The 144,179-nt window shown below is 38.7% G+C and overlaps 1 protein-coding gene across 1 annotated transcript; it reads right to left on the reverse strand.

Annotated features, from left to right (window-relative positions):
* Window positions 1-2,979: 2,979 nt before the first annotated feature.
* Window positions 2,980-105,964, reverse strand: MID1 (midline 1). The gene is made up of 9 exons (XM_054382074.1): window positions 105,305-105,964; window positions 49,068-49,163; window positions 32,821-32,928; window positions 29,581-29,729; window positions 25,848-25,975; window positions 16,281-16,424; window positions 7,567-7,728; window positions 5,352-5,559; window positions 2,980-3,328 (listed from the first exon to the last, which is right to left on the reverse strand). The coding sequence occupies exons 1-9, from the start codon at window positions 105,962-105,964 to the stop codon at window positions 2,980-2,982; spliced, it is 2,004 nt and encodes a 667-aa protein (XP_054238049.1).
* Window positions 105,965-144,179: the final 38,215 nt, after the last annotated feature.

Genomic DNA, 144,179 nt, shown 5'->3' on the forward strand with positions numbered 1-144,179 from the left:
CTACATTAAAGTACCAGGTTTTATTTTTACACGAGATTACCATTCCCCCTCATTTCAGTTGATTACTATGGACCATGCAAAATGTCACAGACCACAGAAGCTACATTTTCAGATGGATGTTTTTATTGATTAATCAGGCATTGAATCAAGTATTGTAAAATAAACAGATTTTGTTAATTAAAAAACGTCCAAAATGTGGCAAACTTGTTTCCTCATAGTCACACAAAACATGAAATTGTTCAAGAAACAAGCAAGAAAGGAATACCCCTGACTACTGTCAGTTTGTGTGTGTGTATGCACATACACAAATCACAGATTGCATTTGTGCATATACTGGTGTGTGTGTGTGCACCCATGCATATATGTACATATATACACAAACATATGCACAAGGAGCACTGACTGAACTAATAGTCCACTGGAAAAATGTGGTTTAGCTTAAATGATGTATTCTCTGTTAAAATAAAAATGATACAGCAAGGCCTGTAGACAACAGACCATTCTTTTTCCACTGACCAAAACCATGATCTATCTTTAGACAAAGGGTCTATTTTTGCAATGAAAATATGTGAGATCATTCATGGTATTACTATGATCCAGCTCGATCTTTGCCAACACTCTATGGCCAAACACTGAACAGTTTTTACTATTTTTCCACTACTGAAATCAGCTTCTAGGTTTAATATTTGGGGCAAAAGAGAACATAGACAGCTTCGCTATATGTACTTTGGTACTGTACCCTTTCTTTTTAGGCAAAAACTTCATAATATTTCTGGATAAAAATTATTTTCCATCTACATTTATTTTTATCACTGTTTTGCATCAGTCATCTCCCATCAACTCATAAGAATTTTCATGCCTCCTGAACATCCCAGGCTAGATCATCTGAGAAATGTATATCAGATTATAATTGTAACAATTATAAAATGTAAAGTTTAGGGATTTATTTGCTTTTTAATTTTTGAAGGTACACATTTCATAATTGTGAAAGACTACGATAAACACTGCAGCTCACTATATATACACTTTTTCCCTTATTTATGTCAACTCTGGAAAGATCAGTGTCTCCTACCTGCCATGGAATGCTGCCCCAGATAAAGTTGTGGTACCAGCAATGTACTGCCAGAATTTTCTCCATTTAATTCAGCAGTTAGCAGAGCATGGAAAGGGAAATCAAAGGAGTATGGAAAGATATTTATCTTCTACTAAAAAATAAAAACAAAAAAACCCTGCTAAATAGATATGTATGTATTCTTCATCCGGATCATATGTTTTCTACATCATCATAAGGCAAACTGTAGTACAGACTTGTACCTGGAGAATCAGAATTTTAAAAATATGAAGATGAGCTTGGGACCATTTTGTTTTGGACCTGTTAGTGAACAAAGTGCATTAAGGCATCCTTTTCAAAAGACACCTAAAAGACACTAATTATAAATTACTGATCAATTTTTTCTTAAAGTTGATACTCAGTTTATCCTTTTTCTACACAGGCAGTGTAGACATAAACACTGTGGGAAAACCATTCTTTTAGAGTTGTCATATACCTCAAGCATCTCCCCAGATGATCATTTGTATATAAGCATTGTAGTAATTACAAAGGGCTTCTATTCTGTAGAAGGAAAAGAGAAAAAATATGCACCTCATTCATCTCTGAGATAAATTTGGAACAACCTCTATTGCCTTCACTGAAGTCCATGCACCATCACCAGGATGACCACACAGCCTACTTGTGCAGTTTCTTACTGCTGCTCGAAACTTGCTATTTACTCCTTATTCACAATGATGCCTGTGCTTTCCCTAACAACCCAGGACAATGGTAGTTATGAGCAAACTCCAGTTGCATCATTTCTTCACAAAGCACATGTAAACCAGATTTCCTTGATTTGTTATAGAGACCAGGTCGTGTATGACCATGAAACATTTGTATTTGTTTTAAAATCAATGATAAAGTGGAGCGTGTCTTACTTCGAGTTGTTGGCTAGGCTTGCTGTTTTGAAGCTTGTAAAATCAGCAATAAACATTCTTATGTTTGCCACCAGAACCATGACATCTTCTATTACCATCAGTCCTTAAACGATGCCATGCTTTATCAAATTAGTGTACAGTCAGACCTTGGATTGGCTGCTCTCCTTCAGTGTTGCTGATTCTCAGAGATCTGATCAGTCTTTCGCATCCTCAATGATTCTACAATGTTTCCCAAAGATGCAAGCGAAGCACTGGAAGATGGGAATGTTTCCATCAACAAAATAAGTCACCAGATGATTTATCCACTCACATTATAGGAGATGTTCCACATATTTTTTATGAACAGAGGGAGCGCTGCCCTGCGAACAAAAGCAAATTAAAACTTTCTTCTTTTGCTGTGTTGGCTACCTCCACTTCCTTTCTTGTTTATTTTTGTTCTTTTTGGTCTGCACACTCTCACATGTGAAGTAGAAATTAGGAGATCTCACACTCAAAAAGATTGGTAATGACTGTGGTAATATTGGCAGGAGTAAAACCTGCAGCATACTGACTTGTCCACTGTGCAGTTTTCATCCTTCCAATTTCCTCCTTTTATCTACTGTAAAATAAAATGATGTAAAGGGCTGATGAAACTTTAATTAATAGGACCATCAATGTGCAAAACAAATAAGTCATTTACCAAGTGTCCAAATCAGGCTTTCCCTTACCTCTCTCTTTTTTTTTTTTTTTATAAATAATTTATAAATCTTCCCGTAAGAGACTAAGTACAAACCCAAACAAACAAAAAACAGCAAAATAACAACAAAAAAAAGTTCTAAGATATTATTAAAGCCACTTCTTGTCCTTCCAATAAAAAGTACACATTAAAGAGATATTCTTTCCTTTTCAGTTCTGGCTGGATTTGGCAGCAACAGTTGGGATGCCACACAGTCTGCCACACAGCTCCAGGCAAGCTCATGCCACCTGGCCACCCTTGGAATATGCATCGTCCTACCTTTTGGCTTTTAGCAGTCATGCGAGCTGCTCAGAGGAGTCTAGGTGGTCAGGGATAGGCAAGCCAGTTATAATGGTCAAACACTTATTCCACACAGTGAATGTGGGGCACACTGGCTGCCCAAATGTAATGTCAAAAGTGTAAAGGTGTAGGGAGTTCAAAGCATCATAAAAAGCAAGGGAACCATTGTCATAGTCCAGTAAAATCCCAACGCGCCGTAAGTGAGGCGCGGGCTCAATGGGGATTTCTTTGCTGTTGTGCCGAACCACCCATGTATTGTTGCAGCGGCAAAGCACCCAGGAGACAGAATTCTTCCCAATCCACTCGTGCTTTGGTGCTGACTTGTAGGAAATGCCAATAGCATACCTGCAAAACAAGAAACAGCTCAAGGAAACAAATGCTTCCTGCAATGTTTGTCCCTCTTTTACAACTGTAGGGCATTACCATCCTGGACAGGGGATTTTGGGCTGCTCTCTGACTTTCCAGGTCCTGAGTGTGGGGGGTGTGTTTTTTGCTAGTTTTTGGGATTCTGGATGGCATTTTCCCTTTCCCTTTCTGTTTCGTACACATACTGATGTAATCTGATAGTTTTGTAGGGAAGGAGTAAAATATTCTGTGTAAATCAACTAGAAAACTCTCCCTGCCTTTCCCCGCCCCCAGCTCCCTGTCTTATCTCTCAGTAAGAGGAGGTAGGAGAGGGAAAGAGGGGGCACTGAAATCATAACATTCGCTATGATAATTTTCTGGAGCATTGCCTCTGGTATTCAGAAGGAAGATTGTTGAATACTTGACAACTCTAGGCTTAAATTTCAATTTAATTTTCTCAAATTTCTACTTCCAAACAGAAGAATAGAGAGGAATTCATTGATTTTAAAATACACTGCTATCTGCCAGATAATCTGATTTCTCATTGCTCCTTTAATATATGTTCCAGAAGAAGGTATGCAAGTGTATCAAAGGTATCAAAGGATACATTAAAAAAACCCCACACTAAACCACACTTTTTTGCCATTCTAAAATATGTTTTGCCAGGTGTTACTGTGGTTTTCAGATTCAAATGAGCATTTTTGAGACTGTGTTTTGGGCCAAGTGAAGCAATTATAGGTGAGACATTTGCTCTGCAAACCGCAATTTATGGCAAGACGAACACGGTGAAAGGACTGTGAAAATGTTTTTATAAATGGACATTGAGGGCAGATACCTGATTTCTTGTATAGAATCTAAAGGTAAAAGTTCCTCCTGCTCTAGAGATACTGCAGTATTGCTTGGGCTTTCAATCAACAGAGATTAATGTGCCGTATTACTCTATTTCCATTCCTTACAGTTGGCACAGGCAAATACCATTTTCCTTGTTTGAGACAGCGGGCATACCTGAGGCTCTTACTGACTTTTCCATTCCATTAACCTCCTTCATAACTGTTGCCTTTGAATCTCAAAGCATGACATCTCTTACACTGACTAAAGAGTCTCTGAAATTCATTCCCGTAGGACAGAGGATCATTCAGGAATGGAGAAATGCATTCCTCCATTTTCTACCCTTTACTTCCATACTCTGGGGCACAGACTTACGGCTCTGCCTGTCCAGAATCACATCTGACCTCGAGTCATGTGAAACTGGATGATCAAATTGCCCTCACTTTTTTTTTCTTACTGAAGGACACTAAGATGTTTGATGTTTAGTAAAGAAATGGTTACTCTGTTGTATAAATGAGAGAAAATTTTCTGACTTCCCCAGTTCACTAAAATCTTAAAATATACTGCCTGTAGGTTCAAAAAACAACTATTCCTAGATATGCAGTAAAAGTCCTCTGAATATATATGCTAAATATAAAGATCACAGAATTAAAGAATTGCCTAGATTGGAAAAGACCTTTAAGATTATCAAGTCAAATCATTAGCCTTACACTTATAAGTCATTGACTAAACCACGTACATGACCCTTAAATACCTCCAGGGATGGGGTCTCCACCACTTCCCTGGGCAAGCCGTTCCAATGCATGATAATGCTTTCAGTGAAGAAATTCTTTCTAATATCCAACCTAAACTTCCCCTGGCACAACTCAAGGCCATCTCCTCTTGTCCTATCATTTATAACTTGGTTGAACAGATTGACCCCAGCCTCTCTGCAGCCTCCAGGCAGATGCTTTACCAAGTAGATTTAGTTCCAGAATCTAAAAGTGCTGGAGATTGGGTAAATAGTCTTGACAAAGCATGTGAAAGTATATGCTTGTCCTGCTCCTGTTCCGTTCCTCTTGACTCCCCATGCCTATTCATCCTGCTTTCGTACTGTTTGCTATGCCTCTGCTACTGGTCTCAACAAGAGAAACTGTGCCAGGACCTGCATGACGTGAACTAGTGATTGCTTTCACATAGATGTGTGCACACTTACCATGTACTTCCACTTATAACCACTTCCCAGTAATGCCGCCCGCTGTCAATGAACACATTGCCAGCTACTCCATAGCTCCCTTGGCTTGTGAATCTCTCTGGTGTGTGACTCTTTTTGGATGATGTTTCATCACGTTCCACTGTCAAATTATCATGAGACACTTTCAATTTTCTATGAGCAGATTTGGGGTCCAGTTTAAATGGCTGACCTAAAGACATAGACAAAGGTGGCAGAAGAATGTTTGGCTTTGATTTTGAAAAGGAGAGTGGATTAGCAAGTCCCTAAGAAGACCACAAGATTACATAACCGTATTAATCTTCCCCTCTGAAGCATTCTTGAGGCAGACTAACCTATTCTGCTCCCTGCAATAGCTAGTTTGCATCGTCAGTTTACAGTCCATCTCATTGTGCACTAACTTGCCTGTGTTGATAATCCCTGAAAAGAGCCCTGCATAATCATCATGCATATTATCTCTGACCTAGAGGTAACCTGAATACTCTAATTCCTGCATGTAATTGAAACCAATATACATGCTAATAAAGCTCTGAGGATTGTTAATTTTTTCCACAGTGTATTAGATTTAAAATAAATTGCATTCTATTAGTTCTCTAGGGATAAAGCTCTGTAATAACATCTTCATTGTTACTACAAAATTATGATTTCAAATTCCACAAAATGAGTTAGAAAATAGGAAGAAACACTAGCCTTGTCTGTTCATTCACTCACAGCTTTATTTATAACAATCACAGTCAACAATTCAGGATTGCTTTGGAAGCATGCCCATGTGGCACTGGATACTGTGCATTAAAAAGAAGGAAGTGATTTGTAACTTGGTCCAAATAATATGGTGTAAAAACATTACTAAGGCTGTTGCTCTTGGCAAGTATCTTGGGCTGTAGCACAAGGTTTGTAGACAATAACAGGAAGCTTTTTGGTAAACTGAAACCTGTAGATATATAAAGCCCACCACAATTCTGACAAGCTTGCTCCTTGTGTCAAAAAGCAGAATGATCATTTACCTTCACCAGGAAACAACTAGGCAAGTATGAGTCCACAAGTGGTCCAGCAAAGCCCTTTTCCCTTATTGAAAAGTCTGTACGTGACATGTACTTCAAGTATGATGTAAATTGTTCAGAGTTATCTACAATATGTATTTAGTTATGTTTTATGACCACATATGAAATAAACTCATTTAGGGACACATTTTACCTGCTTTTTCTTACTACTTGGTAGCAGCAAAATACCTCGAGCCTGCCTCTCTGACTCGTTAGTAGCCTCTGTGTTGCTACAGCAGTACCTGAAGGATGTCTTTCCCTGTTTGGAATTATAGCTGGTCACATCACTTCTCACAGTCAGATAAGGGATTGCTTTTGTGCCACACAGGCTACAAAGAGATGAATAAAAGATTCCCATTTCCAGATATGTTCTCTGTTTGTGCATTTGCTTGTAGGTTACCAGGTTCAACAATACACATATTCTTGGTAGCAGATAAGGGGTTTGTATGAGTATTTTTTGCTGACAGTAGAAAGGAGAAAATCAGAAAAGTGTACATGACACTCCCTGCCAGGCTCCCTGTTGCAACACTCAGTGGCTAGGGCACAAGAAGAAAAATGCTGAAAACGGTCCTAAAATTGCTATACTACATCTGCTAAAAATTTGTGTAACCATTGTTTTTTTGAAGTGGGATCTCTGACTACCCTACAACCTTTTTGAACACCATAAAAAACTGAGGGGAGTTGGAGCTGAGAAGTTTTCCAGTGCCCTAAGGAAGAGATAATTTTGGAGGATGAAATTAAACTAGTAATCATCTTATGAACACTACATAAAAATAAAATGTTCTATTGCAAACAAAAGAAAAATTTTTGCTTTGTAGAGGAAAAAGAATAGAGAGGACATTGAAAGAAAAACACAAAACACTTTTAATCACTTCACATATAACAGCTCTGCTCCTAGATGATATTTCCAGTGACCAAACTATAGACGGATCTCTTGAAAAAAACCCCAAACAAACAAACAAACAAAAAAAAAACAAAAAAAAGGCAATTTCTGCACTACTCTGGCAATCTTGAATTGAGTTAAATAAGTGGCTTCCATTGTGGGAAGCACTTTAAAGAAGTTAAACTGCTCTGTGCTTATGTATCCTCCAAAGATCAAACCTAAAAGGGAAGGCAAGAAAGGAGAGGAATGGGTGTGTGCTGTGTCTCGCATTACTCACTGTTTGTCTTGAGCTTGCCAGGCTCGCTGCTTCTGCTGCCTGCCTGATTAATGGCTTTAACAATGAAGATGTACTTAGTGCCACTCTGCAAACCATGCACTGTGTAGTGGTTTTGTTTGATATTGGGAACAATCATCCAGCTGTCGGCTGAGTTGCATAAACCTGCAATTTCAAACAGAGCACATCAGTCATAACATAAAAAACACTTCGCAACAGAGAAACATTTAGAGCAATCCCAAGCACCTATACAAACTTTGCTTCTGTACCCTTCAAAGTGTGGTTGCACTTACTGAGTCACTACTTAACTCCACTAACTCATTTCATGAGCCCTCAAAGTACCTTTTAAGTTCTTGCTAGGTGAAGTCAACCATGAAAAATGGGCATTTAAGAAATGACTTAGTGGAGGCATGGGCAATCTGAGATTTTTCATATCCCAGCAAAAGGAATTCTTTATTGCTTAAGAACTAGAGGATTACAGAGATCCCGTCAATCTACTGTTTGGATTAATGAACTCAGTTTAAGCCTTAGAAAACTAATGTTAGCAGAAACATTAGGAGGGGTGAGGAGGCACCTTTGCTAACAGTCCCCAGGTATGCATCCTTCAGAATCTGAAGCAAATCATAAGGCTAAACAAGGTGGAGTATGGGCTTCATCTGTTACACTCCAGACTTTGCCAAGGTGTAGTCTAAGCCAGTAAATTTAATGGATGCAACTTTTTGATTTATATCCTCACAGTTAGATGTCAGCTTGAGAAGAGTTGGATAATTTTCCAGTTACAAAATGTTTTGGTACATTTGATGCTTACCACAGAAGTATAATATGTAGGAAGTAAGTAAAATAAAGCAGGAGCAACATCATCTTCAAAACAGGAAAATACTCTATTAAGATGAACTTATTCATCTACGTATTTTTTTCCTACTGTGATATAATTGCAATGACTCCTATATTACTTACTACACATTATGAACAGCTCCTGATCTGATGGATCCCCAGTCTCATAGCTCTCTTATTATAAATATTTACATTAAAACCAATTTTAACATTCATGAAGTGTATGTGTATTCTCAACATTTTATATGGACATACAACTAGAAAAAGGTACCTGCAGATGGAAAGTATTCATGCTTGACTGGATTAGTAATGTAAAGGCTAAAGTCTCTGCCTGTACTGGGCATAGAACATGTTGTGAAACCTACCGTGCTATTAAAAATCCAGCTTTCAGCTTTTAACTCCTGTTTTACCAGCAAATCACTATGCTCTAGTGAAGAGAACCTTGTAGAAGTCAGCAGTACTTTCAGCTCTGTGTATTAGACAGCACCAAACCTTTACGTAAATTAAAAATCAAAAGGCTACTGGACATGAAAACTGAAACTTGAAAGTAAGCAGGTTTACAAGCTCATAAAAAATTAATAACCATACTGGTTATCCTTCCCAATTTGGGATATGCTTTTCATAACAAGATCAATAGAAACAGAACTCAGACCCCAAATTTCAATGCAACAATTATGTAGCTTTTATCTCAAAGTTCTCCTATCTTACATAGCATCCTTGAGAGGCAGGCAGGGTAACTGAGGTACAGTTTCAGGTGGGACTCATCACCTGGCCATCTAACGAAGAGCTGCAATGTCTGACCTGTTTGTCTGGACTCTGAGAAGAGGCAGAAATCAGTGAGCAGTTTCTTTTGCTTTGCCATCATTGGCCACAGAAGAAGCCTAGGTAACTAGCATAGACAAGATCTCTAACATCAGGTATCTAAAATGGGGTGAAATAAACACCCTGTCCCTGACACCCCAATTTGAATTCTGGAAGTCTAAGTCTGTGACTGAACTCATGCTGGCACTGGGGCCTTTGGATCATGATTTACCAGAATGAGAACATTTCTTTGTTGCAATTTCCTGGTGTAATGTGGGGAAAAAAGTATGTCCCTTATGATCCAACCAGTGAGCATCTTGACCACATATAGCCTCCTTAAATGTCAGATATTAGGGATTCAAACAGGTTGTGATATGTGGATAGTCAAAAGCAGGAAATGAAAGCAACCTTGCTGCAGCGTTAGTCTCAAGTCTATTAGAAAATTAGATCATATAGAGCAATCATCTGTCTACCTCCTCAAAAAAAAAAAAAAAAGAACCCAGAATTATAACCCATAAAAATCCCAGCTGTGCCTATCACTTGCAGTAAGCTGTGCCTATCACTTGCAGTAAACTGCTTATAGCAACATCAGTCCATGTCTTGTTTCACTGAACCGTACATATGAATCATATTCATTTTTTTCAGACTGGGTGTGAATAGGTTTCCTAAAAGGAAGAGGGAAACAAAAGTGCCAGTTCTTGGTGTAAAATAATTCCCTGACTGCTTACAGGAATCCTCTTTTCTCAATAAAAAATTGTCATAAGTATTAAAGGCAGACTTGTTCTATAGCTGAACTATCTCATTGATTTTGCATTATTGCAAAATAAATGTTATAAGAAACCAAAATGAAGCACTGGATTTAGGGGGAGTCCAGGATGACCAAGGAATCCCTAACTCAGATGCCTCTGATAGCGTACCAAGTAATATATGACAGTAATTGGGATGGATCCAGACAGTGGTCCTTCCACAACCCCACTTTGAAAGCAATGGTCTGTGGTATACACAGGCCATATAGAAACCTGACACAGTTACAGAAATACCCAGAGTTTTGCTAAATCACTTTGAAAACATAGTTGTATTTGTCACTACAGCTCTCTGACACATTTTCCAGGCTTGCATTACACTTTTTATGACATTCTACAGAGGTTGATTGCTCCTTAACCAAGTATAAACCTTATCTAAATAAGTATATGAAGGACTCTAGAGGTACAGTTGCATTATGTGTCTCCTCTCCAGTCTATTCTCTCCTGTGTATGTGGATTTATACATACCCAATACTCATGAGTCTGCAAATACTCACACAGAGCAAATTATTATAGTATTAAATGATTAATTTATATTTCTGTGTATAGAAGCCAGAGATACAATCATTTTAGGTATTGCTACATCTTGGCCTCTTCTGCTGGGGTTAATGTCAAAACACTCACAGGCAGGTGTATATTCATTCCATCTGACCTTGGACAAAGAGCGGAGGTCCTGAATTAAGACCTTGCCTGCCCTAAACTGTCTGCATAGTCAATAGAGAGAGATGGGAATCCTTCATTTGACCTGACTCATGTTCTAGGGGAAGGCTGTTTGATGACACAAGGTAAGGTGGATTTCTTCTCTTTGTTCTTCCAGTCTGAGGCCTACCAGACAACTGGTGGTCAGTAAACGTTGGATGTGCAGTGACTGACTTGGTTACTTTGTTTGACAGCCTTTTGCTGTCCCAAGAGGCTTAGCTCATGCCTATGCACTAGGAGACTTGGTGATGTGTCTATGTGCTTCCTGACTGTGAGCTATTTCACAACAAGCTTTAAACTGAACTTTGATTAAAAAATCTTGGGAATGAAGTTTTGATGGTGTCAAACTACAAGTCCAAAATCCTTCAACAGAGAGAGTAGTAACTAATGGCAACCAAGCTAAGATTTTATGTATGAAAGAATATTTTGTCGCTTCATCAAAGAATCTGTCTCCAGTTATGCCCTGTCAGGACAGCCTTTATTCTCAGAATACAAAAGAAGATTACGAAGAGTGTTGAGGGAAATGAGCAAGTAACCTGGTAATCCAGGCATCTGAGGGTAGTGTTTGCCCTCTCGGTTCCCTACCAGTGGCAGCAGGTTAAGTGGAAAAACACACATCTCCTCACTGGCACAGCAGCAGGAGCTAAGGGTCTCCTATTGTACCCACTCCTAATCCAGGCTACATTCAGGTTTCTTGTTTCAAAAACACAGGGCTTTTTACAGAGTTATGCAGGTGGTAAAACAATGTATTTTAAAACTGTAGCCTACAAAAATGTAGAGAATTTAAATTACATCCTGGAATGGTGCAGTGAGCACAGTGATGTCCATACAGGATGTGTGAGTTTTCAAAACAAGTTTCTCAGAGTCTGGAGGTAATAATTTTTAAAGCAATATTCCTGGTGTTGGCTGGTGATGCACTTTTAAAAACAGATGGGAAAAATCCCAGGGTGTAAATCCTCCTAAAATTTACACTGATAGATTTTAATAAAATATATCTTCTTGAAAACTGGAAAAGGAGCACTAAAGACGTGGGAAGGTTATTTAATCTCTTGGGTATTTTAATTATTTTTAAAAGCTTTATTTGAATAAATGATTACCAATTCAAATAGGGGAGAATAAATACAGTAGGTGAAAGTAACAGATATCTCTCCACCCCCACTCTGCATTCCCACGTGAAAGAAAATAATATATGCAGGATTTCTGCAAACCACATGGCATTTTTTAAAGAAATATGCTCTTTTTAAGAGGCACAAATTTTCTTGGTTTCATCTCAAGTTTGCATTTGAAATATTAGAATACACTCACTAAAATTTTCAGTTGCAACCTGAGGATGGTAAGGAAACTGGTTTTAATACACGAAAACTCCTGGAAACAGGCAAAAGCTAGAATGTTCAAAAATAAATTGAAGAATCGTAAATTCACTGCTTTTGAGGGAAGCTTGGGCTCCTAATTGTCTTAGATCCTTCCACAAAATTTTATCCTATATCATGGAAAGTGTAACCATGTAATGCTTAAGAGGCTCGAACAGTACAGTGTATCCTTAACACAGTGATCTTTAGTATTTAGCTGATGTAACTAAGTAACCTAAATTCCATTTACTAGGAAAGAGAGAATTGTTATTTCTTTTTGTCTTGAAGACAGAGATGCATTTTTCATAAAGACTTCTTTTATCACAGTTAATAAAAAAAAGAGATGTTTAAATCTTACCCTTCCTGAGGCACATTGAAGCACATCCATGAGGTTAAAAAAAATGCACGCTCAATAAATACTTGAAAAATTATTGAAATGAGATAATGAAATTATAATGCATGTTAGCAAGATAGTGACAGAGTCTTTTTAAACGCCTTTACAATATTCAGATTGCAGGTGATTAGGTGGCTCTCAGAAATGCAAATGTGTGAATGGTATAACTGAGAACACTTTGAGTACAACTGCTTTAGTAAAAGCCTGCTCAATTTAAAGTCTGTATTGCTCTTATGCATAGAACAGGGCTGCCAAGCATTTAATAGCCAAACACTTTGGCCACATTTGGAAATAATCTTTCCTGTATGAAACAGGATTCAAAATGAAATACTCTGTTTGGATCTTTTCCATCAAATGTCAACTCCCCAATTTTTCAGTTAATAAAAAAATAATATAGTTGATTATGTTGGATTGAAAATACACTAGAAAAACATAGCATTGCTTGTTTTTGTTACTGAATTCTTAGCAATGTCTGACTGATATATGCCTCTGGTGGGGGAAATGTACTGAGCAGTGGAAAGTGCAGTCAGTCTGGCTATGTGGTTTTAAGAAATGGATTCCAAAATAACAGCCTCCATTAGCACGGTAGGTGGGTATGTATGCAAAGTGATTCCTATTGTCTCAGGGGAAAAAAGCTTGTTAGTTTAATGCAGCACTCTTCCTTCTCCCTCCTGAGTAATTCATAGCTACAAAAACATGGATCTGAAGACGATCTGTGAACCTGTTTACATTATCTGCTACAGGCAACGCACAATGCCAATGGAAACTTCTTGGGATATGGCAGGGAAACAAATGGAAAAAATAATTACGTGCAACAGTGTGCAAATGCCATAAATAGAAAGAAATTTGTGCTAATTCAAAATCTGTTCCATTAAAGCAGAATCAAAATAGAAAAATCACCTAATTTCAGGTCATCAAAACATGAAGGCTGCAGCACAGAACCTGCTAATGTCCCTTACAGTAAAAATAGCTCACGGTGTGTCCAACCACACTATCAAGGTACACCCTGATATTTAAGGACATTCTCTGAAACCAATTTATAAAAGTTGAGATATTAAAACCTTCTGCAGGATGAAGAGTATAATATACCAGAGTGAAAAAAAAAAAAGTGCAAGCAGTGTTCTAAGTAAAATTAGGGCATTAGTTGGCAAACCTTCAGTACCAGTCGAAGTTAGAATGAACCGTGAGAATCTCATGTATATATGTATAGATAGACAGATAGATAGATATAGATATAGATAAAAAAAGCCTTACAATGTTAAGAAAACCCTTTTACATACACTTATATATACCTGTATTTAATTTAGGTTAACTTTGTAGCTTCTAATGAAATTGAAACTAACAGCTGGGATATTTGTACATTTAAAAAAGGTAAAAAAATTAAAAGGGACAGTTCTTTAATTTCATTATTGTCATTCAAGGTCTTCAGAGCATTTTGTAAGCAAAGTTCTTACAGTGTTAATTTACTTTCTCTTCAAACTTTTAATGACACCATTTTTGGAAAGTGATAAAAGGAAAAGTCAGCCTGCACACAGAGCAATTCATGATATACCCCAAATTATCATATTGCATCTCTGATGCAATTGATACAGGTTTTGCAGACCAAAGCTTTCACCTCCACATGGGAAACCTACAATATATCCTAAAATTGAAATAGCTTGTTGTATATTCACTAGTAAGCAAACAGTAAAACACCATGTCACAAGATGTGGAAATGACCTTTCTGCTGCCTTTAGTGCCAATAATGGACTTGCATGAAGTCCTCTAGCATAAAGCCTAACATGGCCTCTAGCTGCATCAGGGGAAGTTTAGGTTGGATATCAGGAAGAATTTCTTTACTGAACAAGTGGTGGGGCATTTTAACAGACTGGCCAGGGAGGTGGTGGAGGTATTAAAAAAATTAGTAGATGTGGCACTTCAGTGGTCACACAGGTGCTGGGTAGAAAGTTGAGCTGGATGATCTTAAAGGTCTTCTCCAACCTTAATGATTCTAAAAAATGGGCTAGAAAACAAGCAATGGACTTTGTTACCACTAAGTCCTGACTGCATAGTAGTGATTAATCAAGGAAGCTTTTCCTTCCTTATCTATCTTGCACTGATTTGTCTCAAATTACTGTAAGATCTTCTTGTTATCTACCTTGCTCAGCTGTAGAAGCACGTGCCTGGTCTTTCCAGCAGTCTTAAATTTTACAGTGTGTTAGCCAAAATCAGGCTGCTCAGTGAAATGCTAAATGGAGTTTTTGGCAAGACACTCATACTCCACCTTATTTTTTCAGTCAGTCCTGAATACCATAATATATTCGCAGTACACTATATAAAAATGGTGTTAAAATTATAGCACTTGAATCCTCAGATATTCTTTCAGATGGCTTGGAAAATTAACTCTATTTAAATGATGGAGAAAATGAGGTGCACACAGAAAGAGGAGCAATTTTGGCTCAGTACTGAAAATTTGCACAGGCAATACCATTTTTCCACTGACATAAAAGTGTAGACACATCGACAGCACTGGCCCTCATCAAATTATCTCAAAAGATTTTGTAACAAGAAAAACACTTCTGCACTGGATCAGAACTTATCCTATCTATCAGTGTATGTTTAGAATATCTGATAGTAGACAAAAGCAGGAGAGGTGGAAGGTGTTAACCACCACGGAAAGCACACAGCGATCATGATCATTTCTCACCACTCCCTCCCAGACCTCAGAGGCTTAGAGCTCTGGGACTTCCTGAGCCAGGAGGAAGTCTCTGCACTTCATTGTTCTCAGTAGATTTTTCTTGCATGATCTGTCCAGTCACGTCTTGAACTCAAAACACAACAAGCCTCTGTGGCAATGAATTCCCAGTTTAAATACATGTTGACTGAACAAACTCTGTCCTTTGGTTTATTTGATTTATATCAGAAACTCTGTTTCATGAAGCAAGTACATGTCAGCTAGTGATATTCCCACTAAATGTAAGAAGAACAGGAAGTTCTTCAGATTCATAGTCAAGGATCACTACCCACTGAATCCAGAAGTGTTGACTTCCTGGCCTGGTTTGGTTTGGTTTGGTTTGTTCTTGGATGAATAGTTATTTAGCAACAAAACAAGGAATGATCAGTACATCTGTTCATTAAGGAATGTCACAGATTCAAAACAGAAAGTGTATTTAATAAAAAAGGTACTACAATACAAAATATAAAGCAATTATTGTTAAGGCCATTATAAGTAGAACAAAGTTCCCATATTAATTGTTCCACAGGTGTTTGCTGACTTAGCCTTCAGTATACTGAGACCTTTGCTTTGTAGTCTTGAAGACAGTAAACCAAACCCAACCAAACCAAACCAAACCAAACCCAAAACCAAACAAAACAAGAAGGAAGAACTTCATCTGTGTTTCTGAATAAGGTCTGGTTGTCAAGCCTCACAATGAGGCTTCAGTTCTAACTCATGATTGGTCCCAACACAGGCTTCCAAGTGTTTGACTAGCTCAGGCAATGGAACTGAGGTCTTTGTCCTTGCTACATCTGCAACAAGGGACCTAGGATGCGAGAAACAAGTCCTATTAATATTAAGTGATATTTATACCTTTGGTAATATGCACTGGTTTTATTCTTTGAAAGCTCTCACTATACAGCACTCACAGAAAAGACAGGAAAATTTAGCTGAATTAATTCTGAATTTTAAAATATTTTGAAATCATTATTAGTTTGGATTTATAATTTTGGCTGTAAACTGCCCTAGAAAATATTCTCTCCTTTTGTTTTTAGTGCATGAGTACATGTATACTTAAAGGCACTTGATTTAGAGAGAAACCATAAGGCAACAGAACTAGAAAAGAGAAGGTTTATACTTACTAACAACATTAGCTTGGCCAGTGAAGATGGTGTACTGCAGCTCATAAGAGACCACACTGAACTCATCATCCGATGTCCAGTGGACAGTAATAGTATCATAAGAAGCTGTACAGAGCTCTTCTCGAATCGTAGGTGGGTTGGGAGCTGTGAGGTACAAGAGAGGAGACTTACTGACACAATCAGTTAAATATTTCCCTTCTCACCTAAGATTAGTGGATGCATCTGATAGGTAAATCTCTGTCATATCATTCAACAGACTTCAACATATATCATCAACAGACATTCAACATATATCATTCAACAGACTTCTCAACAACTTTTTACCAATTCCAATAGCAATTTTGATTATCAATCAATTGTTGCAAAGGAATTCTTACTATCAATATAAGCACCTAGGAGCACTGGATTTTGAAAATATTTTGTCTTAAAGTAGCTTTAGTTTCAGACACCCTAGCTCAATTGGTATGTTGGTGGTCACATTGTGATTAGATGGGTACAACTGACATGTTACTTTTTCTAGGATTGTTCTGACCATCACAGCAAAATCATCAAAGTTTCATATTCCTATGTTGCAGATATCAAGAGGGAGAGTCAACAACACTCTTCATTGTTAACTTTAAAGCAGTGTTTGCATAACCTGTCTTACCAGAGCATGGCATAAGTGGTACTTAAAAAGCATTATTTGCAGGAAGCCACCAGACACTCATGCTTTCCTGATCGATCTTTTCCTCTCTGTAACTTCATTTTTATTAATTTCCTAGCTCTCCTTTCTAATTTAGACACACATACTTTCTGTTGGCTATACACTCACTTTTTTTCTGCTTTACAGAAAGAGTTCTTATAATATCATGACTGTGTAATGATCATAACCTAATTTGCAATGTCACTGCTAATTAAATAGTTCTAGAAAACCATCCAAATGTTTTAATTAAAAGTTGTCCCTTTGTTTTGTTGGGTGTTTTTGTTTGTTTGTGTGTTTTTTGGTGTTTTTTTTATTCAAGAACAATATCAAGCTATAAATTCTTCTCCCATATTAACTCATAAGTTTATTTTAAAGATCTATTGAAAGAAGTAAAACTTGAATCAAGCTCCTTCAATCTCTGTTTTCATTGTTTGCATTCTTTACAAAGCCAAACACCTAAATAAAAAGAAAGGAATCACTGGTGGACCTTCCTCAATGCATGTCTCAGTGGGAGCTTCATTCTTAATCATCTTCCCTGCATGACACTATCACACAAAAAGAGAAATCCTTCTGCTTAATAGTGTCACTTGAGCTGTCATGAAATGAGGAAGGAGGGCACTCAGGCTGAAACAATCAAAATACTCCTGCAGTAAAGGAAAAGGAAGGCAACTTGAAAGGTATTTTTACTGTCATTTATTTAACTTCCTTTAGCCACAATTACTGGCCTTAAAAAACAGTCCCTCTGAAAGAATTCCACCTTTACTTTTGTAATACCTTATTTTTATAAAACACCTGTTTTACTTCCCATTGAGAATTTCTATAGTTCATGTGCCTGCTTTACTAACTTACATTCCCAAGAATTAAAAGTGCAGCTGCATTTCCAAGCAACCTTTTCAACCAAGGGGCATAGGGAAATGTTCAAGTGTGGTTCATGATATGAGCATGATTTTAATGGTCTAAATATTGTGGCACAGAACTTCAACAATGCCTTTTTTTTGTTGTTGTTTTTAATGCAGAAGAGGAAACCTTGGGACAGATGGATATTAGTAAAGAGAGAAAAAAATGAACTAAAATAGGAACAGTTGTCTGGGATGGGAATATACACAAAAAGAGGAGAATAAAACCTGCAGTCTTCTTGAGAGATTAGTGCTGCAGTTTCAAGGTTTTGTGTAACTGAGGCCAACTAACTTATTGGATCCATCCTATCAGCTTTGTTTCAAAATTTTATCCAATAGGATAATCATTAGAGTGTTTGTCGGGGTTTTTGTTGTTTGTGGGTTGTGTTTGTTGTTTTATTTTTTTTCCATCTGAGGGTTTATTTTCTTATTTCTGCCTCCCTCCAAAGGCAAAAAACAGACCAGTCGATCCATTTTTTTTCATGCTAGTATTCAACTAAAGTCTTCTTCAGTCACCTTTTTCACTTTACAGAGAAAAATCTTTTACCTGAGAAATGTACTTGTTGTTACTACAACACAGATAATAAGTATCAATTTATGGAAAGCAATTACTGAAGGTTTAATGACCTCTAAACTACATTTCAATACCACCTAAGTGTCTTCAACTCTTTTGAAAATGACAAGCCTAAGTTCTCTCTTCATGTGCACACCTGGGTGGCCCTATGGCTGGAGATTTACTGGCTTTCATGTAATGAGAATGACAGAAAAACAGACAGCAGGACATCTTTTCCCTTGCTCTTCTGATTAACCCACACTCACTTAAGACTGCATGAAACTCAGCTCTTCAAACACTCATTTCATAAAGCACTCAGAATAAAATATATTATACCTGCTTGTCTTGCAGACAGGCAAGGAAGACTACATGAAAATGCTTTGTTATGACTTTCAAAATAATGTAGAATTCTGACCATCAAATTAATCATTCCATATTCTACTTTCTGCTGCAGAGTGTAAGATCATAATGCATTTAAAAGAAATTGACTGCAATCACTTATCTTTGTTATTACGTTTGATAGTGTGTGATTTGCATATCAGAAGTACAAGTACTGCTTCAGAGCTCAGGTGCCACACAGAAAGCTCTACAGAGATTCCAGAGTGACCTCAGGACTGCACCAGCAATTTTCCCCACTTGACATTGACTTGGTTGTGCTTCACCCATACTCAGATGGATGATTCCCACACAGCAGTGCAAGACATAAAGCTTCATATTCACCCTTTAGTTCTGTTTCCCAGTGGAGAAGCAGTGATTGCCCATGAGCCCTTCTAGTTCATGTCAGTCCATCAAACAGGAGTGAAGGTTGACAAGTCATGTGAACAATGTGAGTTATTAGCAGGCTTCACAAACTGTTACCCAATGTCAAGAAGAGATGCAAAAAAAATGTGAAGCACCTCTTGAAAACCCAAAATTTGCAGCTTTAAGAAGGAATATGGAATCAGTGCCAGCGTACTTAGCAAGGCACAATGAAATCTGCAGTGTTTTAAGGAATTGCTTTCTAAGGTGTAGCTCTCCACAAATGGGACAATCTCCATAGAAGACCAGGGCAAAGATGTGGGAGTGGTAACTGCTGAAGTCGCTCTGACTTTCATCCACCTACATTTATGAATCCACACTCTCTGACAGGAGAGAAACTAATTGCTGAAGGCTACTTGAGTTAATTTGTTTGACTTCAACTCAAATGAGCAGAGATGTTTAAAAGGTCAGGAACTCCATCTGAAGTGCCAAAAGGACAGTAACTGTTAGAAAAGCAGTTTCTCAAATTTGCTCCCAGAAGTAAATGACATTGTGAGCATACCTACTCCCCTTCAACCAGGCTAGTCTAACTCACCTTCTTTCAACATTATCTTCATTGTGCTCTGAAGCAGGCTGAAAGCACTTGCATGGTCCATACACCTGAGATGCCGTTTAAGGAAACTTTGCCACCTCTTATTTATGAATTCCAACAAGAATGCAGTGGCTCCTGGGTGACTATTGAGACTGTATCTCAATCCTCTCAGCACAAAGTCACAGAGACTAAAATCAACTCAACTTCCTTCTGCTTGCTTGGTCTCTTCCTCCCTCCTGTCGTGACATGATTGACTTTGTAAGGGTTCCTTTCCTTACTGATTTGGATACTGAGTAAAAAAGGAAGATGTAAGGCATCTCCATGACTAAATGGTACCACATATTGCTGGTGTGAACATGAAGGAGGTGAGGAAATTGCTCTGAACCTCTCTCAGCTGTTTTTTACTGATTCTAGGGTCTATCATGACACTGAACTGTCCCACTATGCAGGACTTTGAAAGGCAGTTACACTGGATGTTCATGAAAATTTGATGTCCCAGTAACATGTTATACACGAGTTGGCCTCAAGAGCTCAGTCATACAACATTCTAGACAAAGTCTTTGGGTAGATCAGAACTGTTCAAAACCAACAGAATCAGAAGAAATTACACCCAAGGATGAGACTCTTCAAACCTTGTAAAGGGTTTGCAGAATGAAGCTGGTTTTCTCCTAAAAAAATGTTGGCATCTGCTGGACAAGACCTATTTTGTTGAGCAAGTCATAACTAAAGTGACGGAAGAAGAAATCTTATGACTGTTTCAGATGGGATTTCTGAAGCAGGGTAAGTTGCAAGGTCAAAGACTAGATGTTCCTGCAATTGATTTCAAAGTATCAAGACACAGAACAACTATTTTTGGTTCAGAGTGGATAAAAAAGGCCCTTACACTGGTAATGCTGTGCGGAGAGTTTTGCAAGTCATATGCATTGCCTTGATCTAGCTAGAGACTGTTTAGAAAAAGATAAGTTTCAGATGAAGAGCTTGAGCAACTGGCAAGATAAGAAAGCTATCAAAAGACATCAAGGCTATATGTACAGAGAATAGAACAGTCAGAGGAAGGATTAAGGATATGGTTTTAATACACTGAGCTTGACATCTCAATGTCTGGCTGGCAACTTTCAGAGAGATATAAAAGATTTTCGTTTGGATAAGCAGAAACTTTGGACAGACAGCTGCATAAATGATAAGCACAAAGCAGCTAAATTTATATTTGGGAAAGAAATAGCCTAGGAAGAAAGAAAGATGTAAAATCCAATACGCCACATAAAAATCTGGAGACGGGGAGATAGAGAACGAAGATCTGACAAGTAGTACACTGGGAAGAACCACAGGAGAAGAAAATCTCCAGCAGACAGTCAAGGTCAGGTGCTTTGAAGGCAACTGACAGCAGAGAGAATGAAGCTGGAAATCAGGCTTTGACATTTTGTTCATAAGCAGTACAGATGATAGATACGAGACAGGCTTCTTCACTTACTTCTCAACACAGGTGTACCACTAAGACTTACAAACAGTCTTCATTTAACTTAACTGTGAAACATGATAAAAGCAAAGCCCAATTCACTCAGTCACACAGTTTTCAGTTCAATACCTATGAAGATTCTATTCACCAGTCTGAAAGATGTAAAATAAAATATATCTTCCTCTAGAGTTTCTGAACAACAATAGATAATAATTAAGTGCATTTAGCTTTTGGGACTATACATCTACACATATACATTGCATACATACATATATTTACATAAATTTATTTTAACTATCTGCATAAGTTGTATTTTATACTCAGATAATTTGGACACATGTTTTGGATTTTTCCATTGCAGCCATATGCTATTTATTAATGTGAAGAAAAATAGTGCAAAGACAGAACCAGCTAAAAATGTCCCTCACTGGGCATCAAGGGCAAGAGTAAAAATGGTAGATTAGGGGAAAACAGCTTAAACTGCTTTATACATTTGAAAGTTCCCTCAGACTGCATTGTGAGTAATTTTTCAAGACTGCAGATGAGGTAGGATGAAGGCAGAGAAGGACCCATATAAATGACAAAGCCAGCACAATGGACCACAGAAAGGATTTTTGTAGTAAGATCATCCTTCATTTTGGTACAGATTCCACCTTCATTTTCTATAGTGCAGAGCAATTAGAGTACTATTATTAAGATATGATGTATAAAGGCGAAAAGACTTAGAGTGTGCAGAAACAGACTGCTGGATGGAAATGATCTTATATGAATTTAAAGATCCAAACCACAGGTATCTCTGTTTGAATGAGCCTTTCTATCCTTTCCTCCTTTTGGAGCGATTGGGAGAAATAGGCACTTCCAGAATGGAGTCATCTGACCTGATATACATGCTTTGAAATGAGATGGTTATTACTGTTTGACTATAAATGAAGCTGAGGTTTATTATTTTACAAGTAGATTGCAAGGTTAGTTCATTTATTTTTTAATATTTTCTTTCATTTCCTTGTATTTTTTATATTCTTGCGGCAAATACGCAATATGGTAGCAAAATTCCAGCATATTCTGGGAAGAGACACCAGACATTCCACTGGTACTGTTAAAAAAGCAAAAATTACTCTCACCAGATTATTGTTGTAATTTACTAGAGTATGTGTTAAACACTGATTGTGTTCACCGGTCACACATTGATACAGAAATTTCTTTAGATAAAATCTCTCTTTCTGATATGACAAGACCTTACAACTCTGTAAATCAAGAGTGGTGCTGCCCTTTGCATGCAGACAGCTTTGCTCTTCCCAAAATACATACAAAAATTTGTATTGGAAGAGACTTTTAAAAGTTATCTGTTCCAACAGCCCCTACAGTGAACAGGGATGTCTTCAACTACATCATGTTGCTCAGATCCCAATTGATTTTGACTTTGGATATTTCATGGATGAGGCATTTACCACCTCCCTGGGAAATTTGTTCCAATGTTTTGGCACCCTTGTGATACAAAACGTATTCCTTATATCCACTCTGAATCTATCTTCCTTTAAGTTTAAAAATCATCATCCACTGTTCAATTGCAACAAGCACTGCTAAATAGTCTGTCCCCACCTTTCTTAAAAGCCGACAATGAGGTCTTCTCAGAGCCTTGTCTTTTGCAGGCTGAATAACACCAAGTCTCTTGGCCCTTCTTCTAAAGAAAGGTCAGAATCCAGCCCTCTGCATGGAAAGTTTCAGTGGCTGCTGATGAGAAGACTCCACACCCTCACATTCTTCTGCAATAGCACAGGTGGGCTCAGGAAGTGTTTTCAAGTGTTTTTCTAACAGCGCTTCGTGCATTTCATTGCAAATTGTTGCTGTTACCAGCAGATGCTTAAAGACTGCAGAATGAAAACCTACCCTGTGTCTCTTCTGTTTTCAATTGAACTGGAATGAATTGTTCTAATTCTGGCATTGAAATCAAAACACCCTAAATTACAGTAATTTGTTTCTCTTTGTGAGTCATGACATACTCTGAGATCACACATTACTCAGGCCTTCAGTAAAGGTCTAATCCTACAGGCTTCTTCAGGCCAAAGCTCTCAGTTAGTAAGCTGGGGCTCTGTTCTGAAAGGAACCCATCCCACATACTGGCACAGGCAACACTGCATGCTCTCTAGTCCCAGACACTCCTCCAGTTCTGTGATGGCAGAAATACACAGTGTCACTGGCATAAGAACACGTCTTTCAGTCCTGAATCCTTTTGATTGCCTGAACAGCTTCTGTTTGCTCATGGGAAATCTGCCAGGCTCAAATCTGCCACAGTGAGGAGGTAGCCCCAGGGAAGAAGGTAACACACGGAGCATCTGTCCCCTGGAAAATGGGATTTGGTCCCTACTTTCCCTCCTTTGGCTGCTGCCAGCTGAGCTCCAGCTGTTCTTTCATTTCACTCCACTGCAGTGGCTTCTAGCCGTTTCTCACTCCCACTTGCCCATGCCCTGCTGGGGAAGATGAAGGAAAAGGAGGTAGGAAATGCATCCCAGCCATGCCTTGTGGTACCTAATGCTTCCTGTAACATTCTGGAGCTGCTGGGGGTGATATGTTCAGAATGAAGAGGGAGAGTGTATTTGGTTTATGCAGCAAGGTTTTGGTAGTGATTGGGCTGCAGGGGTGATTTCTGTGACAAAAGATCAGGAGACCATGTTGGATGCAGTCATTCCCAAGAGAGACTTGCTGCTGGCCGTGCATCTAAGGAAAGGTAAAAAAATGCTGCACAGCAGCTGGGAGAGAAAATGTGAAACAGCCCTGCAGACACCAAAATCAGTGAAGAATGAGAGAGAGGAGGAGCTCTAGGCTCAGGAAGAGAGATTCCCCCGGAGAGAAGACCACGGTGACACAGGTTTTGCCTCTGCAGCCTATGAAGGACTACGGTGGAGCAAATATCTCCACTGCATCCCTGTGGAGGATCCATGCTAGAGCAGGTGGATATCACAAATTCACAGGCTGGAAGGGACCTCTGGAGGTTGTCTAGTCCAACACCTCTGCTAAAGCAGGTTCACATAGATCAAGTTGCACAGGAATGCATTCAGGAGGGTTTTGAAAGCCTCCAGAGGATACTCTACAACCTCTCTGGGCAGCCTGTTCCAGTGCTCCAGCACCCTTGAAGTAAAGAAGTTTTTCCGTAAGTAAAACCCCCTATGTTCTAGCTTGTGCCCACTGACCCTTGTCCTATCACTGGCCACCAACGAAAAGAGCCCAGCCCCATCCTCTTAACCTCCACCATTTGGATATTTATATGCATTGATAATATTCTCTCTCAGTCTTCTTTTTTTTTTTTCCAGGCTAAAGAGCCCCAGGTCTCACAGCCTTTCCTTGTAAGAGAGGTGCTCCAAACCCTTAATCACCCTCATGGCTCTCTGTTTGATTCAGTAGCTACTCAGTTGTTCTCAGAACAGTTGCTCTCACTTCCTCAGAAAACTACTGAGAATGGTAAATCCCTGCACCTCTTGAACTGGAGAGCCCAGATGTGGACACAATACTCCAGGTGCAGCCTCACCAGGGCAGAGTAGTAGGTGAGGAGAACCTCACTTGACCTACTGGGCACACTCGTCTTAATGCACCCCAGAGTACTGTTGGCCTTCTTGGCCACAAGAGCACATTGCTGCCTCATGGTGAACTTCTTGTCCATTAGGAACTCTCAGGTCCTTCATAGAGCTGCTTTCCTTATAGCAGGCTAACCCTAATCTGCACTGGTGCAAGAGGTTATTTTTCCCTAGGTGTATGACTCTAGACTTGCCCTTGTTGAACTTCATGAGGTTCCCCTCTGCCCAGTTCTCCAGCCTGTCTGGAGATCTCATTGGATGGCAGTGTGGCTTTCTGAAGTGTGTGCCACTCCACCCAGTTTTGTATCATCAGCAAAAGTGCTGAGGGTACACTCTGTCCCTTCATCCAGGTTGTTGATGAAGATGTCGAACAAAACTGGACCCAGTACTGACTCCTGGAGATCACTACTAGCCACAGGCCTCCAACTAGACTGTACCATCGATCGCAACCCTCCATGCTCTATCACTCAGCCAGGTCTCAATCCACTTAACTGTCCACTCCTTCTAACCCACACTTCCTAAGCTTATCAATGAGGAAGTTTTCTGGCAGGCCCATGGGGTTTCACAACAGAATACTCCATTCCTGAAGGACTGTATCTCATGGAAAGGACCCAAGCTGGAGCAGGTCTTGGAGAACTCCAAAGGACCCAGGCTGGAGAATTTCGTAAAGAACTGCATCCTGTGGGAGGAAGCCCACGCCTGAAGAGCGTGAGAAGGAAGGAGCAACCCCTGTTCCCTGTCCCATTCTGCCACTAAGAGTTAGGACTGAAGCTGAGCCTAAGAAGGAGGATGGAGTGGGGAGAAAGTGGCTTTAGTTTTTGTTTTATTTCTCAATATCCTACTCTTGCAATTGATTGATAAATTACACTAATCTTCCCCAAGCAGAGTATATTTTGTAGCATTAATTGTTGAGTGATTTCCCATCTCTTGTCTCAACCCATGAGCTTGATAAGGAGATGGAGTTTGGTGGGGACCTGAAAGTCAGCCAGAGTTAACTGACCACAGAGAGGAACGAAGAAAATCCTTTCACTACTATTTTATGAGAAACACCTAATAGTAGCACCATGAGAAAAAAAATTACCTGTAAGGTAATCAAGACATTCCAACAATTTCTTCTCCCTGGTAAAATCAAGTGCGAAAGTATCAAAAGTATCGTTGAGGTTAATTTCAGGAATTAGAACCTGGGAGGATGCAGTTGCCATGGAAACCCTAAAACGAAAAGCAAAAGTCTTTTAGGATGCAACACAGCAACTTTCACATCAAGGTAGGACCTGATTTTAATCACTTCTCAAAAAGCTGAAAAAACCTTTCACATATGTTTTATAAACATGCTTTAGGTTAGGTACTTCTGCCACTTCTATTTTTGTGAGTAAAGTCTCCAGTAAAAAAAATCTGTTATTACTTAGCTTTTGCCTAATATGCAGTGTTAGATGAGTTTTTAACAAAATACTGTTTAAACAATAATACTTTGAATTGTTCTTTCTGGCCACCCATTGAATCAAAGTAGCAATAGCATCATATTTATGTGTATTTTAAGCAATCATGACAGATGTTACATCTCTCCCAACCCTTGTTTTCCCAAGCAATTTCTTGCTCCAGGCATTTCTTGGCACTGCTGTCCCAAGGGCTTGGCTGCAGATCCTCACACCTGCTTAGCTGTGCAGCACAGCATGATGCTGTTAACTTCAAAAGGCACAGAGGGGGAGATAAAACAAATAGATGTCAGCACAGTTTATTTTGAAAGGTTTTTCCCTGCAAAGCATGTGTGCACACTTACATTTCCTCCAAAATGGAAAGGTTTCCTCATCTACCTCATTTTAGGAGCTACATGTACTTTTTTGCTGCTCAGCTGTACTAATATACAGAGATGAGCTTTCACAAGAATACTGCCATCAGGATGGATTTTTCAGATCCTTCAGCCTGGCATCTCAAAATACATGTTTCTGGATAGCTTGATACCAGATACATATACAAAAAATTCCATCCATTTAAGCAAAGAGATTATTAAATCTTGTATTACACAACAGAAATTTGTTAGTCATTTCACTACAGAGGTAAACACACAACTAATGCACATGGCATATATCAGCTATTCATGTCAGCATCCATGACATGTCAGATGAAAATATTTTGATTGCTCCAATTAGCAGTTTCCCAATTAGAGTATGTCTCTGTAGACAGGACTCAGATGGCTCCAGGACAAATGGAGAGCTACTAAGAAGTGAATTTTCATATATTTCTTGTGTAGCATTTAGGGAAATACTATTAGGAGAGTGAGAAACTGAGCAGCACATTTCATTGGCTTCTGCACAGTTTTCAAGAACTAGGATGAGGAGGTTTCCTAGTCAATAATTTAGTTTTTAGCACTGTTTTTAGCACTGTTGCTCTTGCAGCTTTAGTTGTAGAAATTAATTTGAAGTAGATCCTAGTACAGATGGTATTTTTTCAGAGAGAACTGAGGTGTTTTTTGCCCCATGTACTTAGAAGGAAAAATTCCCTGAGCTCTTTCACCCTGTTTTCTCCCACACCTCTCTCACTCCCAGCAGTTCATCTGCAGTTGCACCATGGTGTTTTCACATCCGTTTGGGAAAAAAAAAGACATGCCTTTCTTGGAGGGTCTGTGTTAGGGCAAATTCAAGAGTAACACATACCTCTACAAAATTAACAAATACTTTGCTCTTAAACCAACAAGCAGGTATCTAGGATTAAGAGCTTCTTTGAATACCTCCATAAAGCACACATTTATTGTGAAGAGGACCATATCAAGAGGTCCTTTTGGACTTTTTGTTTTGGGGCCATGCAAAGGGCGAACTTTGAGTAAGTAAGTCAGCTTTTGGGCAGCTCAGCAATTCACAGTTTCAGACATCATGTCACCATATTAGGTCCAGAGGATTGAATTTCTTCTTGTACTTCTACCTTCTCTATCTGATACTGCACTGAGTTGGAAAGGGTTTTCTAGAATAAATGTGTTTCACTCATTGTAAAAACTGCATGATCTGAATCATTGTAGCATGTGTAATGTCTTTGCTATACATAGTTACCTGTTGTGCTTACAACAGAGAATATTATATTGCAATTACTTTGAAATATGTGCATAAAGAAATGCAGTGAGCATAATTTCAGGAGACTGTTACGGCTGCTGGAGCCAATGGCCCTGCTGAGACTGTTACATGAGCTGTCTAGAAACAAACAAAATATTGCTCAGCCCACAAGAACCAAGAGAGTTACTTGTGGGGAATAATTTATTAATCAGATTTAGTCTCTTTTTCCTCTTATAATTTGTCTGCAAGCACTTAATTTTTCCCCCCTTGGTTTTATTCACTCCTTAAAACGATTCTCTGATTTTCAGAGTGTTCACATCCACTTCATTACAGACAGCACTCTATTATAGCCAAGAATTAGATTTGATTTGGCACATATGTCAGTTGGTCTCATTTCTACTCTCTCAGTGTTTCTCCTGTGACTGTATTTATGTTGCAACTATTCATATTTACAAGTGGAGTTTCTCGGAATATTCTCTGTTAGTCAATTAAGCTTTGTGTCTCCACAGATTTCTACCCTACTGCTTGTTCCACTGCATACTGAAAATGGGAAGACCCTCATCTTCATCTTTTTACTCATGTTATCAGTATGGTAGTTTTACTATCAGCTTCACAATGTAGCTTGGTGGCAGAATCCAAACCAGAGTCTAAGTCTGACAGATCACACGCAATCCATTGCTTTTCCATGCCTTGCCTTCCTTTACCTTGCCTTGTCTGGCTCTTCTCAACAGATTTTCTATTCTCTGAATCTGTAATGAGCAAGCCAGTGGTGCTGTCTTAATTTCAAATTGATTAAATAGCTTTGTTGAAGCCTGATACTCAAAGAATCTGCATACAGCACTTCAAAGTGATAGACTTAAAAAGTAAATAATAAGAACAGGGAATTGTCTGTTTCAAATTTGGTGAAAACTGGCTGGACAGGGTGAACCCAGAAATTTAAAAATAGCTGAATGAATGACCATATTTTATATACTTTTCTTCTTCGTTATCCAGATACATTCTCTTTCTTTTGTTTCTCTAAGGGCTAAGTATCTGATAATTCCAACAGAACATTTTTTTTTCATTAGAAAATACCACTGAAATTAAGTGGGAATGTTTTAGCATTCACAGTGTTGCATTGAAAACCAGACTGAATTTTCTGACAGCATAGTTTCCTGGAAATGCTTACTCCTTTGTCTTTGGGTTCTTGATATCTCTGGCATACTGAAGAGAAGTTAGGGTCCTAGAAGCTGTAAAAATTCCCTGCACCCAGGGATCCAACACAGAAGCTGCCTTAACTTCCAAACACACAAGCTGTTGAATCTCCAATTCTTTGAGCAAGCTACCTCAGAGATGCGTGTTGCAGGTGCTATTTTGTGAAGAATATGAATTCATTAAGATAATTATAAATTTCATCTGAGGAATGCACTTGCTGCCTGATTTCCTTCTTAATCTTAGAATATTTCATGCAGTAGAAATTTCAGCCTCCAAAAGCCTTGTTTAGCACCAGACACACGCTTGTCATCTGAGCTGCCTCCTTCACTTGTGCATGCTATTACTGTTCTCTTACCTTGCACCTTTTTTCTACTGTTCCTATTTTTAAAGAGATGCTTTGTTCAGCATTACAGTAAGGTCCTTACCACTCTGATACAGCACAAAGAAGTGCTTTGGAGGAATGTATCAATTAATCCCCTGTCTCCTTTGGCCACATCTTTGGTGGGACAAGACCATGCAGTAACTGTGATAACCCATTTGCCTTAAACTGAGGTTTTGCCAGAGGAAAGTCTGCTTTACCTTTCAGTGATATTTTTAGCAGTTTGCAGGAAGCGAGCATGATCGTTCTCCTTCAGTGACTGTTCAGCCTGAGAGATGAGGGATGTTGAGCGCTCAATGCACTGTTTGCAGTTTGCAATCTGCTGAGCCAGTTTTCTCAACCTCACCACCTTGAATGGAAACATAAGAAAGCGGTCACATCTCTGAGGTCACAAATCATGATTACATGTGCACTTCCGAGGCAAAGCTGGAATGCAAACGGGGAGTTAAGATGAACGGCTTTGCTGACAAGAGCTTCTTTCACACTAGCTTGATGGTGAGCCCCATCCAGCCATGTAACATTTTTAATAGGGGGCAGACACAGCCCTTCAGCCTCAATATTTTCCACAGGGAAAACAACAGGGGAGAGCCAAAACAAGCACAGCTGGCCTATTTTCCAACAGAATAAACGTCATTTCCTGGTACTTTCTGCTTACATGATAACCAAGGGCTATTTAGATAACTGTTCCCCTGAAGAGATGAGATCTGTGTCAAAGGCAGCTTATAGTTAACTACTTTTTTCCTGTTGCTGAGGTGAGTTTCATTAAAAATAATTTGACAAAAAAGAAACTTGACAGAAAAATCCTGTTCAGTTCTTCTAACACTTGCCCTTTTCATTATGCACTTTTCTTTTTCAAACAGGGTGGGTTTTTTTTGGATATTTTTAACTGGACAAAACCACAGTAGTGCTGGAGAGCTGATTATTACTACTGTGAACTGTGATGGAGATAAACACAGCAGATGTGACTGTAGCCTTTGGCTGAAAGGTTAAAGAGGGGCACAGCAGGGAGGGACATGGTCTATCCTCCATTCAAAGACAATGCTGGCTAACAAAACTCCTAGTTCCTGAAAGGCCTAGGAGTCCTTCCCATTGTTATCACACCAGGATCATAGTTTGAACAGGAGTAAGAAATAAGAAGGAAATGAAATCATCCTGGAATTCAGTTACATTAAAAATGAGGAAACTAGCAAGAAAGTGGATTGGCAAAAATATCTAAATTTTTAATCACAGAAACATTCCCATTCTCAGCAACTAGGCCACAAGCTATGAAGCTGATGAATTGAATTTCAGATATAATTTTACCCTAACCAGAGATAAAGGTGTCTTAGTGCACCTGCCTTACAACACAAACCAGTAGGAAAAGAAATCTTTTGGAAATTTTCCAAAAATAAAAGAATGGCCAAATTATTAGTACTCTGTAAAATTAGTATCTCATCTAAAGGTGGAAACAATGAAGGGAGAAAAATTCTGGGAAAGCACAGAGATTTTGATAATGCTAATGATCTGATGAGCTTCTAGGTTGATCTAATACCATAACATTGTCAATGCTTTTGCAGAGATTACCATTTGGTCTGTACCAGTCTAAGTAGGGGAAGGTTCATTGCCATATTACATAGCTCATCTCTTTGTGTACTTATTTATTAAGAAAACAAACAATTAACTGAAATAAATGGCACCTTGTGAGCAATCAGAAGGTGTGTCATGATTTGTGAGGTCTATATATGAGGTAGTTTTTTTGTTTGCTTCGTTCTTTTTTGTACCTTCTTCAAGAAGACAACTGACGATAAACTTTAAAAGGAAGTGCCTCATCTCACGCACTGCCTACCTTCTCCCCTTAATGGCAGGAATGACATCGGAACTAAAACTATCTATTTGTCTCTTTCCCTGCTACACTCACTTAATTTTATAGGGTTTATAGGTGAGATTAAGGGTAGAGCTGCATCACATTGCCAGACTCGCGTGTCTGAATTTCTAGCCATTCAGCCAAAGCTAGGACTTGACACCTGAATGTTTCCAGTTCTGTACTCTCTCTCTCTCGATATATATATATCTATACACACTATATCAGCCCTAAGTATAGTCCTATAGACAAATTTGCCATGTCCTACCTTCCAGAAGGATTCTTAGCCATGGGCTCTCACGCAAGAAGATACATTAGGCAGAATCTCCTGTGGCTTTTCATATGTATCTCTCAAACCCCTGAAATCTTGCAACGCATACATTTGGGGCAAAGCATTCCAGATCTTTACTGGTCCTCTGTTGGTATCATTTTTGGTTGAACAAAATTGCACAAAGAATGGGGATAGATTCTAATATCAGCTATATTCAAATTAACTTGGAGCCAACTGTGTTATAAATCTTCCATTAACCTGGACTTTAGAATTGATACATCCATGCAAGCAACAGATTTCTTTTAAAAAGCAGCTATTGTAGAGCACAAATCCAAAGAATGATTTTTTTTCTATTTCACAGAGAAAGAGTTGAAACAATCATGAAGAAGGCATTTTTTCCATTTTGGTGGGAATTATATTTTGTTAACAGTACAAAGAAGTTCAGGTTCTGTCATGCAATGCACAGGACTTGTGGTTTCAAACACGTTTAAGTCAGCTGTGCCTACAGGCTTTTTATTTCAAGTTAATTGGAGTATCCTGACAGCCACATGAATCATTCAACCTGCTCTTGACTTTATTCCTGTCCTGAGTTTTTCCCACACAAGAAGAGTTTATATTTGACTTAGTTTAGCAGTTAAAGAGCAAACACCATGCACACAGAAAATCAGAATATTAATTCCACTCTAATGTGTTTCTGAGTTAACAGGTAACTAGCAAAATGTGTTGAAACTTAAATATCAGATATTTTTCCTTCTAGTAGGTTTGTTGCTAATAATTGTACCACTGTAATTAGAAATGCACACTTCACGTAATTTCCTGCAGGTTTTTGAATATTTTTTTGAATATTGAATATTATAAGATAGATTTCCTATTTTCAGGAATGACCATGATTGAAACAATTTCTTTATGTGATAGTATTTTAATAATTAATTAAAGCACCTAGATTAAAATATTAATGTAGATAATTGCTAGCCATGATATCAAATGTTGTGATTTTGTGAAAGTGAAAACTTTCAGACACGTAACAGTGTGAAGGAATTGTTAATTAGCAAAAGTTTAATTATCACTTACTGATGGTGATATAATTTCTGTGTTTATTCTTAAAAAGAAGAATCACATGTACTAAGGGAAATGCCAAATAAACTGTTAAGGTCTAGCATACTAATATATTCTATTCCTCTTTACATGAAAAGTAGCATTAGCCCAGGACTACAAGACTACATAAGGACTTTCATGAAAAATTGAATTAATAGTACCTGAGGTCAAAAAGCTGTAAGCATGAGGAAGCAGTGTTGACATATTTGTGTTCTAAAGAAGAAAAGCTTTTACCTTTCCTTCCTTGATTTTGGTTCCGATTATTTGTCGTCTTTGCTGGATTATTTCAATGAGCTGGTCACATTCTTCCATCAGCTTGGTTTCTTGGCGGGATGCATTTACCTAGAAAGCAGATAATTATGATTAGCAAACCTTTTTTAAAAACATTTTCTTTTTTTTTCTTTTTTTCTTTTTTTTTTTAGTTGGAAAATTGTAATTTCTAAAGTATTTGTTCTAGCTTTGTTTTTGCTTCTCTGTGTGTGTAATTTATGTGTCGTTTTGTTTTCCATATCTTAGATTGTGTAAAATACTGAGGTGGGTCTAACTGTCTTATTTGTAGGAGGTAGGACTAGAAAACAGATACTCATCAGGTATTTCTAATTCAAGTGAGAAAATCATGGTCCTGTGAGTACTTTGTGAGTACTTAGTAACGTCAGTTGTAATGGACATCAGTGGGAAGTGAAAGTTCTTCAGGAGGTGCTTAACACATCACAGTTTCTAGCTGTGCATATAGGACTGCAGGGAATACTAATGCCCCAAAGAGCACAAGTACTGGATCAGATGGTCCATTTAGTGCAGTGTCCTATCTCCGGCTGCTGCTGCTGCCAGCATGTGCTAATAAAGCATCTTAGGAAGACATTCCAATATGCCTGATGATTCCCATTAATATGTTCCCATCCTCCAAACATTTGCAGTTCATAGTCTCCTTGAACCAGACACAATTTCTCCGTCAATAGTAATCCCCAGAAGCGCTATCTTCTGTGAATTTATTTAGTCTCTCCTTCAACCCCTGTAAAACTTTAAGTATCTCCACCGTCCTCCACCACTGAGGACCATGGCTTAATTCACTGACAAGTGAAGAACTGTCTCCTTTAGAGGAATATCAACCTGCCACCTTCCAGCTACTTCATCTTTATTACTTTCATAATTGATTTGCTGAATTTAACACTTGAAAATACTGTGGTTGCTGAAAGGTTGAGAATAACATGGTGACATTACCCAGTCTTGTTTGTTGACTGACTTTATTAGTATCAAAATAATAGTTGTACTCACGTTGTTTTGTACAATACAAATATATGAGCTAGTGAAACAGGTTTTAGTACTAAAAGAACTCATGAAGTATAACGCCTGTCTTTGGAAAATATTGAATTTTGTCAAAAATAAGAAAAATTAAACCAGAAAAGTTTTGGTTCTTAGCTGAAAATGTTTTGTTTCTGGGGAAGATGGACTTTTCCAGTGAAAAGTCAGTATTCTGTACGACAAGAAAAACTCACTTCCCCACCAGCAGTAGTATGTATAGCTTACTTGTATATGTAAAGAGCCAGAAACAACATGCAAAGAGTTGTAATCATAGTTAGAATAAAGAAAAATCGAAAGAGAAAATTTCAGAGCTGTGTTTCCATACACACTTTGCTAAGAGGGTAAAGCAATCTTCAGCCCTGACCAACGGCTCCTAGAGCCACATCAGCTAGTAAGAGCTCGTGGTGAACAAGAACAGGAAACAGTTCCCCTTGGTTATTTTTCGGTCTGATGAGCCTCTTGATCTGCCTCAGCCTTCTTTCTTTTCTTCCAGTGCTGTGTTTAAACACGCATTTACCTGGAGCTCATTAAGATCAAGCAAATGCTTATAGGTCTAAATTTGGACCATGGCCAATTTTACAAATAGCCTTCTTATGTGAAATACATTGTGTCCTCCAGGCAAAGAGGGGACTTGTGTACAAAGTACTGCTTTCATTAATGTTTTGGATTATCCTTTTCAAACTTTCATAAAATAACATTTGATTATATATTTCACATGCTTCATTATTAATTATCGAGATATCTCAATTAAGATATCTTAATCTTCCACAGGGTTGGACTTGATGATTTCCAGAAATTCCTTCCAACCCCTATGAAGATTATAAAGAGAAAATATATTTGTTTCTGGAAGGGGTCAGATGATACTGAACGCATTGGAGAAATTTGCACACACTGGGTGAAAATGTAGAAAGTACTTCTACTGTGCAGTTTTAGGTGCCTATTTATGTCCTTAATGTTAGCTATTTGCTCTGCCTGGCTTCCTACCATAGTCCATGGGGAGGCAAAGACCATGGAGCAGCTCACACATAGCCTCTGGCAGTGCCAGTGTCTCTCCAGTTCATGCTCAGGGAGCCTGGAGGAACTAATCAATCAACACTATCCCTCCCATTCCCTCTCCTCAAATCCCACCACTCTGGCTGCACCACGCTCCTCCTGTCATGCACTGTACTTTGGTGTGAGATCCTGCAGAGCTGTTTCCATCCAGTGCAAAAATTTCCTCAGTGTGAACTCCAGGTTTACCAGTGGACTGAAAATCCACCACAGAGTAGGGAATCCCAAATGGGCTCAGCCAAGGGTAACGATCACACTCAGCACATAGACACAACTCCTTCTATGTCAGTGCTGAGGTCTGCTCATGGCAGAGCCGACTTTGGCACTTAATTACGGTACTACTTCACAAGATTTTCCATTCAAAGTGTTATTTCTATGACCACTTATATCACAAATTCATTTTGTTGAGCAGATCTAATTAATCTTTGGGGTAACTGTAATGAAATATGGAGTTATAGGAAGGTTAGGTCAACATTGTTCTATTTAATGCTCCGGTTGGTTTGAATAATAACATACTAATTGAATCTTAATTTAAAAAACACTAGAGTAAGAACCACAAAATGCTTGGAAAAATTCTTTGGATTTCTTATGCACTAACTGCAGACTTCTCTTTTTCTCTGAAATCTGAAAAGTATACTCTTCAATAAACTTCATTTGAAGACATTTCCAACTTTACAGCTTGCACAAGCTTATTAAAAGTGAAAAGAATATTCCCAAAATGATGTGATACATCTGAGCCTTGTATGAAAAAAACCCAACATTTAATCTGGGGACGTTTCTCAAATTGAAAGACACCTTAATCAGATTTTCAGCCTACAAGGCCTCTGATTCAGTAATAACTTTATAATTGAGCACATGGCTAACTTTAAATACATCATATTACCTGTGGCCCTAAAGGTACTATTTTGTGAGATTACCACTGAATAATATTTACTTGCGTGTTCCTGAGGAGTCATATGTCAGACCAAAAAGCCACAGGCATGGAGCAGGGCTCCACTGTACAGGTGCTACAGAAATACCAGGATAAGTCTCTAGCTTCTGCTTGAGCCCTTTTGATGAGCAGCAACCTTGACAATAACTTCCAGCTGGGGCTGGCCAAGGAATTCTAGTTCTAGTTTGATGAAAATATTTGAGGTTTTACATTCTACATCTTTCCACATTAAAAACAAGACCTCTTTCCAAGGAGTTCATTAAAAGAAACTGAGAGCTGCATTGGTGTCGCTCACTTTGGTTATGGAAGGATCGGAATGGTGCAGAGACCAGACTTATATCTGGGTTTCCTCCATCCCAGGTGGATTTTCACTCCTTAACCTGAGATATCTATTGCTGGAGAGTTTATGCTGTACTTGGGAACATATTTCTGTAGAAAATTTCTCTGTCATCAATACACTTAGTTTTGACATCAACAAATTCCTTCAAAATCCATGTCTATTTCAAACCTAAACTTTGTGCTTTGTTGGTATCATTTTTATAAACACCTCTTCTATGCTGAGGAAGAGGAGGCCTTGTCACAATTTAACAAAAATGATGACATATTCTACTACTGCAAGTAATAAAGATTCAAACTACACAGCTGCTTTTGTGAATTTATTCCTGTTTCTGTAATATCCATTGACTTCAAACTGAAAACACAAATTTCAGGGTTCTTTCCAGGTTTTCCAGACAGATGGACAGGGGCTGCTAGCATTTCCCTTGGGAAGGGGGTGCAGAAAAGAAAAAAAAAAAAAGAAAAAAAAAAAAAGAGGGTCCTCAGATGTCTGACAGGGAGCTGGAAACTACAAGCCCTCCAGACCCACAGGGAGAGCAGGCCAGCTGTTCTTCTCAAGCTAAGAGCTGCTTTGGAAAATGTTCTGCTCTCTGCAGAGGCTTCCTTGGCTTTCATCTTCAGAGACCTGAGTTAAATTGCAGTTTAGGTCATAAGAAATTGAACGTGGTGGTTTCAAAGTCCCTAGCAGATGTTTGGAAAATCACAGAACTACAACATAGCCAGTGGCTCATGGTTACAGAGGAGATTCTATAGTTAATTCAAAGGCAAACAAGGTGTCAGAGGGCTAGATTCGTAACCATGAAAACTTCCTCAACTAATATACTGGAATCAAAGGATGTTGTAGTGTCTTGGCAGAATCTTCGTTGCAGGGGCAAAAGTTTTCCTCTGAGATTTCTTACGGGTGAGGCAATTTTGTCTGCAAGTGGAAGTGCACATATGTCTTTCTGGCAAATAATCCCTAAATGATAAGTGAAATAAGACATCTGAGATTAGAGGTGGGTTGCTTTTTTTAGACTACACTATCTGGGATAAATTCATCAAAACCAGGGTAATTTTATTCACCAGTCCTTCACTTGCTATGCAAAATGGAAGAAAGTAGGTTGTACAGAGTCTGATCTTTGGAAAGTGAGGATGAATTTAACTTTCAGTTTTACTATTTAAAATTGGTCTCAATGTCTAAAAAAATAATTATTTTCATCTGTGGCCATCTGGGTGAAGAAGATGAATCAGCTTTTTTTTTTATGTGTTTGAGTTGATGGTTCCAGAATTATAGAGTCACAAACAAAAACATCAGTAACGCAAAATGCAACGATTCCTCTTTAACATTGTTACCACAAAATTCAGTCTAGATTTTGAGCCTGAATCCCTCCTTACACCAAACCCAGAGACTGAGGGAAAAACAATCTAAATGATGGCACATAATGACTGGTAACTGTTTTCTCTAGGAAAAATTTCTTCATTGTCCTGCAGATGCGATCCTATGTAGAATTAGAGTCTCTAGATGAATTAAAGGATTGTACTCATCTAGAGAGGCCTAACTTTTTTTTAATTACTCCATGTTGTGAAGTGAATAACTTTTCTTCACAGAATCACAGTACAGTGAAGTCATGTTTTAACATCACCCATGTTTCATGTTATTTATTTAATGGAAGTACAAAGGATTAATGAGCATTTATGAAAACATTCTTTTTATGGATAGACTGAATGTCAGTCATGGATTCAAACTTCTTTAATTTTACATCTCTTTTTGATACTATGGGTTTTTCATTATAGTGTTTTGGAGAGCAAAGGCAGTTCTTGGAGTAGAGCTTTTTCAGACTTTATCTACCCCTCGTGTAAAACTGATTTTATCTATTATGACAGGCTGTGCCTTTGGAAATATGTGATATTAATCAGCTTGCCATCTGAAGAGATCATCTAGATCTCCTTTATTCAGAATTTGAACAAGAGAAAGGAACTGTTATCTCCCATTTCAAGTGTGCTAGAGGCTTTGTTTTTGTTTGCATTCCACATCTATCTCTAACCAAGAGACCCATGTTTAGAGGCAGTCTCAGAGTAGGTTAAACAAAGGTCAGTGCAAAAACACAGCAACTTACTCTGGCTACTTAGGAATTTTATGAATGAAGGATCAATTTAGCCAGGACAGCTAAACCACTTTGGGTCAGGCTGATAAGCCTATCTGCCCCACTCTTGACTAAAAGTAAACCTTTCCAGAAGTTTGAAATACTCATGTTACTTAATAAAATATTATTTTAAAGTTTTTTTTTGTCCCACTATGCTTTGAAGCACATTGTTAAAAAACTAACCAGCAAGATACCTAGCAGTCCTCTGGTGACATTTACAATCTCATCACAGGAAAAAAAAAAAAAAGAAAAAAGAAAAATAAACTGCTTTGATAAGATTTCCATTCAAAACATTAAAAAAATTAAGTTGAAATGATCTGGAAAGTTCTCATAAAGAGCTACTCCAAGAGAGGCTTATGCTGACAGCTGTAAAGCCCATCGACTAGGCTTGCTTCTGTGAACCACATATTGTTTATATAAAACACAAATGCAGCATCATCTTGAAACTATAGCAGGAGTTTCTCAGCCACTGTGGCCAGCTGGGGAAATGGCTGGGCTGAGCTCACCTGGCTGATACGGATGTTGCACAAACACATAAGAAGCAAGTAGACAAACACAGTAAGGAGGGCTGAAACAGAGGGTTCTGGCAGCAATAAGGCTTAAAATCAGATTAAGCTGTTTGTGAAACTAACCCCGAAGAGGGATGTAGTTTTTGAGATGCAGTAAAAGGGTCATATTAATAATTAATTTCACACTCTTCTTTTTTTGTTTGTTTGTTTGTCCTTTATGCTAATCTTTTCTTTGAACTTATGGAAATATTTTTTCTAATTTAACAACATTTTGTTTGTTTTTTTGTTTTTCCTGATGATATTAAGCCTTTGATTCACACTGAGCAAAATATTTCACTTGGTATGTTTAATTTAGGGTTGAAAACCAAAAAGAATTAAATAATCACTGGAGTTCAAGGGGCTTACTGTCCTTTGATGAAGGTGGAGCTAAGGCCTTTGTAATGAACAATTTAGTACTTAGACCTTTCATGAGGTGTCTAGCCTAGTGTTTAACATATTCAGTAGAGGACACATGCCATTGTTCTCCTTGCTATTCTAATCACTATGAGGCAGAGAAAGGAGGACATCGAGAGTGTTTTGTTCCCATAAATGTCTCAAAGACAGAAGGGTATGACATTTTGATGGAAAAGTTACATTCTCTGATAACAAGCACGAACTACTACCTACTGCATTAGTTAACCTGTGATTAACAGTGAACTAAACCTCATTTTCTAGTCTAAAGACAAAGTTTTGTAGGCATATCAATGTAGCAAGAATGTGAACACATACATGTGCATGAATCCATCACTTAACACCAGTCGCGGCTAACTGGGGAGGTCCCAGAGGTCTACAAGAAAGGCCAAAAGAAGGATCCAGAGAACTACAGACCTAGGAGTCTAACTTTGATGCCAGGGAATGTCATGGAGCAGATCATCTTGAGTGCCATTACGTACCACATACAGGACAACCAGGTGAACAGATTCAGTCATGGTGGGTTTATGAAAGGTAGGTCCTGCTTGATAAACCTGATCTCTTTCTCTGACAAGATGACCTGCCTAGTGGAAGAGGAAAAGGTTGTGGATGTTGTCTACCTGGACTTCTATAAAGCCTTTGGCACTTTTTCTCATAGCAATCTCAGTAAAAACCTCACTGCTCCTGGCTTGGATGGATGTACACTCTGATGGCTGGATGGCTGGACCCAGAGTGGTGGTGAATGGAATTAGATCCAGCTGGTGGTCAGTAACAAGTGGTGTTCCTCAGGGCTCAGTACTGAGACCACTTATGTTTAACATCTTTATCAATGATCTTGATCAAAAGATAGAGTGCACCCTCAGTAAGATTGTGGATGACAACAAATTGGGTAGGAGTGTTGATCTGTTTTAGGGTAACAAGGCTCGGCAGAGGAATCTGGACAGGGTGGATTGACGGGCAAAAGTCAGTTGTATGAGCTTCAACAAGGTCACCTGCCAGGGCCTGCGCTTGGGCCACAACAACTACCTGCAATGCTTCAGGCTTGAAGAAGAGTGGCTGGAAAGCTGTTTGGTGGAAAGGGACCTGGAAGTACTGATAGACAAATGCCTGCTTATGAAGCAGTAGTGTGCCCAGGTAGCCAAGATGGCTGAGAGCATCCTGGCTTGTATTAGAAACAGCATGGCCAGCAGGACCAGGAGGTGATCATCCCTCTGTACTCTGGATTGGTGAGGCCACACTTCAGTTTTGGGCACTTCAATACAAGACAGACATCAAGGTACTGGAGTGTGATCAGAGAAGAGCAACTAAGCTGGTGAAGGGCCTAGAGACCAAGTCTTATGAGGAGTGGCTGAGGGAACTACAGGTGATTACTCTGAGGAAAAGGAGCCTGAGGGGAGACCTCATCGCTCTTTACAACTACTTGAAGGGAGGTTGTTGTGGGGTGAGCGTTGGTCTCTTCTCCCAAGTAACTAGTGAGAGAACAAGAAGGAATGGCCTCAAGCTGCACCAGGGAAGGTTTAGGTTGGACATTAGGAAAAGTTTTTTCACTCAAAGAGTTGTCAGGCATTGGAACAGGCTGCCCAGGAAACTGATTAAGTTGCCATCTCTGGGTGTGTTTAAAAGCTATGTAGATGTGGTGCTTGGGGATACGGTTCAGTGGTGGAATTGGTAGAATAGGGTTAATGGTTGGACTTGATGGTCTGGTAGGCCTTTTCCAATCTAAATGACTCTATGGTCCTGGGTGTGACAGAGGGAGAGATGGAGTAAACAGAAACTGGCTGCCTTAACAAGTAGCAGCAAGAACTGCTATTAGCTTCTACAGCATCTCTGTGACCTGCTATCATATTTATGACTCCAGTTCCCTGGAGTTACAGAGTGCAATAACATTCTAGCACAAGTCTAATCTGTACATAAAATGTATGCATAAGTATTGCAGTTCCATATATATATATAGGTCATCATATTACATTTGATTAGTAATTTGTGAAAACAATTATTTAGGGAAATAATATTTGACTGCTAAGCTGGTTCTTGCTGGGCATGGAGCTTCAGACATTCTGAAATAAATATTCTATATTTCCATATGCCATACAGCAGTTTTTATTTCTGAAATTTCTCTTTTCTCTAAGAAAGACTGACTAAAGCTTACCTGGGATTTTCACTCAAATCAGCTTTTATGAGTGGAATTAAATGTGGAACTGTAGTAATCAGAAATCAAAAGTAGATCATACCATGTGTTTAATCTACATAATGTTAATAGAGAAAGTGTCTCTTAAACATTTTCTCATTAGAAACTATCCTAGGAATAACATGCTATAAAATCCTCCTTTGGGTTTTATGCACATCATGAAATTTGCTAATCAGTCTCTTATTGAGAGTAAGAAGTCCCAATTTCCTTCAAGTCTTATTTTCCTATTTCACAAATCAAAAAATGTCAGTTACTTCTAGCACTTAAATATAGCAAATAAATTTAGCTGCTGAACAAGCATCCTCAGCAAAATGGAAGGTACTGGGGTAGAGGAAAAAAGCAGCTTTCAGAGGAGCTACTTTCCAAGTTGTTTGCCCCACATATTTCACAATGATGTAAACACTTCTTTAACCCATGTCCCCTTTCCCATTACTTAAAAAAATCCCCAGTGAACTAGATTCCTTATTCCAAACTACTGATGACTATGAAAGCCATTTGCTTTCCACCTAAATTTTCCTAATGAGAACTCTTCAGCATACTTGGGCTTTGACTGAGATAGTTGTAAATCTCAGAAAGAAGCAAGTACCATGAAACCTAGCGAAAACAGAATACTTTTTATTGTCACAGACAAAACTTCTTCATTGTTTGAGTATCCTCAGGGAATCCCACAAACAACCAAGTTTTGACTTTGCTGTCCCTCAAGTGATAGAAATGTTTTATGTACCTTATATAAAAACTGACAGAGAGACATTCTGTCATAAAATTTGAAGAAGTTAATGTGTAGCTGAAACTCAAATTCTCATTTTATTGTGGGACTTGAGCATCTCTCCTATGAAGAAAACAGAGAACTGGAGCTGTTTATTCTTGAGAAGAGAAGGCTGAGTGGGGATCTTATCAATGTCTTTAAATGTCTGAGGAGTGGGTGTCAAGATGAAGGCTCCAGTCTCTTTTTGGTGGTGCCCAGTGTTAGAACAAGGGTACAAGCTAGAACACAGGAGGTTCCACCACAACATGAGGAGGCACTTCTTTATGGTGAGGGTGACAGAGCACTGGAACAGGCTGCCCACGAAGGTTGTGGAGTCTCCTTCTCTGGAGACTTTCAAAACCAACCTGGATGTGTTCCTGTGCAGCCTGCCTTAGGTCCTGCTTTGGCAGGGGAGATGAACTCCATGATTCTCTGGAGGTCACTTCCAACCCTGAACATTCTGTGATTATTGATTATTTATCTATTCAGTAATTTCTTTTCAAGCAGCTACACCCTTTACATCTTCACTTTACTTTTCTTTTTTTTTTTTTTCAGGTGATTATATAACATGGTTACAAAAAAAAAAAAATAATCCTAACACCCTTTGACACACACAAAACCAATTTTTAAATGAGATGTTTATGCTGTGATTTAGCCTGCAGCAGATCTTTGGAAGTGAGGTAGAAACTGAGCATTTCCATTATAAACAGAAAGCAAAGGATACAGCAGTCTGAGGGTTACACAATCAGAGGAAAATGCCTTCCCTTCCTTAAAAAACCAAAAATCATTTTGCAGCAGTGTCCAAAATTTGCTTCCTATGACGTTTGGTGAATTGAAAACAAAACAAACAGACTGAGATACAGATGTTATAAAGCTGTCTACAAGCAAAACCTATTTCCTTTCCCCTCCCCCCTACATAATTGCTCCAATTTTCCCTCCAGCTGAATACAGATTACATTTCTGCCTAATAGATGAGAGAAGCTTCATGGTGTTGGCTATGTAACAGGCTTTTAATCATGTATTTCCTAGAAGAGATGCACCAGAAGATGTCTGCAAAAGCCTCACTCATTCACAGAAACAATGTGCCTTAGAGACTATGGCAGAAGCAAATTCACTGTGATATAACACTTTGTCAGATAGAGGAACCTATAACACTAAAACCAAGAGGAGCACCCAAATGCTTGCAGCATTAAATTCTTCCCTGATTCAACAGCAAAGCATCTAAATTCAGATCTGCATACAGCTGGAAAAGGCACAGGCCAGCAGAATAGGTAGGATTTGGTCCCCATCACTTCACATGTAGCAGACATGCAGGGGAAGATGGAAACGGTACAGCAGAAGGGCATGCAGGGAGGGGTGCCAGAGGTCACCCCCCAGGGACACTGCCATGCTGACACCTCTCCAGCACATGGCAGGAGGAAGGGATACCTCACGAAGGGTTGGTATGGTCATGGGGATGCTACCACCCAGGGATTAACTGATATTCACAAATCCTAGCCCTGTCAATCACAATATTGCAAGAAGGTTTTGGGAAGATATTGAGATATTCACAAGAGCAATTTTTATGGCAACTTTGTTACAAGCAAATTATTGCAACCTTGTTTCACCCAGCAGCACAGGATCCAGACAAAGATTCTTTCTCCTCAGCTAAGGTAGAGTGCTTGTACCTAGACTGTTAAATTTATGCCAAAGCATAAATATTTACATTACTTCCTTTTCCCTCAAACACCTTCTCCTTATTAGCTTCAGAACTAAGTAGCTGCTTTCCTGACATGCACAAGCATCCTTATGGACTTTTAAAAGCCACATGCTGCTTTAGCTCCATGCCAGAGGGTTCTCTTGTTGGGTGAATGTCCACAGAATGCAAAGATAAAATTCTCCAGGATGCTTTTTAATGCTTTTTAAAAAAAGTATTCCACAGATACTATGAGATATGTGAATGCTGTGAAGTAGGACTTCAAATAAACATACTTCATATTAACAGCCATTTCTATTCTATTTTCTCAGACTGTGAGGAAAATTGTATTTTATACTGGTAATCAGTTTATCATTTTATGCAGCCAAGCCTGCTATCCCTGGGAAGGCAGCCACAGCTGCCTTCCCTAAACAGAATGAGGAGCAGATCTGGCTTACCAGGGCCAATCCAGCAAACTGCCCTGAGGGAGGGACTGCTCTGCAGAAAGCAGCCTGGCCAAAGGCATGGCCTGTCATCATCTCCAAGGAAGGAAAACAAAACTTTGCTGATTAACAGTCTTCAGGCTTTCTGCAAAACCAAGAAATGACAGACAGGATTACAGAGGAAGGGAGAGCAGACATTCTGATGGGAAAATGAGTGTAAAGCAAAAAACACGTTAGGGATGTGTCTGAAAGATTTGTAAACCCAGTGCGTCAAGGTATTCCTAATGAAATGGGAAGATTAGAGATAGAGAGGAGAATCACAGTCTCGTGCATTCTCTTTTCAGGTTATGGCTCCTTTTGAGAAAATGGGATTTTTAAAATCAAGTGTTACCACAGACTAAGTATTAGCACACACCATACTTTTATATTAGGCATGAAATCAGGCATTCAGATATTAAAATTAAAGTTATTATAAAATGCTTAATAATATCCCTGCTGTACTTAAAGCAGTAAAGAACAGAAGTCTGCCTTGATTTATTCCCCAAAGATTTCCTGTTGGTATGCCCAGAACTGCCCACAGGAATGCAAGACTGGAAGTGGACTTCTTGAATTTCCCAAGATCAGGATGACAAATCCTGTCATAAGTTGATAAAATCCATCTTAAAATAGACAATATTTATGCCTCTGCTGCTGTGATGAAAGGTGGCCCCAGATCCCCCCACCCTGATGCCTGGAAAGTATCCAGCTTCCAGATAATTAACATCCCTAACCAGTATTTGCCTGCTCATGTGAGAAGTAAAAGTAATTCTATTTCTTTCAGAAGAGTTTCAAAACATAGAGACTGAGATTTGGCCTTTGCAATCAATGAAGTTAAAACTGCCTGATGGGAAGGATGTATGGGTAGATAATTAATCTGCAGCGAAGTTGGTTGCTGGGAAGCTGTTAACAGCTCACTTGGTTGATGAGAAACAGTGGCTCTGTGACACCGTTTGGTTTGGCTGGCAGGGATTCATTTATTCAAAAGACAAAGAGCCTGTTTGTTGTTCATTTTCAGAAATACCAGGTTCTGCTTCATATTGAAAACCAAAAAAAAGACATTCCTTTTTCATTTTTCACATGACAGCAAATTTTTTTGGCATATGACATGGTGAAGACTTTTTAAAATGTTTGCGCTCATTTCTACTGATAAATGTTAATTAGCATAACTTTTTTGTCAAAGTTTATGTATCCCTTAATAAAACCAAGGTAACTTTAACACAGGGAATAATTATTTCATTTCCTTCTTTCTTTTTCAAAGTTCAAATTATGTGTGAAACCTAGAACTCTTTTTCCCCCCCAGCTAATTTTGGCACACCCCCCAAATCTAAATCAGCATTAAATTAACATTATTTAAATGATTTTAAATTAAGTAAGGAAAATGAAATTATGTAACAGTTTTTGAAATGTACTGCCTGTTTTTATATTTTATGAACTGTACACAATATATTTTATGTTATCATCTGTGGTATACTGTCAAAAACTGAGAAAGGAAACTTTTGCTAAGATAGGTTTCAACCTTTGAATGAATTCAGAAGACAACACTAATACAGCCATTGGATATGTCAGCTTTTAATTTCCTAATATTTTGTAATTTTAAATTTGTAACATTAATGTTACAATCCTTCATCCAGGTTCCTAGTTTGAGATGAATTTATGTCGTGAATAAGCACAAAGAAAGAGAGCATACTGACTTTAAAAAAACCCAACACCTAAGCATCAGCTTCTCTAATACTGGAGATACTCACAAAGTATCTGAAGTTTTCACAGAGCTCTGAGAAACAGAGATAGCTTTAAAGTTTACTTCCACATCCCCACTTGCCCAATTTCCAGCGTGGCCTAGGTCCAGGGTTTTGACTGAAGCTAATTTCTTAATGTTGAGCTAATTTAAATGCTAATTAGAGTAATTTGACAACTAAAACGTGGTAGGAATTAATTAACAATATTTCTGCTATTGCTTTATGTCTACAGAGAAATTTTCTAAAACAGGACTCCAGGGACAGTGGCGCATCTGTTACCAGCTGAACAAGTTAGATTTTTTCGTAATTCTAAACCTTAGAGTTGGTAATATATTGCAGAATTGCATAGGAGATGCAGGAGTGACTTAAAATTTTCCAGATCTAGCCCATCTTGGACATAGGCCACCAATGAAGAAGAGACCTTATGCTGTCTTGAGCCCATCTGCTTCATGGGTTTTGCTCCGAGTTTTATACACACAGAAAGAAGAAAACATGTCTTTGTCTCTCAATATCTACTACATTTGCCCAGCAGATACTACTGTTCTGCCTGAAGTTATTCTGACTATACAAAGAACTCAAATAATTCACCTCATGTCTGATACCATAGATAGACTTCCATGGTTTTAAGTCCTACAAAGTCAGTGAGGTGCCACAGAGGTAGAGCAGTTAGACAAGATGATCTCGTTAAAAACAGTCCTGAGGTATTTTTGGTTGGATGATCAGTTTGGTTTGGTTTGCTTATGCTTTTTTAGGGTGGATTTCTTTTTTCTTTTTCCATTTTTTTCCCAGCATATGCTGTTACCACAATCAACAGGCACAGATGAAAGATTTTTCAAGATGTGATTTTAAATCTATTCACAAGCAAAAGTTGCTCTTGGGCTTAATTAGGTCACTGAACTTTAGCCTGAAAAAAGAGAAAAGAAAAAGCCTTGTAGAAAACTTCCACGGGACTTCACAAAGAAGAAAAAGAAACTTCTCTAAAAACCTTTCAGCAGAGCTGGGAGGTGGCTGTGTTACATCTTTCTCTTAAATTATACACTTGTTTCAGAAGCTCTTGTTTAAGGCTACCTTCCTCTCTCAAATTCTCCTCAAGTTAATGCTGATGAAGAAAGCTGGTTTCCTTTTGCACGCACACTCAAAGTGGAATACCTTTCCTACACAACACTGCTATTATTTAATGCTGCTTGTCTGCTAGGAACTTACAGTGTGCCCTTCTCTGAACAGACAAGGCTGCAGCAGGAATTGCAATGTAGTCAGAGGCGAAATGGTCCTGTGCAGAAATCTCACAGCAAACAGCATTGTAATACAAACAAAACCCAAGCATTTTTCACAAGGAAATAAAGTTCTTACTGGTAATCTGACTAGTAATTAGCTGTTCAAATGAAAAGAATCTTTTCTCTGTGATTGAGATCTAAAGTGTGTTTCAACATAAATTGGCACTTGTGTTGTATGAGGTCCTCTGATTCTTACCCCTTTAACTTCACCATGCCATCTTAGACGGAGTTTATACTTTATGAAAGCTGAAAGCACTGCAAATGCTGACCTTGGCAGATCTCAGTGCATCTAGTGTATATGTCAACAAGCACATGGGCTTCAAGATGTTGAGCCTTTCCTAGTCTTTCAGCGTTTCTCAGTCACAATTTATCTGGAGAAGGGGTAAAAATGTTTTACATCGGATGTGTCACCTGGGACTCATGGCTGAAACTGACAAGAAGAAAAGCACTGGTGATAAAGTTTTGATTGCATGAGGTTAGTTGCACAATATTTTCTGGCATAAGGCATAAACTCATGAACTGAAAATGTATGGCAAAGAGTAAAAAAAAAAAAAAAACCAGAAAATTTTGCTAAAAAATGACCTATTTTAGACAGTATGGCAAAAGTAAAAAGAAAGGCTTTGCTAAAAAAGCAGTTATTTTGGACTCTGATCTTTTCCTGTTTGAGCTCTCATGGCTGAATTAGGCTGCAATTATTTTAATTTGCTTGTATAGCAGCAGCCTCTGTGGGGCCATCTAAAAAATCCCACAATTTGGGGGTAATATGGATTCAGATCTCTCCTGGTAAATATTTTTATGTGACACTCAAAGTGGAATATGTAACTGAAGCAACTCAAATGCCTACAGGCATCTTTTGTCTTCTGGAAAGAAATATATCTCATGCATGACTTTTGATTCCACGAGACCTCATCACTCTCTACAACTACCTGAAAGGACGTTGTCGAGAGGTTGGTGCTGGTCTCTTCTCACAGTTAATAAGCTATAGAACAAGAGGGAACAGCTTCAAGCTGTGACTGGGTAGGTTTAGACTGGACATTAGGAAAAATTTTTTTACAGAAAGAGTGGTCAGGCATTGGAATGTGCTGCCCAGGGGAGGTGGTTGAGTCACCAACCCTGGATGTGTTTAAAGGTTGTTTGGATGTGGTGCTTGGGGATATGGTTTAGAGGTGAACCTTGTAGAGTAGGGCTATTGGTTGGACTTGGTGATCCCAATGGTCTTTTCCAACCTCAATGTTTCTGTGATATAATTAGATACTTAATTCTGATGGGGTAAAAAAAATCTATGGTCAGATAGAAACCTAAATATCTTTGTGGATCTGGACATTACTATTTCTTTGCCTTCATTTTCCAACTGTAAATATTACTCTATTTCACAAAGCACACAAACATATTATGCATAGTGAGTATAGCTGAGCAGGGCTATATGCAAAAACATCATAACTAAAAGGGGATAGGAAGGAATGTAAAGTGAAAAAGCTCCAGATCAGTTTGCCACTGTTGCAATTTAGTTTTACACTTATTTGTTTGTTTTTTTGTTTGTTTGGTTTTTTGTTTGTTTTTGTTGTGGGAAGGTTGTTTATTTGTGGTTGTTGTTTATTTGGTTTTGTTTAAACTTTTGCTCCTGAATGCTAGAAGTGAATGTAATTAAGTTTACAAGTATTTCAAATGGAGATCAGTACTCACTTCTACATGTTGACAGGTCTGAATGAGTTTTGCCAAAAGAGTTTCCAGTTCAGTATTCCTCTTAATAAGGTTGGTGAGGTTACTTTCCAAATTTTGCTGTCAAAAAGAAAGAAAAGAACATGTTAACACTTTGGAGAATTTAATGTTTAGGTGAACAGTTGAAAAATATATATATTTTCTGTATTTGACTTTTGAAATTACATAAGTATGAGCATAAGACTTGCATGTGCCCCATTAGATGTTTTGTACATATTAAATATGGCAAGACAAAATAACAGAAAAGTTCAAGGTAAGAGTGGGTTTTAGGAAAGAGTGTTTCTAAGGTTCTACTGAAAACTAGATTAAGCAATTAATTTCCATCAGGGTAAAAAATAGGGTAAGTAGAAGATCCCAAAAGGTACAAATATTTCACAAAAAAAAAAAAAGTGGTTTCATTATTTAGGCTGGGAATGTTTGTTGTTTTTTTTTTTTTTTTACTCCTTCTTTCCTGCTGTCAGTCTAGTATCTGAATTTAAAAGCCTACTGCTAACTGAGGTCTTCGAGAATGTGCCCATTTAGAATTGTGTTTTGTAAGGACTCAGTAGAATGGTCAGCACTTTCTCCTTGGGATTCACAGTGCTGGGAGATAGAGGCAGTGGATTTCATTCCATAGTTCAGTGAAGTTATACTTTATAACAGACAGTTTCAGAGGAAAAAACATCCTTTCTACGCATAAGAATGAAATATCTGCTCACAGACTGTCCCTTCACTAAATGTTCTTGATAGAGAACTTGTGGTTTGTGCCTGTGTTTATCAACCAATATTGGTATCAACCAATACCTGCAGCTGTGGGAAATCAGTGTGCTTTCCAGCTTCCAAATGCGATGTCCCACCCTGGTCACTGTGCAACTGCATTGAGGTCTATCAAGAAACGTTTGAGCCTCTTTTCTCCTCTCCCTATCCACAGGAAGGAAATCCAAGCATGTGAGAAAGAGGAGGAGGTCTCTGATGGCTGTGATCCATTCCCTGGCCTGGCTGCACTGTGGAACCTGCAGCTACCAGTCTCTTCCTTTATACTACATGTCCCAAGCTGTTCTACATGAAATTCCATCTTCTGGAAGCACATGGGCATGAAAACGTCCTTTTTTCATTTAAAAAGTATCAGAGAGAAAAAATCCCTGTAAGTATAAATTAAGTACATAAAGCAGAAGACAAAAAAGAAGCCGTTAAAAAGAATCTTGACTGCAAATACCCATTTCAGGGGCATGTATTTCATTTAAAAAAAGCCTGAGGATTGCTGACACTACAAGTTGTTTCTCACAGTTATTCACCTATGTAAGTGTGTGAGACTAGTCCCTTGCTTAGTATTCCTGACAGGCTGACAGTCCCTGTCTTTTAATTGTACTTTGCCTTCTGAGCAGTCCCAGTATCTAGGAAGTACTGAAGAAGAATACCAGAAATGGGCCCTGTATTTCTCTCCACACAAGGGCTGTAGTGTCTCTGCAGAGCTCTCATTAATTTCATCCCTCCTCATCTTTTATTAATGGGCTTCTTTTCTTCACACTACTACTTTTGCCCTTGATGTATCTATTACATCGCTTAAGTCCCTTCAGCTACCGTTAACTCATTTGACTTCCCTCATTCATCTCAGCTTCCCGCCTCCCACCTCTGTGCACACATTTAATGTGTGTGTGTTTTCTGACACTGTTATTCTCTGCCTATTTCACATTGGTTTAAAACACTTTGTTTCTTCCCCTCCCTCTCTATATCTCTGCAATTCCCTTACTCCTTCTTGCATAGGGCTACAAACTGATGAAACTGGCAGTAGTTCATTGCTGTACTGTGTGTACTTTGTCATTTAGCAGGGCTGATGCTGTAAGCACTGCAAGAGTATGCACTCCTGTTACATTAGAGACACCAGAGGATTTTAATGGCTTTATGTATGTATCCCTTCCAAGAAGTGTGATGGGTGTTTGAAGTACATGATTTTGACATTTTCTTCCCAGTACAGCCATGCATATTGCATATTGCAAGATCTGGCTGTAAAAACACCTTCTACACTGCATTTATTTTATAGCCCATTAAAACAAAGAGTAACAAGAACAGGCATTGTTTGCCAAACAGTTTGAGCTCTATCTTATACTTCCATAAGGTGCATTGTGAACATTTACTTGCAAAGGCATGTTTGCTGTGCTGTTAGATGTCCTTTTGCAGAGCGTCTCAGCGTCTCACATACAAAGTCAAAATTGTTACAGTTTCAGATAACCTTTGTCTTTAAAAACTAGTTTGTTAAGCAGATCCAAATGTGCAAATACTCTTGAAATGATATTTATATACTTTCCTATTGCTCATATATTCCTTTTGCACATGCTGTAATATTTTATACTAAAAGGTTTAAAAATAAATATTTATATCTATTATTGCCTAATTTAAAATGTATTATTGGACACAAAAAATGCTAACAGTTGGGATCTAGATATACTCTGAAGAAAAAATGCTCTCAAAGCTGTTATGAAACACTGAACTGATTTCAGATAACCTGAAATGATCTTCAGCCAAAGCCATTAATACATGACGAGTAAGTATTTTTCTCTGAAATACAAATATAAGTACCCATAGATTACCTATATCCAGGATAATTTCCAATCTTGGATAAAGAAGAAAATTTTAGAACGTTTCCTGTCCTTTGAATATAAATATAACCCCTTCTATATCACCATGGTTTCACAGAGTAAATGGAGGATGACTACTAAACAAATTAGCTGCCTTAAAAAAATTGGATTTAATGCATTCCTGTGCTCTAGGTCCTCAAACATACTGGAAAGCATGGAATTTTGTTTCCATGTTTGATATGTAAAAGATTGAGGTCCTTTTAGGCCAAGAATTATCAGAATTTTGTTAAACTTTTGTTGAAGCACATCAGTTTATATCAATGCTTTACAAGATAGTAAGAACCTGGCAGCTACTTTCTGAAATTTATGCTAATTTTCCAGTTTCATTAGATGAGTACTGACTGCAGGTCTCAAAATGGCCTTGAAAGTTTTTTTCTTAGCAGTACCTTCCTCTAGTTCTTACCCCTATTCAAATACCATAAGGACCATGGTGCCACTTTGACTACCATATGATAGTAGGCACCAGAAGAGGAGTTCAAGTCCTGCCCTCTTTCTTTGCTCCATATAGGGGAATCCAGCAAGGGCCTGAAAGCTGTGTAAATTTCCAAACCACAAATTTACTCACAGGCTTTCCAAAGTGTTTCAAACTCATTTCACATCCACACTTGAAATTTCCCAGGTTTGGAACTCTGTTCATCTTGAAAAACTGATCAAGCACTGTAGGCGAGAATTTCTGGAGTAGTGAATTATTACCCAGGTTTTCAATGCCGAGAAAGTGTGCTCTCACATTAAGATGAGTCCATGTGAAAATGAGAGGCAGAATAAGCTTATTCAAAGCATCTTACATCCTCTTATCTAAGGTGAACAAAATTCCTCCAGGTGAACAAAATCACAACTCTATTTTACCTATTATTTAGGTAAATAGTAATTCCTCCTGCTATTTGCATCTGTCTTTCTGTATCTTCTTTGTCAGTCACCAATTTTTATTTTCATCTGTCTATTAAAAACTGATCTTAGAAATACAGAGGCTGTTTTTTTTAAAGACAACAGGTGCTGTGCATTTACTCTGTGAACAGACTTCATGCATCTTAACTCAGTGGATGTAAACTGCATTTGAAAGACAAAAGCCAGGCTGGACGCTCCCTGACTTACAAATGCAGACACAGCCCAAGATATCGATGCTCCATGAGTGCTTTGAAACTGTACTTACGACATTCAGTATAAAGCAAAAGGAATGTTTACTGTCTGATTAGTATGGTCTGACAACTATACAACATAAATATTCCTAAAATCTTGGGATGAATCCAAGTCCATGAAATCACAGACATGTAATTGAAAAGGACAGTTGAGGACGATGTTTTGTTTTGACTCTGCCTGCCAATAAAATGATACGATCCAGGGACTCAAGTCTAAAGTCAGAAAAATTAATGCTAATAATTAGAGGAAGGCAACTCCAGACTGGATGCGTTTTTTAAGCTGCTGTCTAGCTCACACTGAAGTGGCAGCAATGACTGCGTGAGGCTTGTGTCCCGATTGAAGTGGGAGGTCAAACTAGATGATCATAATGGTCTCTTCTGGCCTTTAAATCTATCAGTCTATGAAAACCAAATGTGAACCCATGCCCTTTGCCAAATTAACAGTCTCACGCAAAGCATTGCTTGTCTAAAATCTGAAGGTAGCACAGATACTCCTAAGCTACTACAGGGTTAGAAACACTGTCAAAATAAATTAATGTAAGATTCTAAAGAAGAAAAATGCTGAGCTGTGTGCTCCTGCCTTACGTCACAGCAGAGAAAACAGCATTCCTGAGATCATATTCTCAGAAGCATTTTTCTGCCTCATAAATAATATCTATTCAAAGGGCCACAAAGTAAAACATACAACTATCAGCTACAGTGAGATTTAAAATTCCATTTGAAGTAAAGCCACTGTCTTTTTTTCTCATTAAAAATATTCTTTTTTCCTGCCATTGGTAAGTATGAGAACCACTCCCTGCTTTGAGAAGCAGTCCATTGAAACTGCAAGCACATGCTAAGACTCACACACTGTGGGACTGTGCTTTGTAACAATGGCCTTGATCACCATTAACATCAAACCCATTGTGATCAAAGCCTTTTGGCAACAAATATTTAGAGCAACTTGCAGTTTCCTTTGCTCCTGGTATAGAACTGACCAGAGTAAGCCATATTTTGAGGCTACCTCCTGGCTCACAGAATCGAACAGAATCACACAGAATCACAGAACATTGTGGGTTGGAAGGGACCTGAAAGATCATCTAGTCCAACCCTCCTGCCAGAGCAAGACCACCTAGAGTAGGTCACACTGGAGTGCATCCAGGAGGGTTTTGAATGTCTCCTGAGGGTGAGACTGCACAACCTCTCTGGGCAGCCTATTCCATTGTTTTGTCACCCTCACAGTGAAAAAAGCTTTCCATATGTTCACATAGAACCTCCTATGCTCCATCTTGCACTCCTTGTCACTGATAAAAGCCTGGCTCTGTCACCCTGACACTTGCACTTCACATATTTCTAAACATTAATGAGGTCGCCTCTTAGTCTCCTCTTCTCCAAACTAGAGAGCCCCAGCTCCCTCAGCCTTACCTCATAAGGGAGATGTTCCACTCCCTTAATCATTTTTGTGGCTCTGCATTGGACTCTTTCAAGTAGTTTAGAGAAGAAAAGGACTTTGGAAAGAGTTCTGAGTATCAGAGTCCTGTATAGTGGAAATTAGGTTTAGTAATTTTATAGGTTTCATGACAACCACAGACACCCTCCCATCACCCCTTTACAAATGATCAAACTGAAACAGAGATTACATATATTCAGATTTTGTTGGTTAAAGCATGCAACCAAAAGCCACACAGTTATGCTTCAGTAGAAGAGAGATTAGGAACAAAACACCATAAAGCAGAAGCATGATTGTATCCTAACTTACTGAAGCTATCAGGGCAACAAGAGCAGTCTCGACATGGCAGGTTAATCTTTAGTACATGCAAGCTGCTCATAAATATACACCGTGTTGCTAACAAAGTCCACACAACCACATCTTCACTCCAACTGTTTTTCCCTCTAACTTGAAGAAGCTATGCTTTCATGGGCTCCAGTTATATTTCCACCTCATTGTGGTGACATACCCTATGACCTAGGCCTGTTGCCTCCAGGACTTGTGTCTAACCTATTAAAAAACTTGCCAATCAAGTCCAGAAGAATGGCCAGAATATCAAGCACGGTTTTCAGACAGATTTTGGGTGTATGTGAGTTTAATGTTCCCTCTGTTGTTCTTTATTTAAATGGACATGCCAGGTGCACATGGAAAAACTTAAGCTCATTTTTATTCTATATACTTGTCCTGAAACAGATGACTACTCTTCCATAGGATACACATGCTCGACCTTGTATTTCTCCAGCCAGGGAATGGCAACATTTGCGGTTAATAGGAATGATTGACCTCAAGTCTCACATGTGCGGAGCTTGACAACTGCACTCCACATTTCTACATGAAAACAAATAATAGCTATGATGTGGATAGACTCCTGGGGACTAAGACTTCTACCTCAAGTGATTGTACTGTACAACAAGGAAAGACCCATGAGGTCTTGCACTGTTAATTAATTGTCCAGGAATATTTTTATTAAAAGTGCAATAACAATAGCTGCATTTGAAGTCATTTGACATAAAAGTTGTTAAATAACCTGTGTCTCTTTCCATATTTCATAGAAATGCCACTTATTTAAAACGGGACATTGTGGAAATTAAAGGAAATCCAAAATTTCAGATTCTTGACCCTGTAAAATCTTCATTAGCTGAGAGGACAACAGTCTAGGGAAAACCTACAATTGCACTCTCACTTCTCTGCAAAGTGATGCCCTCAAACATAGCATGAGTACTGGCCACTTGCATCCACAGCTCTGCACTTAGATTTAACTACACAAGTACCAGGCATCCTGCATTTAAAACATGTCATTAAAGACTTATTGTGGAGATTTAGGGATTCATAAGCTCATTATTTTCCCAGTGCAATGAAGGAGGTTAAGGAGAACTTTAACTGTTGTGAAACTGTCTTGCCGCATCCTGGCTGTGTCCACTTTCAGTCTTCCAGAACATGGAAGATATTTTAAACCAGGAGTTCAACAAGAGCTCCTGCTCAGGAAATGCCTAATCTAATCTTACACAAGCAAGATCTGGGAAGAATTCATTGAAAAAAAAAAAAAAAACAACAAAAAAAAAACCAAACTTAAGTTCTGAGTTTTGCACATAACTAATGACAGACATTTATGTGAAGAGAAAGCAAAAAGCTCACCTAAAGAACCACAATTTATGCAGTGTTACTAAAGTCCTGGCTTCTACAAATGTCTGCCTAAACACTTCTGAGAGCTTGTATTTTATTTGAGAGGTTGCATCATGAAAAAAAAATCTGGTTTTAATCAGTCAGAACATATTTCTGCATCTTGCGGTTGAAAAATTCCATCTTATCTAACCAGGTATGCAGACAAAGCAATACAGTGTTCTGAAAAAGTAGCAAGTTAGAAAGGACTCTTAGACAGGCAAGAAGTAGCGAAGGTCAACATGTTGATTTGGTATTCATTAGAGAGCAGACTGGTGGAGCTGTCACAAACTTAATTCAGCTATTTCTGCTGGCCTGTAACAAAGCTGACATTTGAGACAACTGAACTCATCTGCATTTATGTTTCTCGGCATGGCAAAGAGTCCTTTGAAGAATATGAATTTTCCATTTGGAGAATGAAGCTGAAAGTCCATCTTCTGACACATGTGGAAGGACTAGGGCAATCAGAGCACATACTACTTTCATCTGCTACTGGTGCCACGTCTAGCATTTGGACTAAAGGTAACAGCAGCAGTTCTTACTTGAGAAATGGGACTGATTTTCCATGCAGTTTCTCAACAGAGAGGTAAACAGGTGCAGAGATTAATTTACAGATTCATAGAATGGTTTGGCTTGGAAGGGACCTTACAAGTCATCTAGTTCCAACCACCCTGCCATGAGCAGGGACACCCTCCACTAGACCAAGATGTTCAAGGCCTCACCAACCTGGTCTTGAACACCTCCAAGGAAGTAACATCCATAACCTCCCTGGCAACCTGTTCCTGTGTCTCACCATCCTCACTGTAAAGAATGTCTTCCTAATATCTAGTCTAAATCTTCCCTCCTCAAACTTCAAACCATTCCTTCTCATTCTATCACTACAAGCCATTGTAAAAGTTCCTTTCCCAGCTTTCTTACAGGCCCCTTTCAGGTACTGTAAGACTGCTAGAAGGGTTCCCTAGAGCAGTCTTTTCTCCAGGCTGTCCCTATAAGGGAGGCGCTCAACCCTCTGATCAGCTTCACGGCCCTCCTCTGGACCCACTCCAGCAGTTTGATGTCCCTCTTATGCTAGGGGTACCAGAACTGGATACAGTATTCTAGGTGGAGCCTCCCAAGAGCAGAGTTGAGAGGCAGAATCACCTCCCTTGTCTTGCTGGTCACACTTTTTTTGATGCAGCCTGGGATACAGTTGGCTTTCTGGTCTGCATCTGTGAATGTTGTATATATATCTATATATCTATCTCTATATATATCTATATATCTATGTCTATATATTCCCAGCTGTTGCTCTGGTGGCGTATTAGAAGTCATATAGGCACCACCAGTCAGCCCAAATACAGAGAGAGCACAGCACCTCTTTCAGAAAATGCCAATCCCACTGTCCAACAGCAGCTGGATCTTGCATGAGGCAAGTGTCAGCCAACCATGCAATGAGAAAGACCCAGCTCTGACTTAGGGTGAATCATACTAAACAAACCACCACTTATATTTTATGTTTTTTTTTGTTGTTGTTTTTGGTGGTGGTTTTTTTTTTTTGTGTGTGTGTGTGTGTGTGTTTATAAACTTTCCAGAATTTTGCCAAGAAGTATGCTATGAGCTAATTCTTCCATTCTGGAGCACTCTGAATTTGTACCACTGAAATCATGGGTGGCTGTTCCTTTTTCTTCCAGTCATGAGAGGCTACTTGCAATAGAAAAGCTGGCATCCAGTTAAATGCTCATTCTGGCACATGATCATTGCCTTGTTGACCACAGTTGGAGCTTGGTCTAGATAGAAGGGTAGATTTCTCTGTGTTTTCTTCTCTTCATTTGCTCTTTTTCCTATTCTGTGTACTAAACCCCACTACTATATTCAGTAAATGCTCTGAAAGAAATTTGACATAGTGAACTTGAATTACAGTTTTAAAGTTTAGACACGAGCTTAAGTACTTTTCTGAAAAGAAGGCTTAACCATTCACCTAAAGTACTACTCAATTTGACCTGATAATATAACTTACCAGTATTCTTCTGTACAAACCTTTTGACTGAGTACTAGATCTTAAATTTAGGAGTCAGGGAAATCATCCTTGATTTAGATTTCAGCTACAGAATTGTTACCATATTTATATGTTTGATTTTACAAGTTGCTATGCGTCAAACCAGAGAATATTTAATAATCTTAGTACACTTACATAATTAGGGATTTAATAAAACAATATGATGGTGATGAGCTAATTTTAAAGATAGCAAAAATTGCAAGGTACAGATCATGGTTTAGAGTCAGATTTTTCATTCATGTTTCTGGTCACATGCAGGTGAAATTTCTGTTCTGACCTGCCAAACCCCTTATTGCCAATGCTTTATCAGAGATCATCTCTCTGTCCAGCCAGGCTCTGGCCAGCCTGATCTAGTGTGAGGTGTCCCTGCCCATGGCAGGGGGGTTGGAACTAGATGATCCTTGTGTTCCCTTCCAACCCTGACTGATTTTATGATTCTATGATTCTATCTCCATTCCCCGACATCCTCATCTTCTTCATCACTCTTATCTCTAAAACACATGTATTTTGCCTCTGTTCCTTTGGTCATGGTGTTACCTGCCCAGCTGCTGCCCCAATGCACCACTTACCTCCTGCTAGCTTTTATGAGCCTGAGTTGAACCCAGTTGCTGGATTTTACTTTGCTGGCAGTGCATGGTGCCAAGAATTTCTGGGTAGAAAGTAACTTAGAAGCTCAAGAAAACACTCAGTGGGTGAGGGGTGTGTGCTACAGCCAGGGGAGAACCTCAAGAAATAATTCCTTCTCCTGCTAAGATATTATTTTTCAGTCCCAATTAGAGAGCACATTGGCTCAGATTAAAATGCAATAATCAATTCAATGTTAATCCAACTGTCATTTGAGAAGCTATTAATTCAAGGACCAGTTATTAACAGTCCCTGACAATGTATATGGAATAGTTAAAGAAACCTAGAAGCCAAAAGTGAATGTCTCATGTGGACGCCATGGCAGACTCACATATTTCACTTCAGCATTGCAGGTAATCACATATGTGTTTTATTTTACTAATCAATTAGTATGAACTAAAGAATGGTTAATAATATGAACAATTGCATGAAGATACTTCAAAGTAGTGAGTTGTAGCTAACTAAAGCACCTTTGCAAGTACTTTTGTAGCTTCTTTTTACTATGTTCCTATGTCAATAAATGACTTGTAGCATGCCAAACCATAAACCTAACTCAAACCACTTCTACTTTATCAATACTTGAGCTCCCATTATTATATTCCAAATTTTATTTCCCATTATCTTGCTTCAGCTTACAAACAGCTTGAAATACACTTAAAGTAAAACTTCTGTTGGTAAGTTCTAGTAGCACCACACAACTATGGACTTTCAAGACATTTAAAATATACTATTAAAAATAACAATTCTGCAGTTTGGCAAGGCAATAGATCACACCACATGAAATCAAAAGATACTTTTAGAAGAAAAAAACAAAGTGTAAATAGAAGCCCAAATACATGCAGCTGTAAGATTCCAAATGCACACTATACAAGCACAGGCTTATCATAGAATTGTAGCATCACAGAATGGTGTGAGTTGGAAGGGACTTTAAAGATCATCTAGTTCCAACCACCCTGACATGGGCAGGGACGTCTAGACCAGGCTGTTCAAGGCCTCATCCAACCTGGCTTTGAATACCTCTGGAAGGTGGCATCCACACCCAGGCAACCATCCCAATGTCTCACCACCCTTACTGTGAAGAATTTCTTCCTAATATCCAGTCTAAATCTACCCTCCTAAAGCTTTAATCCATTTCCTCTCTTCCTATCACAACAAGCTCTTGTAAAAAGTCCCTTACCAGCTTTCTTGTAAGCATTTTTCAGGCATTGGAAGACTGCTAGAAGGGCTCCCTGGAGCATTCTTTTCTCCAGGTTGAACAGCCCCAACTCTGGCAGCCTGTCCCTATAGGGGAGGTGCTCCAAACCTCTGATCAGCCACATGGCCCTCCTCTGGACCCACTCCAGCAGTCTGATGTCCCACTTACGCTGGGGGCACCAGGACTGGACATAGTATTCTAGGTGGGATCTCACAAGAGCAGAGAAGAGGATGAGAATCACTTCCCTTGTCCTGCTGGTCACACTTCTCTTGATGCAGCTTATCTATCACTGTTTCCATTTCCAACTCAATATTTTGTAGTGTAGATTCTGAGTTCAAACATTCTGTTTGCATGACATTTCAGATTCTTAGCCGAAGGACAGAACACTAAGGGAAGAGCTACCTGTCTTCTTCAAAAGAGAACTGAAACAATTAATAAAAGATACTTGGAAAATTTTACAGATAAAATAAGGACAAGATGCTTTGTCTGTGGCCTTGACATTAAACATCCAAATTTATGTTAGTAAGTCTGATAAATCTGGCATCAGACAAGAGAACACTCAAAGCACAGAAAACTTTTTTGAAGCACTATGAACCCGCAGTCCTTTCTATATGGCAACAGCAAGTGAAAGGTATAAACCAACTTTTCATTACAACCATAGAAACTTTTAAAAAACCAAAATAATTTTAAAGTGCCACTTTCTTGCTACCTCTTCTTCCTTCAGAACATCAGATACAGAAATGATGATCCTCTAGACAAACTTATGTGTGAGGAATGTTGCTAACTTATCTCTGATTTTTTTACAAAGGATCTCAGACCTTTTCAACTTATCCAGACCAGAATATATTTAAATTAGGGCCGCAGAACTGATCTAGTTTTAAATGGCTTGCTGACCATGTTCACAACAGGTGGGCTAACAGCAGGAAAATGTAGAAACAGCCTGCCTGAACCCTCCCAAACAGTTTTGGCCACTTTTCTGTACCACTTATCATGACAGGCACTCAGACGATGAAAAATGAGTGTGCTTACATTTTGGTGAAAAGACTAGCAATTTAGAGAGATGTACAAATCAAATTATTCCTGGAGAGAGAGGAAGATCTTAACATTTCATTTGATACATTTAGATAATGTGCAAATTTATACAGACTTCCTCCAGAGAAATTATTCATTTGATTTATCATATTCTTTGAAGTTTTCCCTACTGTCAAGAAAGACAAACTTTTTTCCACTGAAAATATGAGCCAATGCTGATTATACAAGTAAGCTTTTCATGGCACTTAAAAAAGATACAAAAACCACGAAGCCCTTGGAAGTATTTATTTGGGACCTTCAGTTAACTAATTTTGATCTCAGAAAAAATGTCTTTGGAGTAAAGACATGAATTTGTTTCGCTGATATCATTACTTCAAGTGCGCATTTTTCTGCATTCATTGTTTTGGAGACACATGCCTGCACATTTTGTGAGCAACACCTTCTCTTTAGCCATATAAAACATAAAGAAGCACACCATTACATAGGCACTACATGCTCTGCAATGTGGAAAAAGTAAGTAACGAAATGTGCAAATGATGTAGAGAGAATACAGAGTCTTCTGTGATATTTCCGTGCATGATCAACAATAGCTTTTTGAGGTCACACAATACCGATGGAGGGCTGAGCATCATTTCATACACTCAATAGTTTTTAAAACACTCCATGAAAATACAGCTCTTTAATTTCCTTTTTTCTTTTTCTTGACTGAAGGAGTTAGATCTCTTTTCCCTGCAGAAGAGAAGGCTCAGGTGGACCTTATCACACCTACAAAGAGGACTCTATCTTCACAAGAAGCCACATGGAGATGACTATGTGCAATGACTATAGGTTACACCAGGAGATGTTTCACTTCTATGTAAGAAATCAATTTTTTACAGTGGGAACAATTCTTTATTGTACCTGCCTCCGTAGGGACATGGTAAAGTCATCACCACTGGAGGTTTTCAAGATGCAAATGGAGAGGTAGTCTGCATAACTTCATCTAGGTTCCCTTTCACATGAAAGTTTGGATCAGATTATCTTTTGAAGTCCCTTCCAAAATGAGTTGCCCTATGATTGATGATTTCAGTATATAACTATAGAGTCATAGAATTGTTTCAGTTGGATAAGATCTTTAAAATCATCAAGTCCAATCACCAACCCAACACCACCTTGGCCATTAAACCATGTCCAAAACTTCTGTGTCTACTCATTTTTTAAACGCTTTCAGGAATTATGACTCTGCCACCTGCCTAATGCAGCCTATTCAAATGCATCATGACTCTTCAAGTAAAAAGAAATTTTTCCTGCTATCCAATCTAAACCTCTCCTGGCAAAAGTTGAGGCCATTTCCTCTCATCCTGTTGCTAGTTACTTGAGAGAAGAGACCAACACCCACCTCACTACAACCACCTCTTCTCCAGACTAACAATCTCAGTTCCTTCAGCCACTCCTCATAAGACTTTCGTCTCTAGACCCTTATCAGCTTTGCTGCCCTTCTCTGGACATGCTCCAACACTTCAGTGCCTTGTAGGGGGGGCCCAAAACTGAGAATTTGAGGTACAGCCTCACCTATGCTGAATACAGGAGCATGATCACTTCCCTATGCCAGCTGGCAACACACAGTCAAGGCTGCTGCTGGCCTTCTTGGCTACCTGAGCACACTGATGGCTCATGTTCAGCTGGCTGTCAGCCAGCACCTCCAAGTTCTTTTCTGCCAGACAGCTTTCCAACCCCTCTCCCCCAAACATGTAGTGTTGCATGAAGCTGTTGAATTGAACCATTCTTTTAAGTGTGGCTGTGTGTGTGTGTGCCTATACATGTGTGTGCATGCATATGACTGTGTTTTAGCAAATAATCCAGTGAAATCAACCTGCAGATTAGCTGGGTCTCTTATTATAGCTCACTGGGCTTTGTCTACATTTTGAGCTGATTTTCCCAGTTTGAGCTGATTTTAATTATGTGACTCTTTACTGATTTGGAACACTTCAGGGTCACTAACAGTAGAAAGTAAGTTATATACAGGAGAGGAGAACTGATGTGTCTCTAACTGACTGGCTTTAGTCCACTCTTGCCTCCAAGAATATGGAAAGCAGAGCCTGGCAATACATGTCAACCCTAGGGACATCAGACTACACTAGACTGAGGGTCCTTTCTGCATGCATGACTGTTTGCCCCATGCATAGACACACAAGTCTGTGAGATGGCCAAGAAAGAAATTGTGCAAATAGCTGCGGGTGTGCCTAGTGAGGAGACCTAGGCCATATATTGCCCACACAACTGATGCTGAAAGCAGCTCTATTTTCCCAATTGCTTTGCTGTTTCTTGAAGTGCATACATTTTGCCCCTACACTGTGACATAAAAAGCAAGTTGGTGTCTGTAGTGTCTGTAGGCCTTTCACTTTGTTGCAACCGTTCATGCGGGATATAGGAATTAGATCTGGAAAACCACATATTCTAGAGAAATGTTACTGAATGTTGAAGAAATGACAGCTCCATTAACTTCTTTTTTTTTTTTTTAACATCTTTCTACCAGAGTGTGCTTATTCCACACTTAACGGTATAGCTTTTACTCAGGATATGTTAATAATAAGGATGTTATTCTACTTCATAGTTCAATAGTTCAGGGTTTTTTTTTGTTGTTTTTGCAATAATGTATTTGTTCCCAAAGTGAAAAGTAACTCAAATCAGGCAATGTCTTTGTTTCCATAGTAACCACCTTGTTTCAACTGAAACAAATTATATGCCAAATGCATGAGGCCTTCAAATGCCTTAAATTACTTAAGTAATTAAATGAAAAATGATAAAACTGGTTTTCTTAATAGAGATAAAAGAGTAACAGTGCATACTTTGTACTTTCAATGAATTTCAATTACTTTTACAAGAGAGAAACATTATGATCTTTACATATTATTCAACTTCCCTAAGATTAAACGCCTTTAATCCAAAACCCACATAGCCTTCAGGAATACTAACTTTTCTACTGAGTCAGTGGTCTTTGAATGAGAGTCATTAGAAGCCAGTGAAGTTAAGAAGGTCTCTCTGGTCATGGATACCATGTACTGGTAACACACGTAGTCTGGGTGCTCAAGACACTGACTAATTATTACTTTGTTGTCAGAGTAGTATTGGTATATTTGATATTAAAATATTGCTTAAATAGCATGCACATGATTGCTGATGACAACAAAAACAATGACTCAAAGATACCTAAATTTGATGTAACAGCGATACCTCCTTGCTAGAGTTCGTTGACACGTGATTGAATTGGAAAAACTTAGTGGATAAACATCCCCAAAGCAGATTTCTAAAACTAGCACTTCAGAAAGATCTTAGGAAAAATTTTTTTCTTGCTGCCAAATGTCATTTTGAAAATGCGTGTGCAAAAAAAGAGGAGATTTTAGTACTTCCTCATGGGTCCTTTAAGGCTGTATGTTCCCATTACTAAACATATGCTATGGTATATCTCCAGTGTATGAAATTAGATGATGTGTGCCTTTCAAAGTAAATAGAAATCTGGGGTTTTTTTTAATTTTCGTGGAGCTCTCCTCAAGTACCTTCAGAAATTACTTAAGTACAAATGAAATTTGTTCATCAAAAATGCCTTTGAGGCTCAGGGCAGAACAACTGGCACCAAAATCAATCATGAATTAAAGAAAGGGAAATGACCATAAAAATAATTCGTCTAATAGCACAACTTTGTGGCTTTCTTTCAGGAAACATTGTGCTTGGTAAAAGAGTTGTTCACCCTGACAATGGCAGAAAAGGTCCCACAACCCTAGTGGACAATAAGGTGAATGTGCTTTCACAGGAAAGGTAGCTGTTGTCACCTTAAAGGTGTTCAAATACTGGGAGAGGTTGCCCAAAGAGGCTGTGGTGTTCGATTCTCCAAGATACTCAAAACAGTTAGTCGTATCAGCCTCCTCTCACTGTGCAGGGGGCTGGACTAGATAACCTCCAGAGGTCTCTTCCAAACCAAATTATTCTGTAATTCTGTAATTAAGATGTTTATTATAATAAATCACAAATTTTCCTAAAATTGTAAAAATCTGAAGATCTTTTAAGATAGATAGTTGAGCCTTAAATTTAATTAAGTATGTTTATTTAGAAGTTTTCTTATACATTATTTTATCTTTCATCAGAGCTAGGAGGGCTATAACAGCCAAACATGAACTAAGCTCACATGCTTTTGATAAAAGCACAAGAAATTAATAAATATATATGAATTTAAGACTTTGTTTAAATATTTAAGGAGGCAGATTTCAGGAGAATCATATTTTAGGGTTTCAATAAGCTTATGAACTTTATCAGATATGACTAATATGTCCATAGTAGATAGGTGCCAACTTTTTTTGTACATTTGATTACAGTATTTAATGTACAGTATAAACTCAGGGAATAACATGGCTACATAGCTTGTTCTATTAAGTTCATTTAATCTTTTCTTTGAATTCTTATCTTTTGCAGGATATCAAGTTTCAGGGAGTAATATAATCTCTAGGTATTGCACAATTACAGAAACACCACACCTTTTCTACCTCACCTGGAATCTGTCACAAAGAAAGTCTAATTTATTAAAGGATGTTTTCAGGGCAATTGTGAGAGATGATAAATAAAACAGAACAGGAACTCTGAGGCATCTTCAGCCTTCATTATTTACCACGCTCTACCAAAAAAGAAAAATCTGACATATTTCCTTCATTCAGCATTGGCTGGGCACTCTAAGCAAGGGTAGAAAAATTGCTACCCTTTTTCAAGTCTTGGTCTGTCAGCATGTGGCACCAGATGTGGTTTTGTGCTCCTGGGCTGCACTGGCGGGCATGAAAGTTTCAAAGAGCTTTAATTTAAAAACCTTTCAATGCATAGAACAGATTCACGCCTGCTTTTAGCTGCTTTTAACATTTGGTTGCTTGGCATGAAAGCTGTAGAGCAAAAGGAAGAAAAAGCCTTAAGATGTGTGTGGATTGCTTTACGTAGAAGTACAAATTAAATTAAGAGGATTTAATACTATACATTGTTAGAAAAGTGTAAAGAAAAGAGCACGACTTTAATGTCTTACAAATCCTTGTACAAAACTTGTTCCTATTTCTCAGTTTTCCTTGAACAGCCTGGCTGCCTTGTTTTCCCCTGTTCCATGAAACTGTGGTTTTTTTTTTTTTTTCCCCTTTTAATTTTTTTTTCCATGGTAGAAAATACCACTTAACTGAAGTGAAATCCTTAATGCTTTTGAGGGTAGACAGTATGGGTCTCCTAATTAGGACATCCTGTGGAAACTCAATTTAAAAATAGACTGGAGAAAGAGGAAAGAAATGCTATTTAATACTTTGTATGGAAATAATGCACCAATTAAACAAAAAATGCAAGCTTAAAATTGAATGCTCTTCATTTTCGCCTAGAGGTCTTGCGAAAGGCTGAGAGCATTTTCAGTTTAGCCTCACAGATTTTAACATTTGAGTGCTATTCTGCAATTATTCTGTAATTAGTCATTTTGTTACTAACAATGGAGTTTATAATTTCACACCAGGATGATCATCACTGAAAGCCGTTTATTTCAGCTCAGTACATCCCCAGTTAATTGGAATGTTTTGCTAGTGGTGTGCTCCCATTAAGATACAGCCTTGTCATTACAATCATTAGGCTCAACCTCTTCTCTTGAACACAGCCCAGGAAACAGCCCCTCCCTTGAATACATGCATATTGATATCTGGAATTGGATTCACTAACAGCTACCTTCACCTGTGAGTTTTAGGTGAACTAGAAGAATTAGTATGTAAAATGTTGCCCTCTCTCTTGCACATGAGGTCAGATTCTGAAATTGCTTCAGTCATGTCTGGCATTAGAAAGCTGAGAATTCATGTCTGCCTGCAGCAAGTTTTAAAGAGCAATTTTGCCATATGCAAAGGGCTACATTCAGCCATTAGTTGAATCAGATGATTTCTGGAGATGTCGTTCAGCTCTTAATTTATCCTCAACTACTTAGATTTCAGACTTTTTAAAGCTGTTACTCATACCAGCAGGGATTGTAGTTTCACCTATGATTATGCATTATGCACTGACACTTCCCATTATTGAATTCTGTTTTCACATACAGAAATGTCAAACTTTAGTTCTTTCAGATTACATTTTCCAGTTACAGAGTTTCTTTGGCCAGATTTTATTTGATTTTTATTTTTATGAAAATGACAGATAAAATCACCAGCTAATTTCACAAAACAGGCTGAGGAAAATATGCTCTGTCAATGATAAAATATCTTGCTCTGCTGCCTCAGTTCTATGACAGAGAGGCTTCTCTGCCAGGTGTATCTTTTTTTTTTTTTTCTGCCAGGTATATAGATTTTCATAGAATCAACCAGGTTGGAAGAGACCTCCGAGATCATCCAGTCCATCCTATCACCCAGCCCTAACCAATCAACTAGACCATGGCACCAAGTGCCTCATCCAGTCTTGAACATCTCCAGGGACAGCGACTCCACCACCTCCCTGGGCAGCACATTCCAATGGCAAATCACTCTCTGTGAAGAACTTCCTCCTAGCATCCAGCCTATACCTCCCCTGGCACAACTTGAGACTGTGTCCTCTTGTTCTGCTGCTTGGTTGCCTGGGAGAAGAGACCAACCCCCACCTGGCTACAACCTCCCTTCAGATAGTTGTAGACAGCAATGAGGTCACCCCTGAGCCTCCTCTTCTCCAGGCTAAACAACCCCAGCTCCCTCAGCCTCTCCTCATAGGGTTTGTGTTCCAGGCCCCTCACCAGCTTCGTTGCCCTTCCCTGGGCACATTCCAGTATCTCAGCATCTCTCTTGAACTGAGGGGCCCAGAACTGGACACAGTACTCAAGGTGTGGCCTGGCCAGTATTGAGTACAGGGGCAGAATAACCTCCCTTGTCCTGCTGGCCACACTATTCCTGACACAGGCCAGGATGCCATTGGCTCTTCTGGCCACCTGGGCACACTGCTGGCTCATGTTCAGCCTACTATCGACCAGCACTCCCAGATCCCTTTCTGCCCGGCTGCTCTCCAGCCACTCTGTCCCCCACTGCCAGTCCTTTCAAATTCAGATGAGATTTGAAAAAAATTGTACATCACAGTTTTGCAACTAAAAATTCTGAATACTGTCAAACCTATCTGAGCCCCACTTAACCAGATGGTATGTGTACCATCATGGTAGAGTTCAGGGCTACTAAAACTGAATTACACTATCATTGTAACAACTTCTCCCACTTAATGACTCAAGGCAAGGTCATATTCCAGATCTAAAAGCAGAGAGCTTCTCTCCTGTGCCTTCAGTTTCCCTCCCACAAGGACCCAATACTTAATGCATAGAAGTTCAATTGAAAATTGAAATGAAGCAAATGCCATAATTTGATTAGAGACAAAGAAACGAGTTTTACAAAGAGATGAGGTCTGATAGACTAGTAATGCTCCCTTTGAGGCTACATTGGAAGGAAGTGCTGGGAAAAATTGGGATACACACCTGGAAAAGCAGAGTGAGCAAAGAATGACTTTGGAAAAAGATCTGGGGACTTGGGAGACCACTGAGCTGGAAAATCCTCTGGAAGTACAGCCAGACAAGAATGCCTGGAAATGAGAGGGTAAAATAACAGATAAGATGCAGAAAATGATAACCTCAGGAATTACAAAGGGGTGGTTGAAAGGTAAAGTGAGAAGAAGAAGAAACAGAGCAGAAGGATTGGGGGAAGGTCAGCATGAGTTAGATGAGAATCTACATATGGGATTACTGTCATGGGGAAACAGCTGAGACCAGGAAAAGAAAGCTAAACAAAGCTTTGCAGGGTAGAGTGTCTGAGTCAAGAAACCAGAGAGGGCAAACTCCTGCACACAACAGTGGTCTGTGAGAAGAGGGGCTTACCAAAACAGATGAGCATTCATGGAGATCCAAGCAGTCTAGGAACCAATAGAAAATTTTCAGAATAGATGAAAATCCAGGGAAAACAGCACTCTTGGTGCATGGATGCAGAGATACACAACTGAAAAAGGATGAGAGCAAGCAAGGAGACCAAGACAGGATGTCAGAAAAAGGGAAGACTGAGTCAGTGGAAAGAAGATGGGAAGTAGAAATTAATCTGCATCAGGAGGGGCCTTTACGTGAATAATTTTGCCACTCTTTGTATGGTTTTCTACTGACAGAGGAAAAAGACAGCCCCAAGTAACATTCTTATAATTGTCAAATTATAAAATGATATATCCCTATGATATTAGCTGTATTTCCCATTTAGCAAAACATTTCCACCCAACAGCAGGAATGCAATCATATATTACATCAGAATCGTATAACTGAAACTAACAGAGGCACCAATCTGTTTTTAATTGTTCCTTACAATTATTTTTCTGCAACCCTGGGAATTCTGATTAGAAACAAAAAGTGAGAAGTAAAAAAAAAACTTAATTGAATGGATGTTTCTGGAAATGATGCTCTTTTGAAAGATGGAAATATCAAAGGATCCTTTACTCTTCTAAGTTATCATCCTGCGATTTCTGTTTCTATTAATTTTACTGCTGATTTGATTTAGGTAGGATTTCACCCCATCTTTCTTTGAAAGGCAAACTGAAATAAAGCTCTTGTTCTCCCGGCTTCTAATTAATGAGGGTATAATGTTAATATGACTGCTTCGTTTGCATTTTTGTTAAGGATATTTCAGTGTAAGGATTAGCAGTTTACTCTCTGCAAGTTAGCAGAATGTCAAATGATATCATTACTTCTGCCTACCACCAAATATAATATATAATACAGTCCAACTTGTCATTAGCTTCAGTTAGACTGAGAGTTTGGTATTCATAAGTTCTATTGGTTGGTATAAGTTGGTATTAATAAGTTGGTATTAATAAGTTCTTCAAACAGAAAACTCATTGGAATCTGTGGTTTGGTTTTGCTTGGTGTTTTTTTTTTTCTTTTTTGACATTTCCAATCAAAGAAGAAATGAAAGTGGTTTCATTTCCTGTAGTGCAATCGTTTCACAAAATGTATTTTCTTACAAAATGTGCGACAGGTTTATCCTACAGCAAATTGTTGCTTTGGAAAGTGCCCTAGAATTTTAAGCATCTGCTTTTTAAGGAGCAGATTGTTGATAGATGTAAATCGTGACTCTAACAAAGTTATTTATGTAAGCTGACACTAATTGTGCTGCTGATATTTACTCTGGAAAACAAGTAAGGTACCTTATTGTATTTATCATGACAAATGTCCCACAGATATTTTTGAGGCTGTGCTACTTAAACTTACATACAAACCTAAGGTTCTACATGAGTCTTTTAAAAGCTGTCTTTAAAAACATGAAGACACAGATATTTCAACCTAATCTAGGACAATCAAGAGACTTATTTTACCCCGACACCAAGTCATATCCTACACTGCAGGAACTCGTCCCCAGGTTACCCCTACTGTTAATCCGCACTGCACTGCTCTGATAGAAACACCTTGCCCTCACTCTCCCATATGTCATGGTGTCCTACAACTGTTGGCATTTAAGACTTGTGTACAATCCCCTGGCTATAATACTGTCTCACACCCAAGAAGTGAAAGTTTTACCCAACAAAGTGCTTTAGAAGCATACTAAAATGCGAATTATGAATGTATGGTGTTCACTTAGTATCAATTCTCTCTTTATTACCAGGTACAGCTCCAGTCTAGGATGCAATAACAGCCCAGCTGTCCTTGACATCCCTCTATACCAGAGCTGACACATTCAGCATGGGCAGCACTGAACTGCACCGATCTCCAATCTGTATGTTCAATTCCGTGACTTGGTTCAGACTGCAACGAGATAAAGAATCAGTTGGTGTAAAAGCAGGCTCGATGTGCTGATTTATGTTTTTCAGAGGTATGTTGGCTGCAATTGCAAGTATGTTCTTTATGAACATATACATAAATGCCTAGAGAAGTAAATATATAGAATATGGATCTGCAAGTAAGATATTCATATCTGATGCTTATTAATTTCAAAGTGACTTAGACTCCTACGTGCAATGCCCACTCTGAACTTTTGAAACAGCAGGTAAAATTTCATTCTTTTCAGTCATCCTTGTTTCTACAGTCAAAGCCTGCTCCCCTATACCTTATACTTGGGGCAAATCTGGTGAAAATACTTCACAATGGAGAAAGAGTGTTCCTAGCTGCTAATACTGCAATAATCAGACCTGTCTGTATTTCTTAGATCCACAGACAAGATAAGACCACTTAGAAAGATTAGATCCTGACTCAGCTAGATAGCTTAAAGGTATTTTAATATTCATCCAACACTTAGTGTATGCCAAAGGCAAAATGTTCTTTCCCAATGCTTTTATTCAGTACTAACCATTTCTCTTATACTGCTAGATATTGCTGTTTTTTCAAGGAATATGTCACTGTCTGGACAAAAAACTGCTTGTGAACATAAAATCATGTCTGACTTAACCCACACAGAGACTTCCCAGCAAATCCCAAATCACTTAGGAAAAAACTTCTTAGGCCAAACAAGATTTATCATTTCTTTAAGAGATTCTGGAAATGGCATACAGCTCTAGCACACAGCAGCATGCTTTGAAATATATATTCCTTTCTTGAGTATTTATTTAAGGAAAGAGCAGTCCTGATCAGTTACACCTGGTGAAAAAAAAAATATATTCATTATGAGAGCTGCATTATTTTAAACAGATTTTAAACCAGTATAAGAGATCCAGTTTGCAATGCAGCTCCACAGACAGTTGTAGCAGAAAAACTGAGGAGGTGTTGAGCTGTGACAGAGGGGAGAGCAAGGTGCTGAAGGGCCAGAAATTGTGAGGTAATCTTCACAGCAAAGTCAGCACATTGTGAAGTATTTCTGACTCACTGAGTCCCTTTAAACACTGTAAAATACAATTATATAGCTCACTTCTTTTCACTGATGTTGTGATACTAAAAGGTTAGAGGACTTTTCTAAAGAAAACTGTAAAATCAACATCTAATACTACATGTGATGATAAAATAGAAAAGGAAGGAATAGCATAAATGCATAATACTACTATACTATATATATATATAAAATATGATATATAAAAATAATATATACATTAAAAAACCCTGAAAAATAATAATAACTCCTAGTTCTCAGAAAAGTGTAAGCTGAAATGTGTGATCATGTGTTCTTGGCTGAACATTATTGAATTTGAGTAACAGCCTGTGAATTCCAGCTGTAAACTCATGTTACTTCCCCATTAAACCTGATAATTAAATGATGTTCTATTTACATATTTTCAACTGGTATGACAATCTTTGCAATGCATGCTTCTTGCTTCCTGTCTAAGATCTATTTTAAGTTTATTTATGTGGCAAAAAAATTTGCTCTACTTTAATGTACCATAAACGATGACCTCTTTTAGTTCTGTTATCTGACATCATTTATTTCACATGACCACTGCAAATGTACTCATTACAGGATGAGTATATGCTTATGTTCAGGAAATTAAATTATGAATGCAAGTTTCCTTACCTGGCCTATCATGTCACTACAGAGAGATACTGCCACAGCTTCTGAATTCTCAGCAAGGTCTGGACTCCAGGATGGGGTTAGTTCCTTGGTGAGAAAGAAATGAATGGACACAGAGAGAGTTTATGGCATCCTTGCATCTTGTTGTTTATGGAAGATGCAATTTTAAGGAGTGGAATTAGATAGCAAAGTCAGTATGTGGTATGCAACTTGGAGACTGGTCCTGAAACTTCAGAGAAGTCTCCCTCATACAAAACCCCACAGAGGTTTGAGCAGAGGAAGGGCTCTGCTTAAGACCCTTTCCCCAGGTAGTCAGACAAAACCTCTTAGTTTTATTTTGTGTCTTGGTTTTTTTTTTGTTTGTTTTGGTTTGGGTTTTTTTTTTGTTTTGGTCTGGTTTTGGTTTTGGTGGGTTTTTTGGCAGCTACTGACTTAATTTCAAAAATTATTAAAATAACTTAAGATTGTGCCATTGTTGAAAGGGATATTCCTGCTTTCACTCTGTCATTAGCACTACAGCACATGGGAGTATATAGTCAGTTACCTCAAACTATTACTCTTATTGGTAACAAATCCTTACCAGAAGTGCATGATTGAAACATCCAGCATCTATGAGGCAGTGTAATCTTAAAGCAAGTGGTGAAGCAGAACCATCACTCCTATTGACAAGGTCTCAGATTAGCTGACACATTTTCCTCAGAGATTTCTAGAGCTTACAGTATTTTCTCTAGGCTTATGAATGTCAAAGGTCTTGCAGCCCCTGAAAATTAAGCTACTTTTACATGGAAATGCTACTGATTTGTTTTTATGGAAGCCTTGGATGTGAAGGACCCATTTGCAAGGCATGGATATATTAAAAAAACAAACAAACAAACAAAAAAAAACACCACTAGAAAAATGAGACTCCCATGAAGCATTCTATTTTAGGAACCCTAACTCCCAAGTAACTCCCAAGTAACTTTTTCAGATCTTGAATAAACTCCACATAGTGTATTTACATCTCCCACCGTAGCATCTGTATGCTTGGCCACGCAAAGAAGCAGCTTCCACACCAAGAAGCAGATTGCCACTAGCACTAGAGAATGTTAGTGGTTGGAATGGACCTTGAAAGATCATCTAGTCCAACCCCCACAAAGGGTCAGTCAGCTAGTCAGAACTATTTCCTTTGCATGTCATTATAGTTTGTTTATGCTTCTAGATGAGTACGTTGGAACTGTAGAATGATGAGTATCCACAGAACAAGTACCTCTAGAAGCACAGGGGTCACTCATAAGTACAGACAAATACAACAGCCACTCCCAAAACTTTTGGTCCAACTAACTGTGTAGTGTTGTGCTGGGTAGGGAGTGAAGAGCAGGGGGTGAAAAAGCAGCTTTTTAACAACCTAGAGGGAAAGTATATATTGAGGATAGAAATGGTTTGGTTTCCTTTAGGGTTTTGTTTGAATTTATCCTTCTCTCTAACTGCCTGTTGTTCCTACATGCAGCTATCTGCCACATCTCAATATCTTACAAATTGAATGGATAGCTTTAAGGAAACAGACACTGATGTCTTGGATATGTTGAAGTCCTACAAAGCTCATTAAAATTGATTTCTAAATAGTGGACTCAGTTAATGACCCTACTGAGCAAGACTATGATGTGAACCAAGCTGAACCACAGGGCCTGCCGGAACATACACCAGACTTGGACTCATTCCCTGTACTGCACTCCTTCTTGTCCAGCCAGTAGCCCAAGGAAGGGAAGAGGTACTGAAACAGTTTTTGAGAAACATGGGTTTTCTAAAAAATATTGCAAGGAGGGAAAACTGAACCAGTTTGTGAGGAAACTGAGCTTTTATGGAGGGGTTACTGAGGTACAGGATGCTCTACTTGTAGCTTTGCTAGCCCTGTTGCATATGTAGCCTTCTTTGTTATGTCCTTACCACCTTTCCAGAGTCTCCAACCTGGACTGGGGTTGCTTTAGGCACACCAGGAAAAGAGCTAACCTCTGGTCACAGGAGAATGAAAAGCAAAAATTATATTCTTGCCAAAATTTTTGAGCACACACCACTCTCAAATCAAAAAGTCAGTATAAGCCTCAACTATGAAGTGCTACAATAACATCTTTTTCACTAGCAACACTGCAGGGTGCCACTTTCTATCATTATGCAGTATACTAAAATACATATGATACCACGTACTAGATATGGTATAACATTGCATTATATGGTATCATATTATAATATTGCTATACACTATTGCTGCATCAGTAGCTGTAGCAAAATGAGTAAAAAGCATAGTTCACAGACTGGAAAGGATTATAGGCAAGTATTACTACAGCCTTGCATTTTTAGTAGATTTGTTGTATTGTATGAGTTACAAATTCATATTTGCAATATTTGTGTGCCTGACAAATTTGAGAAAACTGTTTAAACATATGAGAAATATCTATCAAAATAATGCAGTTAGATCTATATACTGGCACATTTCCTCTAAGCACATTACCCAGCCCAGCACTAGGAATCCATGCAAACTACGTCATTTCTGCAACATGCAAAGACTGATTTCAGCCTTCAAGTTATAAAAAAAATGAGTACATGAAATAAGATCACATTCAGAGAATCAGTTAATATTATATTTATCAGCAGAGAGGAAAGGAAATAACCACTGGATTTCAAACTCTCCAGAAGGCCTTTCCTTCTCTAGTGCATGAGACCTTTCTCTCTAAATAAAATGTCACTGGTGAATTGTTGTGAAGCTAAAAGAAATTTGTAGTAATTAAAGGCAAAGATGAGCACTGAAACATTCCCTCCAGGGACACTTACTCAAATACCTTCTTGTTTTAATGTTAAAGAATTTAGGCCAAAATATAGATACTGATAATTACCCATAACCCACAGATGACTTACTCATGAGTGGCAGTTGGTCAAAATTAAACTAATTTATCAACTTTATGTGTAAATGTTACACACTCTGCTTTAAAATGAATAATTTATGATTAGAGAACCATCCCAAATACATTTAAGTAAAACTAAAATGTAATTTTTTTCTCTGCACCTTTTAGTACTTACTATATTGTTGTATATGGATCCAAGATTAAAATTAGTCAGTAGTCTGGAATGCCCACAATAAAGCAATCAGTTTGTAACTAACTGAAGAGACATACTGTATTCCTTCTTGGGTCCTACTGTGTGTGCTATCATGCATCAGATCTATGCTCTGCTGGATGCTGTATAAAGATAAGATAAAAATTTAGTCCCCACCCAAAATTAGTTAAACATTACAAGCAAAATCCTAGCATTAAAAGAAAAAAAAATATAACTTTTAAATAACATGATTTTTTTAATTCCTTGTTACATGACATTCCAAACCAGCAAAACCACAGACTTCACTGTTTTGGAATTGCCACTATAGAGCCTGATGTGACCTTGCCTTGAACCACTGAACTTTGTTCTACAGGGTGACTAAATGTTTAAGGGAATTAAATGTGAGGGGGAAAAAAGCCTATTTGGAAAATGGCAGCACTGAGACAGTAAGAACAACAGGTAAGACACAGGAGACGCAGGAAAAGCACCATCGTGTAAGCTGTTCAAAGGAACTATGAGAAGCTGCTGTTCAAAGGACATCAGAACACGTGGCTGAATCATTAGCTGGAACATAGAAGTACCTTGGATGATGAGCAGGAGTAAAGTGAGGCTAGAATCAACACTCACAAGGAGGCTAGAGTAGGAGACTAGTATGGGAAATGATTAGCATGTGGACAAACAAAGACACGAGTATTAGAGCAGCTGTATCAGGAAATGAAAGGCTGAAGATGTAAGAAACTTCAGCCTCTCTGAAACTATTGTTTTAGGCAAATGCATTCATACACACATACGCATATAAAAATATATATATACACACACCTGTGTATGTGTGTGTATACAGACACAGGCACATTCAGTTTGTCAGTGATCAAAAATAACCTTGACAAAACTAAAGAACTCCTGTGAACATGCATTATTCAGCCAATGCAACTGGCTGATTTTCTCCAGACTCCAGTGATTTTTATTTATGTTTCAAGCTATATTTGTTTCTCCCCAGCTCCTTCTCCTTCAGAACTTCTTCCCAACTGCAATAAGCTGAAATCGAGCATGCTGATGAGAAGTACTGCCTGTGTGCACAGGGTGCTGAGATATGACTCTCAGAGAAAGATGTCAAACCCCAAAAATGTCATTAAAGGTCGGAGTGTCAAACGTCTTTAATTTCTTAGATGCATACACTGTGAGAGAAAGTTTTAAACAGGACATTAGGTAGATAGGGACAAGGAAACAATTGCTGCCATTTAGAAAGAAAGTCCACGTGGTTTAAGGAACAAAAGAAAGTGCAGGAGCACATGCACAGAAGAAAACACAACTGGCTGAATGTGTTCTCGCAAAAAATGAATGAAAACTCTAGAGCTATGTAAGAATGATGACAGCAAGATAACTGCATAATCCCTTTCCTCTTTCCTTCAAGCAATTTCTGCCTCTCTGCAGAAATTGTATTAAAAATGGATCATTCCTTTTAAAAAGAAATAATTGATTATATAGATCAACATTTATTAAAAAAACAGCAATAGAAATCTATTTCTCAAATTCCTAATCATCCCTGCTACCAATCCCATACACAATCCTATCACCCTGGCATCTACAGATCTCTGTAATAACAATTCTGCAAAGATAGGCAAGGTTCTTCCTTGAACTAGATTTTTTTTTTTTGCAACTTAGATTCGAATGTCTTCATTAAGAGCACTCACAAAAAAAAAAAAAGAGAGAGAAAAAAAACAAAGCCAGCAACTAAGCCTCAAGTTTCTTTATTTGAAAGTTTATATGGGAATGAAAATTGGATCTTATGACCTAATAATATGTAAAAGTGACAGGAGATTCAGTTACTGGTTCTGAAATGACAAGAAATGTTGAAGTGAATTACAGCATTAAAAATGGCTCTGTGCCCAGGCATTAGACTATATTTAATTTATTTTTTTCCTCTTGCAGACTGAAGAATAGAATAGAATATTAGACAGCAGATGATAGAAGATAATTTATTAAATAATAAGAGTAGAGAAGAGCACACAATTTTATTTTGTTCAGTCTTAGCTTTATTTTAAATAATTTGATAATGAATTCCCCTTTACCATAAATAATGTTTCCAATGCTTATCTCATGTTCTTTATGAAAATAAAAGAATAAAATTACTACCATTATTTTCCTGATGCATTTGGCTCTTGATCAAAGAAAAACCTGATCTGATCTGCCTGTGCTCTATACTGAGGCTTTTTCTTTTCTATTGGAAGTTATACTTCAGCACTCATTGTAAAGTTTCAGGTTGCTTTCTTTGTTCCACTAGGAGATAATAGTTTGTCAAATGTTTAGGATACCCCTATCTAACGTAATAAAAAATGAAACATTTGTTCAGCTTGCTTGCTTGAAATAAACATTGAAACATGCAATAAAATAGGTATTCAAAATCTGAAACCTAGATAGGAATGGAGAAAATTTTTATTCAGCTACTTGAGGCAGCATTATTCACTAGAGTATGAGCAAGATACTCATACTTGACTATTGGCACTAGAAATAAAACTTAACTTCCATCTCAAGGCTTGGCAGTGACTGTGGGTGAGATGAGCACAGGCTTTGTGTTCTTGATTTGAACTAAGGGTACACTCACAGAAAGTGTGGCAGTAGATACAAAGTGCTTCAAGAGGAGAGAGCACAATAGAAGTGATGAAAGAACTTTTGTGGTGTTCTACAGTGTCACATTGCTTCCACTTCACGCTGTGGTTTTCTTTGAAGCTCCAACATAGCTTTTATCTCATCTTAAATTCTGTTAGTACCTTAACTCAAAAGTTTACAAAAAGAACCTAGATTAAGAAATCCAAACAAAAATCAAGATATCATATATCTGTCATAGCGTCCAAAATAATTTCCAGCTTCCAAAATTCTCCAAGAGTAATGCTAACCTGATGAATGAAAGAGTTGATTTTCTAGTGTGACCCACTACACAATACAAAACCTGCAAGGTTTCAGTGATTTCTTCTGCAACCTTTGGTGGTGACTCACAGGAATAAATAAAGTCACATCTAGTATTAACAGGCTGTGTCTCTGATTTTAAGGTTGCTTGTACATTTGAGACATGCTACACTCCCGCTCATACATTTGGGGCATGCTACATTCCTGCTTTGCAGTGATAACTTAAAAAACAATAATAGTAGCTGCAAGGCTTTAAACAGATGCTGGCCCAGACAATGTTAAAGACTGAATAATTCTTTATTTACACCTAGGATGCCAAGAAATGTACAGGAGTAAAATAACAGACTCTCCTATTTTTCATTTTTCAGGTGAATCCATTCTTAGGGCCATAAAGATGATTGGGGGACTGGAGCATTTCACTTACAAGGAGAGGCTGAGAGACCTGGGGCTCTCTAGCTTGTAAAAGAAAAGAAAGAGGGGATCTTATCAATGCAGTTAAATATCTAAGGGGTAGAGTCCAAGAGGATTAGGCTGGGTTCTTTTCAGTGATAGGACAAGGGCTAGCAGGTGCAGACTAGAACACAGGAGGCTTCACTTAAGCATAAGGAAATCTTCTTTACTTTGAAGGTAATGGAGCACTGGAATGGGCTGCCCTGAGAAGCTGTGGAGTCTCTTTCTCTGGAGACTTTCAAAACCTGTCTGGCTTTTGAAACTATACTTTACTGTGTGGTAGAAGTACCCATAGCTCTTTACAGAAGAGGTGACATGATCTCTGTCTTGTAAAACTGAAATCAAAGAGCCAAGAGTAAATAAAGCAGAGAGTAATGTGGAAGAGTGGTTGTTTTTTTTAACTCCAAATCACCATGCACATTTTATAAAAAAATAGCACTTAAAAGGTTTCTAGATATATTTTGTGTGGTATGAGACAAAAGATATGTGAGAAAAAAACATTATACAATTATATTATTAGGGCTTGTAGAGGAGTTAATAAATAGCAGTCAGATAACTAATTCACAATGTAAAGTTCATGGTACTTGCACATTTAATTGCTTGATTAAGTGCTCAATCAAAGCACATGGGGTTTGCTGCAGTGCTTTTAAATGGTTCATGCACAGTTTGACTCCATGGACCTCACTTGAGACTTTACTACTCAAGATGCAGACAAAACACTCAAATTAATCCCAGTAATTTTTTTACTGGCACAGCCATGGATTCTCTATAGCACTTGTGCAGTGTCCACCAAAATCATCTAAGGCTTTGGTTTCTGATGATGCTAACAAGCCCTGAACCAGGTCTACCATCATAGAATGTTGTTAATACCAACTTCAAAAGAGGAGGGTACAAAAACTGAAGCATGCTCCTAATAATAGATGATAAAAACTGAGTGGTACTTTGTAAGGAGTCACATTTAGAGTAGAAAGAATGAAGGTAATATTAGTTCTAATTCTCAAAACATAACCAACAGTATTTGCATAAGAATTAATTTAGTCATTCTGAATACATTTTTTTTTTAATGTGAAGAAATTTTAGAAGCCTCTTATTGAGCATCACATCTGCATTCACTGAGTTCTTCATTGTATTTCAGAGAGGTAAATACATTTCATACCAATATCTAAAGTAGGTATTAAATTGAGCTAGATGTCTCCTCTTGTACTCTGAGAGCCAGAACATCACAGAAAGGAGAAACTGCAGTAATTTTAGCAAATTAACTTCAGATTTGACCTACAGAAGCAGGCGTCTATGGGGTAATGTTAAGTAATTTACCATAGGCTAATTTAATCCTGGGGTCTCTTGCAAACAAGGCTGCCAAATTGCAAAGGTGCTTTGTGCAATCACCTATTGTACATCAGATGCCAGTCTGAAACTCCAGTGTTCATCCTTTGCCAAGTCCCCAGAAAAAAAAACAACTCGTGTTTTACCTTCCTAAAGACCCTCTTTTTTGACAGCAAAATAAGAGCTGCAGCAGACTGCCAGTTGCCAACAAAAATAAGAGGTTTACTAAACTTATTTTAGACATTAAATGCTAGCCTGGGGATTTTCAGCTCTTAGGTGTTTTCCATGATGTGAAAAAAAATACAGCAAATACACAAAACCATTTTACATAATGACAGGCCCATATCTTGTAAGCAGTTATTCTGCCAAAGGGCAAGTTCCTGCTCCCATTGAAATCAACAGCATGGTATCCACATAGAGGACTGAGACCTTTACACAGCTTTCATTTACCTTTTCTTTTCTTATGTATTTTCTATGCCTGTTTTCATGCTTTCTTCTCCTTCTCCTTTTTATATATTTTTTTTACAAATTAATGGAGTGAAATCCATCTGTGTTGAAATACTTGGAATTAATAAACTACATCAAAACCATCATCAAACAAGCCCTTTACTGCAGTCAAATAGCTAGCTATAGTGTTTATGGAGATTAACAATAATAGTGAAATGATGAGAGCCAATGTTATATAGAATTTGAAGTCAATAAATAAGAGGTCAAACAAATATGTGCCCCCCAAAATCTTAAAACATATGAAAATCATTAATTTCAGAGACATAGTGTGATGGTTTAATCATTTTCACATGCAGTTTGAAAGTACAAAAAATTGCATCATTATACTCAAAAGATAGATAAATATGCACTCTAAAAATCAAAGTAGTTGAGCAGCATTATCTTAATTCAGGAGAAAAGAGTACTCTTCACAGAAGGCAAAGGAAGTCTTCAAGAGACATTGATTTGTGCTGTTACATATTTTGTGTCTCTTATGACTCTGTGATCAGAAATACAAGTAGATATAGCAACAAGTCATTCCAGAAATTCAAATTCCTATTGAAATATTGTTGCCTGACTTGGAATCAATAGCAGAAAGACATGACATTTTTTCCAATTAGTTTCACCACAACCTCATAAGAGTGAAATTAAAATATTAAAGAAGAATGAAACAGAAGTAAAGAATAAAATAAAGATAAAATACACAATATTCTAGTGATGGATTTCCTTTTACCTTTAAGTTTAGTATATCAAATATGTTTGCAAGATATATATCCTTCAGATCTGATGCAGAATTGACACATAAAAGCTGTGTTGTTAGCATAAAGTTAACCTCAGCTGAAAAGATGGGTAAAAAATAGTATTACTTGTTTATCATAAAGAAATTCTATGTAAACCAGTAAGGTGTTACTTCCCAAAGAAGGGTAAGGGTCACCAGCTGTAGAGTATCAGTACCTTCATCTTGTGAAACCTTTTAACTTAAAAAGAGATCCCTCATTGGGAATGGCCCTCTGGATCACACAACGACTATTGCAAAAATAAAACCACCCTTTGTAACTTCACTCTGTAATTAAAACTTTGAAACTGTAAATTTCTACCTAAATAAGAGTGAAGCAATAGAAAGTAACATTTTTGATGAGAGTCCTTGTAGAAATTAAAGTCTGGTGCTTCTCAGAAGAAAGGTTCATTATGATAACAGTTAGTTTTAATTTGACCAAAAATTTGACCAAATCATAAACACAGCTTTTTCCATATTGCTGATTATTTGGATAATTTTAATTCCCAGGACTGCACTCCACAGGGTGCTAAATAAAACTCCAGACTTCAGGATTTTAGCTACAACCAATGTGAAAGTGCAGAAGACAGTAGCACTCTTTTGGCATTTATTGCTTGACTATGTCCTAAAGCTATCCAAAATCAGTGGTTTGAAGTCAGTCCTTTCCAAAGGCATCGCAGAACTTACTGTCATTTCTTGATTGTTTTGAAAACTTGGCATCAGAAGTCTTTCTCTCCCTCTCTGTCACACTTGGAAACCTGGCATTGGGTTCCACAGGACTTGGCAATGTCTATCCCAGCACCTTCTGCTGTTGAACTGCATTGTGCCTCAGGGTTTCTAAATCAAACACACATTGGGCTTCGTGGCATGCCTCTGATAGAAAAGGCTTTGAGCAGTTCAAGTTTTCTATACTGTGTGGCTGTCAAACAACAAAAGCCCCTCAGCGCTAAGGCTGAAACAACACTTGCAGGGACAAGTCACTACACAGCAGTTTCCCAACACCAGTAAAACAAAATGGGCCACAGAAGCCATGTGCCTCAGTACAGAAAACCTCCTTACATAAACAAATGAAACATTTCTGTGTTGCTGGTGGTGTACGAAAAAGAATAGTGATTTTTTTTTCCTTCTTTCTCCTCTAGTTATTATCCATTCGCAATTAAAAAAACATACCCTTCAGTAATCAGAGTGATAACTCACACAAACACCAAAACAATCTGATATCACAGCACAAAGTTTATAGTTCAAATTCTCTGGGAAACTTCTCAGTGTGGGATTTAGCCCTGGGCTATGCAAAACATCAGAAAGCTGATTTAAGTATTTCTGTTCAGAAAACTTGGCCCATGAGTACTCTCACCAAATTGCAGCGGGTCACTTGGTTAAAGATGAAGGTATCCAGAAATGACTGGATTTGAGAACCACAAAAATCCATCCATTATAGCTGGACCAGAATAGCCCAAACTTTGACCACTACTCTCTTATAATAAATGTTCTGGTTAATGATCTTTTAATATAAGCAGGCAACATCTGATGCAACATGCAACACGTGCAAAGGCAAGCTATAAATATGAGGAATCAAGCTATTACAATGATCAAAAGTGGACTGACCACACATCCCAAATGAGGCTGTAAGAACAAAAGGGCATTCTAATGGGTGGAAATTATTTATAACATATTATTCTCTTCACATAATAAAGAGGAAGTCTCTTTTTTTTTTTTCACTTTTGCTGTTCTCATATATTGGATTGAAACACTTCCTTCTGGTCCTCTCTGCCAAGTCTCAGTATCAGAGGAAGTATCAGCTCACTATTGTTAGTATATAAATTAGTTGAACTTCATCTAAGACCAGCCTGTGGAATTCCTGTGCCAAAAAAAAAAAAAAAAAAAAAAAAAGTGTCTCTATTATTTTAATCTGCTGCATGTCTGTTTTGAATAAACCTGCACAGAAGACAGGATTCCTTTGGAGAATGCAAAGGAGTAGAAAGTAGTATACAAGGTAGCACATGGAAAGCAGTCTCTGCAGGTGTCTTAGATCCACACGGACCAGACATGACCACTGTCATACTGAATATTACTTTATTCTGTTACACAGGACTGTGAATGTAATTGATTTTCTGGGTCAACAGCCAAACTGAAATACTGGAAGCAAAAAAGTAGCTGTGTCTCTTTGGTCCTCTCCCCACCCTGGACTGGGAAAAGAATGAACTTGACTCAAGTTCCCATATAAAAGAAAGACTGAACCTCCAGGCTCTCTCACAACCAAGCAGGAAGGCAGACATGGCCAACAACATCTCTGCTGTTAAAACTGTTTTCAGCAGTGGTGTGAGCATCAAGACCATGCACTGCAGAGGACACTGTGCACCAAAGTAGCTGGCAGAGACGGTTGTGGACTTGGGTATGGCTGGCCAACACCTCTGGCTGGCTGGGCAAAAGAAACACCCTGCATGGCAGCAGGGACAATTAATGCTACTGCAGTTTACTGAGGAAAGGGTCAGAGGAAGAACTTTCTCCCAACAAGTTGAAAGACACAAAGCACACTGAAGAGAGAAAGAAGAACCAACTCCAAATTCCCTCTATTTCTCTCCTTGGAGACATGTCCTTTTGCTGACAAGATGCAGTTTCCAATACTCTCATGCTGAGAGTCAAATTCCATAATCCCCAAGTTCGTGGGTAAATGAGGAGTGGCATGAGTAGAATTTGTGTCAAGGCTAATTTTTCCCTCACCTCAAACCAATTCAGCATTTTTCTTAAAAATGGAAACAGCTTTAGAATCCAAACTCCATTTGTGAGGAATTTACAGTCACTAAAAGTGCTACTCAACTCTATTGATTAAATTTCAGTATAAGGCCAGTCTGATCCTTCCAATAAGCTCAAGATTTTGCCAGCATTTTCTCAGAGACTTTACAGAACTTTACAGCAGCCAATTAACCTGACCAGACAGGCCAAAACCAAAGCTGGCATCCAGTAAGGCTAAAAATATCACAGAGGATTTGTTAAGCAACTGCCACAATATTTTTTGTGAGTTATGGCACAGGATAGAGGCACCCAATTGCTTTCAGCAATGCTGAAGGTATTACGTTTGAAAGCCAGGATAACCATGAAGCTCATTGTTAGCTGAAACAATATGGCAACAAATTATTTCAGGCTGTTGCTAAGATTGCCAGCACTGTGTCATTTGGCACACCTCTGAGAAGACATGAATATTTGTTTTTCTAAATCTCAGACAGCTTTGAGTGTGCAAAGCTACATAAACAAACGAATTACACAAAATCCGTGACTGACCTACAAATCCCACCCTGACTGTTTTTTTCTCTCTTCACTTCTCCTTCTGGCAGTTTAAATTCAGGAGACATCAGGTTGTTGCTGGAGTAGGTTCATGCTGCTGAAACATTTAACTAAGGCCTAATGTTAGCTCTAATAACTATTTTTCATTACCATCCAAAGGTATGTTTACTGGCCAATGCTGAGCAACAGAAGGATACAAAGAAAAAGAGAAAGGCTATAGTTATTGGAGACTCTCTCTTGAGGGGAACAGAGGGACCCATATGTCGTCCCGACCCATCCCATAGGGAGGTGTGCTCCCTACCTGGGGCCCGGGTGAGGGACATCACCCAAAGGTTACCTAAACTAATCCAGCCCTCTGACTATTACCCATTGCTGGTAATCCAGGCTGGAAGTGAAGAAATTGAAAAGAGCAGCACCAGGAAGATTAAAAAGGAATTTAAGGCCCTTGGGAAATCAATTGACGGGGCAGGAGCTCAAGTGGTGTTCTGCTCAGTTCCCTCAGCAGCAGTGGTGTACACTGAGAGGAACAGGAAAACCCACACCATCAACAGTTGGCTTAGGAGATGGTGCCAGCAGTGGAATTTTGCCTTCTTTGATCAAGGGGCAACTCTTACTGCACCCGACCTGCTGGACCAAGATGGGTTGAATTTATCTAGAAAGGGTAAGAGGGTGCTGGCACTGGGGTTGGCAGGACTCATTGGGAGGGCTTTACACTAGGTCTGAAGGGGGTGGGTGTGGAAACCAGTCTCCCTGGAGAGGAGGGAGGACCACATAAACTGGTGAAATCAGCAGCCCAGCTGAAGTGCATGTACACCAATGCACGCAGTATGGGCAACAAACAAGAGGAACTGGAACTCTTGGTTCACCAGGAAGACTATGATGAAGTTGCCATCACAGAAACATGGTGGGACGATTCTCACAGTTGGAGTACCGCACTTGGGGGTTAGAAGCTCTTTAGGAGAGACAGGCAAGGGAGAAGAGGAGGAGGGGTGGCCCTGTATATTAGGGAATCCTTTGATGCCTCAGAACTTGAGGTTGCAGAAGAAAGGGTTGAATGCTTATGGGTTAAAATCAGAGGGAGGCCGCACAAAACTGACATCCTGGTTGGAGTCTGTTATAGACCACCCAACCAGGATGAGGAGGCCGATGAGATATTCTATAAGCAGCTGGAAGCTGTCTCAAGATCATCAGACCTTGTCCTTGTGGGGGACTTTAACCTACCAGACATCTGCTGGGAACTTAATTCAGCAGAGAGGAGACAGTCCAGAAGGTTCCTAGAGTGCATGGATGACAACTTCCTGATGCAGCTCTTAGGTGAACCTACCAGGGGTAAGGCTCTGCTTGATCTGCTGTTCTCAAATAGAGAAGGGCTGGTGGGAGATGTGATGGTTGGAGGCTGTCTAGGGTGCAGCGACCATGAGATAGTGGAGTTTTCAATATGCAGGGAAATAGGGAGGAGCAGTAACAGAACCCTCACTTTGGACTTTCGGAGGGCAAACTTCAGGTTGTTCAGGCAACTTATTCAGAAAGTTCCCTGGGTAACAGCCCTTAAGAACAAAGGGGTCCAGGATGGTTGGACCTACTTCAAACAGGAGCTCCTAAAGGCACAGGAACTGGCAGTTCCCACATGCCGTAAGACAAGCCGGCGGGGAAGACGACCGGCCTGGATGAGCAAGGAGCTCCTGAAGGATTTAAGGGAAAAAAAGAGGATTTATCGCCTTTGGAAAGGGGAGGAGGCAACTAGTGATATGTTTAAGGATGTTGCCAAATCATGTAGAAGAAAAATTAGAGAGGCAAAAGCACAGTTAGAAATTAAACTGGCCGCTTCTGTGAAGGACAACAAAAAGCATTTTTATAAATATATTAATGCTAAAAAGAGGGGCAAGAGGAGCCTCCACTCTTTATTGGACGTGGAGGGTAACATTGTAACTAAGGATGAGGAGAAGGCTGAGATTCTAAATACCTTCTTTGCCTCCATTTTCAACAGTAAGGCAGGAGGACTTCAGGATAACTGGCCTCCTGAGCTGGTTGATGGGGTCAAGGAGCAGTGTTGTACTCCTGAAATCCATGTGGAATTAGTTCGAGACTTGTTGAGTCACTTGGATATTCACAAGTCCATGGGACCTGATGGGATTCATCCTAGGGTGCTGAAAGAGCTGGCAGATGAGCTGGACAAGCCTCTCTCCATCATTTTCCACCAGTCCTGTCTCACTGGAGAGGTCCCAGAAGACTGGAAACTGGCCAATGTGACGCCCATCCACAAGAAGGGACGGACAGAAGAACCTGGGAACTACAGGCCTGTCAGTCTGACCTCAGTGCCAGGGAAAATCATGGAGCAGATTGTCTTGGGGGCAATCACTGTGCACCTGAAGGATGGCCAAGGAATCAGGCCCAGCCAACATGGATTTAGGAAGGGCAGGTCCTGCCTCACCAACCTGATCTCCTTCTATGATCAGGACCGCCTGGTGGACGTGGGAAAGGCTGTGGATGTAGTCTACCTGGACTTCAGCAAGGCCTTTGACACTGTCCCCCACAGCAAACTCCTGGCCAAGCTGTCAGCCTGTGGCTTGGACAGCAGCACTCTGTGCTGGGTTAGGAACTGGCTGGAGGGCCGAGCCCAGAGAGTGGTGGTGAATGGTGCCACTGCCAGCTGGCAGCCTGTCACTAGTGGTGTCCCCCAGGGATCAGTGCTGGGCCCCATCCTGTTCAATATCTTTATTGATGATCTGGATGAGGGGATTGAGTCCATCATCAGTAAATTTGCAGATGACACCAAGCTGGGAGCAGGTGTTGATCTGTTAGAAGGTAGAAGGGCTCTGCAGAGGGACCTTGACAGGCTGGACAGATGGGCAGAGTCCGACATGATGGCATTCAACAAGTCCAAGTGCCGGGTGCTGCACTTTGGCCACCACAACCCCATGCAGAGCTACAGGCTGGGGTCAGAGTGGCTGGAGAGCAGCCAGGCAGAAAGGGACCTGGGGGTACTGACTGACAGCAGCTGAACATGAGCCAGCAGTGTGCCCAGGTGGCCAAGAGAGCCAATGGCATCCTGGCCTACATCAGGAATAGTGTGGCCAGCAGGAGCAGGGAGGTCATTGTACCCCTGTACACAGCACTGGTTAGGCCACACCTTGAGTACTGTGTCCAGTTCTGGGCCCCTCAGTTTAGGAAAGATGTTGAATTGCTGGAGCATGTCCAGAGAAGGGCAACGAGGCTGGTGAGAGGCCTTGAGCACAAGCCCTGTGAGGAGAGGCTGAGGGAGCTGGGACTGTTTAGCCTGGAGAAGAGGAGGCTCAGGGGTGACCTCATTGCTGTCTACAACTACCTGAAGGGAGGTTGTAGCCAGGAGGGGTTTGGTCTCTTCTCCCAGGCAACCAGCAGCAGAACAAGAGGACACAGTCTCAAGCTGTGCCAGGGGAGGTTTAGGCTGGAGGTGAGGAGAAAGTTCTTCACAGAGAGAGTGGTTGGCCATTGGAATGTGCTGCCCAGGGAGGTGGTGGAGTCACCATCCCTGGAGGTGTTCAAGAGGGGATTGGACGTGGCAGTTGGTGCCATGGTTTAGATAGTCATGAGGTTTAGGGTGACAGGTTGGACTCGATGATCTTTCAGGTCTCTTCCAGCCTTCTTGATTCTATGATTCTATGATTCCATGATTCTATGATACAGAAGGCTCCCTTTTTCTTCTTGCTTTACATCTTAGAGTAGAAGGACTATCAAACCTCAAAATACAGTTTTTCTCAAAGTATAAACATGTGTAGCAAGGATTCCCACCTACCTCTGAATTCTTTGCTCAATATTTTTTTAATGTTCTCTCCACATCAAAGCTATTCTGTGAACTTTACTGTTGAACATGTTAGTATCTAATCTCAACACGTGATTGCTACACTTTTCTTTCTTTAGTAAACTTTTGTTTCCTTGTTTTTCATCAAAGGCCTGAAATTTTCCTGTTTTCCCACCATACTCTTTCAATTACTTCTCCTGGCACCTCTGTTAGCTGCATCTTCTGCCACTTTGCCAGCAACTCCTATGCACTACGAAACAGAAAAAAACCTGCCATTTAAGAAAAAAAAAGAAGATAATGTCAAGGACTTTATCTGAAGATAATGTAAAGGACTTTGCTGTCTTTATCTGATGAGCTCTTTCTGAGCTGAAGTGTTAGGTAGTACTTTTGAGAGCATGTAATGTTAAGTATTCATGAATATCCAATTCTGAAGCCATAATGCTGAACTGGAAACACAATCCCAGGAGTTTGCTTAGCACACAAAGGATCAGAAACATAGGTGCTAAGCTAAAGTATGCTCTAAGCTGCAATATTTCATATGCTTAATTAGAATAGGCATAACTATGGATTATGAAACACACATTGAAAGGCTTAGATTTGGCCCCAATACAAATTCCTCTCTTCTGAAACTAAAACTTGATTTGGAATCACTTTAAACACAAATTAGAAATAAAACCTGTTTTCTGACGAGACAGGATGAGCCTGATTTTAGTTGTACAGTTCTGCAACCAAGAACATTATTGCAGTAGTAACTTCATCATAACTCTTTACATTTTAATGTCATCTTGTTTGATCTCAAACAGCCCAACCAAAGATAACGTTGGTTTGTTCAACCCACATGCATCCTGAAAATTTTTAAAGGTGTTCAGTTTGCTTCTCCAAGTGCCAGTATGGGTTCTGACAGCTCCAGGGAAATAGTCATACAGACAATCATCACCCAGATTGGGGTCACTGAAGTTATGATCAAGTGTCCACACACTGACAGCATGAGGGGTGGGGGGAAGTTTTGGTAGGGAAGCAGGTAGGAAGGACGAGTCAGTGCTAGGCATGATGCCCCAGAGCCACCCTTGCCTGTTTCTTCTGTGATGGTGGCAAAGCTGTGGCTCCTACTGGTTTGCTTTGGTGAACCCTCTTTCTGTGTTGACCTCTTCACTGCAGAGCACGGTGAAGAATTTTTCTAATGTAACCTATTCAATGTTTCTTCTCCTGTCCTCCCGCTTTGCACTCTCTGTTTTTGACTTCCTGGAAAGCCTATTAGGCTGACCAGAATGGTTTGGATTAGCCTTAAATTTTTGTGGTTTCTTGTTTCAGATTTTGGGCTGGCCATTTGTCATCTTGGTTCTGTTTCTCCTGTCTCTGTTCTTAGAATGACAGACCACAGGATCACCTCCCTGGATAAGATTATAAATGCTTCACTGTCAAATTGCCAGTAACAAGTCTCTGCCAAATTTATATTCCAAAATTCCCCAAGCAGCAATTTAATTACATTATTTTGGATACAGCACCATAGCAGCTGCATTCATTTGATGAGGATTCATTATGGTTTATGGTGAAAACAATGGCAAGTTAACTCTGATGTGTTTTGGAATTTGCTCTTTGTTTGGTTTAGAATAGCCCTGTTTCAGTGAGCATGACTCACGAGTACATTTGATCCTGCAGTCTGTGAGAAAGTGTAAAGGCTCTGACAAGAGTTCTTAAAAAAAAATCAGATATATCTACACCTGTTGCAGCTCAGCTGTTGAAGTCCTGCTGGTTTGTGGTTAAAAGAGAATTACCAGACAGATCCATTCCACTATATTTCCAGGAATATTCCAGGAATATTTAAAAAATCATGGCTATTAATCAAAATGAATTCGTAAATAACATATACTTAGTTTTGTCCCTATTTTTCATGGATGAACTTTTCTGAAAACAGAAAAGATTACATCTCTACTAGAAATCTAGTAAGGGTTCTGAAGGAAATCTAAACCAAATTACTTCTGTGACTGCTTCCAAGATCAAATGCAAGCCAGAGTTGTGAAATATTTCTTCGATTTTTTGGAACTCTCCGGAGGTCTTACAGTAAGTTCTAAGTACATACCAGGGGGTGACATGAAGCCAAATTATAGGCCAAAATTCACAGCAGGAGTGTAAAAACCTCCAAAGATGCAAATCTGTTCTACTACCACCATTTTCAACATAAGCCACAGCTTCACATTAGAAGCTCTTGCCAGTGTCAATACACTGTGAGGGGGATAACTGCTGTTGAGAATTTTCTTACTGAAAGATGTCTTTGCATAGGCATAATTAGAGCACCATTTTCATATGCCTGTAGTTAATTTTGCTTTGTTTATGAGTTCAGTTGGTTTTATTGGCACGAGGTTTGTGGTGATAAAGAGAATAACCCTTAACAGAGATGGATATATAGAAGAATTTTTTATATACAGTCAAAGGCAGAATTGTTCCTTCTTGCTTTGGATAATATTTGAAGTCAATTCAATCACTTTCTTCCTTGTTCTATGTGCTAACATCCTCATCTTTATACCAGAACCACAGTAAGTCTGACCCACCACTGAGTCACTTCAACTTGCTAGACATCCAGAAAATCATTCTGTTACTACAGAGTTGTTTTTTACCAGCCTTGAGACATGGCATAGGTCAGGGTGAGATCAGTCAAGTATGGCACAGATGCTCAGGAGAAGGTAAGGATACACCACTACAGGAGGGGGGAAATGGTTGAAACAGAAATCAACCATTAAATTGATTTGGTTGCTGGGAAATTGTATTTTAGGCACATGACTTACACACTGACTATCAGCATCTAGCTCAGTAGTCTTCCTAGAGTACACCTGTGTAGTCAGTGAAGATGGGTGGCTGCCTAAAGAGGGATGAAATGGTCTAGACTCAGTGGTCCCACATCAGGCATGCCTGCACCACTGCATTGCCAGGGCTGTCACTGACAGCAGAAAATGCAGGGAGTCAGTTCATAGAAAGGTCACACAATTGCCAGAGCTGCTTCAGCAGCATGACAGTAGCATAAAGAAAAAAATAGGAAGAACAATGTAACAGGAATAACCATATTTTGGCTGCAGCAGGCTTATTAAATCAGTTCAATGATTCCATAATGTGCTCTCAGTGCTAACAGTTTAAATAAGAAAACCCTCACATAAATAAGTCAATAATAAGTACCAAATAAATAAATAAAAAAAGAATAACGAAAAAAATCCAGTAATATTTTCTGAAACAACATGGAATTCTGCTGATGTGCCTAAGGCAAGAATTTGGTATATACTGTAAACATAATATGAAGCAATATGGACAAATTCTAAAGACTGAACTGGAAGCCACAATTCACACTTCCAAGGTGTTACTGCTTCACAGGACTAGAAATCAATCAGATGAATTCTGACCCTTATACAAGAATACAGAAAACTCCAAAACACTTCTCTTCTACTTGGCATGCTCAGTTTAAAAAAAGCTTCCCAATACTGAAGCACTTAGCTACACTCCAGGGTTCCTGACAGATTTTTCCTCTAAAGTTTTCTGTAGAAATAATGAGTTGGAGAAAGCAGCCTTGAGACAGGCGGCTTCCAAGTTCGGATATTTGCCTGACCTTGCAGACCTTCTCAGGAAGGAAACGAGTTCCTCCAAGGAAAACACATGACTGCAGATTCAGAGCCCATTCCGTAAGCAGGAGTCAGTCAATGAGGCACTGCGGTCTTGAACTTCAGGGTGAACTGCAGCTCCTGCTATGCTTAAAATATGTCAGCAAAAAAGAAATGCAAAAAACAAACATCTTCCCCTTTTACTTTCCTGTTTCTTTCTTCCTTGGAGTGATAATTTCACTGCTAAATATAAGCAGAGTCATTACAAAATCACCTCTCCCACATCCGAATTTGTAACTCATGACAATCATGTACCTGTAACCTAACAATTTGCTTATACCTCTGTACTGCAAACATTCAACTCTGCACACAATAGAGACAACAATTAGACTGCAATAGCTTCCTAATTTATTCAAAATTATTTTGATGTTGTACACATTGAAATTCAAAGCTTTCACTAACTTTACCAGTGCTGAAAATAAGTATTAGGATTTAAATGCAGAACTCCAAATCTGTTTCGTTCAATGGTTTGTTTGACTTTTCCTTAAGAGTAGTAGTGATTTGACAGAAAATTTGCATTGCTTTCAAGTGAGAATGTGCAAAGTGATGTAATCAGAGCAAGAACTCATTTAGAGCTGCTCAAAAATTAAATACTTCTCAGATGTTGAAAAAAATGTCCTACTAGTCTATCACTTTCTGTACTCAGACTCTTTTAGCAAAAGACAATACAAGAAAAGTAATAATCTTCAAGAAGTGGCATTCCTTACAGTGATTCACTATATGGTCAGACAAAGGTTTTCAATTCATATAAATACAGACAAAGTTGGATGCAATCAAATAAATTAGAGAGGTAATAAAAGGCTCCTCTGATAGTATTCTTATCCAAAAAGAACTATAGTAATTCACAGTATCCTGCCTGCATAAGAATTTCAGTACATTGGAATTTCAGGAGAGCTGGATCACTTGTCTACCAAGTCTGAAAAGAAAGCTAATTCAGCAGAGGGAAAGATAATGTAAAAAAACCCACAAAAAATCTTTGTGGTCACTGATTTAGTTGGTGGATCAGGAGTGGTCATAAGAAATGCTCAAAAGAGAATGAAAACATTATCTAATATAATGCTCCTTTGCCTCCAAGTTGCAGCACATTTTTTAAGTTGAAGATTGTAATTAAATGAAAGGGAAAGAACAATACCTGTCCATACTTGAACCACATGAAAGAAATGAGCATCATTATATAAATTCACCCAAAGTTTGTATAACCTCACCAGGCATCTTAAGTGGCTCCTCTCAGTAAATGGGCACCTAATACCCCTTTGGATTAAAAAGGACCTCACTGCAGGAGCTCCATCACATGGCAGAGCTTTCCTACAGTACAACACAAACATTTACCCACAGAAAAGCTGTGAAGAGCATCCTGTGCCATAGGAGAGCCCCAGCATCAGCTGGGCCATCCTGGATTGACACATGGCCCCAGCAGCCTCCAGCTGCTTTCAGCACAGGGGGATGTAGGAACCATAGGAAAGACAGTGACCTGGATGGTCATAACGACTGGAAAACTACAGACGTGTTCTGTACCAAGCAGTCATCTCTACCAGTCTCTGTCCTATCTACACATATATAGTTTACAGAACATAGTCAGGTTTGGTATCCTGGGAAACACATTGAAAACATCTGGTTTTGGACTGAAAAATTTCAGGGGTTTAAAGACTAATGATGTCAGACAAGTATTATTTGTAATATTTTAATAGTTCCTCTAAGTATTCCTTTGATGGGACATCTTTCATGCATATGTTTAGAGTCTTTGGGCCACAAAAAAACCCCACCAACCTACCAACCAAAACAAACAATGAAACAAAACCAAAACAACCTACTCAGGTGAAACATCATCATACATTGATCAATATGTTTTCTTCTCTTTAGGGACTTATTAAGAAGACAGATATTGCTCAAATTAAGCTTGAATGAGTTATGCTCTCCATATGCTGCTGTCTTAATCTGGAAATAAAGTTTGCACACACTGTCATTAGCTACAGTCTAATGAGCCTGTTTAATGCTTCTATCACAAGACACATATGTTGTGAACAGCTGCTCGTCTTTTACCTCTTTTAAAGTATGACTGTATCACAGAAAATAACAAAACTTGGCTGTATAGTCTCACATTTCCCAATATCCTGTGTGTCTCCAGAAGCACAGAGAGGAGTTTCAGCAGAGAGGCTACTGTAACATGGGAAACTAGAGCAACTGCCAGCTGCTCTCAAAATAAAGCTCCGAGTGCTGACTAGGAGATCATTAATCTATATAACCAGTACAGCCATGTAGGTTCTTCTCTTTTACTCTGTCAGAGGATATGTCCATTTCTCCTACAATTAATGAAAGATGGTATCTTTTCTATTTTTACCTTTAACTAACTTCACCTATCTGCTTGACTTAGATATGGAAAATTTCTTTGACAGTCAAATGCATTACCAGCTTCAACTGACATTGTTATTGAAGGATAGCATGATATCTCAATATAAACTGCAGTGGGTAAACAGGAGCATTGGACAAGTCTTGTTTACATGCATGTGAATAAAGTATTTTAACCAGGGATGAACTTTGATTATTTTTTCTTTCTTACTCAGCTTCAAATTATCCATTGCTTCCTCCAGCTCTGATACTCTGAGCATGCTAAGCAATCTTGCAGTGCTATCTGCCACCAGAGATGTTACAGGCTATTTGTAGCTAAACAGGTAAATGCTCATCTTCTGCAGGAAAACAGAAGTTTAATAACTTTAAAGTACGTATTTCAAAATGCATGACAGGAAACATACAGAAAAAAATACTGGGGTGGCTGATGATTTTAGGTATACTCCTGAACAAGAGTATGTTTGCAATCCTATCCTGCTACTAGTCCTGCAACCCAAGAGCTCCACCACCCTTTCACTCACATCTCTTCAATCAGCCTTCAAACAGAACATCTCTTCAAACAGCAGATTGCTGTTCCCATCTTCATCTATCCTAGTATTAACAACGATTTATGACCCAGAACTGGTGAGCCTACAGTAAGTACATGTGTAAGAAATTATTTGTGCTGTATGGCATCTAGGAAGCAATGGTATCAAAAAGGCCCTTTCGTACATTTTAGCTTTTTAGGAAAACTATATATTTTATTAATATTTCTGTAATTTATATGAGCTGCATATGTTGCATATGTTACATGAAAAATCTCTTCTCATTCCACCATATATTTTTTTTTTAATTTTAGAATACTCTTTGAAAAAGAATGTGGTATTGAAACCATAATTTCAGTAAGAAATAAAAGGTGAAACACTTGTGAAACAGCAAAGAACCTCCGTTTCATAAAATACTGGACAAAGATTCTCTCATATTATGCAATCTCTCATATTTCAGTTATTTTCTCAAATTTAGGGAGTCTAAATTTTCAGTCAATAGAGAGTACTCTTATAACAGTGTACTACCATCAGTTTGGACATCAGAATTAATTTGTGATTAGACTGACACGTAAGACCAGACATACAGAACCTGGAGTTGCACTGGGATTTCTTCTTCTAGATGAAGGGCACAACAATCCAGGCCTTTCACCAATGTGACAAGGGGGAATTAGGCTATTGTGTTTCAAACCACAATCATTACAAGAAATCAAACAGTAGTGTCTCTGCTGACTCATGGAACTAGATAGTAGGAATTTAGGGATTAAAAAAATTTTTAACTTATTTAATCTTACCCACTACATGATACAGCTCCACTGAGTATTACTTTATTTTACCATATAGATTTTCTACATACTTATCATGCTTGCTTATGTTTTTTATTTTATGCATATTTGAAGGAGTATTCCTTGAAGCTGGGATTACATCTCATGTACTTGTACAAGACCTTATATTACAGGATTTTTCTTCGAATTGAGCCATTGTGAATTACCATAGTAAATTTAAGTAAAATAATTTCTATACTTTACAGATGCAGTTGGCAGTGAAATAATGTCTGTTCCAAAGTCACAACCGCTCTCAGAGATTTTATATATTTTTTTTAACTTAAAAAACCTCAATTTCCCTATAGATCTGAAGCTGAGTACTATATCTGACCAGCAGATTGAGAGAGGTGGTTCTGTCACTCTGCTCTGGTGAGACCTCACCTGAAGTACTGTGTCCAGCTCTTGGGCCCTCAATGCAAGAAGGACATGGACCTTATGGGGAGACTCCACAGGAGGGCCACAAAAATTACCAAGGGGCTGGAACACCTCTTCTACGAAGTCAGGCTGAGAGAGTTGGCATTTGTTCAGCCTAGAGAAGGCCCCAGGGAGACCTAGTATCAGGGGGCTTACAAGAAATCTGAGGAGGGACTATTTACTGTAGCAGTAGGACAAGGAGTGATGGTTTTAAACCAGAGAAAGGAAGATTCAGATTGGACATTAGAAAGAGGTTCTTTACTATGAGGGTGGTAGAACAGCTGAACCAGTTGCCCAGGGACGTGTGTGGAGGCCCCATCCCTGGAGATATTCAAGGTTGGGCTTCATGGGGCTCTGAGCAATCTGATCTAGTTGGGGATATGGACATGCTGAAACATACAAGAGGGATGTGGACATGCTGGAACGTGTCCAGAGAAGGGCCACCAGGATAATCAGAGGGCTGGAGCACCTCTCCTGTGAGGACAGACTGAAAGAGTTGGGGCTGTTCAGTCTGGAGAAGAGAAGGCTCCGAGGTGACCTTGTTGTGACCTTCCAGTATCTGAAAGGGGCCTACAAGAAAGCTGGGGAGGGACTTTTTAGGCTATCAGGTAGTGACAGGACTAGGGGGAATGGAATAAAGCTGGAAGTGGGGAGATTCAGGCTGGACATGAGGAAGAAGTTCTTTCCCATGAGAGTGGTGAGAGCCTGGAATGGGTTGTCCAGGGAGGTGGTTGAGGCTCCATCCCTGGAGATGTTTAAGGCCAGGCTGGATGAGGCTCTGGCCAGCCTGATCTAGTGTGAGGTGTCCCTGCCCATGGCAGGGGGGTTGGAACTAGATGATCCTTGTGGTCCCTTCCAACCCTGACTGATTCTATGATTCTATGTCCCTGCTTACTGCAGGGTGGATTGGACTAGATGACATCTAGAAGTCTTTTCCAACCCAGTGCATTCTATAATTCTATGGTTCTGTATTGCTATATGTGGATGAGAAGACTGTAGCAGTTTAAAGGATCAGTATCATTATCAGTATCACAAGCAATTGAACAGATAAATTGCAAAAGGAAAAAGCTAGCCGTAGGCACTGCAGTTGCATTTCTCATCTGTGCTGAATTTGATCTCTCTTATGCTGTAAAATATAATTAAAGGATCATACTGCTACTTCCTGTTATTGTGGGCAACATATTATAAGGAAGCTAAAATTACAGATTTTCAGAAGAGAAGCCTGAGATTACATTTTGGCAAGAAATTGTAATTTCTCCAAAAATGCAAATGTTGTGATCATGGCAAAACCCCCAAACCACCAAATCCTGTTGCTTTCAAAGTCAAACCAATGCAACTTTGAGCATGCATTCAATATAAAGCAAATAGTATATAAATAGCCAAAAAAAATTTGAGAATGCAATAGTGGCATAACTGAGATGGGTGGGGAAACGTTTCTGCAGAACCATACTCCTGACTATGGACTCACTGCTTGTCCCTTTCTCTTCCATTTCCAATTTTTAGTGCTTAGAATGTCATGAAGCTCTATCAGAGAAGACAAGCTGTATGTGTAAACACACAGGTGCTAGCAGGAAGCACAGAGTTTTTCTAATTTTTACAATGTAATCCTAGCTATGATGAAGTCTCACATCTTGTCAACTGGAGAAGCTGAAAGCAGGTCAGTAACCTCTGACAGAGCAGACCTGTAAGGTACAGAAAGCAGCCCAGAACTCCAGTCCCTTGAATGCTGTTGTCTGATGCATTAAAACCACCCTGCACGTGCTCCTCTTCCACAGTTGTAATCTGGGATATTGTAGAGTGCTAACACCCCACACAGAAGAAAGATTCATCAACAAGTGACACTTTCACTCCAGACTGAAGAAATATAAAAAGGCTATTGTAAAAAGCAATCCTGCTGACACCATCAAGGCACATCATCGTACATGACTTATTTATTAGCTACCAAACATGCTCTAAACATTTTATTGATGATGACAGCATGCTTCTAGTTGAGCATTTATATGGTAAAAGCTTAAGAAATGCTTACATTAGCATCTATGAAAGATGTAGAAAGTATAGTCCCACTGTGATAAAATCATCTAATTTGCTGTTTTCTTTGCTTCTCCTTCTTTTACACTAACTTTAGATAACTGGAAAATATAACAGGCCCTGTCTGATTTGCAAAAGTGCACCACAGATGAGATGTGAACGCTGTGAAGAACAGGAATCCCCTCACACCAGGTCCTTGGTGTGGGTCCTCACTCTTGAGGGAAACAACATCCTTCACAGAAAATTGCATGGAGGGTCAAAGGATGCCAAGGGAGACAAGGGGCTGGATGGCTGGCTGTTGGAAAGAGACAAACGCCAATGGGAGAAGAGAGAGCACATAGTCTTACCACCCATATCAGGCCACAGTGTTCTTTACCAAATCAAACAAGGCTTTCAAGTCCATCATCTTCTGGAGGAGATTCCCTCTCCACAGAACTATTCAGGCTTTCCAGGTTAGGCACCATTTCTGACTGGTATGAACCCCTATGTAGAGGGCTAAAGATACATACATGACAAAGTTGAGGATATATACGAGGGTTTTTTGGGTTGTGGGTGGTTTTTTTTTGTTGTTGTTAGGAACTATAGATTTTGCTGAAAATAACAAGAAGGCTGGGTAAAAAATAAAAGATCATGATATCTGTATACTTGTAAAGCCTGAAATGGAAAGAAGAGTACTGGGGCCAGACAATATAAAAAAAAAAACAACCTTCATTAAAATTGTTCAACATAATATGAAGAACTATAATGCTTTAATCATGTTCTTATGATGATGTCTCATTACAAGACAGAGTTAAAGTAATTTGGATTTCTCTTCATGGGGTAATTTAACATATTAAATTAAAGCTGGAGACAAACTGAATAGTGAGTGTTCTGCAGTGCTTATTTGGGAGATATTTATATCCATGTCTTGGGATCTTTTTTCCCCTACTTAAAGCATACTCTTAACCATCTTTGTCTGAAAATGCATTTGCTGTCACATTATTTCTTAAAATACTTGCATTAAAATAAGGTTATACCTTAAAATAACTTCAGAATATACACACCTAATGTATGGAGAAACATATTCAAACCTTTTTCACATGCCTCTCCATGACACCAAAGAGCATGAGTTTTTAGCCACACTTCCATACCTAGCTTCATGATTCTCCAGTAAAGCAATAAAAGAATTTGTTTACTCATTCTATTTATCAGTTGTAGGAAAACCTACTATTGTGATAAAACCCATAAATGTTCTCCCTTTGAAAGGTCAGTTGTTTGTAACTTTTCCTGTTATCAACCCTATCTGTCACTCTGGTAGGCAGACACTATATTTCCTAAACGAAAGGTCAACCCCTTCTCAATGTTCTAAACCAGTCCATTATTTGCTCTTAGCCTCATCTAGTTGCTTAATTTCCATTTTTATTGCTTCATTCTTTTGTAATTTTTTTGCTTAAGCACAAATTCTCATTCTGTGGAAGTACCTGGCATGTATTATATTCCACCACCAACTTTCACTCATTGTGTTATCTAAAACCACATAAGGAACAAAGAGTCAGTGAAGAGGTCATTACAATAAGCAAATTCAGAGCCAGAATGTGGACTTAAAGTCTGAATGGTTTGGACCAGATCCATGGAAAAGTATGAAAATACCTATTACTTAATGCCTAGTTTGGCTTTCCTGGAAACCAGAGTCATGAGAACAAAGGTAATAATGCTCTACTATTTACAATTTTATTCAATTTCCTTGTTCTTCCTTAACAGATTATGCCTTCAACAACATCATTTCCACTAAAAATTGAAGGGAATAAGTACTGTGCAAACATTTTTGAAAGATTTGTCAACTGTTAAACTTGTAAAAGTTATAAAAAACTATGGGTAGATAAAAACAATCTCACAGCACCTATACCTATTATACAGTCATAGTTCATTATCCTCAGTCATAAACGAGGAACTTCATATTACACTAAAAGAACGTAAAATTTACCAAAAAGATCCCCATACAAACAATCCCTCAAATAAAGGACTAATATTGTCATTACTGTATTGACACTTCCTATTATCCTTCTAAACTCCACCAAAGAAGTCCCACATGGAGGAAAGACAGCCCTGTGAAATAACACTAGGTTAAAGAAAGTTTGCCTCAATATTTATATATTAGTGTAATAAAATAAATGTAGCTGGAACACATTTGTAGTACAACAGACCGTTCCTGCATTGATCCTCCTCAATGCAACAACCTATTATTACTGGGTCTTTGCAAATGCTGAAACACATACAGTTAGTTACATTTTTGCATCTATTTCTGAGTTAAGTAATATCAAATAATATTCCATACTAATATAGAAGTGCCCATTTATCATTAAAATGTCGTTAAAATATCTGTCAAGCTGTGTCTAATCTAGTAACAATCTGAAATAATACCAAGCTGCATCTAATCTAAAAATAAACTAATAATAATGAAAGTCCTTGAGCTTCATGTTTTGTCAGGCTGAATGTAGTGTTTTAACTATGTGTTAAACATGCATAACTGGCACTACAGAAAGTAAATATCTACATTGTGAATCTATTAAGTACGACGTAAGGAAAAGTGGCATTTAGGGACCTGCTCATTAATACATCACTATAACACTGATTGACTATGTCTTTAAATATAAGTTGGATATTTTTAGTTAAACAACTTCCATTAAATAAGAAATTACTACAGTCAGAGGTACACAGGGAAACTATAAATATCGATCAGAAAATATATAGCCATTAAAAAAAACCATATATGCATGGAGTATTAAAAATGGATAGCAAGTAAAACAGTTAATGTGTAGCTTTTTAATATATATATATATGATCGGATGCATTTTACTGATCTACACATATATATGAAATTGTATATATGTACTTAAAATAAAGACATGTGTGTTTCTCAAAATTCAAGATTCTAGATAGTCATGACTTTAGACATTAGTAGAAATTACATGCATTTCTCTGCTAGACAAGTCTACATACACATAATCATATGTAGCATTGCTATTCATAATACACATAGCAGGGAAGCAAGCATACTTTTGCACTCTGCTTATAGAAGCTCTGGACTTGTCAAAGCAGGTTTATAAGACTTGAATGCTTCTCCCTACACAGAAACAGTTTGTGGCTGCTTCCCACTAAGCTACTGCATCCTGAATCAACAGTGCAGTAAAGATAAATGTGCACAAATTCTGCCACTAAGACTAGATTAAAACCATAGAAACAAGAAGTCCCCTTTTGTTCTTGGAATTGCCGAGTGCCATTCAGAGGACTGCCTTGCTGTCGTAAACATGCCCAACACACGTCAGCACTAATAAGATTCAAACAAAAACATGGAGAACCACAGCTAACCTACAGCAGCTCAAGTCAACAAAAGATCTTTCTTGACTAAGCAGTACAAAATCTGACAAAAATTGTGTTTTGTTAAGAATATGTGCGTCAGCGGCTAGATGCTCAGTAAGTATGATGGTGAGTAAAAATAGTGCTTTTAGTGCAGTTATGCTGGCTTTACACCATTCAAAAATATGGCTTACCATCTATCTTCCTCTTTTGTTACACCTCCTCTTCATGGCTCTTCACCAAAATTAAATAAATGATATCTTATCATCCACCTTGTAATCCCTCCCCCAGATTTTCTCTCTTCTTCAAAGTAAATCTTATCTTTCCAGGTTTTTTTATCATTTTTTTGAGTATAAATACATCTAGAGAACAATGGTGATTTTATGAATTTTCTATAAAAAGAAAAAGGGACTTACTTTTCAATTGTCTTTTCCTTTCCATTGCAAAAAGACAAAAAGAAAAGAATAAACATCAAAAATAATTAGCCACAAATATTTCATCCAGGGTCTTGTGGTGGGCTAAGTTCTCATTGTTTAGATATCTAAAAATTATTTCCAATTTATACCACAATTTTGATCACTACCTCACAAATTCAACATATTAACAGGATATTTCCTGTTCTCTATTTTGCTCACGGTTCATAATTTTTTCAACTTTTAATACGCATCTGTCTATGATGTACTAAAAAACCCCAACCCAACACTGCATCTATAAACACTAAAACAGTTACAGTTGTGAAGGTGCATCATATAGTTGCATAACTAAACAAGAAAGGATTGCTCCAGGAAGAATACAAGTGCCCTCAACCACCTCCACCCCTATACAAGTTGAGAAAGAAATGCACCTCTCAAGAGCTGGAACTGTAGTTGCCAAAAGAAAATTCTTTCTTATTTTCAGATGTCCAGAAATACTGTTATATTGACTGTTAAACACATTTCAGCACAGGCATCCTGTTGGACAAGTGTACAGAACTCCTAATTAAGAGGTTTCATTTTTGCCACAAAAGGAGCTAGATTGTAATGGCGTCTTTTGTCCTTTACTTAATGAAGGGTGATAAATTGTTTAAATAATTAGTAACACCACTGGAAAAGAATGCAAATAATTAGCATAGCTTGACACCCAGAGCATCACCAGTTGCTGTTGTTAACATCGACAATGTGTCAATTTAAAAAGAAAACCACAAAGAAGAGTGTCACTTAAAGCAGTTTTGCTTTTCTCTTTTAAAGATACAATTAACCACTCATTTTTTTTACAAATCTGCTATGCTCTTGGTTACTGCATGCTCATTCTTTCAGGAGGTTTTTATTAAGAGTTGGGTAGCCTACCTATCAAACCCCAAGTATTTTAAAAACCTACAGTAGCAATATAGCAAGCAACAACCTGTGTTTTTCAGGTGAGGGATTTCTGATCCACTTGAATGCTGAATTTGCCAATGGCATATGCTCGTTATCTATGAGTTAACAAAGACCATCTGCAAGCTCATACCCAAGATTTATGTTAGCAACATGACTAGTGACTCAAGAGGTTGTATCATCATTTATGAAGAAGACCTAAACGTGTAAATGAACCTGAAATTCTTGCCTCTCAGTGACCAAATGCTGACGTGAACAGGTATCATTCCCTTACCTCTGAGAGATAAATGTCAGCCTACAGAACTGAAAATATCATTCTTGAAGTTTGATATGTAAAGCAGCACAAATTTTTGAAATGGAAGAGGTAATAAGGAAAGACAGAGTTTTCAGTTTATCTTCTTATAAATAGAGAAGAGACACTGGATCTGAATGGAAACCACTGATCCTACTGTTCCTGGGCTCAGAATATAAATATGTCACAACTGCTGACATAACTGGCATGACTGATGTTGTCACTGGCGTTAGCAAAGTGAAATAGGCTGCCTCATGACAAAGGAGACAGAAACCAGATTTCGTGTAGGTCAATAATTATTTGCATGAAGTACTTGTAATTATTATAAACAATACCTTTATAAGGAAAGAGTTATCTGACCCAGGCCTACATTAACCATTATTTGCTCTTCAAGGTGGCTGACAGAAAGTACTTTGGCCAAGTTAGCTAAATTGTTTAACCTCCAATGTCAATGTTGCTTGCCTAAGATACCCATCTAGAGCTTGCTTAGGAATCTTGGCACAGAAAATATGAAGTCAAAGATCTCAGGAGAAGATACATGCCATTTAAGGTCTGTTTTTCACAACTTGCCATATATAAGTAATCCAACAGTACAAAATGTTTAATATTTATTGACATACCCTTATCCAGTATTTAATTCAGAAGGTACTTCATGTTATGTAGTGCAATTCCTACTTGTATAAAGGTGATCAACAATACAATTATTCAATCACCGTTAGCTCACCAAATAGTAGCACCTGGTAAGGATATAAACCCATTGGATTACTGAAGAGTACTGTAAATCCTGGCACCTTCTATTCAGGTTTATAGTCCATGCTCCATTTTATCAACAGCTAAACTCTTGAATATTAAAATAGCCAAACAAAGAATGAGGGGAAAAAAGGTGCAAAAATAACAACTTCTTAGTAAATGAAAACATCTTTAAGAGATGAAAGGAAGCTGTGAGCTGCAGGTAAAGAAGTGTCTTTGTGTTTAAATAATCACAAAATATGATTTGCGTGTTTGCACACGTATAGAGGCAAAAAACCCACAGAGCAGGTGTAGGCAGGTTTCACCTGCACTCACATGAAGTTATGACAGATGGTGTGCAGCCACATACTATTCTTCTGAAGCTGTTTAAAATAATCCACACAAGTAGTTAAATCTCTTAATTCAGTTTCTTTTTCTGCCTCCAAACTTCTGAGTGAGAAGGCTGACAGATACTTTGCCCTTTACACTTGTTTTCTTGATTGTAGTCCATCTTTAAAAGGAATCTCACACCCCCTTGCCCCCAAGTCATGCACAGGCACAGGCAGACTGTCTGGAGGGAGTTGGTGGAGGAAAGAATCTCTCTACAGTTGTACCTAAATCCTCATGAGAAGAATGCATGCCCAGGTGATGGGAGGCCACTCACCACGGCCTCAGTGTTCACAGGAGCTCTGCTTCCACCAGCAGCCCAGGAGAGCTGCCAGAGCATGCTGTGACCTGGCCATCTACTGCCACCCCACCCAGAGTGTCCTGAGCAGAGCCAGGGGGCTGCTGGAGACACCTGGCAGGAGATATGCCAGGAGATCACCTAATGCCACAGGAATGCCACAGGGAGATCAGAAACAATTTTGGTTTTGTTTCCAGGACTGCACTGCCTGTGAGCCTGGGTGAGAGGCAGAGCAGGAAGAGCAGAACCAGCATTCGCTTTCCCTGGCTGGACAGGCAGTTGGCAGCCCTGAAGCCAACAAAGATAAATGTATCTCCTGTTAGCAGCGACATGAAGGGCTTCTCACAATGAAAGCAACCAAATGAAAAATAATCCAGAGCAGAGCGTAAGCAAATAACTCCTGACATCTCAGTCAGTGCCTGTGTCTGTGCAGTCAGCACTAAACCCTGCCAGTTACCACAAATAAAGCTGTAGGTAGATAAGAAAATTTACCTAAACACTAGTATATACTGCATATTCTTTATAACAGCTATAGAGTACAGCTAAGGAATTTTCCCTTAAGCAAAACCTGACACCTTTTCAATGGTGATGAGCAAATGCACGTCTAGATCTGTACATGTATCTCATCCAATTAGACATCACACAGCTAGCTTTTCCAATCCCTACCCAAATGAGGAATTCAGCATGCAACCAAAGGGCCCTTTCTGTCCCAACCACATGGTGCCTGGCTAGAAAGGACGATAGGTAGCACTAACCTTTAGCTTATCATAGCGGTCACTTAAAGCTGCCACCTGATGGTCACGGTGTCGCCCAACCAGTTTACACAAGGCACAGATTAACTGGTCATCGGTCACACAGTACATGTTAACTTTCTCATCCTCGTGCTCCAAACACATTAATCCTCTGATGTGAGAGTCCGGGATGGGTTCAATGAGACGGTGTCCAGTGAACGGCTTCTTGTTGGGGTGAGTGGCTTTCAGGCACTCCTCGCAGTAGGACACTTCGCAGGTAACGCAGGTTTTCACTGCCTCCTGGGCAGGGTCCTGGTCGCAGAACTGGCAGAGAACCTTCTCACAGGACGACATGCTGTTGCTATCAAACGCCCGCTCCCGGCGGGTTTCACTGGGGGAATTAGGCCCGCTGACTGAGGCTTTCTGAAACCTGTCGATGATGTTCTGCAGGGTGACGTTGCGCTTGAGTCCGTCTAGACCGCGCTGACTGAGGGTGATGACATAGCGGCAGGTTGGGCACTGGAAGGCGGTGATAGACTCCACCGGCTCGTTGGTGGCGCAGTGGGAGACCAGGATGCGGTGCGCGCAATTGAAGCAGAGGCTGTGAGCGCAAGGCAGCAGCAGCGGGTCTTCAAACAGCTCCAGACAGATAGGGCAGGTCAGTTCCGACTCCAGTGTTTCCATCTTCAGGCAAAGCTTTCCTGTGGCGTCAGCGAAATCCAGGGAAGCTGATCAGCTATCTGGAAACATACGTAAGATTCGATTAGGCGAGAGAGAACATGAGGGGTCAGCTGTGGGGGGTTGTCAACTTTAACCATTGCTCCAGGGGCTATCAACCTACCATTCCAGGCTGGAGAGCAGTCTAAAGTTTTGACCTGCACATGCACACATCAAGGTATTTAGAACTCGTCTGCTTTATTATCTAACCCCTCTTCTCTGTTCACTTTAAAATGCAAAATAAAAGCTTCTTCTTCATTTGCTTCTCTTTCCCTTTCACTCTCATGCAGTTGGGGGAAACAGCAGATGTTTCTGTGCATTATTAAAACCCAAAATGCTGACCTTCATATAGACTATTAGAGCAAATTTAGATTTCTTCTGCAGATGCTGCTTTTGGCTTTAGTCATCTAGTAATAAAACATTTTTAAAGAAACTTCACCTCTGTATAGCATTGTGCAAGGATTAGTCCAGAGTACTGTAACTGACAACCTTGCAATTGTTACTACAATTAACAGATTCATTTTATCAGATTGAAATTTTCATTTGCTATTATACCAATACCACAGCATTTGAAGTACATGTCTGTGTTTACCGGCATAATTAGATATCTGATTATACACAGGAAATAAAGTTTTAGGAAAGCATGTGATTTTTTGCATGTGTATTTTAAGAACATATGCAGACGTATTTATATGCACCTGTACTTTTGTCTGTATGTATCTTAACACATATGCCTCCAAATATATGAAGTACATGTTTGCAGCAATGCAAATATAGCTGAGGATCACACAGTGTTGTAACTGAAATGTCTAAAGGAAGGTGGATAAAGGAAATCATGAACAATAGTTTAGACCTAATTTCTGATGATCCTAACCTCTAGTACAGAAAGAACCTCTAGAGAATAAGTTCATACAACACAGTAAGATAGTGAAATGTGTGACTTCACTAGGAGGAGTTTGTGTGTGTGTGCATCCACTTCTGTGTCAGTACTCTCTATTGCTAAAACTTAGGAACTACTGCTTGCTTTAGTGGCCTTACTAATCACCAGAAGTGGATTAAGAATCAACGACTTTTAAATGGGAGGCATGGGATTTTCTTGAGAAGGCAGCGGTACAGCCCCATCAAAGAAAAACGGAAACTTTGTTTTGCTTCCTTTCCTGTGGTCAGCGTTACAGAGAGCGGTTTTGAAAGAGTTGCCCTATGCAGCTTTCCCTGCCTAAGCTCCTATCAAGGGCCTGTCACTGCCTCAAGTAGACAGGTCAGTGAAGCAGAAGCAAAAGCTATGCTTCACACTCACAGAGCTGTACCTTTTCACAGTACAATCTATTTAAGCTTTGTTGCTCATAACTGAGGACAGCTTCAGATGGCACAGCTGCATCGTCTTTACACTGTAAAGTCATTGTTTGGTTGTGTGAACGCTTGCCTCCTTCCTTGACCAGGGAAAAGGAGGGATGGACAAGAATCTCCCACAAACAAATCTTAGTTCATTAAGGGTGAGGAGAGCTCAGGGCTCATTAGCAGCCTTGGGAACCAAGCTTGCTTAAATCTTCTATACTTCATGACAATTAGTGTGGGGGGTGCAGTGGCAATGAGAGGAATGCTACCAATAACCCCCATATGAACAGCAAAAAGGAAAGTTCAACAAACAGAAGCAAGGTTCAGGCTGCCCATCGGTCTTTAGTTGTCTTTACTCTGTGGGAAGAGCAGCAAGGCATCTGTTCCAGAGGTATGCTTAGAAATTAGGATACTTTGTCTCTTTGCACTAATGTGTCCTTTTAGTCTGCCAAGAAATCTGAGCATTTAAAAAACTCACTGACCCCATCACAAAATTTGCTCTGTTATATCTTCTGTGATGCTGATTTTACTTGAAATAAAGTTCAGTTTGCCAAAGACTAATTAATTTATAACTATCCATCAGTTGCTATAATCGCATGGTACATCTGGTCAAAATTAAAGCTCTGGCAACTTGATATAAGCAGGAAGACAACTCCCTTATTCTCTCCTCAGCCATAGCCACATAGCATAGAAGAGATGAATGCCTTTTCTGCAAATGAAGACCAGTTTGTCTTTCCTCCTCTTCACTCTCAGTATCATAGAAGTCCCAGAAGGTCAAAAACTCATTCACATTGTTTGAATCTCTTCCACACCACAACTGTGTACCTCATCATCTACTTATCCTGCAGGCTGAATGCTGTGTTGGAAGCAGGAGAAGGGGATTTGGGGTTGGCAAGAGACAACATTTTTAGAAGGCAAACTAATAATTGTTCATATAATGGCAGTCCAGTAAAAACCTACTAATCTTTTATTAGGACCATGTCAGGAATATGGGGCTTTCTTCCATGCTATCCTTTCTGTACACAATCCCTCCTGCCCCTTCCTGTGCCAAACAGTTTCATTCATTCCATTTCCTTCTTAAAGCACTTTTGTTGTTTTTTTTTTTAATAACCAAAGGGTTTTTATGTTACACATATAAAACAGGTAAAAACAAATGGACAAAAGAAACAGAAAAACATTTACACCATTGCCTCATGGAAAGATGTTTGAAACACCATCATAGCTCTACACAAATACCAACATCACATTGATAACTAATTCTGATCTATCTGACCTGAACGAGCAGCATCTCATCCTTGACTAATGCTATTCACTATGAGCAAGGGTGCCAAAATTTGATCTCTAGACTGTAAACATCTTGGAATAAGAGCCTATCTTCCAAGGCAACCAAAGCCAAGCCTACTGACAGAGACCAAAAAAATGGCATTTCCTTGTTTGCTTTCACAGTTGCCAATAAGTCAAAACATACTGCATCTGGGACTGAATAATGGATCATTTAAGAGTCACTGAAGAGAGGCTACATCTTCTGGGCAATCCAGAAACTACTATTTAATCATCTACAATTCTGCATTTGCTTTTATCTTGATGCCTGAAGTACAGAGTGTGCTGGTGATCCAGCTATGGAACCTTTCAAATTCACCAGCCCTTGCCTTAAGGTTTAATATCCAGTAATTATTTTTTTTTCCTTGAGAGCACTAGAGAGTCCATAGCTTCAGTAAAGATTAGCCAGAAGATTAGCCAGAAACTCAGTACACCAATACACATGGTTATCTATGCACATGAATGTATTCTTATCAAACATGGCCCATAAACAGAAAGCCATATAAACAACCTCCAGAAACAGAAAGGAAAGAAATAATTTAAAGAACATAATTTCATATTTGCAAAAAATGCTGAATTACTAGCAGAAAATTCTACTGTTGTGAAAGTGTCATTGAAATGAGAAGCATTCTTCTTCTAGCCACCAGAGGTAGTTACAAGAATGGCTATCAAAACAGAAGTGATTGTCAGAAAACAAGTCTTATTTAAAAAGCAAAAATATACTTAATTAACTTTGGATTTGTGACATCTCCTTAGCACATAACAACTAGTTTTGCATCATGTGGTAAGCAATACAGTAAACAAAATCCTGATAATGTAGTTTGAAGCAAGACTTCTATTAACCCTAGTGAATTCCACTAGGATCTTTGTACCTCTTGTTTTAAGCATGGCATTTTGCAGATGGCATTAATGTCTTCAGTTGCCCAGAAGGATAAAACTTTGCAGAAGTAAAGAGACATAAGAGAAATTAAAATTAAAGCTGAACTACATTAAAAATTTATCTCAAGCTATTTCATAACTGGATGCAATTCTATGCTGCAAAAATGCTGAATTATACCATCTATTTATTTTATACTTGAAGAATTACAGATCAGAGGTAGTAGCAAAGTCCAGTAGATTGTTGCCACTGATCTTAATGAGTCCCTAGTAACCACAGCCCAGAAACACATTTCCTGAGGAGGATGTAGAACAAGTGATAGAACAAGAGGAAACGGCCTTAGGTTGCAGCAGGAGAGGTTAAGTTTGGACACTAGAAACAATTTCTTCCCTGAAAGACTTGTTAAGCCCTGGAACAGGCTGCCCAGGGCAACAGTGGAGTCCCCATCCCTGGAGAAATTGAAAAGCTGTGTAAATGTGGTGCTGAGTGACAAGGTTTCATGAAAACTTGGCAGTCCTGGGTTAATAGCTGGACTCGGTGATCTTGGAGGTCTTTTCCAGCCTTAATGATTCTTTGACTCTATCTGATTTGGTGTCTCTGACATCAGTCCAAGGCTAACTCAAGAATGATTTTTCACTGCTGGGAGTGCCCATGTTATGAATGATCCCTATGTTTTAATTACAGAAAGAAGCACATAGAAGCAGCAGGATAAAAATATCAGAAGTGTTGGTGGGGCAAGAATTCCATGAACCAGAACTGTAAGTGTTTCCTCACAGGAAGCAATGACCTTCTATGATCTAGGAAATCGCCTACCCTGAGAAAGTTATTGCTAACCATACGTTCCTACACAGAGCTGTTCTCACAGCTGACACAGTTCTTACGCAGGCTAACACTCTTTCTCCATCCAAATGACACTCAGAGAATTGCAAATAATGTCCAAAACAATTAGTCTCCTAACCTCCTTAGGAAAATTACAAGCATCCAGCTGTAATACCATGAGCAGGAGAAGAGTGTGAGGAGTCTTCCTCCTGAGGAGGAAGAAGCAGCAGAGGATGATGAACCGACCTTAATCCCCATTCCCTATCCCCCTGTGCTACTTGGGAGAAGAAAGTAGAGAAATCTGGGAGTAAAGTTGAGGCCAGAAAGGAGAGGTGAGGAAAAGGGGTTCTAAGATTTAATTTTTATTTCTTATCATCCTGTTCTGATGTGATTGGTAATAATTGAACTAATTTTCCCAAGCTGAGCATTTTGCCTGTGACAGTAATTGGTGAGTGATCTCTCCCTGCCTATATCTCAACTCATGAACTGTTCATTATATTTTCTCTCCTTTGTCCAGCTGATGGGGGGAGTGATAGACTGGCTTTGGTGGGCACCTGGCATTTATCCAGTGTCAGCCTACCACAAATAATAAAAAACAAAACCAAAACAAAAACAACACTTAAAAATTAATGTGTCAAAAATTGCAGTATACCAAGGTCACATTTTGTCGATAAAATACTACAGAATTCTCCCCATGCAGAATATTTCCCTAGCTGTTAGAATAAAAGTTTTAGTATGCCACATGTTGCCTCCTGCTCTTTTCTATCCCAGCTGCTCCTGCAATTCTCAGGGAAGATGAGAAGAGAATCTATGGAGTGAAAATAACAGTGGAAGAGGACGTCTTACGAAGCTCCGCTTTTCACTTTAGAAAAGAATGAAGTTCATTGCATGAACTAAAGCTGCTTCAACTAATTCTTTAATCATAGTGAACTCAGTGACATTGAAGGACTAAACAGAGCTACAGACCATTCTGGAAATTTTAAGCATCTGGGCAAAAGAGCTGGACTTGTGCCATATTCCAAAATGCCTTGACGGCAGAAAAGGCAGAACTGTTGTGTTTTGATGAATTATGGCCAAAATACATCCAAGCACGTTCAAATAGCATTTTTCCTAATAACATTTTGTAACATTTTGTTGTGTTAAGACTACTACCAAATGCCTATTACAGTAAGACTATTTCAGTCCTGGTCCTCCAAACTTACATACAGGAATCTTCATAAATGGACACAAGACTACCAGGCTAAATTAAAGATCAAACACTTGAACATTAAGCATTTTTGTAGAAAACATTTGCCAACTTTTTCAGTTAGAAAATAAAATGTATTTAAACTGCCATTCATGAATATGAAACAAAAGTTTGTATGAATTATGAACATGTAAGTATGAAATGTGATAAAATGTATTATGCATGTATGTATGTATGCATATGTGCATATTTTTATGTATGTATCCTAGGTTTATAGTACAAGAGAAATTACAGTCGATACACACGCTATTCCTGAATAAATTATGGAGTGCTCAAGCAAGCTACCATCACAGTACACAGCTGTAGTTTTCGAAGTGGCAGTATTTTTCTGTTAAGTGCCCCATAAAAAGAAAATTGTTCTTTTTGCCATTTTGTATCCTTTACTAGGATATACACAAAATTGCCGTGGGAGCAACTGTTTCTTCCAACAGGAGAATTAATTGTTTCACATCACATCCAATAAACATTTCAAATATAATTAAAGCAATGAAGTGCTTCACAGCCCAGGCTGTCTCAAGTCCATTACAGCTTTCACCTTCTGCAGCACAGACACTGTAGTCTACAAGTATTTGTGTTAATAGTAATTGACAGCAGCAGAGTTAGTGAGATGTTTAAGTATTTGTGCAAATAGTACAAAGTGAGCTAATAATCAAAACTCAGAATATTTTCTTTAGAAACACTGAATGAAAACTTCTGTAATGCTAAATAAAGCAAGAGTCACACACCCCAAAGCATGCAATTGTTTCCCCACTGTTTCTTAATCAAAGCAGTGTGAATTAATAAATATTCAAAGCATAGTTCCCTTTAAACTGGTCCTGATATATGAAACCACTTAGCATAAAAGATGTTGACTAGTTCATCCTATTCACACATTTTCACTGACAGAAGAATGATTAGCTGCCTTTTCTAGAAGTTACATGTAGCATCTCCATGATGTTGAGAAAGCTGCTTGCAACCTTTAAAAGTCTGCAACAAAAGCACATCTGCTGTACTATTTATAGTGATATAAAGCCTACACAACATTCCTCTCTGGGTGAAATGTGCTAGCAGGACAATACATTTCCAAAAAGCTGAATCTTGCATGTTGTTCAGTGAGACAAGTACATCTCACAGAGATAAGGTCTTTGACACATCTCATACTCTTTCTCATGGAGCTAAAACAATTGAGCCTCAAAAGCTAACAGGTGAGAAAAAAAAAAAAAAGATCATGTCCTCTAAATCCCAAAGCAATCAATAAATAGCTGATATGATAGTATCTATAGTAATATATTAGATACAGTATTACAAGTGGCATAAGCACACATTTTGAATGCTTTTTGACCTTTATTTTTTATAAGCTTTGAAACTCTCATTGCTTTAGATACAAGATTTAATATTTGCTCAAAATGCTTCAGGGGAAGAAAAGCAAAGGATTGTTTAATCTTTAGCACTTGTGAATCAGCATAGGTCTATTGGCATCAGAAGTGACCTCCTAACAAATTTATGGCTGAACAAAAACTGGAGCAACCCCAAAACCTAGCCAAAAGGGATGAACTGCTATATCACATACAGAATTTTCCCCCCCTCTTATTTCAAGCTAAATTCTTTCTAGATTATGGATGCTGCCTAAAAGAATTTTACCCAAAGAGTAAATACATTTTCACAGGGCTTTTGTTACAAAGCAGAGCTGGAAATCTCTCACATTTCCCCAGCTGAAAATTTCACTCATGTAATGCCTTAAGTGACATGGTATGGCCTGATCATTAGCAGAGCAACAGAAATCGCCAGAAATAGTTCAGCATATTACTTCTAGTCATATGTGTTCACACACAGAGATGTGTAATTTAGTGCAGATTGGAAACTCTGGAGCCCTTGAGCTACTGCAAGTTTTCAGAGAAGATCTTAGGGTGGCTTAAAGAAATGACTACATTCTCTTCCACCAAGTTGTTCTACAAATATGTTTCCTGCAGCTAAGTAATGGTGATTTTAACTACTACTTAAATTCATAGTCATAACCACCACCTAGATAATGGCACCAGAAGTTCTCAAGGAAGAGGTCTGATTTCTTATCAAAGAGAGTATTTAAAATAGCTGCAAGAAATGTTCCAGGAACTGCAACAGAAGTGAAGGTGTGACTTCACCTGCCACACAAGACTCAGAATTTAAAACTACCTGCAAGATGCACTTTTGATGAACTGCACCTCCTTGTACTTATAAGCCTATGGCTATTGCTTTACAAGGCACACAACGTTAGCCTCTCTCTGTTCTGATCTCTGCTCCTCACATGTGGTTATTAAAAAAGTCAATAAAAGGTTTTTGATTTCTTTTTTTAATTAACAAATTCTCACAGTTATAGGCTGTATATTTGCAAAAACTACAAAGAGATTCTCGTGATTGCAAAAAACTAAACCCTGTACAACACTGAGGAGTTCCTACTGATTTATGCCTGCTGCATGCTCAGTAAACTGAGCTCTGTAAAATCAATGGTGTATTTAAACATCAAGACTGTAATCAGATAAGTACAAGGGAAAACTAGCTTTGAACTGTGGGAAGGTGGAGGATAAGGAACAAATTGTATCTGTACCCTGTAGGTAATCTATTTTAGACCTCTGACACAAATTTGTGTCACCGGTGCAGGGAAACACCTGGTTTGGGCTTCCTGGGCCCAGGAATAATAAAATGGCAACTGGCAGGTGCTGCTTCTGTATTTGGGGAGCAGAACCCTTACAATGGCCCTCACCAGCCCCCAAAGCCTGCTCCCAGAGGAGTGGGGACATTTCCCACCCTACTGGTGCCACCAGGGCCACCATGAATATGCTTCTGCCACCTCACCTTGGGTTACTATGTTCCTGTTCTCTGTTAGGAGAATAATTTTAGGTGCATTCTTTGGCACCACAGACCAGAACAGAAACCTGCAAACACCTAGTAGAAAATCACTAATACAACAAACATGAGAAACCAGTTCATCTTTCTTGCTGCACAGTGGTCCCTAAATATAGAGGTTGGCATTCATCTCAACTGGTCTCAATAGAAAGAAATAAACATCTCTAAAGCCATCTCATATTTAGATTAACTTTAAGGATTAATGATGTGTGCTTTCTAGATTGCTTATTTCATTCCAGGTATGAAAGGAACTTAAGAACATAAGAAATTAAGACTACATCAGCTAACAAGTAACTATTTCCAGTGGTTTAGGGCTTTAATAAAAGAACATGAAGACTCTTAAGAGCTCAGCAATTACTTGTTTAGTCACATTTACTTCCAATAATTCTCCCAATAGGCCTTATGTATATAATTCTCTGTATTTAAAGATCCAAAAGGATACACAGAAAACTGTTGCAGGAGAACAATCCTAAACCGTTTCACTTCCAGCTGACACTACTGAGCTGGGATTTTTCTGAGTTCAGGTTCTTGTCCCTGTTGCATATGACAGGTGCACAGACAGTTCCTGAGAACCAGATGCAATGGGGTCTTGCTTTTTCTGAAGACTAGCCTGCTTGTCATGACAAACCTAACTTCAACTTCTGTATTTTATTCACAGGTTTTTGACAAAATAGTAGCTTGCCTTCCTATACTGCAGATCATGAACGACATGCAAGACCTTTGTCCTTCCAACTGTTCATCCCTGTCCTTTCTGCCACTTCACTGGAGCTCTCTGGTAGGCTTCAAACGGCTAAGTTTCCCACACACACACAACACCAAGGAGTATAGTAACTATTTTACTGATCCTCTCCTCGGGTTACTTGGTGTTACCAAATGGCAGCATTAGCCCAAATAACTCAAAATGATTAGTGAAAAGTAAAACAGTGAATGAGTAGAAACTGACTCTGGCACAATAGGACACAAAATGAAAACAAACAACCAAAAACAAACAACCCAAACAACCAAAAACAAACCCAAACCCAAACCAACAAACACAAAACCCAGACTTGTATGTAGTGGTTCACAAGTGCTGATTCTTCTGCCTGTAGGACACTAAAGGGTTTGGCATTCCGCTCGCTCACAATGAGATGTGAAGTCTTAGTCTTTATTACTTGCTAATAAAGCTAAATCCTAAGAAGGTGGAAGGTTTCCACTCAACCGCTTTGAGGACTTTCTAAGTCACGTCAGCTTGTGCTTTATGCAAGCAGCCAGAAATGCTTTATTGTTTACCAGAGGCACACCCACATATATTTCATTTCTTGAGAGATACTTAACAGAAACATACCACAATAAACCCTAGTGACCTCAAATATTTTCTTCTATGCATTTACATCCTTTAAAGCCTTTTTAAAGGCCAATTCAAATCATTATTGACAGCCACAATATCTTGCCTCACAGGTTTTTTAGTAACTGCATTGTGGCAAACTTTATTGCTTCAAGCAAAGAAATTAAGAGCAGCAAAGGACTACTCTGTATCAGCAACATAATTTTCATCTTAGGAACTGAAGTGGTAGATAGTATGATGACCCCATCTGATGACCAGAGAGATGCTCTGGGAGCTGAAGTAAATTAAGAAACCATGGAATATCAGTTTCTACTCCAGACAGTGAAGTTATAAGAAAAAATGATCCAATTTACCTGTGCTTTACTTGACATCAACCAGAAAGCTGAACAACAGCAGAAGTACTAAATTTAAGCTCACTCTGTTGAGTGAAAATGTTGCCTTTTTGAGCTGTCACTATACATCTTTGTTACTTAGAGCTCCTGTTCCCTCTAGCTTTGAGATGTAGATGTCATTTGGTTTGTATAGCTCTTCTGTGCTCAAGATCATCCTGATCCTGGGAAAGGCCTTGCTGAATAGCTTTTTTTAGTGCCTGGCTATGGCTGTGTTCCTTCAAACACACACACACACGAATACACACGTGCACACAAAAAGGATTCACTTGTTGGTTGGGCTACTTACTACTTTGATTGGACTACTTACTAGTTTACTAGATATCTTCAAATTAATTGTCCTGCAGATATTCTTCTGAAGATCCCAAAAAGAAGAGGAAAAACACAACTAAAATGAGCAATTGCTTCTGAGTATCAGTACCCTAGATACGCCTCTCAAGCAAAAGGTTTTCAATGTCACTGACAAAATAACTTAGTATCTTTTACAATATCATGAAAAGAGAAAAACAATAGCTTAATTACATGCATTTGAGATGTTCCTCATCAACAACATACAAAGTCTTACAGTTTATCTCAAAAAAATAAAATAAATCGTACACTTCCTGTCAGCCTGCAAGCCCGTTACTGTAACAGAGGAGCACTGGTGAAAGGATTATTGGTTTACATCTGCACAACCTCCAGCCTCAAGCTTCGGTTTCCAGGATCTTGTTAAACATCTACTTTAAAACTTGACTGAACCTCAGATTATCTTGTTCTCAGACAATTATTCAGCTTGAAATATTGCACTGGAGAGATAATATTAGAAATTCTGCACCCATGGAGTATACATGCCTCTGATGCTCCTAAATACATGGCACATTGTGTGGACTTTCATGGATACAAAACTTGCATATAAGATAACCATGGTGACCAGACCATCACTCTGAGCATACCAGTCCCAAAAATTACACCCTTTGAAAAAACATGTCTCTCAGACATCTTACTTAGATGCATTATCACTTCAGGTTATGTAGCTTCATCAGCTACAAAGAAATAAGTGGGATTCCAAAGACTTTTCACAAGGAGTGGAGCAGGCTTTAGGGAATAAACATATTTTTTCAATCTTCTCATGTAAACATGTATCTCAGCCTTCATCTGTTATTTCTAAAACAAAATTAGAACGTTCCAGATGTTCTTAACAATAAGAAGATGCTAATGCCCCCTTTATCTCTCTTACTAGTTTTACCCCAACTAACAAGAAAACAATGAGCCCTTGTTTGAAAATACACAATGAAAAATATACTGTGCTCAAAAAGTTCCATTTTCTCATGAGTTTCCAGTACTGGAAAGATAATTCACTGCAGCAACAGACCAAACCTCGACTCCTCCCATACGACTGCTAAACACATTATAAAATACTTCCTAAATCACTTGCAATGCCAAGCCTACACAAACACATCAACTCCAGTTCCCAAGAAGCCATCCAGCTGCATACCCACCTCTGGATTCTGCCCTAAACCTTCTGGCTGCAACATTGCTGCGGACACAGAGATTGTGCTGATCCTCTCAGAAAAGCACCAGCAGCCCAACAGGGACCACCAGCAGCCACTACAGTCTCAGTAATCCTATGGCAGCACTGACTGTCTGCAACTGTGAGACAAGTCGCAGCTGAATCACAACAGGAAAATCTCCCCTACAATTGCAGGAAAACTTGCTCCACCTAACCGCCTCCGCCAGGATTCGTGGTCCCAAAGCCAGCCCTTCACAATGTGCCCACAGCAAAATGCCTTTCCCTTCCAAGGGTCAGCCTCAGTGAGGTGAGAAAGCAAGAAGAAATGGTTCTTCTTGCAGAGCATCCCAAGATGGCTGCAGTAGGACAGAGATTCTTTGAAGCCCAGGCAAGCTCAGCCCTGGAGTAATTAACCCAGTACAGAGTAAGGGCTGGCAGTGCCCAGCTCCACAACAGGAGGCTGACCCAGAGTGGCCAAACCTGGCACACACAAAATGAATGTTTCTGAAGTCTGCAACTATTAACAACAGTCTTGCTGCAAATAACCGCTTCACTCATTGCTGTTTTTCCCAAACACACAAAAGTGTAATAACACAAAGTGCAGTAGGAGTCTGCCAAAAGTGGGAACTATCTGAAACAGCCTAGCATGGGCCAGAAAGTCTTTTCTTCCTACAAACACCATGAAGACTTCACTTGATGAAATTCAACAGTTGAAACACAAGATGAGAATGATTGCCTAATTATTTTATTTTTTTAACTGAACTTGTGTGTAAGCAGCAAATAAATAGCAACAGAAAGCTACAAATGCTTCAGCAAAGTACCCAGAAGGAATCCTCACTGAAGTCACACCAGACATTTGGTCTCCAACAAAGGTGTTAAGAATTCATGCAAAGTGGAAACAGCAGGAAAGAATTACTTCCTTGTGTTCTGTTTTTCATGTTGCAATGCCCTCTTTCATGCAATAGCAACACAACAAAGTGAAACAAAACATACCTCAGACATTTGAGCATAAGGTTGCAAATCCAACACCCTCTTTGGTCTTTCTTCAATAGACAAGCCTGCACTTTGTTCTCAGTGAAACAATAAACAACTGTTTTGATTACTTAATTTCCAATTCATTTTATTTCCTTGAAACAATAGACCAGAGTCCCCAAAAATGCACTCTTCTCATAAGGTTTTTAAAGGCTTCTGCTGGCAATGTCTGCTAGCATGTGTATGGAATGACAGCTTGTAACAGGCAAACTGAGCATGCAGAAATCAAGACAGATGTGCCGAGGGATTACGATTATGGGGAACTCTTTTCCATGATATTAAATGTCCATGGATAATCTGTAGTCAAGTCAAGTTATAAGCAGCCCAGCAGGGGCATAGAACTCCTACCTGGAAGGATTTTAGATTCCTCAGCTCATATCCTGTCCTTGATCTTTCATTAAACAGCATCATGCAGTTTCTTTGCACTGTCACTCCAGCCGTGATGGCTCACACTCGTTCAGATGCTTTTGAGACCAAACAGTCCAAAGACCAATATTATTAGCAAGTGCTGTCCTGCTCTCTGTTTGTCTGCATTACAGTTAACCTAACTTTTTCAGGCCCTTTGTTTACAGACACAGCCTGAAAGAGAGTTTCACTAAAAAAAAGATGGGGGGGATTATATGAAATCTTCTCCTTAATCACAAAAGTGATATGAAACATTTCCAATCATCTTAATTCTACTGATACACCTGATTTGATTTTTGCTTCTGCGCTTCTTCATTGTGAGTGAAACACTGCATGTGGTTTATTAGATAACACTGGAAGAAGCTTTCAAAAGTTATCTGACTGTGTCTATATGAAGATGTTCAAGGCCAGGCTGGATGAGGCATTGAGCAATTTGTTCTAGGGGAGGGTGTCCCTGCCCATGGGAGGGGGTTTGGAACTAGATGATCTTTAAGGTCCCTTCTAACCCAAACTATTCCATGAATCTATGCACACATACATGTGTGCGTGTAAACAGTTAAGAGTTCAAACCCATAAGAAAGAACCTGATAGCTGGTGACAGCAATTTCTTAAACTATGTCCAAACAATTTGCTAGATTTCCACTTGCAATGTTCCTAGATTAATCAGGTTCTGAAGAAATTCAGTGTAAGACTCTGAGCTAATGTATTACTGGAGAGGTAAGTTAACATACCTAAGTTTAACATATCTTAAGGCTCAGATACATAGCAAATATTCATCTATTGACCCACTATAAAATTATTATTTCATCTTGTCTGGATTCTAAACTATGTCTTTCTGATGACAGAATCTCTAGAATGTATCTGTTTGCTGTGTAGTATTGTGTTTCGTCAGAATTCAGAGTCAGATCTGCGTGGCCAGTGTGATACTGTTGCTCAAGGGAGTGCCAGACAGCATGCACATTGCTGTGATGTAGAGTAACTCTGGTTACAGTGCTCCTTGCAGTCGAGAAACAGTGTCTTAGGAGATGGAGCAGATAAACGACAGGATAGAAACAAGCAGGTACCCAGTTAGGTACAAGAAATCCTCTTTCCACAGTACATTCAAAGTCCTAGAAAAAGATAATACCAGGACTGTCTGGGAGAAGCAACTTATATGGAGCACAAAACCATATCCTGCTGTACTACTGGAATTCACTGACTCACAAAATACGATTTTTGTTGGATTCAGTTGTCTTGTTAATAAGTCAGGCATCTTGGTAAAAATAGTTGCACTTGAAATTTGGTCCAGGTGTTGTTGATTTTTTTCTTTTTTTTTAAATGGTAGAAAGTACAACTTTTATTTGTTGGTTTGGAAATCCTAAAATGCATTTTTTCAAACTGCTTATTTTTGTAGTTTCATCATCTGAGCACAAAAGAAAATTCTCTATGCCACTCATTCCATGTACAGAACAAAAACACAATCTTTGTTGTAAAGCTTATTACTTGTGGAATTTTATTTTATCTTGTTTTGATGGAAAGGGGACATACATTTTTAGATTGATAGGTGCTGCTGCTGCTGCCAGGCACATGCTCTGAACAATCAGTCCACTGTCCACAGAAAGCAGATGCCGTAGTGTAGCATAATGAGATCATAGTGAAACTGTAAAATTAACATTTGGAACAAATACACTAATATGCCTGAGTCTGCAGCTTTCTCATGGGCAAGTACACTCACATACATTACTACTTCTATACAGCTAATTGTAGGAAGTAAAGATTAAGAAAAATAACAGTGGATTGATTAAAACCAGTATCTCTCCATTCTTTTCTTCTCTCGCTGTATGGTCTGTCAGCACAGTGGGGTTGATCCAAAATACATTTGCAACTTTCTATTTTGCTGAATGGGGCCAGAGTCAGAGTAAGCTTACTGCTGTTCTTAACAGCATATCAGAGATGTAGAGCTCTCCTGCTCTGGACAAATGACTTCACTATGCTACTGTCCTGCACCCACCCCAAGTAAAAGTAGAGAAAGTATAGGAGCTTCAAACTTTTAGTCAATGTCTACACCTTGTTCTTCTCTTTACACATCAAGGACACAGAAGGAAGAAAAAGGCAGTCTGGGTTTTTGTGAAAACTAAGAAATGTCATGTCAGCAAAGCATCTCATGTGATACAATATTAACAGCTTCTTAATTTGAAACTGTTACATATGAATGTTGAGTACCAATTCTCCTTCAGATGGTTGTTTAATATTAATTGCTCTTCGAGCTATAAAATCCCTGTTGTAGCATTGATGGACGTTTTAAGACAATGATGGGTGACTGTGTGGAGGTATGCTGTTTTCCCTTCTAATGCTTCATCTGCATTTCACAGTGCCATTTAAATATCATATGAATTTGGTGGACTAAGTCATACTATAAATGTTGCAGCATGAATGCTCTCTGCAGAAAGGTGTAATTTCTACAGCAGTATGTAAGTCTGAAACACTTTGTAATTTGCAACATGTAGTATTTGATTCATATTACAGCAATAGATTATGAATTGCACCATCAAATATCAGTTTTTTCTTACTCAGACAAAATAGTATCTTTATAAATGCCAAGATAAGCCATGAACAGAAAATTCCCTTGTTTACAATTTACAGGAACTACTTGTAATCTTGGTGGGTATATGAGGCAGGGAGAGTGAAAAGTAAAGCCTACTTCCATCGCAATTCACTGCTAATGATGCATTTTGGGCTTTGGGTAGAGAAATATGAGATTAATTACATTGTTCCAAATTGTTAGGTTAATGATACAGCACTAAATTCTAACCTGTTCCTTTGAAGGACATTGAGAGAATGATCAGGGCAGGAAAACATTAGGAGGACTAAATTATTAAAATAAGATTGAAGAAGATCAGTGCACAAGTGCATGCTTAAAACAGACAAAAAACACCCCAGTCAAACCCACAGGAACCTGTTTTTTTAAGTATCTTCTCCTGCCACATAGCCTAAAGGATTGTTTACCTGTTCAAACTCATCACACGGGAATGGTTTTATACTGAAAAGATAAGAAAATTGTTTTCTTTTGCTTCGTGGTGAACTGCTTTTTAGCAGTATGATGCCAAAACAAACATAATATGAAACTTACTAAACATGAAGCCTGGAGTTTCTGAAGAAGTCTTTTGAAATCAAAGTCTCTGCTACAGTATTTGGGGAAAAGTATTAATCCTAAGTGGTGCAGAGGACAATGAGTTCTCAAATCTAGGAAGCCTCAAAACTTTGGGAGGTTTAAAGATCAGTCTTTGTTTGGCTATATCTAAATACCACAGCATGGGCAGGAGGGTTTGGCTTGTTTTGTTTTGTTTCAGCCTAATAAGCAGATTAGTCTCTTCGGTGGAGGTGTTTTACAGAAAGGATGTATGGTTTTGCTTTACCTCTACATGATCTGATTCAGAAATTTGGAATGTGTCACATTAACAAACTTGAGAAACGCTTCCCAAATCTTTTGTGTTTTCATACAGTGCCACAAAGAACTGCATCAGAGAACCAATTTAAATTTGTATTCTTAAGCACTGAAACATAATCCTTAGTCTCACAGGAATATTATGTGGTACTCATGGGCAGCATTCAAACTCTACATTTTCACTAATCACAAGCGCATGTTAGCCTCATATACAGCTCTTGCTTTTGCTGAAGACAAGAGTGATGCTTCAATGCTAAAAATCAAAAGATGAGTTTTCCCAAAGAGCTTTATGAAGGCTGGCTTGCAGCTCAATAAGAAACAATTAGTATTTCTACGCCCAAGTGTCCTAGTAAGTACCTAGTTATGTTTATTCTTTGCTTTTAGGCCAACATCCTTGCTGAAAATGATGCAAGTTTTGAGTCAAAAATAATGCAGAATTAGATCAAGTTTTCTTAGAAAAAAATTATTCATATTCCTGAAAAATTTCAGAAAAGTGATCAAGACTGATAGACACTGATAGGTACTGGAGCAAGTGCAGAGCAAGGCAATGAAGGTGGTGAAGGGCCTGGAGAATAAATCTTATGAAGAGCGACTGAAAGAGCTGGGGCTGTTTAGCTTGAAAAAGAGGAGGCTGAGGAAAGACCTCATCACTCTCTACAACCACCTGAAAGGACATTGTGGAGAGGCTGGTGCTGGTCTCTTCTCACAGGTAATTAGTGACAGAACAAGAGGGAATGGCCTCAAGCTGTGACTGGGTAGGTTTAGGCTGGACGTTAGGAAAAAAAATTTCATGGAAAGAGCGGTCAGGCATTGGAATGTGCTGCCCAGGGAGGTGGTTAAGTCACCAACCCTGAATGTGTTTAAAGGTCGTTTGGACGCAGTGCTTGGGGATATGGTTTAGAGGTGAACCTTGTAGAGCAGGGTTATCAGTTGGACTTGGTGATACTGGGGGGTCTTTTCCAGCCTGAAAGTTTCTGTGACATGAAGTGCTTTCATTAAACTTGATGTGAACACATACCATGTTATCTTTAGTGACACAAGCACTGTACATTCAAAGGCAAGTCCAACTAATTTCTCTTTACCTTCCATACTTCATGCAGTTATGCTTTGTACTACAGAAATTCATGTATTCCAGAGAAAATACATAATTATTTGAAAGTACACAGCTCAATCTATTACCAAACTATTGCTTGAATTACAGTCTTAGTACTGCATATTGGAATCTGTAATCTGTGTATTAATAACAGGCTTCAAATTACTTGCATGATTATACGATAGATTTCTGTCTCTCTCAATTGCATGCCCAAGGGTGAATTTTAGCTGAAGCTTCAGTTCTGTTTACAACTAAAGCCACAGTTTAACAGCTTTCTTATAAAGGGGGTGTAGTCTTACTGCAAACAGTAGTGGCAATTGCTCTGCAGACACTAAGAGACAGCATCAGATATGTGAATTTCCTGGGAATGCTAAACCAAGTTAAGTACATAGACAAACACTCAGAGGATTAGAGTCAAAGCTAGTGCATGTTAATGAAAGGATCTTTAGTCCTGGGGGTATACCTATTGTCTTTCAGGGATATTCCAATGTTCACTGTACCACTATATTTTTAAATAAATGAGGACCGTTAGCTAATTTAACTAAAGACCCTTGAAATGTATTAGTAGAAGAAAGCTGTACCTTTTAATAGAGAACATTAGCTCATGGAAAGCAAAGAATCAGGGAGCACAAATCTTTCCTTAACAGCATAGGGCCTGTTGAGTAAGTCAAGTGCATTGTACATTTGCAAAAGACTGTGGGATCAAGACCCTCAATGTGTAGTTAAAAAATATACACCCTTAAATTATTTTCCTAAGAGTTTATCAAATGAACTGATATAACTATTTACAAATGCAAGTGCTTAAAAGAAGAGGATCATGGATATTCAAAGTTCTCAGAGGAAAGCAAATTGCTTAAAATATAAAAATTGTATGCTTAGTCTACAGTTAGTTCAAAGACCAGTTTGTGTAAATACACATAAGATGGATTTAAACACAGATCTCCAGAGACTGTTAAAGACAACATCTCCACAAAGGCTGACCTTGCTGATTATGCTTGATTTATGTGTTGATTTATAGTTTTTTGACTCTACAGTGAAATATAAATCACTGCAATGCGTTACATATTTTTATATGCACTACTGACCTCTTCATCTGGTGTTTCCTCTATTAAAAAAAAAAAAAAAAAAAAAGAGAGAGAGAGAATTCATAAACCAATATGGATTGCAAAGAGCTTTTTCACAAAGCTCAAATTTTAATTGATGAGACCATTATAGCTAGGAACACCTGTTAAACATATATCTCTAATTAATTCCATCAATCAATCAAGGTAGATATGATTTACATGAAATTAAATGAGTGCAAATCTTGGGTAACAGAGCAACCTTCCCCCCCTCCCCCCATTTATTATTAAATCTCTAATTATCTAGCAGCTCTTCTTTTGTGTCAAACTCTTTATTCTCCTGTTGGTGTCTTCATCATGGTAGTGCATTTCCATCTAGAGAGAAAAAATACAGCTCATTGCAGAATTACAGACTGAGGATTTATGCAAGTATTCTCTCTTGCTAGCCTGAAAGAAGAGGCTTTCCAGAGCCCTTACAGTTCTCAGGATCACTATCACTGCAGTCTAGGTAAAGGAGTTCCCCCTCAAAAGTAGTGCTGATCGAGACAAGGAAAGAAATACAATACAGTTTACTTTCTGCTTTTCTTTAAAAGAACATCCTGCTACTGTATCCTATCATAAATTACAACAAATTACAACTAAAAACATAAGGCCAGCTCAGAAACAGTGGAAAAGAGAGCATTTTTTCTCAAGCAACAGAAGAGCAAAAAGCATAAATAACAATAAATTCTAGCAGATAAGAACAAAGGCTCCAAGTAGTGACTGAAGAAAAAAAAATACTTAAGCAGCAACATTATCTTTAGGGAGGAATTATTATGAAACTTCCAGGTCTAGAGCATAAAAATTTCCAGCCTGAAAAGAATGACAAAAGTCCTCTAACTGGTAGGGGCATTAAACTTTAAGTTTCTATCAAAGAAGAAGCCATCACACAATGAGTTACGTGTTTTGAAAGCTAAAGATTATACAACATTGTTTCTAGCATGCCACAGAGAAGACCATTTGAGAATAATACAGACTGCAGCTATTAATTTTATCTAGTAGAATCTCAGATTTTTATTACAGGCATATTTTTTAATAGAAAACAGTCCTGCTAAATTAACCAAATGTTCCTCTTCATCATTGCCGTGGAAAGTCTATGTCCCACGGAAGATGTGTGAGTTAAGAGAAAACTGCTGAGGATCAGTTACCGACTGACCCTTTCTCAGGAATTCCCACCCTGTTTCTGGCAATAGCCAGCCAGCCAGTCATCCACGTGCCTATCTGCCATCAGTTATTCCTCTGAGAGACCTTTTATACTTTAGGCCTTCATGACATTCTATGGCACTGTAATTTTAAGCTTTGGACCTGCTGAACAATAATTTCAGAAAAGAGAGAATGTGATGCTTAGCAGTGCTTTATATAGTGAAGCAGCACAGCATATTATTTTAACAGCCAATTCAATTTTCCATTCCAGGTAACATTTGCCAGTTATCACCAATTTATTCTACCTAGATCTCTCTAAATCAAATTGACAAAGCAGAAGCCCCCTGGAAAAATAAAGCTACTGAGCTGAAAAAAATGGACTAAGTTGGGTTATTCTTTAGCCACCTTTGTTGACCACTCAGTTTTCAGTTGCCAGTAGAGACAGCTGCTATGCTCTGCAATTTTCCTCTCCACTTGTCAGTCCTGTATGTATTATCAGCTCAGGAATGCAATAACTTCTCTTTTCTTCTCTTATCCTTTCCCACCTTCTTCATCTAATTAATGCCAACCAGAATAAATGTGTCTTTGTGAACTAGTCAGACACAGTAGCGGCTGCCCCAGGTAGCTGCTCCAGGTGGTAGCTTGTGTCCATTCATAGTCCACAAAGCAACCAAACAGGTTAAGCAATATACAATATCCAATTATAATGTGGGGAAAAAAAAAGACACAGATGGACAAGACAGGCCAAACAACCCACCTTTAGATGACTACAGGCTAACTTTTATGAATATGTTGTAAATTCAAGATCACAATAATTTTTTGTGTAACAAAATGAGCAGAATCTTATAGGTGAATGTACTGATGTGAATGTCACATTTTCTTATCACCTTTGTTTTCTGCTTGGTCAATCTAATATTGTCTTCTGCTTGCATTTGTCTTAGCTGAGAAAATCCCCTAACAGAACATGAATATTCATTATCTCACTTCCAACCACAAGAAATGTGGAAGAGGCATTGTATTGCCTGAGATGATGGAGAAATAGTATAGAGAATATATTTTTTTCTATATATAATATATATTTTATATATATAAGTAGCTACAGTATGTCAGAAACAACATTTTTGCTGCTGCTGGAAATTAAGAGTAAACATAGTTGTTACATCCTGTGAGACTGATGTGTTAGGAGCTTAGCACTGTGTTTTGCAGCGTTTTCTACTTATTCCAAATTCCTCATGAGCACAGATGCCCACAATAGTGCCAGAACCATCATCTGCCATGGAGTCACACCTGGAATATAAATCCATACTTTGATCCATTTGCTCCATAAACAGATTTCTTGCAGCTTCTTCTCCCATCTTCGGTTAGGAGAAGACAACTTCAGTTGTATCTAGTGCCACAGATAGGATGAGATGGATAGCATAGGGCTGATTATAGTTTCAAGATACGGGTCTGAGAAAGGGCAAATAGGGCAAAGGGGCAGGGCATGAGATACAGGTTGCTTAATTTAGGTTTCCTGTGTCAAAAGACTGATAGATACGTTCTTCTAGGTGTGACTGATACCAGAACTCTAGTTTTAGCCCTTGAAAAGTGAGCCAAAATTTTAGCCAGCTCTTCAGGTTCTATCTAGAAAAATGGAGTGAAACAGGCACCTCAGGACATCCAAAAGGAACATTATAAGTGTCCCTCTATAGTAAACCATTTCTTCCACTGTTAACTCAGAAAGCCAGTATAGCCAGTATGTTCTGGGTTCCTGACCTTCAAAAAGTTAACCAGTCCTCTCTGGAAGAGAAGGGGACATAATTGCCATGAACAGTTAGCTGATAGCTAGTTCATATCACTTCTTTCAAAGCTTGCTCAGGTTCCTAGGTTGCCATTAATAATGGATGGCAAGCATTCTTTCAATACTTTCATAAAGGCCAGACCTACTTCTGCCAAGAAAAAAATGGGCAGAGCTTGTTCCTCTGCATATTTCCGCTTTCCACTAACCTTGCAAATGCACTTGGAAGACTTCCAGATGCAGGGGTGAGGGAAGATTCCTTATTAACGACATAAAAATACACAGGCCAGGCAAGAAATTAGGTTTGTTTTCAGTAGCTTACTTTAGCCCAATATTGAATAGTATTTAAAATACTGATTAAAGCAAATTGAGGCTCTCATTTCCAGCTCATAAGAAATAATTCTTGAAATAATCCAAATTCACGGAAGCTGTGAGTGAAAGGTCCACATATGGGCACTTTATTTGTTAATACTACTTGAACATGGTATTTTCCGGAGTTCTTTCTTTCCTGAAATTATGGAAACCTCTAGAAAATAAGGACTACTTTAAATCCCTGGCAAAAAGCATGACAAGGTCTTCTGTCCAAAAGATGTATAAAAGGTACAAGACAAGGTGGTACCAGCAGAGCCTTCCATCGTTTCCAGCTCATTATATTGATTATAATTCAGCAATAAACCAAATGCAGGGGGCAGACCAGATTCTGAAGTGTTATTCTGAGAAAGTCCCCATGTAAAACACCAACTTTTGCTGTCCTAAATGTGTTGAATAGTCTGCAGGTGTTTTACTGCAGTCCATTTCTCAGGCAGTAATGAAGGAAAAAAATGAAGTGAGTCTGAGGGGAATAGAACTGATAAGACTTGTTTTTCTTATCTATATTTCTGATTTTGATTATACACCATATTCTGAATGATCTTTGTTGGCAAGTTAGGCTTTCTGCTTGACAAGATATTATTTTTTCTCCCTTCTTTCAAAGGAAATGAATCTAACAGAGGAGAGAAACATATGGCATGCTGTTTTCTTCTGTTAAGAACATGTGGTCCTTAAGGACTCTATGTGTTTCAGCTAATCTGAAGTAAATCTTTTGGACTAAAATTATCAGCAGTACGTTACTCTGTCTGTTCAAGGAGCTGAGTATACCAGCCATTCAATGAAATATTCCCTGAGAAAGATCAGAAACCAACATATTTTCCTCCCATTAACATGGATGAGATGTACAAGAAAGCCCTAGAGATGAAGTATTTTAGCTGACACGCATGAACTCCAACAGCAGCAGCACTGCCATCACTTACTTAAATGTTTAATGCTGAAAGAAGATTTAATGCTATTCTCAGTAAATCTTCATTTGCATTTTCTTTATATTGATTTTTTAAGATCATTTAGTAGTAATAGGACAAAACCCCCCAAAAACTCTACAAAACAAACAAGCATACAATATATAGATATTGTCTACATATCAGAATTACCAGCAGGGTCATGGGGGAAGGTATTTTTTCATTCATATGCACACTAAGGAGTAAAAGAGTATGTTATTCTGTCACCAATGCTAAGCTCCTTTGACATAAAGGATCTACACTGCATCTGAGAAGACAGATTATAAAGTCCACCGAGTAGTTCACCAGGAGCCTTGTTATCACTGCTAAAGTTATTATTTCAGAATAAAACCTGCCTCATTTACAAGATTCTGTCCCCTCTCCCCACTGCTGCCTTGATTTCACAATCTTGTTTTCTCTTTAGAGTACTGTTAGCAGGCTGTCTCATGAGGAACTCAGAAATTGTTATTATGTGACTGGCTGAGTTTACTGGTGGAAGCTTTGTTCTTTTTCTTTTCTCCCCCTTGGGGCCAGCCAAGTGTTTTCTTCACTTCCCCTCTCTCATTTTGAAGTTCAGCTGCTCAAACATCAGCCTTACATACATAAACCCTGCTCTTCTCCATCACCTTAACTCTAGCCCCGTAACTCAGTAGATTAACTTCCAGAAGCAATCACCTGGATGGGTGATTTTTAATCACTGTTTTGACTGCCAGCAGAGGGATTAAACTGTGGTCCATTCGAGAAGTAGCTTTAACACACAAGCCCCCTGAGGCATTAAAGTTTAAACCTCTTTCTTCTGCTATGTCTACAGTGTTCACTATGCAGCAAAAAGCTGATGATTGCAATGCATGGCTTTCATCCATACTTGGTTACAGAAATGGAACTAACTGGCAGAGTGTTTTCAAAAACTACAATAAAACTATTTTTTTTTGTAATGTAATGATGCAGGATGAGAAATACCATTTTAATAAAGAAATGGGTGCTTTTTGTTGCATTTATTACTAAAGGCTATGTTTTAATTCATGCCAATATCAATTAATTTGTTTGTTGTGGCAGAGTTTTACACTACCCTGACATTTCTATGACAACTTCAGTATGGGTCAGATGTAAATAGATGATTGAAGATGTTGATCAGTCAGCATGTTCTTAATCTAGCATGGTTTCTAAACTGATGTCAACTAACACACCATTTGGTCAGATTCTGCTGATACCTCTGATAAACCAGTGTAAATCACTACCATAATGTGGTTCCTTCCACTGAAGATTTATTTTCCATCAGCACCAAAGTGTTTTGCCACAGTCTATCATCTGTGAGAATAAAGGCATCCCATCCAGTGGGAAAGGTTTGTAAAATTTCAGTAAATGTTTGCATTTTTTAAAAATAAGGAATTTGTTGGGTTTGTTGTTTTGGGGTTTTTTTAGCCAACTTTATACTCCACGTGTCTTTTACTGCAATTGTGTCAGTATGCCTCAAAATGTGTCTGTTATTGCCATGCTCAGTAGTGTTGTTATGTGTGTGATGGTGGTTTCATAAACAAGGAACCACTGAGCTCTTTCAATTGTCACCTAAATTAGATTACAATTTAGCTTTTGAAAAGTGAATAGAAGACCGTAGACTAAACATCCAGCATCACTTACATTAAATCCTACAGGAGTGAAATGCTTTTGAACTCTTAAGAAGAAAGGAAAGCTAACACTTCTTTTTGCTGGGCATTCATGACAGGATTTTAATCCCACACAGAGTGCATAGAGTCCTCTGCTCCCTTTACCACTATTTTGTTGAGAATTATTTTGAAATGTTGAAGTGTTACTACTCAAACAAAAAAAAACAAAAAAAAAACCAACAAAAAAACCAAAAACCAACCAAACAAAACCCCACCCCATATATTAGTAAGATCCATGGCTTTGCATTATGTTTGTGCTTGAGCTTATGATGTTATAAGAATTAGCAATTCCTGGAAACTGAAGTACTAAAATGCGATTCTGTAAGACAGTGTCCTTCTCTTCCTGAGTGCTTTATTATCAAGTCAAGATTCACAACGGTCTTTAGGTGGGCTGGACCCTTTGCCTACAATCAAGATGTAGACAAGATGGTTTATAATTATGAACCATGTAAACAACAAATTGTTAGGGTTGAAAGGGACCTCAAGGATCATCTAAGTTCCAAACCTCACACTAGATCAGGTTGCCCAGAGCCACATCCAGCCTGGCCTTAAAATCCTCCAGGGATGAGGCTTCTACCACCTCCCTGGGCAACCTGTTCCAGTGTCTCACCACCCTCATGGTGTAAAACTTCTCCTAACATCCAATCTGAATCTACCCACTTCTCATTTTGCTACATTCACCCTAGTCCCATCGCTACTTGACATCCTAAAAAGTCCTTCACCAGCCCTCTTTCTTTCGTGTGAAAACCTCAATATATCACATACATACATGGATAAAGCAACAAAAAAACAAAACCAAAAACATTGAAATGACTCAGTTATATGGTGAAAATTTCAAAATCAAATGACTGATCACAATGCCTAGAATAATTTACACTTCTAGAAACCAATAAAGTAAATTACATTATTCAGGTTTCATACTTAAGTAACATGGAAAAGCATCTGACAATGTTATGAACAGAATTTTTCATGTGTGTGCCAGCACTAATGGTCTGAACGTTGAAAATCAGACACAAAATCTGAGCCCTCAATCATTGAGCAATGTTAATTTTTCAGCAGCACTTGTGTGATACTCTTCCCCCAAAACAGCCAAACCAGGAAACCTTATGTCACATACCTTCGTGTTGCATCGGAAACATTGATATCTTATCATCACATTTCACATGCAGAGCAAAACAGGGTTTAAAGTAATACATAAGAGAGAGGGGAGAATATAAATTATTCAAAGCATAATATTTCACCATCCACTTGAGATTCTCTGATAAATATCTTCCTTTGAGTCATACCAGTACTCAGAGGGCTGCAAGGGCTTAAAAAGAAGATTTGTTCTTTCTAGTCTGAAGATAAATATCACCCTATTGTACCAGGTGGAGTATACCAGTTCTCAAAGATGGATTGTTTGTTTGGGAAAGATCTCTAGCACATGAAGCAGTGCTTTTGTTAGGACTAAAGCTTTTAAAAACACAACCTTTTAAAGAATTCTCACATATATATTTACTAAAGAATCAGAGACATGATCTGCTTTCAACTTATATGCTTCAGAAGTAAATGTTTGCTTATTTTGGAAAACGACACATGAAAAATATACAGTTTAGATAAAGGGGGAAGGAGTGTCTTTTTATAGTTAATATTATCAAGCTTCCTCATCAGCTTTTCTAAGATGCCTGGGGAGTGAAAAGGATTTGTGTGATGGTACATGGTATCTGAAACAGGCTGACTTTTCCAGGACAAGTGGTTTGTAAATTGGTTAGCAGTGCAATCAGGGAGAATGGGTCTGATATTCATCTCTTCCCACCACAACCCACAGCAATGCAATCACCATAGACAAGCAGAAGCCTCATTATTAGTACCTCACATGCATGCAAGTCTGAAACAGGATTTAGAAAAATTATTTAAAAGCTATTATTTTATTGCATTTCACAAACTAAATTGAGAAATCTTCCCGTATCCTTTGTGGACTTTGATTCGTTTGTGTTACTACACTGCCACAAGAGATCAACTCCATTTCTGAGCTCAAGTCAAGCCTGTGAAAATCATTCAGTGAGTGACAGGAGTGAGCTTTAGCTTCAGTGAAGGTAGAAGTCATCACACTTACACCTTCAGCAAGCCCAATGTCCAGAAATCAAATTCACGTTAAGTCTCTGAAATCTAGAGCAGGATAGGGCTGCATGGGGGAACTGCATAGCCAATGACCACAGTGCAGTCCAAGCCATTGTTTCCTTGAGGTTTTCTCAGCTAAGGAAAGATGTTTCTGTGGCAGTGAAAGAAACCTAGAACGAAGCAAAGGAGGCAAAAAATCCTGCACATTGTGTCCATCTGGTGTTCAGCTACAGTGCACTTTCTCCAGTGTGGCCTGCCTTAGGTGACCCTGCTTCCGTGGAGGGGTTGGACTAGATGATCTCTAGAGGTCCCTTCCAACCCCAGCATTCTATGATTCTGTCAATCTGGACACACCATTAGACAGAAAACTGGACACAATGCATATTGGTGAGTTTTACCTGATTCCTTTAAATTTAGGAGCATGCCTGACAAACTAATAGTAGGGTTGGATTTCCAACAGGGAAGCAGTGAATAAATTTTGACATAAGTCACGGTCTTCATTACAGAAGAAAACATGCATGCAGGGACATATTTGAGCTCCCAAATTGCCATCTTTGGCTTTCTGATGCAGTAGCCTGGACATATCTTGGAATGGTTTTGGTTACAATATTGGTTTATAATACAACAGGAAAAATTAAAGCAAATTTATTTTTATCCTTTCTTACTGCTGTGTCTTACATTTTCCAAAAGGCATACAAAAATATGTATTTTTTTATATGTCTGTCTTGTGTTCATTTTTTTTTTTGAGGAATAAATGCTCAGTACTGTTTAAAAACCAGGCCCATTTAATACGCTACTAGTGACTTTTGAAAATACAGGCTATTCTCTCTGACCATCATCTTGAGCAAGCAAAATAAAGTTGTAGTCACGTAATCAAAAATGTGCTACTTGCATTTGTCCACATGTGCCTTGACATTTCCTGTGCTCAATACGCCACCACTTCCTTCCTGAATCGGTTTTCCCCCTCTCGTCTCCAAAATATTCAGCTAAAAATCAAAACTTGATGATGTAATTCTATATGGTAGTTCCACATTTTAAAGTTTGATTTTCTTCCTTACTAGAATTGTGCAACAGGCTCCATATTTTCCTGCAACATATTTTTTTTTAAATACTAAACCACAAAGACCTTAAAGGAACATGAAATGACTGCATCACTGCAGATAGATCCTTGCTGCCAACCATTCCTTACAGATTTTGCCATGCATAGCACATTACACAGAAACATCTCAGTTTTCTTGTGCCCTAGGCCCAGTTGGTATGTGCTATGCCTTCATGGATCATATCATCAGCCTTTTTATTCCCAGATTTTAAACTACCAAACTGCTAAACACATTTTAGTATTTCTTGCAATTATTTGGTTTAAATAACTACATATAAACAACCTAAGCAACCAGATTGTGTACAACTGTTGTCTGAACAGTGAACACTTGTCCATCTTTTTCTCAGCATTATGAATGCCAGAAAAGCATAGGTGTCATTTTGGAAGCTATAAAGAAAACAGCATTCAAGCATAACTTCAGAAAGAGTTTTAGCCATTGAAACTCAACAGCCGAGGGCAATGAAAATTTCCCATGGATTTAAAATTCACAGAATTGGCTGACCTTTCGTAGAAGAAAGGGGTAAAGTTCATGCATTTCATAGCTTCACTAACTCCAAGAAACAACGGTGCCTTTATGTACTGCTGAGCTTTTCTATAGAAGAAATCCTTCCATGGTTAGAAGAGATAAGAAATAATGCAACACAGATACAATACTCCCATACTTCTGAGCAGTACAGCTTCCGAAACACATTCATATGCTTGGTCAGCAGATAGTCCATACCTTTGGCTGAATTACAACGTTTTAACAGTTAAAAGCTGTCTGCCACCTTGAAGAAACATTAGATGCCTTTTGCAGTTCAGCCTCCTGTTAGTTTCAGAAAGAAGCAGAGCTGCTCGAAACAGATGCCTGGGAAGACAGAACAGTCTGCATAATCAAGCCCCAATAGGGGTCTGGCAACAAAGCCCAGACAGGGAGTTAAAAGGGTTAGAACTATAACACTGTTGAGCGTCAGTACTTCTCTCTCTCAGTCTGACCCAAACCCATCCTCCTACGACTAAGTCTACCCTTCAAAATTTTTACTGTGCTCAGAACATCTAAATTCACTCCTCTATAACTTAACCTCCTCAATTCGGGGTTAATCACAGCATTGTGCCTTCTGAGGGGTTTGAGTGTGGCTTGCTCATTAGCTTTATCTGCACCGTTAACATTATCACTCAGGATGAGCTTGGTTTGGAAAGCAGTATTAGGGACATGAGTAGTTCACATATTTGTGCCATAGCAAAACAGAAGCCCCTCTGCTTGCTGTATGCCTTCCTGTATGCCTTCCTGTTACTGCTTTAGTTCAGGTCATGAGAACTTTTTTAAACAATCTCCCAATCTTCTCCATTATCAAACTTTGGTTCATATCTCTGATGCTGGAGCACATGAAGTTTCATCCTCTCAGAGAAAATAACCCAGATGATGAGCTTTACATGAGCACTTAATAATGGTTTTCAGCTGCTAATGAATATCCAGCCATCAGGCCCCAACTAGGAGTACAACGTGCATAGTCAGGGTATTTGGTTCTCCGTATCGACCATTTCACTCTACAGATCTGCTGTTAACAGGTTCAGCATGGCCTGTTGATGTTGACATAGGCACAGAGGGTGCCAAAACCTCAGCATCTTCAGGAAATTTAGGTGTAAGCAATTTTGGGAAGTGGGGAATGTGGATTTTCAGAAACAGAGTATACAGGAAAAGGTGGAGTCATGGGAATGAGTGAAGACTGAAAACACTGAAAAGATGGGAGACACTCATGATTGGAGTACTAGTTTATGAATATAAAAATGTGTGGTATGAAGTAGATAACACTTGACCTGCAGGTGTCAGCCATGTTAACGTTCTGGATGAGAGAAATGTTTCTGAAGTTCACATTTTTTTAATTAAGTGGTCAGTTTGTGCCCTTAATCAGTTCACTGTGAGTAAATTGCATAAAGCAGCACTTAAAATAAACCGCAGCATGAATACTGCTAAAGAAATCCACCCCTGGCTGCTAGGAAACTGCAATACCACTCTGTTAACCTTAGTAGGTCACATCCTCTACAAAGGCTGAAATTCATATTACCTGAGTTTAGATCAGGAAGACAACAAAACCAAGATTTTTCTGCATGTCCTATACAGCCATTTTTTTTTTTTTAATGGGACACAAAAGGGGTCAGGGAAAGCAAAGCCCACTCTAGATGATACATCCCACATAACACCAGGAGGCTTCAGCTCTGTGTGTCAATCCATACATAGTTTGAAGATAGACTGCTGACATGATAAAGACTAGTTATGCAAGGTTTTGTTCGGAAAGACCCGATTCTGCAGGTCCTCTTTTACAGATCTCCTTCCTGCCCTGATAAAAGTAATAAGCCAAAGATTTAGACCCAGATGTCTAAAATCCAGCTAATGAGGTAGGTAAATTTGTGCTCACTCAGGTGTTTACCATTTTCACTCTGTCTTTTCACACCAGTTTTCAGACTGAAGTTCCTGTGCCTGTTACTAAGATGTATTGAATCAGTTTCTGTGGTTCCTCCATCTGCAGCTGAACCAGTCCAGGATGTTTCCCATTCCCCATTCTTCTGTGCACTTGGAGGGAAACATAGGCAAGCTCTAGAGAACTATCATGATTTAGTCTGTGTCCTCCCTTTGAGGTTAATAGGGGATGATGTAGAGAATCTGACACAAAAGCAGAACTGAGGCCTACTTCATACCTATGCCTGTGTCGTTATCTTGGCAGAGTTGGGGTTCATCACTCAAGATAAAGAAATAACAACTTGGTTACAACCTGAACATATGGAGGTGTGAAATTGTAACAAAGCCACAAACTGACGCAGTCCAGGCTTTCCATTTGCATTTAAAAGATAAAGATAAACCTGCAAAATATTAAAAATGCAACCACGTATCAAACCTTTAACACAATGCTTTAAACCACAGCCAAATTTTGTCATAACACAACATCTGTGACTTATTTCATTCACTGAACTGAAATGCTCTGAATATTTGGAAAATGTGGTCAACACATCTAGCATGCTCAAAGTTAAACTAATAATGCATCTAAAGTATGGACAAAAATTCCTCAGATCAGATTTGCGGATTTAGAGTATTTAGTAGAGCAGTCCTTCTTAGTAAGAACATAGACCACTTCCTAGCATCATTTGCAATTTCCTCCCAAAGTTTTTTCTACTGTTGTGAGGATGCTATCAATTTATCTCTCATTCCAAGACATTCCAGACACCTTATTTTTGTCTCAGTTTCTACTTCAGGAAAATCACCAACCGATATCATAGCATGGTGTGCTGTTGATGCCTCGTGCAAACTCTAAAGAACTTTTTTCTTCACTTCTTAGAAAGGTACATGTATGTCAGCCTGGATAGAAGCATGGTAATGGAAGAAGAGTTAAAAAATAAACATGTTGGTTATCTTGTTGTAATAGCTCATGAAGAAACAAGGTAAATGCAACATGTAGATTAAAGTAGCTAGCAAGATCCTTGCTGTAGCTTAGGCTAAGGATGTTTATCCAGAACATCATGAATTTTTTTCTTCCAGTGAAGCTAAAATATAATTGTGATCCTGTAATTAATTAAAAAAAATAAAATAATTTTTTTAAAAGACCAATTTTGTTATTACTGGAATCAGGAGACCTGATCAGATTAAGTACTTCTAAGTACTTCTTTCTTCAGTAATGGAACACCTATTTTACATTTCATAAAGACTTTTATATCATCTGGTTTGACATAAAAATCTCACAATCTTAAAAATCTCATAATGAAGTTATGTTTTCAAAAATTCCCTGTAAATTCTTCACCTCCTCTTTCACTAGATGTTTTCATTTTGATGAGTATTTCAGTCTCATTCATAGATAGCAGGAATAGATTTTGGTTTGGTTTTGGGTTTTGTTTTTGATAGAATAGCTCCCTGTTGAGAAGCTCAGTTTCATCAGACTAGACACATTTTATAGGAGTATGTCGACCTAAGTGAAATGTTTTAAGGACTAAGTAAAAAACAATTATTTCAATTAATTTTGCCATTAAATATAAATATTTTTTCTAGACAGTATATAGAATGGCATGTTTAGTGCCTTAATATAGCACAAAACAATTACTCAGTCCAGACACAGTACAATAACTTAGCCTTCTTTTGAGGTTCTGTCACCTTGAAAATGAAAACGTTTTAGGGGGTTCATTTTGTCTGGAAGGGTTTGGAGAGGGTTTTTTTTTTTAGAGGGAGTTGGTGAGAGAATAAAGATCAGATATTGATGAAGAGGAGAGCACTGTTTTAAGAGAAACATATTCCACAAAGACACAGTATGCATTTTAACCCTAGAGTAGGAAACTGTCTCTATGCTTTCTTAAATCTTCGGTGTCACCATATTAGTGCTTTTTTTCTTAGTAAAACTGTAAGTAAGCTTCAACAGATCTTTCAAAGTCACTATAATCTCTATTTCCATTTAAGACCAAGGCTTGACAAAATTTTCCAAAGCTTCTCCAGTATGGTGTTGTCAGACTCCCTGATTTCAGCTCAGTGGTGTGGAATGGCCAACAAAGGATTTATTGTTATTGCAACTCTCTTATAATGAGAACACCAGAAAGTCATAGTTGCCATGGACCACACAGAAACTAACAACCTACTGACACTGTTCTTTCTACAGAAACAAGAGTCAAGAGTGAATATTATCACCAACAACCAAAGGCATGATCTTAGGTCATTGTTTTTATCCATATACAGTCTTTAAAATCTTCATTGTCACCTCATACATCACTGGCCTGTCAGCCTGCCGCACAAGTGGTAACAGCCATGGGAATTTGTTTGGTTATTCCCATTCTCCTAAACTCTCTCTAAAACTTCTGCCTGCAAAACAAAGTAGTGCAGCATTCTTTTACTTCATAAAAACAAAAGCCTTCCTATAGAACCTTTTCTTTTAAAAATTGGAGTCTTCTATCAATAAAAACACAATAGAAACAAATGCTGCAGTTTACCCATTGCATCCTGTTTCTGAATTGAGAGTTGACGGGGCAGCATACATGACCAAATAGCTGCTATTAAGAGTTAAGGTCTGCAAATGGTGATTGACATGGAATTGGACATGCTATTACACAAGGGAATTATCAGCTACAGACCAGTCAAAATAAACCCTGAGAAATTTCCTCTGGGTGTTAATCACTCTGAGTATCATTCTTTCCCACATGCTACACAAAGATCCTTGACCTTCTGATTTGGTGCAAAACCACCCTTATTAATTAAATAATTTGTCTATTACCACCTGAAGGCATAAGTAACCTTTTCACCCTACACCAGAAAGAGAACAGAGTAAGTAAACAAATGTCTGTTGTAAATATGACTGTATCCCCAAGCTTGCTTTATTTGCTACCATGCACATGCCATCCTAATACCACTTAGTGTATACATTCACAGAAAAGCACATTAGCACATATTTTTTACGTCTCTAATGGACAAGTCTTTGCACAGCACTTTCAAATGAAACAATCCAAAGCTGGGAAAATTAAGTCAATCACCTTTCAAGTCTAATGGCCAGACTTATGCCTGATCTAAAACAGCATTGTACAATATCTGTCCATATCATATAAACACCTAACTGGTGTCACATCTTTCACAGTACTTTTAACTGAGATCATGTATCACAACATCAAATGCCTTTAGCATAAAACCTAGCTTTTCCCATGTAACTACAGTAATGAAATTGAGTGGGAAAAGCTTCACTTCGGGGAGTAAGGGTTTTGTAAAATAAAGCAACATATGACTGGTTTTCTGTCTGCCAAAAGCCAGATTGTCACTTCTTCAGGGTGAGTCTCTGTTCACACAACAGAATACCTACAAAGCCATCAGGAGTAAAGCGCTTATATTTGGAATGAAGACTTTTTTTTTTTATTTATTTTTTAGCAGCAGTTTAGAGTAAAAAAAAAAAAATCCCCAGCATTTTTCACATTGATGCTGTCCCATACATCTGTATTACAAATCCGAGAAATGAAGATGGATTATGTATGCCTCTAGCTCTCATATGCAAGGTTTCAATGACTGGTAGAAAATGTTTATTTATGCATTCTACACAAATTCAAACCTGAAAAAGCCAAAAGCCTTGATCCACAAAAAAAAAAAAAAAGCAAACAAACAAACAAACAAACAAAAAAACCCCAACCAACCAACCAACCAAAAAAACCACCACTCCATTTTTAGCTGCTTTAGAGCCCAACACCCTGAATATTGCGGTGACTTTTAATACTCATTAGAAAGAAAAGCTTGCTGGGAAAATAATTTTCCAGAGGATTTAATAAAGCAAAACTCCATCGATCATCTCATTACATCTTTATACTGTAACACAAAAGAGGCATGTAAGGGTCAGATACTATCAGGAATGGTTCTTAGAAAAAGAGATGTCAGACAATTTAATGGAGAAAGAATAGGAAGTTACAACTGTTGTGAGTGTTTAACCCCTTTGCGTGCCTCTAGTCTACTTTAACCTCCTTACATTTCTGTCTGCTGCCTTCCTTCTCTTGTCTCCAAGCTCTTGAAGTTTACGAACTATTCCTCTTTCTTAAATCTGTGCCTATTAATGTAAATTCTGATTCTGCAGCACTGGAAAGTCCTGTTCAGGAGGCTGGGGGAGAGGAGAGAGGGCTATCAGTTTTCTTATTATTTGTCATGTTCAAACTTTCAGCTGCACAAAGCCTAACTCCCTGATGAGGTTAATAGCATATTTGAAAAGCAGAGTGAGATGGTATTTGCCCCCTCTTTCTTCAAGACTCCTTTCTTCCCTCTAAGTTTCTGCTCTAGTGCTATCCAGATTCCTGCAGAAGGAGTAGGAATTTAAATACAGAGGCCAAAAAATTAGGGACATGGAACTGAGGAGGGAGTAATATAAATCCTAGAGCAGTGTCAGGGTGGGGGACAGCAAGCCGTGATCCAAAGAGATAAAGAAATCACTGGACTAGGACAAGCTACTTGAATTAGTCTGAAAACTGAAGGGAACTGGGGCAGGGAGGTGGGGGGGAGGGGGAGGGCAGAAATCAGCAACACTGGTTTTTAGTTTCTCTTGGGGCATACCTACCTCATTAGCTCAAGACAAACTGGGAAATAAAGTTCATTTCTCCACAAACTTGCTTTCTCCAGTAACAGTTTCCAGATTTTCTAGATCACAACAACATAATCTGTCTTCCTAAAGGTCACTCGTTTAAAGTATTTACAGCTATAAAATCATAGAAACAAAGAGAAAAAATCATGGAAATGGACAAATTAGACAAGATCCATGATCTAATACTCAAGGATTTCTGGTCTACAAAGACAGATGATGCTTGAGAAACAAGCCTTTTTGTGGGCAATCATGAAATAAGATCAAGCTAAAGGGGGAATTTTTGGGGATGGTTTGGTTTCAGGGCTTGTGGGTTTTGTTGGCTGAATCTTTTGGGGGGTGGGGGGGTGGGGGGGTGTGTTATGTTAGCCAGGAAGTCTCTCTTGGAGGCTGTAAAGTGACTTTCTCATTATGGCTGCAACCCAAGCTCTAAGAAAGATAAATGTAATGTCCTGTACCTGGAAAGAAGTAATCCCAAGAAGCAGCACAAGGTGAGGACTGATAGGCTGAGGAGTACCTCTGCTGAAAGGAACCCAGGGGTGGTGGCAGGCATTGACCTGAAGAGGAGCCAGTGGTGTGCGCTGGTAGGAAAGGTGGCCAGCAGTCTCCTGGGCAGCACCCGTAAGAGTCAAGTCAGTAAATCATTATGGATATTTTGGACTACTTGACGTTTATTAGGCCACAACTGCAATGCTGTGACCAGTATCAGTTGGGGAAGTTGTGAAGGGTCCAGCAGAGGCCAGTATATTATTAGTAGGTTGGAGAACCTGACATATGAATAAAAGCTGGAGGAAGCACCTTTGCTTAGCCTGGAGAATAGAAGGCTTAAAGGGGAATCTAATCAGACTTTCTGACTGTCCAAGAAGTTAGTTGTAAGGGAAATGGATGTACTCTCCACAAAGATGCCTGCTGTCCTCTTACAAGGGAAATTCTATCTGGAGACAAAAAAAATAAATTCTTCCCCATGAGAGAAGCTGAAGATTGGAAAAGACTGCCCAAGGAAGTAGTGGACTCATGCTAGAAATGCTCAAGATTGATTGAAATTGCTGTAGTGACCTGTATTGAAGATAAAGCTGGGGCAGATAATCTCTAGAGTCCAATAAGAGCTTCCAGTGAATCCCTGCACAGTCTTCCTATCTATATGAATAGCATTGTCAATCCACAATCATCTCTCTCAAGCACGAGGTTTCTACTACTCTGGGGATACACAATATTTATTTCCAGTCGCTAGTCTTTCATAAGGAGTTTACACTTTATTTCTCTTTAAAGGGAGGAGGAGCGTGGGAAGCCACAGCAGACTTCTCCCATGACAGTTTCTTTTGCAGTCAAGACATTCAAGGAGATTTACATTGTGGAAGGATTTTTTTAACCTTCAGTAACATGGCTTAATTTGGGATCAAGACCAAACGCTGATAGCAGAGAAGATGCACCCCTGAATGCTCATTCTTGTTGGGCTTTTATTCCAATGAAGCTAGTTAACAAGGGGTGCAAGAGCATTTGCACCTGTAGTATATGCAAAGACTTCAGATACCTATTAAAATTTTAATCTTACTTGAGCTGAAAAAAAAATCTGGGTGAGTGGCACCTTTTGAAGAAGTATTTGTGAAAAAAATTGGTGAGGAACCCGCACAGTTCTTGCATCATTGAAATATTTCAAACACTGCAAAGAACAAGCTCATGTTGAAACTCAGTTTCTTATTATTTGAGAAAACGTTAATTAAAATAAAAATATATTTTTAAAAATTTCTTTTAAAAATGGCTATGAGCACATTCATTATTCATTAATTTTAACGAGATTTACATCAAAATGGGACAAAATACTTTTCTGAATTTGCAGTTATAATTTTGCTGTGATTAAATCCACTCCTTTTTGTTCCACACACAACATATATAAAAGGGAAGACAATTTCAGGAGGTTTTGTTTTGTATCAGTTTTTCCCAGCTCTCTAGAATTAGCCTGAAGGATCCTTTTAGAGAGCAAGTAAATATACATCAAATATTAGGACAACACTGCAATGCAAAAAGGATGTTAAATTGCTCATCCAAGGAGATGACATAACAAATACTGACATAATTTCCAAGCAGCAAAGCAAAACTAGGTCAAATCACATTGACCTATCTAACATAATAAGCCCATTTTTTCAGATTTTTACAATGTAGACTGTGTCTGCAGGCATTAATGTCCCCTGTTATCAATGTATAGTGTTGTCACTCTGCTTTAATGTCTTATCACCATGTTGTCTTAATTAGACCAAAACAATATAATGCACTTTTGAACTGCTTAAATCCCAGTTTGAAATCTTGGCCTAAACTATACTTCTGAGGTTATCCAGTTAGAAATGAAGTCATTAACTCTTTACAGTCCTTTGTTTCAATAGGTGCTACCAAGGCTGGTGAAATAGCACAACTTTTCATACATCAAAATCTAAGCTTTGTAACTGGCACATTACTTATCAAAAGCAAGGTCTACATAGATAACATCCATCAGTGAGCAAAGTGCACACAGTTTTCATGCTGTTTAACACAAGGAAGAACCTAGGAGGCATTATACACTCTCTTGCGTGTCACATGGACAGACCTGCTCTGTGCTTGGCCATCACGTGTCCCTGCCCAAAAGCTTTATCCACATGCAATGCTGAAAGGGACAATCCTTTTTCTTGCTCAAGGCAGCCTTCTCTTCTCTCTTGTTGCTCCTTTGCACATCAGATATACAACACACATATTTTTCAATTATACTATTAAGGGAGTCGTGTAGGTTTCTGCCCACAACCTTTCAAACTTCCACAAGAACAGAAAAACAAGAAGAGTGATATCTGTATCCCTGCCTCCAGAACTCAGGTAGGACCAGAGATCAGGCTGAGAGCAGGGAGCTGGAGCTGGTCAGGAAGGAAGTAAAAAAAGCTGAGCCAGCAGGCAGAGACAGCTCTTAGTGGTCCTCAAGGCAGAAATTGTCAATAGAGTTCACAGCTTCCTGTTGAATACGTAGATTTTGCAATAAGGGCATAATCTTAGAATGTATTGGGATGTTCCCCCTAATAATAGATCCCCTCCAATATTTTTTAAGCTTTCCTGGTGATGAAGAGCACCTTGAAAATGTGACAATGGCTGTTCTTATGATGGAGTGGCTGAATCTGGCAACTCCAATTCTAAAGATAGATAGATAGATAGATAGATAGATAGATAGATAGATAGATAGATAGATAGATAGATATAGTGTAGTGTTTATCTTTTTGTTTTCTTTTAGTTTTTTTTTATGTCTCCAGTTAGAAGAAAAACAAGCAAAACCAAAACACAAACCCACAACCAACATACATAAAAACTAACT

Source organism: Indicator indicator, chromosome 1 (genome assembly GCF_027791375.1).
Source record: "Indicator indicator isolate 239-I01 chromosome 1, UM_Iind_1.1, whole genome shotgun sequence".
NCBI classification, from domain to species: Eukaryota; Metazoa; Chordata; class Aves; order Piciformes; family Indicatoridae; genus Indicator; species Indicator indicator.

Excerpts from the sequence above, each read along its gene's own strand:
- MID1 (XM_054382074.1), bottom strand. The coding sequence starts at position 105,964 with ATGGAAACACTGGAGTCGGAACTGACCTGCCCTATCTGTCTGGAGCTG. Across the intron at positions 16,425-25,847 it reads ATGTCTTGATTACCTTACAG|CTCCCAACCCACCTACGATT; the intron begins GTAATTTTTTTT and ends TGTACCTCACAG. Across the intron at positions 5,560-7,566 it reads TGGCAAGCTCAAGACAAACA|GTCAGCCATTTAAACTGGAC; the intron begins GTGAGTAATGCG and ends CTATGTCTTTAG.